Source organism: Solanum stenotomum, chromosome 12 (genome assembly GCF_019186545.1).
Source record: "Solanum stenotomum isolate F172 chromosome 12, ASM1918654v1, whole genome shotgun sequence".
Lineage (NCBI taxonomy): Eukaryota > Viridiplantae > Streptophyta > Magnoliopsida > Solanales > Solanaceae > Solanum > Solanum stenotomum.
Window position 1 is genome coordinate 833807 of NC_064293.1, and position 129714 is coordinate 963520.

Sequence of the window (129714 nt, forward strand, 5' to 3'; positions counted from 1 at the left end):
ACCTCCAGTTTTGGTAGCCCCTATACTTGGAAAGCCATTGATACTCTACATTGCGGCACAAGAAAGGTTTGTAGGAGCCCTGTTAGCTCAAGAGAATAGTGAAGGTAAAGAAAACTCTCTTTATTACTTGAGTAGAACGATGACGCCAAATGAGCTGAACTATTCGCCAATTGAAAAATTGTGCTTGGCGCTAGTCTTCTCAATTCAAAAGATGAAGCATTATTTTCAAGCTCATGTTGTTCGCCTTATTTCTAGAGCAAATCCTATCAAGTTTGTTATGTCAAAACCTGTCCTTAGTGACTGACTAGCAAGATGGTACCTCCAATGCCAATAGTTTGAGATTGTGTACATCCCTCTATAAGCTGTGAAGGGACAAGCATTAGTAGATTTTTTTGGAAGACCACCAGATACCAGATAATTGAGAGTTAATTGATGAACTTCCTGATGAAGATGTGATCTGTAACACCTCGGATTCAGAAAAGGGAAATACATTCGTTTCGCAGCCATTCGATGAAGTAGCTCGAGGACGCTGAATGACTCGGCGATCCGCCAAAGTAGACCCCCTCGCCTTTTTGACTTGATTTCTGCGTCCAGTGTTCTGGAACTTTAGGCTAGCTGGATCGAGCTCACCGTTCTATTCGACGAATCGCCAAATTGAATTCCCCATCGCCAAATTGGCTTGGTCTAGGAGCCGACACACTGTAACTTTTGGCGAGCTAAAGGCTCACTCGGCGAGTCGCCGAGTGGCTTTTGGCGAGCTTCAGCGTGTTCAGTTTTTAAGTTAGGGACTTCTGGGTCTTTTCAGATTATTTTAATTCAATACCATGTCATTTTACCCTTTACTTAAAGACCTATATAAGAGTTTTACCCCAAATTTACCCAATTTAAAATGATTCTCTCATCCCTAAAAGAATGTCAAGTTATTCCTCTCAAATATTTCTCTCTCTAGAAGTTGAAGAAGGAAGCTAGGGTTTTCAAGTCAAGCCTCCAATTCTACCATTGAAGTCAAGTTTTTGGCATTGAGGTATGATAGTTTTCATCCATGGATTCCTTCCATTCATGGAGTTCCCAAATTCTCCTATTTTTAAAGTTAGAATTCCCCAATTGAGTTAGGGTTTTTATGTTATGAGTTCTCCTAATTATTGATCTGATTGATTGATTTATGATCTATGATGCATGAATTGAGTTAATCTCATGATTTTATGATGATTCCCTATGAACCCATGTAATTCCCATGTTGTCCAATTATGAACATATAATATGGGTCTTGTATTATGAAAGAGGATTATATAAAATCAAGCATGAATTGAATAGAATTACATGAATTTAGGATGAATTTCTATGAACCCATGTCTAACCCATGTCTTCTAGATGTTGATAGTTGAAAGTGGGTTTTGAACCTTGAAAGGTGAATTATGGAATTATGCATGTTCTTACGAAGTTTATGTAAATGTTTAAGAATGCTTTGAGATTGAAGTATCAATGATGTTGCTATTGTTGTGTTGTTGAAAGGATTTCTCTTATACACAGGTAAGCATGAATTGTGAAAGGTTTTCTCACATATTAAGGGTTCTTAGAGTGAAAGGTTTTCTCACCTAAAATGAACCAATGACTTGAAATGGCCGTTGACATGAAGCAATTACACTTACAAGTCTTTGGTGACTCTAAGTTGGTGACCAATCAGCTCTTGGGAAGTTATGATGTGAAAAAACGCGAATTGCTCCCTTATCAGGATTATGCTAAAATATTGATAGGATGACTTGGAGATGTAAACCTCCAACATGTCCTTAGCATGGAAAATAAGAAAGATGATGCGTTGGATCCCTAGCTTCAACTCTAACCCTTCTTGATCAGACATAAGTCACTATTTGCCAAAAATGGATAGTACTACCACCAAATGAGGACGTATATACAAAAAATGAGCTTGAGTATCTCGTCGCTATTTCTAAAGCCACGAAGGAATATTGGAGACAATCCATTACCGACTGTATGTCTTATGGGATACTTCTAGAAAATTCGAGGAGAAGAAATGACATTCATTGTCGTGCACCTCACTTCCTTTACTACAAGGACACATTATATAGATGATCATTTGAGGTTGTATTCTTGTGATATTTGGGAGAGGAAGAAGCAATATAAGCTCTGCAAGAAGCACACTGATGAGTATGTGGGTCACATCAATCTGGACCGAAGCTCCACTTTCACATAAAAAGAATTTGGTATTATTTGCCAGCCATGGTGAAGGGTTGCTTAGATTATGCTCGAAGGTCCAATGCTTGTCAATTTCATGCAAATTTCATATATCAGCTGCCCAAAGTATTACACCCAACTATTGCATCTTGCCTATTTGACGCTTGGGGGTTGGATGTTATGGGACCACTACCAAAATCTTCTAGTGGACACATGTACATCTTGGCCGCAATAGATTACTTCTCAAAATGGGCCAAATTTGTCATTCTTAAAGAAGTAAAGAAAGAGAATGTTGCAAATTTCCTCAGAGTGAATATCATCTATCGCTTTGGCATCCCTCGCTACATAATAACGAACAATGCAAGCCATTTTATAACAAGTTAATGAACAAAATTTGTGATCTCTTTGGCTTCAAGTAGCGTAAATCTTATATGTATCATGTTTCCGCCAATGGTCTTGCTAAAGCATTCAATAAGACTCTATGCAACCTGCTCAAGAAAGTTGTCTCCAAGTCCAAATGAGATTTCCATGAAAGAATGGAAGAAGCTTTGTGGGCATATCACTACAAGAAAAGTGTGAATTACTTGGGGATTTTCCTGGGGATTAGTATGAAAATTTGTAGGAAAATAAGTTTCCTACGGATTATCAAGCTAAACCCCAGGAAAATCCCCATGTAATTCACACTTTTCTTTTAGTGTCTAGGACAACATACCACACACCAAATCAAGCAACACTATATTCACTTGCTTTTGGTGTTGAAGCAGTCCTGCCACTTGAGCGTCAAATTCCTTTTTTAAGACTTAGTATTCAAGAAGTACTCATTGGAGAAGAAAATGCTCGACTACGTCTTGCGAAGTTAGAAGCATTTGATGAAAAGAGGCTAGAATCCCAACAAAATCTTGAATGTTATCAAGATCATCTATCTCGTGCTTTCAATAAGAAGGTTCGCTTAAGGTGCATCCAAGTTGGAGACAAAGTTCTTGCAGTAGGACGAGCCATCATTACTTCACATAAGTCTGGGAGAAAATTTACCTCAAAGTGGGATTGTCCATATGTCATACAAGAAGCATATTCGAATGGTGCTTACAAGATTGTTAATGCAGATGGAGTAAGGATCAGTCCTATTAATGTAAAATTCCTGAAGAGGTACTACCCTTGATGTAAAATGATGCTCCTTAAGGTACAAGCCGAAATTGCATGTTTGTAATGANCCATCATGACTTGAGAAATCGGGTCATGACAATGTTACTCCTGGCCCGCAAGAGTATATATAAACTATGTACGACACACCAAAAAAAAAAAACTCTCCTAGAACTACGTAATGACTTGATCCTCTTCACTTAGGTATGTAGGCTCTTTGAACCGTATTCTAAGTTCAGTTGCATGAGTGTCAAAAAACCACATGTTCCCACTTAATCCGTCACATGAAAATTAAGGCTATAAATATTTTATTTTGTTTTATAAAACTTTAGACTTGTACGAAATATTGTTGGGTCAGTAGGGAGGGGGGAAAACCCTTATAAAATATGAGCTTCTTTAAGAGTGTGCTTGAAGTCTTCATAATTAGCAAAGTATGTGAGTTGAAGTCTTTAAATTCAGCCAAGTATACAAGTTGAAGTCTTCAATTACTATGAGTTGGAAAGTTAGACTCTCAAATCAAATAAATATACAAGACAAAGTCTTCAAATTCTACAAATTAACAAGTTAAGTCCTTCAAGTTTGCAAGTTAGCTCTCAAATCAAACAAGTTTGTAAAATATAGTCATCGAGTTATATAAAATTGCAAGTCAATGTCTTCGAATTCTATGAATTTGCAAGTTAACGTCCTCAAAACTTGTTAAGAGTTGGAGCATTAAATTCTACAAAATTCACAAGTCATGTTTGAATGTGCAAACTTAAAATGTGGAACTTGCACTATATTCATTCTTATTGACATGCAAAATATGGAATGACTTTGAATTACTAAAAAGCTCGCAATAAAAAATTAAAAGAGCAAATTCAAGTCGGAGAATGCACCAAAAATGCATGATATAAGACGGAAAGAATGAAGGAACTTTATTACCATAAAATAGTTTAAAACATCAATCAAATTCTAAAGAAAGTAAAAAAAAGGAAGATAAAGAAAAGCCTAATCTATGCGTAACTTGTAGTTGGTCAAATCTTGACGACTAACCTCCAAGCGCTCTCTTTTATGTTCCAAACGAATCGAGTCTTTGGGCGTTAATAAATTCATATTTTCATTTGAGGATATCTCATCTTCTGTAGCTAAAATCTTGGCTTGAATCTCCTCAACATTCTTCTCAGCAGATTCTAAAACAACTTCAAGTCCTTCTCGCTCTCCTGGTAAAGTTGCTAGCTTTCGCTTAACCTTCTTTAGTGATTTCTTGATAGAAGAAAAATGTTTTGCCTTCTCACCCTCTTCTACTCTGAATGATTCAAGATGCTCCTTGGCATTGTATAGCAACTCCATCTTCTTATCTTCATACGCCTTGTCAACAGAATTAGAGTGTTCTTGATAATAGGAAGTAACATGCTCGAAAAGAGAATCCATCAAGCTATATAATGGTAAAAGATCTAATAAATCTATCCCACTCATATCCTTGAAGATCTCACAAATATCATCTTAGTAAGATGAAATATTGTCTAGAGAAGTTCTAGAAAGTTTTCCACAAATCTCTTCCCAAAGACCCAAGATGTACTTCCTTTTGTGGTTGAACACAACACCTTTTCCTTCAAAGATAGACATAACTCCATTCAACTTTGGAAGAACTTGAGAAATATCATTTGAATTAGGAATCAACCCTTTTAAAGTTTGGTCATGAGAAGAAGATGATGTCTTTTGTTCTTGCTCGGTATTTGAACTTGATTTTGCCTTAGGTCTTGATATTGTAGTAGACTCATCGCTAACTTGTGGCCTTTCACATGGTGATCCCATTGGATGTTCGATAGTTTTGAACTACAAATAAAAAAAAGGACGGGCTAGCAAAGTCATTTATTCATAACTCAACGATAAGAGATTCGTGATTTTTTCTAAAAAAGAGAGTAAACCTTTTCACTCTGGACTGTTAATTTTGTTCTTGATGGGCTATCAATGCTTTGGACTTCTACCACTTCAAACTCAAATGATTCAACCCTTTGCCTCTTCCAACATCGATCATTACTAGCTTTGCTTCTTTTTTGAAAGGCTCGTTTACTAGAGAAAAGAATTTGGAGACATTTCTCTTTATCAGTAGAAGTATGAACTACTTCTTTCTTAGAAGCCCTAGAGAAGTTAATCTTCTTACTTTAATGTTGGGGAGCAAGTGGTTTCTTGACTTTTGAAAGTGTCTTCTCGATATCCTGACTTTTGTCTTCTAAAAGGGTAACGAAATTTGACCCAACTTTCTCCGCCAAAACTTCTAAATTATCCTCAAGAAACTTTCCAAGGGATCTCTCCCACCAAGATGATACCGGGTAGTGTAAAGCTTCTTCGCGGAAGTTATTGAAGGAGGAAATGTCGCTTTAGACATGGTTGCATATGATATACAGATACGCCAATATCTAAGGCCTTCATTGAGCGACTCAGCATGAATATCATTTTCTAAATTGCCAGGAATATCTTGATGGAAACCAAATAGATGACTAAATCAGTGCGGACTATATGGCTCAGTGATGAAGGAACCTCCCCTCCTCAATGGAAGATAATTAAAACGAAGGCTCATAAAATAAGCTAACTCTAACTCTGGTGCTTTGCCATCATCAATATAATAAGTTGGATGAGGCCTACTAAGCATGGTTGCATTCCATACAATGCTTTCCCCTTGATAAATGCGCTTTCTTGCCTCATCTTTGTCAAAATATTTTGTAGCACCTTCCCCAGAATATACCACCATTCGTGGTAAAGAAGGTCCACTAGTAAGCGGATAGTGTGTCTTGAGATAATAAGCAAGCCAACCATAAACATAGTGAATGGGAAAACAAACTCTTATATGGTCTAATTGTGAAGAATTTGAAATTTTATTTAAGCCATGATAGATGCTCGCTTAGACCGGAACCACAAGGCAAACCCTTCGACCGCTCGCCATTAAGCTTGCCATCTTGAAAGTTTCAGTCCGAATGAAATTCCCTTCTTCAGATGAAAATACAAAGGCACACAACCAACATGTCAAAAAGGCCGTCAGATAAGTCTCACATTTTTAGTATTTCACCCCAAGCTTAGAAAATGCCATCTCTTGAGCAGTTAACCATGTGTTTATCTCGATAGGTATCTCACACGTTGGATTATGTGTAGATGACAGGCGTCGACACTTTTTCTCTTTTCTTGAGGGAGCTAGCTCATATTTGAGATCTTTCTTGCACCATAATTGTATCCATTCGCTAAAACAGACCCCTATATGACCATTAATTTCCTCTTTGAGGTGATGAACAACAACAAACATATATTCACAAGTTCGAGGAAGAAATTTTTCCCTCTTGTCATCAAAATCTGTAAGTTCTATGGCATTATGTATCACTTCTTCGTAAGGGACTCCGCTAATTGGAAATCCACCAAGTATATGCAAATCCCAAAGAGATATGGACACCTCTCTAGTAGTTGTAAGTAATGTGTTTGTTTGGGGACACCAAGCCTCACAAAAGGCTTGTATAATATTAGAGTTCTGATCATAAGTAAAAAGAGAATCAAATACATCACCACGAATAAAACTGTTGTTTAAACTTGCCTATTTTTACTTAAGACATCTATTGTCCATTCCTAGTATCGCAGAAGGCAATGATTTTTTACCTTTAAGCGCAATGTTGTCCCCCCAACGCAGTTCCTCTTGAATCATGTGGAGACCTAAATTCGAAAGAGTGCTTGCGATATTTGTACCTTGAGGATTTTGGTTTCTCAAGATACCACACTTTAGAGGCTTTGTTAGATTTTTGATGGTATTCAGAAGTCCAACTTTTCATATGAAGCGTGTTCCTCAATTGTGGCCATGGATCAACATAACGACTAACTAAAGAATTCTGGACCAAAAGCTTAGTCTCCACCGTGCTACCCTCCATTCCAATGATGATATATTTGAGTCTAGAAGATTGGCAAGTATAATCCTTGAAGAAAACCAATGTTCAAACTGCATTTAAAAAAAGAGCGTTAGTCTTTATTTATGATGTTGCACGATAGAAGATAAAGCTTAAATAAAAAGGTAGCTAAGAAGGGAAGACTAATTTAAGTATTTGGAATTTTGTAAAGCCTCAAGTTAGTGATCTTCAAGGTGGGGACGTTAAACACATCCTATCACACCTTAAGCTCAAGTATTCGGGATCTTGTAAAATCCCAAGTTAGTGATCTTCAAGGCGGGAACGTTAAACACATACCTTCACACCTTATGCTCAAGTATTTTGAATATTTTAAAGCCTCAAGTTAGTGATCTTTATGGCGGGGACGTTAAACACATCACTTCAAACCTTATGCTCAAGTATTCAAAATTTTGTAAAGCCTCAAGTTAGTGATCTTCATGACGGGGATGTTAAACACATCCCTTTCCACCTTATGCTCAAGTATTTGGAATTTTGTAAAGCCTCAAATTAGTGATCTTCAAGGTGGGGACGTTAAACACATCCCTTCACACCTTATGCTCAAGTATTCAGAATTTTGTAAAGCCTCAATTTAGTGATCTTCAAGGAGAGGACGTTAAACACATCCCTTCACACCTTATACTCAAGTATTCGGTATCTTGTAAAGCCTCAAGTTAGTGATCTTCAAGGCGGGGACGTTAAACACATCCATTCACACCTTATGCTCAAGTATCCAATATTTTGTAAAGCTTCAAACTAGTCATCTTCAAGGCGGGGACGTTAAACACATCCCTTCACACATTATGCTCAAGTATTCGAGATCTTGTAAAGCCTCAAGATAGTGATCTTCAAGGAGGGAATGTTAAACACATCCCTTCACACCTCAAGATCAAACTCTTGTGTGATAAAACTCTCCCTTGAATGGTATTCACAATATAAATATTGATTGTGTTGACGTACAAAAATATAATAATAATAATAATAATAATAATAATAATAATAATAATAATAATAATAATAAAAGAATTATACGAAAAAGAGGAAGAGAAAAGAGAATACCTGGGTAAGAAGATCTTCTAAGCACTCAAGTTGATTTGTGCTCAAGAATAACAAGATTGCATCTATGTACTTGGTTCTAGTGGTTGGGTCCCGAAAGGATACAATTAAAAGTTATTTTTTTAGTTGGGTTTGAAAAATGTATGGGATCAATTTCACGGTTCTAGTGGTTGGGTCCCGAAAGGATACAATTAAAAGTTATTTTTTTAGTTGGGTTTGAAAAATGTATGGGATCAATTTGTGAAATATATGCTATATACTTAATAATATTGCTATGTATGGCCCATGTAATATTTTTTTTTAAATAAGGGGAAAAGAAATCATATGCAGCCGTCCAAATTCATAACTGAAAGGGAGTATTTCACTTTGTTCACATTGTCACTACTTTTATTAAATTGGTTTTTTGACAGGTGCATTGCATGAGAATATCAATGCAGAAAGTTTAAGTGAAGATTTAAATAATAGGTTCTGCATAAAATAATATTGTAGATTCTTTTGTGAATGTTCGATGTGGATTGTCATATATATCTATTATTCATGCGAACCTATGAAGATGGTCAATGCAAAAATTTATTAGTTAAATGCAATAATGTATAGATTTATTTCAATTTGATGAGGTTCAATTATTTAATTAGTAGTATCTCACTAATATAACCTTATAGACAATATTTATTGTGTATATTTCTTGTCATCTAACCAGATGTGCTTTGCACATGTATTCCACGTTAATATGTTTAGGTGTCATATGAACATGTGGAGAACGTCTACATTTTATTTTTAGAAATATTTTTGTATATTAATTTTTATTTTATAAGTTATAACATAATAAATGACGTTCTTGTTGTTCGCTCTCACATTTGACTTCTTGGTTGACTGTGTACATAAATCAAAGATAGTTATTTGACTGTCCATAATTAACTGAGAAATGTTTCCTTTTTTTAACCGGAAACACTACAAATTAAAATTGAAGAATTTATTCTATATGTGAAATCATATATATAATCACATGTTTATCTTACACCCAACAAAGATATAGTTCATATACTTGTAAACGATTTTCAATTTATTCAAACAAGCATTATTCGTCCAAGAAAAAATAACAACACCGTGTTATCACATATATAGGTGCAGTATAATAATATGAAAAATTATTGGTCAAAAGTTAATATAAGGAAAGATGAAAGATAGAAATAATTAATATAAAACTATGAGAATTCATAATGTTATAACTAAAGAATGTAAAAGAGTGTGAATAATGTTTGCAATACTTAGTAACAACTAAGAGAATTTATAATGTTATAATTGTTGTAACTATGTGGATGACCATGAACCATAATTTATACGTAACTATTATGTGCAACTAATGAGGCCAACACACTATATTATATTTGTATGTCAAAGTAACTCGAATTCACGAGGCTTATAAATAGCCTATTAGTTACTCATCTTAAGTATGAGATAAACATCAAAAGTAAAGACAAATTTAATTACTACTACTTTGTGTCTCTCTCTTTCTCTCCTTCTCTTCTTGTCAATTTATGTTACTATATATGCTTCATTGTATAACACGTTATCAATAGGAGTCTCTTCATCTACGAGCAGCCCCGGTGGTGTATTAGGCCAAACATAAATAGTATAGAGTATATTCTATTTTGCTATATAACATTTGATAGTCTTAATTTGATAATTATCATTAATATTATCATGAATTTTGAGCTAATTATTGAAAGGATAATTAGTACATACTTAATTGATAACCTTGTTGGAAGAATTGAACTCACCAAAATTGTTAGAAGACTTAAAAGTGCATAACATGAATATTTAATTTGGTTGATACTTTGTTGTGGTTATTACCTAGTAATACATAATTGCTTTTAAATAATATATAGTCAATTTAAGGAATGCATATCAAAATAAAAAAGAAAAGGTGTAAAAATTTCTTATGTTGACCCACATTAACTTTGATCAACATCATTGATTATTTTACACTTGTTAATCATTTACTTCTTGAATTATTATAATATGTTATATGTACTAACATAACTTGTTTTATAGTTGCTTTAAAAAGGTAAGCAAACTAATAGTTGTGAAGTATTCTATTTTCTTTTGAAATCATCAAAAAGGTTTTTTTGTCATGAAGGATTCTTTGAAGAGGCAATCATATGTCATTTAGGTTGACAATTAATAAATGTGTCAATGGTAAACTAATGGTATATTTTTGCATTATGGTAAGCTTCCTTCATAATACTGATTGCATTAATTCTGATTTGTATATATCTACAAAAAGAGTATGCTAATTTTTGAAATCCATAAAATATGTTACATGTCATTGAAACAATTTGACATATAGACTTTATTAGGTCCATTTATCAAGTGTTTATTTAATTCTTGGATTTTGAGGTATCATTTTTTTTGTTGTGATTATTAGTGTTTACCTCTAGTTGCTTTATCGATGAATTACAATTGAGGAAATAAATTTTCTTAACTAGTAACAGATGAAGTCAATGTTGAAAATTAATTTGTTGATCTTTCAATAAGTGAATTATTCATAAAACTTTTAAGTTGAAAATAGTATTCAGAGCCACCTATGAGGATCAACTTTGTTTCGTTTAGCAAAGGTAATAACTTGTATATGATCTTTTGAAGTGTTATTATGGCTATATTTATTTGTGCTATTAATAACAAAGTAACAATATTTTAAAGGCTCAAGAATGAATTTTATTTTGTACTATTTATGATGTCATTGATTGAGGTAAGACGGTGGATCCAAATTTCATCGCACCCAAAGGGAAGACATCGATTAAAGTCTCGATGCACCATGATGATAAGATTTTGGGCTCAAGTCCCTTCCCATTTTGGCCTAACACGCTTTTGTATGGATAAGGCATTGGGTTAAAGTCCCAATGCAATAAATTGATATATAATGATGATTGAGCAAATCGATAAATTGTGAAGTCCGTCCCACTGAATATGCTCCATTCATTTAAGTGAATGTGATAGCAATACAATAAAAGTCTGAAAGATGACAAGATTATTTTATGATTGGACATATGTGTAACACCCCGTATCCTAGACAGACCAGATTGCAAAAATCAGAAGTTGCAGGTACCATCGACGGGCACCACCCATGGACTGTAGGGTGACCCACAGACCATAGGTGGTGGTCTGTGGATGGCCACCTGTAGCCCTCCCCAGTAACAACCAAGAAAATATTCTAAGCCATGACCCATAGCCGGACCCACGGACCGTAGGTCAGATCAGGGACCATAGTCCTGGTCTGTGGATCGAGGCCCCATATTCCTGTCTCTGAAGCCAAACGACGGCTGACCAGAACGGACCATCGGTCTATCCACGGTCCGTCGGTTGGCCCGACAACTTTTAAGTCAGGGGTCGTTTGGTCTTTTCCTTATGTGTTGGACCCCTAAACTATGTAGTTTTGGTTAGTTTAAGCCTATAAACTTAATTAGAACTTGCCTTAGTGAACTCATTCTCCAAAAACATCATCAAGTTGAACAGAAAGAAGGAGAAAAAGTTGACCAATCCCTAGTCCAAGAACACAACAGGTTTTCATCAGTTTCAACCCTGAAATCAAAAGATTTCTCCGTGGAATTGGTCAGCAGGTATGTGGGATTCTACTAGTGGGTTCCTTTCACCCATTAGGTCCCTTGAATTCAGTAAGATTCTTGATCCCCTTCATATTATCTAGACCTAGGGTTTCTAGAATTTCAGCAGATTATTATGAATTAGTTAATTTAATGTTCCTAATTAGATTATCATGATTTTAGTATTGTTTTTGCGTAGATTCTTTCGTAAACTCAGAACCCTAGCTATTTAGTTCTTTTAGTTTATGAATTACACATGCTAGGTCAGTTATTTCAGATATACATGCCTCAGTTTCAAATGTTTCATTATTAGTACATTAATGTTGCATTTTCAGTTAGTATGTCAGTATTTTGAGCCAATCTTAATTTGGTAATAACACAATCAATTGGGAATAGGCTTAATACTGAGTTGGACTAGGTTCAGTCACCCTCAAGTCCCAGAACTACGTGCCCCCTAAGGTTGTAAGTCCCCTCTGTGGGCATCATATTAATGATCACACCAGTTATGCCTCTATACCTCTGGTAGGGTATATTGGGTCCTCTCGATGGGGCATATACATCGGACTCCATATTTAGCTCATGTGGTTTTATGTCGGTTACTAGTAGCTCCCTTAGTCAGATTCTAGTGCATTGACAAAGTTATCAGTTATATTTTAGTATTCAGTTGCAACATGATATAAACTTGGCCATCACATTCAGTTAGCTCATGTTCAATAATCTCAGTATAGCATCTTGCTCATATTATATGATTGATTTATTGCTTTGTTCAATTATATGTTTTATTTAGTTTTATTCTATCCTGCATGATCTGTACCTTTTAAGTACTGATGCATACTGTGCGCTACATCTTCTCATGATGTAGGTTCAGGTCCTCAGCATTCAGATCACGTATAGATCGGTTCCCGATCTTCAGCTCAGCAATATCAGTGGTAAGTCCTCATTCTCTGAGGACGACATACATGTTTCCTTTACTTTCAGTCTTTAGTTTCAGTTTTTGCTAGATTTAGCGAGGCCATGTGCCATCATCTCTAGTCAGTTAGAGGCTTTATTTCAAACATAGTTTAGATTCAGTTTTAGCTTTGGAGTTTGATATTGTAGTTGTCATTAAACTCACAGTTCATTTATTCAGATATTAATGAGCATTCCCCATCATTTCAGTTTTATCATGATTTAAGCTTCCGCACAATACTTTATTATTTCAGTAAATCTTTAAGTATGCTCATGATATGCCAGCAGGGTTAGCTTGTGGTCACTTGTGATCCTAGGTCCCATGTTTGTGCCCAGGGGGTAGCCTCGGGGTGTGACAAACTTTGTATTAGAGCACTTGGTTTAAGAGTCCTAGGATGTCTGAAAAGCCGCACTAAGTAGAGTCCTTTTCACGGGTGTTAAGTGCACCACATCTAATGAGAGGGAGGCTACAAAGTGTTTTAGGAAAACTCTACTTTCTTGATATTCTTATCGTGCGGAAGGTATTATCTATTTCCAATCCATCGTTATTCACTTTCAGATCATGCCTTCTCCTAGAGTTTACAGAAGGAATGCTAATGCATGCAATGCTAACAGAACTCCTCCAGTCCCAGATCAGGAAGTTTTGAATACAGAGTTTTGGAACCCATTCAGCTTTTGGCTCATAGTGTGACCAACCAGAACAACCAAAACAACCAGTAGGTTCCAGTCCCTACAAATGCTAGTGGTGGATCAGTGGTAGCCAGGGTTCGTGATTTTGTTAGGATGAATCCGCCTGAGTTTTTAGGGTCGCATATTGGTAGGGATCCCCAAAACTTCATAGATGAGGTCAAGAAGATCTTTGGAGTGATGCAACTGACTGGTAATGATAGGGTAAAGTTGTCATCCTATCAGCTTAAGGATGTATACACATCTGGTTTACTCAATGAAAAGAAAATATGGGTACGGATGCAACTGCTATCACTTGGGAATGCTTTAGTGAGACCTTTACGATAGGTTCTTCCCAAGAGATTTGAGGGAGGCAAAAGCTTAGGAGTTCATGAATTTGAGGCGAGGTAACATGACAATCCAAGAGTACGAACTCAAGTTCACACAACTCTCTAGGTATACTCCTCACATGGTTGCCGATTCCAGGGCTCAAATGAACAAGTTTCTATATGGGGTATCCGACTAAGTGAAAATGGAGTGTAGAAATGCAATGTTGTTGGAAAATATGAACATCTCTAGGCTCATGAATCATGCTCAGCAGGTTGAGGAAGATAAGCTTAGGGAACAAGCTAAGGATAATAAGAAGGCTAGAACAAGCAACTATGAGTATTCTCAACAGAAATTGGGTGGTGGAAATTGCTCGCAGTTTCAACCAAAGTCTTCAGCTCCAGCACATTCATCAGCTAGTGTTCCATCCTCCAAGTTTCGACAGGATCAGACAGGTAGGGCATCAGGCTTTTAGTCTTAGGGGAGTATTTTAGGCACTAAAACCTACCCAACTTGTCCAAAGTGTGGTAAGAACTATCCGAGCGAGTGTCTTACAGGAAAGGAAGGGTGATTTGGATGTGGTCAGTCTGGTTACAGGTTGAGAGATTGTCCTTCTACTAAACAGGGTCAAAGAGGCAATAATGGTAGAGCTCAGTCTACAACTTCAGCAGCACTAACAGTCGCCCGACTCAGTAGGGTAACTCATCTGGTACAGGTGGCGGTTAGTGCCAAAACAAGTTGTATGCTCCTCAGGCTCTCCGGGATCTGGAAGATTCTCTTGATGTAGTCACTGGTACGTTACAAGTTTTTAACTTAGATGTTTATGCTTTGTTAGATCCAGGGGCTACACTTTCCTTTGTAACTCCCTATATAGCAGTCAACTTCAATGTTAGTCCAGAAACTCTCTCAGAACCCTTCTCAGTCTCTACTCCAGTCGGTGACCCAGTTATAGCTAGACGGGTATACAGAGTCTGCCCTGTCACAATCTCTTAGAAAGTCACCTCAATAGATCTTGTAGAGTTAGAAATGGTAGATTTTCATATCATTCTAGGCATGGATTGGTTACATTCCTGTTATGCCTCAGTCGATTTTAGAACTAGAATCGTTCGTTTTCAGTTTCAAGACGAACCAATCTAAGAATGGAAGGGTAGTAACTTAGCGCCTATGGGTCAATTAATTTCTTAACCTAAGGCCAGAAAGATGATCTCTAAGGGGTATCTCTATTATCTAGTTCGGGTTTAGGATTCAAGCTCCAAAACCCCAACTCTTGAGTCAGTTCCAGTAGTTAATGAGTTCCCAGAAGTATTGCCAGAAGATCTTCTCGGAGTTCCTCCCGAAAGGGAATTGACTTTGGAATTGATCTCCTCCAGATACCCAGCCTATTTCTATTCCTCCTTACAAAGTGGCTCCAGCTGAGCTTAAGGAATTGACATAAGAGTTGAAAGACCTTCTAGATAAGGGCTTCATCAAACCTTGTATTCCCTCATGGGGTGAACCAATATTGTTCGTGAAAAAGAAAGATGGTTCTCTCAGAATGTGCATTGACTATAGACAATTGAACAAAGTCACAATAAAGAATAAGTACCCTATCCCCACGATTGATGACTTGTTTGACCAACTTCAGGGTGCTAGTCATTTTTCGAAGATAGACCTCAGATCTGATTATCATCAGCTNGACTATAGACAATTGAACAAAGTCACAATAAATAATAAGTACCCTATTCCCACGATTGATGACTTGTTTGACCAACTTCAGGGTGCTAGTCATTTTTCGAAGATAGACCTCAGATCTGATTATCATCAGCTTAGAGTCTAAGATAGTGACATTCCAAAAAATGCCTTCAGAACTCGGTATGGTCATTATGAATTTGTAGTTATTTCATTTGGACTAACCAATGCTACTGCTTCTTTCATGGATTTGATGAACAGAGTGTTCAAGCAATAATTGGATTTGTTTGTTACCATCTTCATTGATGATATCCTCATTTATTCTAGAAATGAGGAAGAACATGCAAATCATTTAAGGGTGTAACACCCCGTAAAACCTAGTAAGACCTAGCTAGGGCTTGACTAAATCTAGTAGGTTGAACTAGAGCCTCACATGTTAGTTTATAGTTGGAAACTTGTTTAAATGATGAAAAATATATTTTGAAGTTAGTTTGAGGAGATTGGAGGTCAAACGTCAAGAAACGACTATAACGTCCGGAAACTAGTCATTTGAACTAGAGAGTTGAAGCGGTCTTGTCGTTGAAGTTTGGAGCGTTGTTTGAGGGTGAAAACTTGTAGAAGTGAATCTCATACTTAGATGGACATGTTTAGGGGTTAAACGTCTGGGTACGACTCCCGAAAGACCACTCGAGGGGTCCTTGAGGAGGACCCCAAAACAGTCCCCCAAAGCTGCCTGGACAGCACGGTCTGTTTCTATTGGTGGTGATATACGGAGGGAAACCACACCCTGTAGACCATACCACGGTCTGTGGATGGACATCGTGAGTCCATACTTAGTTTCTCCTAGGGCCTACAGCATTTAGAGCCACAGTCCCAAACCACGGAAGCCAACCACGGCCAGTAGATTGGTCTACTGTCCGTGGAAGGCTGTCCGTAGGTTGGGCTGTGTGTTGGCAGTTTTGTTTCGATTTAGGGGTTAGTTAATTGATTAGTTAATTAAGTGGGGGTTAAGGGAGGTCAATTAGTGGTTAATTAATGACTTATATAAACTTATAGTACCTTAAACTAATTCATTAATTCACTTCAACTAAAGACCCCCCCAATCAAAACCCAATTCCCTTTCTCTCCCAAAGTCTTCTCTCCAAGAACACCATTGAAGACCAATGAGGAAACCAACCTAGGGGATTGAATATGGAGGCTTTATCTTAGGATTTTCGTGGGTTTCTACACCTAAGGTATGGTGGTTTTCATCCATGGGTAGCTATCACCCATGGAGCCCTCTCAATAGCTTTTAATTCAATTCTAGAAATCTTGAAAAGCTAGGGTTTCAACTCAACCCCATGGATTCCTTTCTAAGTTGTTCTTCAAGATTGAACTATGTTTATTATTGGTAATACTACTGATTTTAGATGGTTTTAACTTCAAATCTAAAGAATCCATGAGTTTCCCCCCAACCCTAGCTATGGCTTTTCTCTACACAATGAATGTTGTTAGAAGTTGATTCAATTTATTGAATTAGAGTTTTTTATGATGTAATTACATGATCTAAGTATATTTTACATGTATTCTTGATTACCTTATGAATCTAAGATGAAATTGACTTGGTCTAGGGTTATATCATGAAAGAGGAAATTGAGGGGTTAGATGTGATCTTCAAGGGTTGATGAGTTTCTTGATGAATGGACTTAGTTTAGATCACCTAGACATGAATGGAATATGATAGAAGCTTGTAAATATGAATTACCTTGAAAATGATCATATTGGTTATGTTGTTGGATTATGATGTTCTTCTATATTGTGCCAAATCTAAGATGTTAAACTTGATCTCGCTTGGCCTTGAAGGGCAATCTAGAAGGTATGTTATCTAAAGTTATTATATATGAATGGATTGATCCACTTATGGTGGGGGTGTTTACTTGTCAAGTATTCTAATTATTAGTTGTTGATCCACTTATGGTGGAGGTGCTTACTTGCCATATGTATTGTAGTGTTGAGATAAGGTACCTCTCCCCTACAACCCTAGATATGACTAAGTATGATACGATATGAATACGAATGTTATGTTATGATCATGATGGTGTTGCTATGATGAATGTGTCCATGTCTATTGTAATGATTATTAGATATGTTGATTTACATGGTCTAAGATCCTTAAATGTAATATATGTGAATTGTGCATTAGTTGGGATATTATGTACATGTTGTGACCCCCTTGAGAAGGGATATGTATATGATGATAATGTTGTTGTTGCTGTGCCGTTGTGAGGACAATCATGCGCACACACACACTCCATGCATAAGAACGAATATGATGTATCAATGGTGTTAATTGAAAGTATAGTTCTCATATACACTTTTACATACTTTTATGCATGAAATGTACATGATCATGTTGGTCCACTTGAAATGTAGAGGTGTTTAGTTATTGTGCATATGGTGGCGTTGATGTAAGGTCCCTCTTCCTTATACCCCTATACATGACTATGTACGATATAATGTGCTATGACTAGAGTAGCATTGTTGTGTTGAATGAAAGGTTATTCTCATAAAACACTATATGTATCATGTGAAAGGTTTACTCACATGTTAATGATTCTAAGGTTGAAAGGCATTCTCAACCTAATGAATCTATGAGCTCTTATAATATATGTTGGTTTGAGTGCCTAGTGCATTCTTTCATGAACCAAAACTTATGTAAAGACTTAATGTAACTTTTAAAGGGAATTATGCTTAGCACCGAGTGGATATGGAAAGTGAGGTAAATACCCTCCTGTTAATGCAATAGGCCGGGTCATCCAAATGAGTCTCATGAGATGGAAGCTCTCCAATTAATGCAATAGGTGGGGTTTCTAGAAGCAATCTCCCTATCCCTTAACTACGTGCCCACATAGGTCTTTAGCTAGTGGATCCACCTAGATAGCTATATGTGTAGTTCTACCTTAGGCAAGTAGAACACCTTCTTTCAGTGTGGGGTTATATGACACCAGATTCCATGTAGCTCACATGGTCTATGTTGGTTAAGGCAAATATTCCCTAAAAGATATGAATACGAGCTATGATAAGAACATGGATTCTAATTATGACTTCTTAAGAGGTACTACTTAGTATGGTTGATAGTATGGGATGCTATCTATACATTGCACAAGTGGACTCTGAGAGGGGTTATGGTTAGGTTCTCTTATGTTATGAAGACTTATGAATCAAGTACGTATGATAGGTATAAATGTTAAGGTTGACTTTACTTGTTACAAGTTATGATCATGAATGTCTCCTTACTTATGTATGTTGTTGGTAATCTAAATGTGGTACTTAGCATTTGGTAGGGGTATGGGACTTTACCTTTGCACTGCACTAGTATGACTTTAGGTTGCTTATATGTTGGTATGAACTTATGTTATGTATGATTATTGTAGCCTAAAAGTGAGACTTGGTGTAGGTAGGATTATGAGATCCTATCTATGCATTGCACAAGTGTAGCTTGGGGTTGCTCATGTGATAGTTCTATTATGTTGATATGATCTCGGTATGTACTTATGCACGTGAACTATGTGTTGTGAGTATTGGTGTATGCATTATGTGGTGTTGGAGACTATGCTTGTAAATATGATGATATCTTTTACGTAAGGATAAATTGTGCTTGGTTTGTCTTATGAACTACATTCTCTAACTATTTCAAAGATGATATTCAAAAATGGCATAAAGCAAGCATGATTTCAAATGAAATGTCCCTTTTCATGCATGTTTTAATGGTTTTGTGCATGGCTACCATATTTAGTACATTTTTGTTCTAACCCATATTTCTATGTTTTCTACAAATGTAGGGGGTTGGTTCATGAAGATGGGATCTATTGGTTCAAGCTTGGGAATAAGTGATCCTCCAAACTNATTTTTGTTCTAACTCATATTTCTATGTTTTCTACAAATGTAGGGGGTTGGTTCATGAAGATGGGATCTATTGGTTCAAGCTTGGGAATAAGTGATCCTCCAAGCTAGTTGATGAGTCCTCAAGTTCGAGGATAAACATATTAATTAGTAAATGCTTTAGTAGTTTCTTTATAGTTCATTTTAGAACTATGTAAGGGTTATATCCCTATATGTCTAAATATTCTATTGTATTAGATGGCCAATGAGACAATGTTTAGACTCTTTTTGACTTTATAGAAATGACATCGATTGTTGAAGAAAAGTTTTAATTTTCCTCTTTTATTCTATGACATATTCAATGATGTATGCTAAGGGCATGTATGAGACCCCTTCGGGGTCAGGTACGCCATGTCACGTCTAGGGGGTAGTCTCAGGTCGTGACAAAGGGTTATTTTGCAAACTCTCAAAGATCGCCAATTATTCACTAAGTTTAGCAAATGTGAGTTTTGGTTGCAATCTGTTGATTTCCTTGGTCATATTGTGTTTAGCGAAGGGATCCGAGTGGATTCTCAAAAAATAGAAACAGTGAAACAATGGCCCAAACCTACCTCTCCTACAGATATCAAAAGTTTCTTGGGTTTGCCTGGTTATTATAGAAGGTTCGTGGAAGGATTTTCATCCATAACTTCTTCATTGACTAAGTTAACTCATAAAAAGGTTAAGTTTTAGTGGTCAGATGATTGTGAGAAAAGCTTCGCATAACTGAAAACTAGGTGACTACAACTCCTGTTTTGACTTCACTAGAGGTTCAGACAGTTATATTATCTATTGTGATGCATCCAGAGTCAGCCTAGGTTGTGTGTTGATGCAGCGAGGTAAGGTTATAGCTTATACTTCTAGACAACTTAAGGTGCATGAGATGAATTATCCAACTCATGACCTGAGCTTGCAGTAATGGTGTTTGCACTTAAAATTTGGAGACATTACTTGTATGGTGTTCACATAGACGTGTTCACAGACCATAAGAGCCTTCAGTATGAGTTCACCCAGAAAGAGTTGAATCTTCGCCATATGAGATGGCTTGAGTTCCTCAAGGATTATAATATGAGTGTGCTTTAGCATCCTGGTAAGGCCATATATGCTTTTAGCAGACTATCTATGGGTAGTGTAGCACATTTTGAGGAAGAAAGAAAAGAACTAGCAAAAGATGTTCACAGGCTTGCTCGCTTGGGAGTTCGCCTTATGAGCATATCAGATGGTGGTGTAACAGTTCAGAATATGTCAGAATCTTCATTGGTAGAGGAGGTTAAAGAAAAGCAAGACAATGATCCTATATTGCTACACTAAAGGGTGCGATTCATCAGCAAAGAGTTGAGGTTTTCTCCCAAGGGGGAGATGGTGTGCTTCATTATTAGGGTCGACTATGTGTTCCTAAGGTGGGTGAGTTGAGACAAAAAATTCTTGTAGAAGCCCATAACTCCAGGTATTCTATTCATCCAGGCACCACTAAGATGTACTGTGATTTGCGAGAAGTCTTTTGATGGAATGGTATAAAAAGGGATATAGCAGATTTTGTGGCTAAGTGCCCTAATTGCTAGAAAGTGAAGGTAGAACATTAGAAACCAGGAGGTATGACTCAAGAAATTAATATTCCTACATGAAAGTGGGGAGTGATCAACATGGACTTCATTACAGGTTTACCTCGTACTCGCAGACAACATGACTTCATTTGGGTGATAGTTGATAGAGTTACTAAGTCTGTGCACTTTTTGGTTGTCAAGACTACAGATTCGATGGAGGACTACGCCAAGCTTTGCGTTAATGAGATAGTCAGGTTGCATGGGGTTCCTTTGTCTATCATCTCAGATAGAGGTCCTCAGCTTAACTCTCATTTTTGGAAGTCATTTCAGAAAGGTCTTGTTACTTAGGTTAATCTTAGCACAATATTTCATCCACCGACAGATGGTCAGGAAGAGCATACCATTCAGACCTTAGGAGACATGTTGAGAGCTTACGTGATCGACTTTAAAGGTAGTTGGGATGATCACCTTTTTCTTAGAGAGTTCGCCTACAATAATAGCTACCATTCCAGCATTCAGATGGCCCCTTATGAGGCATTATATGGGCATAGGTGTAAATCTCCCGTTAGTTGGTTTGAAGTAGGTGAAGCCTCCTTGTAGGACCAGACTCGATTCATGATGCCATGGAAAAAGTTCAGTTCATTAGAGATAGACTTAAGACAACTTAGAGTCGCCAGAAATCCTATGCAGATGTAAGGAGAAGGGACTTGGAGTTCCAAGTTGATGATTGGGTTTTCCTGAAAGTGTCACCTATGAAGGGGGTGATGAGATTTGGCAAGAAGGGGAAGCGCAGTCCTAGATATGTAGTCCCTTACAAGATGTTGAAAAGAGTTGGTAAAGTGACATATGAGTTAAAGTTGCCAGCAAAACTAGCAGCAGTGCATCCGGCCTTTCACATTTCGTTGTTGAAGAAGTGTGTGGGTGATCCAGTATCTATAGTACCTTTAGAAAGTGTGGCGGTGAAGGATAGTCTCACTTATGAGGATGTGCCTATTGAGATTCTTGATCGTCAGGTTCGAATGTTAAGAAACAAAGAAGTCGCGTCAGTTATGGTTTTGTGGAGGAGTCAGTGTGTAGAGGGAGCTACTTGGAAAGCAGAAGTAGCCATGAAGGCCACGTATCCTCATCTCTTCCCTTCAGATTCCATTCCAGTTTGAGGTAATAGTTCCTCTCCAGTTTTTCAGCCATTCATGTGTAGCTTCAGTCTTAGTATCTTGTTCCTTCAGTTTATACTTGCATTTTTAGCGTATTTGCATATTCTTGGAACTCAGTTAAAGTCATATTTCAGTTTCCAGTGTTTAGTGGTAGGGTTTGCAGCTCTTTCCCTCCTTATTCAGCTAGTTTAGTCTTCATTTGAGGACGAATGTTTCCAAGGGGGAGATAATGTAACACCCCGTATCCTAGACATAACAGATTGCATAAATCAGAAGTTGTAGGTGCCATCGACAGGCACCACCTACGGACCGTAGGTTCAACCACAGACCATAGGTGGTGGTCTGTGAATGGCCACCGACAGCCTGGCCTAGTAACAACCCAGAAAATATTCTAAGGCATGACCCACGATCGGACCCACATATCGTAGGTTAGGCCACACATCGTGGTCCTAGTCCGTGGATCGAGGCCCCATAATCCTATCTCTGAAGCCAAATGATGGTTGACCAGAACGGACCGTTGGTCTATCCACGGTCCGTCGATTGGCCCTGCAACTTTTATGTCAGGGGTCGTTTGGTCTTTTCCTTATGCGTTGGTCATTTATGCCTAGCAACTTCATTAGAGCTTGCTCTAGTCAACTCGTTCTTCAAAAAATCATCAAGTTGAACGAAAAAAAGGAGAAAGAGTCGACCAAGACCTAGTCCAAGAATGCAACAGGTTTTCATCAGTTTCAGCCCCGAAATCGAAAGATTTTTCTGTGGAATTCTTCACCAAGTATGTGGCATTTGACTAGTGGCTTCCTTTCACCCATTAGGTCCCTAGAATTCAGTTAGATTCTTGATCCCCTTCATATTATCTAGACCTAGGTTTTCTAGAATCTCACCAGATTATTATGAATTAGTTACTTTAATGTTCCTAATCAGATTATCATGATTTTAGTATTTTTTTGCATAGATTCTTTCCTAAACTCAGAACCCTAGCTATGTAATTCTTTTAGTTCATGAATTACACATGCTAGGTCAGTTATTTCAGATATACATGCCTCAGTTTTGAATGTTTCATTATTAGTACATTAATGTTGCATTTTAGTTAGTATGTCAGTATTTTGAGCTATCCAGTATTATAGGAATTCAGTCATAATTTGTTAATTACACAATCAATTGGGAGTAGGCTTAATACCGAGTTGGACTAGGGTCAGTCACCCTCAAGTCCCAGAACTATGTGCCCCTTAGGTTATAAGTCCCCTCTGTGGGCATCATTTTAGTGATCACGCCAGTCATGCCTCTATACCTCTGGCAGGGTATATTGGATCCTCTCGATGAGGCGTATACATCAGACTCCACATTTAGCTCATGTGGTTTTATGTCGGTTATTAGTAGCTCCCACAGCCAGATGTTAGTGCATTAACTAGGTTATCAGTTACAGTTCAGTATTCTGTTTCAGCATGTTATAAACTTGGTCATCGCATTCAGTTAGCTCATGTTTAGTATTCTCAGCATAGCATCTTGCATATATTATATCATTTGTTTATTGCTTTGTTCAGTTATATGTTTTATTCAACTTTATTCTATCTTGCATGCAGTACTGACGCATACTTTGCGCTACATCTTCTCGTGATGTAGGTTCAGGTTCTCAACATTCAGATCATGGATAAATCGATCCCCATCTTCAGCTCAACAATATCAGTGGTGAGTCCTCGTTCTACGAGGATGACATACATGTTTATTTTACTTTCAGTCTTTAGTTTCAGTTTTTGCTAGATTTAGCTGGGGCATGTCCCAACATCTCTAGTCAGTTAGAGGCTCTATTCAGACATAGTTTAGATTCAGTTTTAGCTTTGGAGTTTGATATTTCGTTTTTCATTAAACTCACAGTTCATTTATTCAGATATTAATGGGTATTCCCCATCATTTCAACTTTATCATGATTTAAGCTTTGGCACAGTACTTCTTATTTCAGTAAATCTTTAAGTATGCTTATGATATGCCAACAAGGTTAGCTTGGGGTCACTCGTGATCGTAGGTTCTGTGTTTGCGCACAGGGGGTATCCTCGGGGCATGGCAATATGAATATGGACGTGAATGGACAAAATAATAATAGTCATTATTATGATAATTGTAATCGAAAGAACATTGTGAGTTCTCAAAATTGCACTTCAAAATGTGAAGGTTTTGTTATCAAATTTGGTATGAAAAGTATTGGGCACGCGATTACTGTATGTGCAAACTAATTTGATTTTATAAATCCTCCATCAAAGAAAGGATGAAAAAGTCGCGATACACTTGACTTTCAAAAGTGATGTCGAGGTATGTCATATGAATATGATAAATTTCAAAGCATGAAAATGAACTTCTAATGGAAGGATTAATTATGAAGCATGTATATATGATTATGGTCAATTCCTTGAAGAGAATGTGACGTGTGACAAGTATCATGAAAAATGGACCATTCTTGAAAGTGAATGTGTCAAGAGATGATGAAAATTATAAATAAAGACATACTCATGTATGATTTAATAAATACAACAACTCACCCCTATGGGAGGTTAGAGAGAAATAAAGAAATTTATTTTGGTATAAATGATCATTGGTTAAGTACTATTAGTGCATCACAAATATTATGGTATGTTTTAGTATAAACTACCGAAAGGGCAAAAGAAGGAAATAATTTCTTGACACAAAAATTTGTCATTAGTTATATATCTCTGTGCATCAAAAATATTTTTCCAGATATTAAACAAAAGGGAGGAGATACTAATGACAAAAGTAAATCAAGAAACAAGTTTTGCTTGTAATGATTTTGACCATTATAATAATGATATAAATTTCGCCTTGAAAGAGATGTTTACCACACAAACAATGTTATGAAATATGTGGTAGTATCCAATGTTAATTGTGAGCTTTGGTGAGCTAATGTGCTACTACTCAAAGAAATAAAATTGCTCATGATATTGGAATTGTAGTATCAAAAGAAACTTTCTAAGTTTCAAAGAAATAATCAAAGAAAAAAAATATTGAGACTACAAATTATGGAAAGATTTAAGATCTTCATATTACTACAGTCAAAGTGGGTTATAAATATTCACGTGAAAAATTACCCATATTTGCATATTGTTTGTGGTAACTAAATATGGGCATGCTGATGGAATCACATGCAAAATAAACTACAAAGTTTATTGAAATAAATATCAGTCGGCATGACCATCCTGGTTCAAATATGATACGAAAATAAACGAGAATTCATGTGGTTATATATATTGAAGAAATAATAAATTCTTCAAGAATTCTCTTGTGTTGTTTGTTCTCATGATAAAATTATCATTGCACCAACTAAGGTTGAGATTATATCTCCTGGAATTTTTAAATGTATATAAAGTGAATATGAGCCCGTTCACCTGTCATGTGGACCATTTACTATTATATATATGCATTTATGTTATGGTCACATGTGCTTTATCATAAACTTGCAATTTGATTTTTGCAAAGGTTGTTTGCTCGAATTTAAATCAAGATCAAATTATAAAATTATAGTGATGATGTTGGTTTATATCCAAATTATATGCCTCCAATTATAGTTAAATCATTGGCTATGAGAACAAAACTCTCAAAAGAAATATGGTATGTGATGTGTTATTTAAAGTGTAGCAACACCTGTACGTATCAAGTCAACAAGGTTGTAACGATCTGAACCGTTGTTATTTAGGAAAGGAAAGAGTCGAGGAAAACTGGGGCCACTATCCCGCCAGAGTAGGCCAGATGCCGCTAGGGCGGCGACACCCCCATAGGGATAGGGCACGCCAGAGCGGGAATGACGGGACAAAACTTAAGTAACGTGAAATCTTATTTTCTCCTTTTTTCAAAAACACCAAAAAAAAAGGTGAGGATCACCCCAGAAACCCTCAAAAGGGCCCTAGGTTTGGGGAGGAAGGAGAAAGAGATTTCTAGCGTAAGGAGGACGATAGCTTGTGAATTTCTGGTCAAAATCACAGTCTTGTCGTTCGGAAGCCTGGATTGGAGCTATAATCCCTCTACGGCTGCTTAGTTCCCAGCTAGGCTAGGTTTATTAATTCAGTAGTTATAAATTTGTGATTCACTGCGTAGTATATTGGTAATTGATGGTAGAATTCATGCATAGTCTTTTGTGCATCAAAAAGAGATGATTATACATATATTCCTAGGTGTTACATCAGACGTATACTGTAGGAGGAAGCCCTATTCTGTGAACTAGGGTTAGGTGATGGTTTGACTTCATGCTTGTGTGATATAAACCTATTAATGACGTCGTTATATGCATACATGTATGGGATTAGAGATATTATGAATCTAACCTAATGAAAAGACTGAATATGTACAATTACATGCCATGAACCTAATACTTGATTGTATGACTATAAGTATGTTCATTATGGATGTGATTGTGCTCATTGGATCGGGTGCATGTACCGACACATATACATGCATTGGATCGGGTTCCACGTATCGACATACATACAAACATTGGATCGGGTGTCACGTACCGACACACACATGCATTGGATCGGATGTCACGTACCGATATACATACATACATTGGATCGGGTGTCACATACCGACATACATACATTGGATCGGGTGTCACATACCAACATACATACATTGGATCGGGTGTCATGTTCTGACACACTAATAATTTGAGTATGGGTTCCATGGAGGACTATTGTGCTATTGTATCTTCTTGTTATTGTTAATATGGAATTGTATGTTGCCCTTGAAATGATAACTAGATGGTGCGTTATATACATATACGTAGGTTCGCGTGTTGTAAGGTAATTGGGTATACCTCGTTAATGAATGGACTATGAATGGTTGTGTCAATTCGGTAGGTGTATAGTAGATGGGGACTGAGGGTCCAGGTGTTACTAGGGGTTACTTGGAAAGGTTGTCTATGTACTTGAAGGTTGAGAAGTAGGGTGGTGTTCGTGTCGTAAAAGTTAAGCAGTTTGATCTAACCTTGAAAGGGGATTTGTATTGAAACGGTTAACAAGACTTGATAGAATGTACGATGGAGTCAAGGGTTGAGTGGTGATGTGGAAGAAGTAAGGGATTGTCTAGAGTGGTTGGTCGGATTGGTAGTAGTTATCGTCTAAATCTCCTTCGAGAGACAGAATGGTTAAGTCATGAGCCAAAATGGAGTGAGTAAAGGGTTAGAGTCAAGTGCACTAGTGTATTTTAGGGTATCCAGAATTAGTAAGGGCGGGAAAATAAAAAGGTGAAGGATGAACAGTCTTATTGCATGTTTCTTGCTAGTCAATTTCTTATATTATGCAGTGGGTATCGGGTTGACCGAAGATGCCTACCAGTACGTGTGGTTGTACTGATACTAATTTTCTATGCCTTTTTGGCATAGTCTGGTTGCAGGGTCAGTGCTGTTTCATAGGTGAAGACGAAGACATTCTCCAACAACTTCTATTTTTCCTTCCGTGTGGTGGAAGCTATGTCATTTATTATCATGTTATACCTGGTAATCTTAGAAGCTCTTATACTTGTATAGACTAGATCCCTGGGGTGTTAATTACTTTACAATTCTTAACTTGAAAACATTTTAAACTCTTTATTTTTTAAAAATCTCCATGAATTTGTTTATATCTTAGTCTTTTTAATCTTCCGCATGTTTTAAAATGTTTGGGAACCGAGGGTTCTCCTACTTATGTGTTAGAGTAGTGCTCGCACGGCCCGATAGGTTGGGTCGTGACAAAGGTTCCCTTATCACAATTGGTTCAGGGTCAGGAACCAAATAATACTCATCTAGAAATTTAAATGTGCGATATGTTATTTCATTGCTCCACTATTACGGAATGCACAAAGACGAGTCCCTAAATAAGGTTGGGTGAATGTTAGATTCTCTAACATTTGGAGGAGATAAGCAACTGGAAAATAAATTATACATAATGAATTATCATTGGTATGATCCTCATTAAAGAGATAATGTAAGTCAATTGTCAGACGCATCTCTGACCCTATGTTATAATCCAGTTATAAATGCTCCAGTAAAAGGTCTTTGAGGGACACAATTTATGACACGCATGAAGCGTGATGGATTAATTGATTTGAAAGATAAAACTTCTTGAAGAAGAAAAGGAGAAAATGATCAAGCTGGTCATAATAATGAGGCATGTGCTTTAGAAAGAGCACCATGACATAACACTTTATAAAAACATTGGAAAAGATTCAGGTACCTAAAAATGATGAAAAATAAAGTGAGCTTGATAAGTTATGTTACATTAGAATCAATATCAAATAATCGTCGACGATATCTTGAATATAATGTAGCACTCAAAATTATAAATGGTGACAAGGATCATGATATGAAATCTAGTGAAAGTTGACAGATAAATGGTTGACCAAAGAAAATACAATTCAAGTATATTTTTATTCACTTGGAAAAGTGATGTTGTGGACTTATTTTGTCCATATACAAAAATATAATGTCAGTGGGGTACAAATGAATTATTGTGCGATAAGTGAAATCGTAAAATATGAAATAAGGCTTGTGCATTAAAAAATAAAGTTTTTTCGCAAAAGTCTTGACATTATTGTATGGAAGTGTATACTCCTAAAGTGGATGCAATGAGGTTTCTATCAATCTGACAATATATGAAAAACTTGAATACGCATGCTGAATGATTATCATGTCTAGCTAGACAGTAAATATTATATGAAAATCCTTGAAGGATTTAAAATGTTATAAAGTAATTCCATGGAAAAGTACCCTAATGATTGTAATATCGCATAACATAAAGATCAATTTCGATCTCATTAAAGTGGTTAGAAAGTACCATGTCATAGTGCAATTGATGCACTTATGTATCCTACTATTATTATTCATGGTAAATAATTCTTTTAGTATGCATGCAAAATATAACATCACTCTTATCGGTGGAAATATTAGAGTGAATCAAAGATCGATATAAATTATTTTTTCTGATCAATTGTGTCAAGGTTTATTGATTATGAAATTGCAGAAAATTACGAAGTTTGTTCTCAAAAAAGTTATATTTTCATTTGGAAGTATTGTCATATCAAATCATTCCACAAGACAAACAATTTTGTTGAAAGTGTTTGTCAGTGCTCGATTATTGCTGCTAACAAATTAAACGAGCAATTTGTCTACACCGACAAGATCACTATTGAGTGATGGTCAAAAATATATTTGGTTGAGGTCAATAAACATATCTAGGAAATATGCGACCTTCCTTTGAAAATATACATTCCAACAACATTATATGAATACAATGTTGTATGTGCTCAACTAAGAGGAGGACACATCAAAGGAGACTGAGCAAAGTATATTTCATCGAAGTTCTTCTTTTTATTCATGACCTTGGAAAGAAGGATGTCGAAGATGTTCAACACTTCGGTATTCATCAAGGCATTATCAACTTCAATCTTTGAGAAGCTGAGATATATGATTGAAATGCGTATGTTCGGGTTGTTAAGTGATGTCTTCATCAGGGGGAGTATAATTCGCGCTGCACTCTTTTTTCCTTAACCAAGTTTTTCTCCCACTGGGTTTTCTGGTAAGATTTTTAATGAGGCAACTCTTAACGCGTATTACAAGATGTGTGTACTCTTTTTCCTTCACTAGGATTTTTTCCATTGGGTTTTTCCTAGTGAGGTTTTAATGAGGTACATTATCTATTGAGACATGGACATCCAAGGAGGAGTGTTCTAAAATATGTGGATGGCCATGAACCATAATTAGTACCTAACTATTAAGTGCAAGTAATGAGGCAAACACACTATATTATATTTGTATGACCAAGTAACTTGAATTCATGAGGCTTATAAATAGCTTATTAGTTACTCATCTTAAGTATGAGAAAAACATCAAAAGTAAAGACAAAGTTACTTACTACTACTTTGTGTCTCTCTCTTTATCTCCTTCTCTTCTTGTCATTTTATGTTACTACACATGCTTCATTTTATAACAATAACTAAAGAATTAATGTCCAATAGATGAATTTATAAAAAGATTTAACTTACATAAGTAAATAGGTCTTTTAATCAATGTTACTATTTTTTTTATAATTATAAGTTTTAATTTAGTGTAGCGACAAAATGAAAATGTTTATTCCATATTACTGAATACAAAATTAATTTTTCTAATGATAAATTTAAATGATTCATATATATTCACATATTTTCACATTTGTTGTGAGTTTTTTTTAAACAAAACTTGAAACATTTTAAAATAATATATTTTGAAGTTAGAAGATCTTGTTAACGTGATAATACATTCGTGAAAATATATAAATACCTAACCAAATATATATAAATATATATATATATATATATATATATATATATTTATTTATCTTATAAAAATTAGCTATTAAATAAATAATAAAAAATAAACTAATACAAATTTCAACTGGCGTTATTACAAGTCATATGAACTTTTCTCCGTCGAAAATACTGAAATATTAAGAAATAGTAAATCAGTAAAACAAAAGGGCAATGTTAATAAATATTTTAATGCTAACTTCTTGAAAATCTAAATCATATAAGAAGCATTGATAAATAAAGTCATTCTCTTGTCTTGAGTGTAAAATAACAAATCATGACAATTCTCTAACTCTTGAGAAGTTTAATAAATTTGAAAAAAGATATTCTGAAGCATATATCTACATCACAAGAGAAATTGTTAACAAAAATAAATGAAATTTGACTACATCATGTTAACTTCATATATTGGAACATTACATACTAATGTATATACTAAGCAAAAAAATAATTATTATATCATCAAGGTTATTTTTCTCAAGTACTCGAGGTTAAGAAATATACCCTTGTAGGATAGAACGACTTACTTCATCAGAATAGTGGTACCTCATATTCCACTAAATTTCAAACTCACTCAACAACAATAAATCACATGAATTTTTTTAAGATGCAAGAAGAAGAAGAAAAAAAATTGTGGTTGAAAAATGAGAGGAAGCCCCTCTATTTATAGTCAACAAAGGATAATATGCATAAGTGTTTTTTTGTGTCTTATCTGAAAAGTCATGACGTTTTTGAAAAGTCATAACCCTTTGAAAAAGTCACAACTTATTGAAAAAGTCACAACTCTTTGGAAAAGTCCCAACTCATCGAAAATCACAAGTCTTTAAAAAAAAGTCACAATTTATCAGAAAAGTCACAACTCCTCGAAAAAGTGACAACCTAAGTTAGGGATATTATAGTAATTTAACATACATGTTATAAGTTCATGCTTTTAAGGTACCTAGTTTTTTGACACGTGCGTTACGCGTGATTATCAATTCTGAATATTTAAGCGAAGATTTGAATAATAAGCTTTGCACAAAAAATTATTGCAGATTCTTTTGTGAATGTTCAATATGGATTTTCATATATATTTCTTATTCACATGAACCTATAAGATGATCAATGTAAAATTTTATTAGTTAAATGCAATAATGTATATATTTATTTCAATTTTGTGAGGTCCAATCATGTAAATTGTCGTATCTCACTAATATTAGCTTATAAACGATATTTGTTGTGTATTTTTCTTGTCATCTTACCAGATCTGCTTTGCACGTGTATTCCACTTAATTTGTTTAGATGTCATATGAACATGAGTAGAACAACTACATTCTATTTTTTAGAACTATTTTTGTATATTATATTTTATTTTATAAGCTACAACATAATAGATGGCGTTCTTTTTGGTGACTCTCTTATTTGACTTCTTGATTGACTCTGTACATAAATCAAAGATAGTTATCTAACTGTCCATAGTTAACTGAGAAATGTTTCCTTTTTTTTTTTTACCGAAAAAACTAAAAAATAAAATTACAGAATATATTCTACCTGTGAAATCATATATATAATCGCTTGTTTATCTTAAACCCAACAAAGAGATTGTCTATATTCTTGTAAATAATTTTCAGTTTATTCAACCAAGCATGATTCGTCCAAGGAAAAATAACAACACAGTGTTATCACATATAGGGGCAATATAATAATATGAAAAATTATTGGTCAACAGTAATTTTAAGGAAAGATGAACGATAGAAATAATCAATGTAATAACTAATTAAAGAGTATAAAATAGTGTGAATAACATTTGCAATAAATTGTAATAATTAAGAGAATTTATAATGTTATAACTAAAGAATTAATGTGAAATAAATAAATTTTGTACTTGAATAAATAAATAGGACTTTTAATTAATGTTACTATTTTTTTTTATAGGTATTAGATTTTAATTTACTGTAGGGACAGAATGAAAATGCTTATTCCATATTACTAAATATAAATTTATTTTGGCAATGATAAATTTTTAATGATTCATATATATTCACATTTTTAATGATTCATATACATTTACATTAATGAATATATATATCTCATAAAAATTAGCTATTAAATAAATAATAAAAATTGAACTAATACAGACTTCCACTGGCGTTATTAGAAGTCATATGAACTTTTCTTCGTCGAAAATACCGAAATATTAAGAAATAATAAATTAGTAAAACAAAAGGGCAATGTTTACCACGGTCCAGACTGTCGTGATTGGCACCCACACTAACCCTCCGGTGGGAGAACCACTACTACAACCCCAAACCAAGCAACTAAACCAAAAACTAAAGCATTTAAGTTACGGAAGCAATTTAAATAGCTAAAATTGAAGTTCCATAAAATTCCAAAAGATCTAACAACTAAACAATGCGGAAATACACCTAGAACCTGAAAGTCAATGTACCAAAACATCTAACAAGATCCATAAGTCTAACAAGAAGGGTCACAACCCCAAGTTAATGAACTAATAACTAACTAGAAAAGTATATGTCCGAAATGTGGACATAGACGAAAGGAGATCCCATGGTAGCCTGGAAGAACTGGCTCACCCTTGAGTTCGATCGACAATCACTAATCTTCTAAGCGAGGTCTATTATTAACCACCTGAAGATGCCCTGTACTCAACAAAGAAAGAGCAAGTGCAGTATTGGTACACAACCACAATGTATTGATAGGATCACGGGGCTATACCACTAAGTGTAACATACATAAACCAATACAACAATATAATCACATGCATATATTGAGCATATACACAATTATCAACATTTATGAACAAGGTACAGTTTCACATTTCTCAAGATACACAATTATATGAAATCATTGGTTCTCTCGTGGAACCGAAACTCAAACAGTAAGCATACTGGAACATGGTACCCGATCCAATGTTTATGCCTGAACGTGGCAACCGATCCCATAATTATGCCGGAATGTGGCAACCGATCTCATAATTATGCCGAAACGTGGTAACCGATCCAAGTTAGCGTGTCGAAACGCAACACCCGATCCATTCAACAAGCCACAATCACAATCACAAAGTACATTCTCATAATCATACAATCAAATCATCATTCATGGCATTCATCTTTCATATATCCTCATTTACAATAAATGTGATCAATAATGCAACATTCGCATACATACATGTATCATAATGAAGCAAGTACAAACATACATTAAACAATCATAGAATCATAACCATCACCTACCTCGAAACAAACTTGAAACCCTAAGAAACTTGATTCTTCCCTTTCAGAATTCGTTCCGCTTGTTCTTGGTCTACAAACAGTCAATATAATACGAGAATCAATAAACAATCACTAATTACCCGAATTACTAACAATTCTATCAACCCTAGATCATACCCATGATCCCAATCTCCCAATTAGGGCTGTTTCCACCATAATTTCCAGATCGAAATCCTCCTCCCATCGATATTACCCATTAGATTATGTACTACGGATCAAAATATGGATTCGGGGATTTAAAATCTTACCTTTAGCCTCAAGAATGGTGGAAAACTGTCAAGAAAAGACATGGGTTCGTTCCTTAGCTCTCATATTCAAAAATTGTAGAATAAAATATTTTTGGGGTTTATTTACGACTTTAAGTCGCGTTTGGCCCGCTACAGCTGCCCCGCCCGGGCGGCAGAAATCCCCGCCAAAGCAGTTTGCACGAAATAGTGTACTATTTTAATAATTCCAATACCCCCATTTCACAACACTCAGAACTGCCCGTTCACGCTAAGATCAATTTCGGGAGTTCTACTCACCTGAATTCAATTCCGTAAAGTCGTACGGGTTCCTTAACGACTTATCTAACTACTCATGTGATCAAAATCATAATCAGATCACCCAATTACTACCAAATTTCCCTAGACTTCACAGACTCAGATTTCGTCCAAATCTGGCTAGGTTGGAAAATTCCAAGTTACTTTGAAAAATTTTCCGACGCAAAATTTTTTCTCGTTGGCTTTTCTATAATGACGGAACCCGGTTGTTACACATAGTAATAACTATTTTGAAGCAAACTTCCTGACAATCAAAATCACATAAGAAACATTGATAAATAAAGTCATTCTTTTGTCTTGAGCATCAAAAAAATAAATCGTGACAATTCTCTAACTCATGAGAAGTTTAATAATTTTGGGAAAAGATATTCAGAAACATATATCTACATCACAAGAGAAATTATTTTAAAAACAAATGAATTTATACTACAATAAAAATTAAACTAATACAAACTTCAACTGGCATTATTACAAGTCATATGAACTTTTCTTCGTTGAAAATACTGAAATATTAAGAAATAATAAATCAGTAAAACAAAAGGGCAATGTTTATATAGTAATAACTATTTTGAAGCAAACTTCTTGACAATCTAAATCACACAAGTAACATTGATAAATAAAGTCATTTTTTGTCTTGGGCATCAAAAAAACAAACTATGGCAATTCTCTAAATGATGAGAAGTTTAATAATTTTGGAAAAAGATATTCAGAAGCATATATCTACATCACAAGAGAAAATGTTAACAAAAACAAATGAGTTCAGACTACAATAAAAATTAAACTAATAAAAATTTCAACTAGCATTATTACAAGTCATATAAACTTTTCTTCATCGAAAATACTTGAATATTAAGAAATAGTAAATCAATAAAACAAAAGGGCAATGTTTATATAGTAATAAGTCAAACTTCCTGACAATTTAAATCACATAAGTAGCATTGATAAATAAAATCATTCTTTTGTATTAAGCATCGAAAAACAAATCGTGATAATTCTCTAACTCTTGAGAAGTTTAATAATTTTTGAAAAAGATATTCATAAGCATATATCTACATCACAAGAGAAATTGTTAACAAAAACAAATTAACTTAGACTACATCAACATTACATACTTAATGTATATATTAAGCAAAAAAATAATTATTATATAATCAAAATTGTTTTCCTCAAGTACTCGAGGTTAATGAATATACCCTCTTAGGATAGAACAATATACTTCATCAGAATAGTGGTACCTCATATTCCGTGAAACTTCGATCTCACTCAACGACAATAAATCACACAATTTTTTTTAAAATATAAGAAGAAGAGTAGAAGAATAAAAAAAAATGTGGTTGAAAAATGAGAGGAAACCCCTCTATTTATAGTCAATAAAGGGTAGTATGAACAAGTGTTTTTTGTGTCTTATCTGAAAAGCCATGACCTTTCCAAAAATTCACAACTTATTGAAAAAGTCACAACTCTTTGGAAAAGTCACAACTATTTGGAAAAGTCACAACTATTTGAAAAGTCACAACTCATCGAAAAATCACAACCCTTTGGAAAAAGTCACAACTTATCAAAAAAAGTCACAACTCATCGAAAAAGTCAGAACCTAAGTTAGAGATATATTAGTAATTTAACATTCAAGTTAGGAGTTCATGCTTTTAAGGTAATATGGATATAGATAGATATAGATAATAAAGGTTATGGCCAACAGAACAAAGTTATTCATTTGATAGGGTAGAAATTGACAATTTTGAACAAAGATATATATATATATCTTTATATAATATGCTTAAAATACTTCAATCCTTGTCTTCAATTTCAAAAAGTGTACATCTCGACAAGACTTGAAGCAGGGGGGATTTGTAATCATTTAAAATTTATTGCATATAAATATATAAAATGATTCGGATTATATTAAATTCATGAATATATTAGTCGAAATAAATATTATGGATTAATATAATTGAGTTAGTTATGTAAATCCAATAAATATGAATCTAATTAAAGTCAAAATTAATTGATTTGGGCTACAATAGATGATCCCAATTTCATCTAATTCTAGAGGCCCATTTTAGTGCCACGTGGCAAATGACGTAGCATGACAAGTCAAACAAGAAGCCAACAAGATCACGACAGTTATCACAAATGACACGCCCGCTCCTTAAAGCCCATATGCCATGTCTCTTAAATCTGATTGGCCAAAGGGAATCCTGTTCCAATCATGACTTCTCTATTCTAAAACTATAAATAGGGGTCCTCATAATTCAGAAAAGGGACTGAAAAATTCTAAACAAGAAGCTAGAGAAATCATGTGGTACAAATGCAATAAAATTATCTGTCACTGTTGACACCCAATTTTGACCCTCCACAATATAAATTAATCATTTTGAGCTTCCTCAATCTCAAACGATTTAAAATAATTAGTTTTATAAAAATTCAAAAAAAATAATAATAATAATATGGTTCGCAAGTTATTTTAAATAGTTTTGTCCCTTTTTATAATCTTAGTTGATATATATGTTTTACATAATTATGTATATAATTAGTATATTTTATGATTATCCGAAAATCGTCTCAAAAAGGATTTTATATTTTAAATATTAGGGATTGTTATAATTTTTTTAATTAATGAGTTTTATGAAATTCAAAAATACCTTCAAATTATTTTAAAGTAATTTTTATCATTTTTAATAATAAATATGTATATTTTGCAATCACGCTATTTTATAAATATTTGAAAATCATCACAAAGGATTTTACATTTTATTTAAATATTTTATTTTACTTTAAGTTATAGTTGTAATTTCGAGTTAATTAGTTTTGTAATTGAATTAATTAGTTTATGATTAAGTTAATTATTTTTGTTTTCGTTAAGATTAAGAAGCTCATTAATTAATTTATATTAATTCATCTTATTTAACTTTTGGCCGAATTCACCAATTAAATTCAAATCAGCTAAATTTTTAACTTCAATTGGTTCTAATTCTAATCCCTTGTAATTGCAATTATAGCCACTTCCTTACCAATTTCTTCAACCACTTTGCAAGACCAAATTTTGGGCCTTTCCTCTCAATTTCAGCCGGCCCAGTTTAATTCAATGCCTAGCCCAACTCTTCATCCAATACATCAGCCCATTTCTTAATTCCACAAGACCCAGCCCCTAATTCTCACAACAACAACAATACCAAACGACCCCACTTTGCCTCTTCTTCTTCTCCATGTGAGAACAACGTCCACCGAAACCCAGAAATCCCACCAAATCCGGTGAGAAATCAGCGTGAAATGCAGACTCGTCACATCAATCGCATCTCCAAGCAGCGCCAACAGTGCTCGCCCATACTCTTCGTCTTCCTTTTCTGCTTCAACAGTATGATTTGTTTAAAAAGCAGTGCCAGATGGAGTAATCTCGGCGCTTCACTCATCCTGGCATCAAGATCAATGGATACAATTCTCAATCCGTTGAGAATTGGTACTATTCTAGTTGTTTCCGTCTTCCAAGATTTCGAATTTCAAAATTTGAAATTTATCCAATCCACCGAGTTTCCCCACTAAGTCGTCCATTTTTTTTCCTATAAATAGTTTTATGCCTTCGTTGATTAAGGAGGAGAAAAAATAAAAAATTTGAGAATTGAAAAAGTTGGGAAATTTTTAGTTGGATTTCACTTAGCAAGAGAACACAAAAGGGAGTTTGGGCTCGCAGTGGTGTAGAAATCGCTACCTTTAAGCTCGTTGTTCCCGTTCACTGCCCCGGCCCGCAACAGGTGATACTCCTCTCTTTTCTCTATTTTCCATCTATTTGCCATCTAGCCGATATACAATTATGCTTATCTGAATAAAAATCACATCCTGCCGTTAATGTTATTTAGTTAATCTAAAGTTTTTATTCCTTCATGATTTGGCCGTCTTATATTAAAGAACAATTTTGTCTCGTGAATAGATCTTCATCCGAAATTAGTTTGTTATTAGCTAAATGTTCATTCGGCATCTTTATTTGATAAAATTTGCAGCTGCTTTATTATTATTTTAAAAGTATATTTAGGAAGATGACTATAGTCTCTGTTTTAGTCAGAGATTATGTATATTAAGTGCTCTGTTTTTTTTATGTAAAAGGACGCCATCGTTGAAGGCATTTTTTTTATTTTTTTTTGAAGTGTTACTACCCTTAGCACGTAAGTGTTAGTTCAAGTTCTGCGCCATTTGTTAATTAAATCGTGTATATTTTTTGTGTTTCAGTAGAAGTAGTAGGCAATGTTTTAAAATCTGAAAAATATATAACTTCATTTTGTCTTAGTTGAAAAAAAAAAAAAANATGAAATCCGATTCACTGCATATACATAAACAAAAATTAATAATAGAATACATAACAATATAATAATGATAAACTTGTAATGATACATGAATATATTTGTATAAATAAACACAGTGAATATACATACATTGAATAGAACAGGTATACCAACTAAATATACATTCCAATCATATAAAAATGGATAGAATAAATATAATTCCCGATTTGTTGAAGAATCATACGGTGAATACACTTATACACCTATTGTTTGAATATGGAATACATATATTTGTTTGATAACTAAATGTATCCATATATAATAATGTATCCAAGTATAATTTGTTTTTGAATACACTCTATTGAATTTTTTTTTAAAAATATTATGTATCCATGTATGATACTGTATACATATATCAAAATGTATACTTATATAAGGAAAAAGGAAATACATGTATTGATAACTACACATTTTCATGTATTAAGAAAATCAACAATGAAGTATGCATATCTCTAACTATATTGTGCAATTCAATATGAAGTTAGTAATGATACAAACACAGAGAATTATATAAATATTCAATTGTATGCAAAATACACGGGAACAAGTAAATACAAATTAATTGGGGAATGATAAAATACTCTTTTGGTGGTTTATGTGGTTCTTCGGGAACACATACTTTTCTTTCTTTTTAACTTTTTTTTATATGGATTTTGAAGTTTGAACACCATCCTTTTTGTTGAGAGAATTTTTCTCTTGCTCTTGGTTAAGTTGTTGCATCAGTATGGGGTCATTGTGATTTTTATCAAATAATGTTATCCTCGCGTAACCTTCTTCAAAATATTAATCTTCGCCATTTTAATAGAGAAAATAAAAGGTTCAACTAAAAGCCTATCAATTTGAAATTATAGACAGTCTTATACAAATACTATGTAAAAAATGAACAAGGAGAATAAATTGATGCTACCTAAAAAATAAGTATACCGAATTAGATGCAAAAATCGGAAAAATTATCTGATCTTGAAAGATTTTGAATTTTTTTTTTCCATTGATTTAAGCTAACAAAAGATAAAGATCAAATCAGAGACATAGGGAGGTGTGGGCTTGTGGCCGAGAAAGACGCCTAGAAAAAGTATACTGGCATGCAAGTTTCTCTTTGCTAATTAACAGTAAAATATATTCATATATAATAATTATTTTAAATTGTAGCTATAGACACTAAATACTTATCAATGTTAGCTATATTGTGTAGTTTTTCCTAAAAATTTTCAGCTTGTGTTTTCATAGTTTAAAGGTATATTAGATAGAGTTGAGTGTTTGTTGTTGAATTTTTTAGAAATGATATGCAGGTTACTTTAATTATATCTTTATTTTATTTATACATTTTTGTAGTAGTAAGAAAAATCATAGATTTTAGACTCTTCTGCTTAATCCATTAATTAGTAGAGTTTGTTGTTTTGGTTTTCTTCCAAGTATTTCGTCAGGCCACTTTAAAAATGTCCAAATATCTTAGTTGGAGTCTTTCGTCCTGCACTAGCATGCTTTATATTTAGATGGTATATTTGATGTGTAATTTTACTTAGCTCTATCTATTTTTCTCTGATATAATATCGTTTAAAGTCGAATGTCTGACTAATCTTTTTACCCTTTCCTTATTTGCATGACCCCCCTCGGTTTGAGTCCATTGGACTCCCTTCTATCTCTTCCCTTTGCATTCTGGATGTGTCATGGAGTCCTGAACTAAGCCATATCGAGTTGAACTCATCATTTCGAGAAATTAGAAGCTGAAACAGGTCCCGGAAAGTCTAAAAGGGGGTTGTATACAAGATATATACATCTATATACATTGATATACATGTAAAAACGCAGGAATACAGGGCTGAGGCGAAATATAGGTGTTCGGAAGCAAGAAATACATGAAAAGGGCTGATATACATGCCGATATACACTGATATACATCAGCTGTATACCAAAAACGGGATTGAATAAATCCCCAGAAATTACAGCGAAATTAGCCTAAAAAGGAGGCCCAAATTCAATTTCTAACTTATTTAATTGTGTGATTATTTATTTATTTGTTCTTTTTTTATTGCGACTTAATTTAATTAAATTTCCCAAAAGATAAACCATATTCTTTATGTTAGTTTTCTTTAAAAATAATTCATTTTATCAACTCTTATGCTTATTCAAACATTTTTAGTCAAAACTTTCACTTATCTTTAATTAGATTAAAATAATGTCTTGGTTTGTCTACCAAGTTGGTTCGAATTATTATTTCTAAAAAAAAAAATGATGTAAATCATTTTTAATTAATCTAGTTTTGTTAAAATCCTAATTGACCAAGTTGTTTCAATTAAGATCCAATTTTCCAAAAAATTTAAAAATTATTCTTTATTTAACTATGTTTATCAAAGTTAATCGAATATCGTAAAATATTATATATCTTATGTTAAATTATTTTCCTAAATATTTTTTAAAGATATGTTCTTTAAGGGTTTTCTTCATTTAAAGCATTTTTTTTTTCTCTTTTTCTCATTGCAAAATTGTTCTAAGTTGAAGTTTTATTTTTTATTTTTTATTTTTTAATAAACTTTAAAAATGTGTTAGTCAAAATCTTTTCAATTGATTAATAATAATAATAATAATAAAATATATATATATACTTACTTAATCATTTTCTCAAAAGATTTAGTCAATTAATTCAAAATAATATTCATGCTTTAGTTTATTAAATTGATTTAAATTATTATTTCAAAATGAATCAAATAAATTCTAATTAATCTAATTCTATTAATATTCTAATCACTTGATTTTCGAGTCAAATGTTCCATTTTGGATCCCTTCCTTTAAAAAATAAAGATGAAATAAAATGCGTTATTTATTTAATTATTTTCTTAATCAAATATGTTATGAGTTATTGTTTTTTTTATGTTAAATTATTTTATTTTTTTTAACAATAGTCAAATATATTTTAAGTCAAGTCGCAGGTCAACCGCATGTTAGCGGGCACTTCGAATGCTTAAACCCTTCTCGAAGTGTAAATTGAACCACGAACCCTCTTTGGTATTTTCAAATAATTTTTTCTGTTTAAATCTTTGAAAATTACAAGTTTTCTTAATTTTCTTTAAAAAATTAAGTGACGACTCTTTCTAAGTATTTTTCTTAAAATGTTTTATACTTGGAACATTTCAAAAATGTGATTTTTCTAAAGATAGGAAAATTACGACACAACAGTCATCTGTGGATGGTGGCCTGTAGGTCCTAAGTTGGGGTCTTGACCCACGACCCCTTCCCACGGGGCGTGGGTCTACTTACTAGGCGTGAGTCCCATCCGTAGGTGGCCCATTTTTGGGCAATTTCTAGAGGCTGTTTTGGGTCCCCCTCAAGGACCCTTGGTTGGTCCTTGGGGGGTCGTACCTTGACGCCCTAACCCCAAAACCTTCATTCTAAGTAGGGGAATTCATATTTACGATTCTAACCCACACGTCAAGCTCTAGAGCTCTCTAGTTTAGCTTACTAGTTTTCGGGTGTTACATTTAAAATGAGATGAAATTCCTCTATTTATAGACAACAAAATATAGTGTGAATAAATGCTTATTGTGCCTTATCGGAAAGGTTACAACTCTTTGAAAAATTCACAACATTTCATAAAAGTCACAACTTTTCATAAAAGTCGTCACTCTTTATAAAAGTTGCAACTCTTCGTAAAAGTCGCAACTCTTCGTAAAAGTCACAACTTTTCATAAAAGTCACAACTTTTCATGAAAGAGAACACTAATATTGGAAATAAATAAATTAAAAGAGAATCCTGGTTTGTGGTGGCGCCACGTAGGTGGGCCTAGGTTTCTCTTTTATATATATACTAGTAAGATTACCCGCGCTTCGCGCGGGAATTTAATATCATGAAATTTATAAAGTAATACTTAAAACTTATCAGTTATTAAACTAAAACACTATATTATCTTACATATAAGATTATGTAGTAACAAACATTAATAATGTAAATGAAAATGAAAATTATTACATCTTATCATTTATTCTTAATAACATAAGCATAACTTAATGACTGTAAAAATACATACCATGATCTGTAACATAAGCAATGGTGTCAGTGAGTCACTCAACAGGAGCAAAGTACACAAATATTTAGTTGTGAAGAAGAAGAAGAGGTTCAAAATTTTTGTTGTTTTAAAATGAGAGGAAATCCCTTATTTATAGACAACAAAGGGTAGTGTGAACAAGTGTTTATTTTACCTTATCGAAAAGGTTACAACTATTTGGAAAAGTTGCAACCCTTCGGAAAGGTCACAACCTTTCATAAAAGTCACAACCTTTCAAAAAAGTCGCAACTCTTTATTAAAATCGCAACTTTTCATAAAAGTCACAACTTTTCATAAATGTCACAACTTTTTATAAAAGTCGCAACTCTTCATTAAAGTAACAACTTTTCATAAAAGTCGCAACATTTCATAAATTTCACAAATTTTCATGAAAGGGGAATGCTAGTTTTGTAAATAAATAAATTAAAAGGGAATTATGGTTTGTGGTGGCGCCACGTAGGCGGACCTAAGGTTCTTTTATATATATATATATATGATATACTAGTAAAATTACCCGTGTCTCACGCGGGAATTAAAATTACAAAATTTATAAAATAATACTTAAAACCTATTAATCATTTAAACTAAACACTACAAAGAAAGATTATAATTATAACATCTTATCGTTTATCCTTCAATCAATCGTCTTTAATTTGATTTTATAATTTATCATTTGTTTCCAAGAAGTGTTACTATTTGATATTTTTGAGGAATCAAATGAACATCAATCGGTAATATTAAATATTCTAATAAATAAATAATCGTTGGTGAAGGGATAAATAAATTGTAAAAGTCTAGAAAAAGTGAACAAATATTCTAATTCTAACGTGTAGAAAGTTTAGCCCTTCCTTTTGCTTTACATATATCATTTTAAAGTTCCCATTTAAATGTATCATAAGTAATTATTTAAATGAAAATTAAAGGGAGAATTATTGGACAACAATTAAACTTATTATATATACTTGAAAGGGAATAATATTACACAAAACTTTTCAATTTGTTTGGGTGTTTTTTAAAAATCAACATACCAGTGTGCTGAAGTTCAATTTGGAACTACATTTCTATTCCAATCACAGTGTCGAGAAACACATCTATTACTCTAAGAAAAGTATTTACAACTTGCAGTAAACTTAAAAAATCTGTCCATACTTCACATTGAATATTAGCAATTAATTTAGGGAAAATGCATAAGTACCCCCCAGCCTATGCCCGAAATCCCAGAGACACACCTAACCTTTACTAAGGTCCTATTACCCCCCCGAACTTAATTTATCTATAATATTCTACCCCTTTTCAGCCTACGTGACACTATCCTTGAAAAAAATGTCAACATGCGCTGGGCCCACAAGATAGTGCCACGTAGGCCAAAAAGGGGTAGAATATTACATATAAAATAAGTTGGGGGGGGGGGGGTAATAGGACCTTAGTAAAGGTTAGGTGTGTCTCTGGGATTTCGAATATAGGCTGGGGGGTACTTCTGCATTTTCCCATTAATTTATTGTGTAGTTATCTATGTCTTTGGGATTAAAACAGGCTGCAGTCTAGTCATACTCCTCTATAGGTCATCCGGCACACCCTAGAACTTATGTCAAAAGTTTATTAATTCTTGTCTTCTTTTTCTGGTTCACTTCGCACATCAAGGTGCGATAAAGTTTTTAAGGTCTTTATGTGATTACAATGACATACCAAATTTGAATTTTGTCTTCAAGGTATGGTAGTACAAATCGTTTTTAAGGTCTTTATGTGCTTACAATGACATACCAAATTTGAATTTTGTCTTCAAGATATGGTAGTACAAATCAGTTTTAAGGTCTTTATGTGCTTACAATGACATACCAAATTTGAATTTTGTCTTCAAGATATGGTAGTATAGATGTGTAAGGAATTCTTTTACTGTACCTTCAACAATTTTAGTAGAGAAAATTTGCATGAATACTCAATTAATGTGTGTTATTTAATCTGTACTAACAAATACTTATAACAATAACTTTGCAGAAACATAAACAAAAAAGTTTAAAGATGTACTCAAAAACAACAATTAATAACATAAGCATAAATTAATGACTGTAAAAAAAAATTACCAGGATCTGTAACAATAGAATGAAACAGAAAAGAAAAAATCAAGCACACTAAATGCATAGTGTACCCTTAAGAAAATTATCCCCCTCTAGTACCCGGGGTTTAAAGGAATAGATCCTCTCAGGATAGGACAATTATATTCACCAGTGTATTGATACAAAAAACTATGGTGTAGTGAGCCACTCGACAGGAGCAAAGTACACAAATATTTAATTGTGAAAAAGAAGAAGAAGAAGTAGTTCAAAATTTTCATTGTTTTAAAATGAGAGAAATCCCTCTATTTATAGGCAACAAAGGCTAGTGTGAACAAATGTTTATTGTGCCTTATCAGAAAGGTCTCAACTCTTTGGAAAAGTTACAACATTTCGGAAAGGTCACAACCTTTTATAAAAGTGACAACTTTTCATAAAAGTCGCCACTCTTCAAAAAAGTCACAACTCTTCAAAAAAGTCACAACTCTTCAAAAAAGTCACAACTTTTCATACAAGTCGCAACTGTTCAAAAAAGTCACAACTTTTCATGAAAGGGGAAGGCTAGTTTTGGAAATAAATAAATTAAAAGGGAATCATTGATTCTGGTGGCGCCATGTAGGCGGGCCTAAGGTTCTTCATATATATATATATATACTAGTAAAATTACCCGCGCTTCGCACGAGAATTTAATACCATGGAAATTATAAAATAATACTTAAAAACCTATCGGTCATTAAAACTAAAACACTATATTATTTTACATACATGATTACGTAGTAATAAACATTAATAATGTAAGGATAATGAAAATTATTACATCTTATCATTTATCCTTAATAACATAAGCATAAATTAATGACTATAAAAATACATACCAGGATATGTAACATAAGCAATGGTGTCAGTGAGCCACTCAATAAGAGGAAAGTACACAAATATTTAATTGTGAAGAAGAAAAAGAAGAGGTTCATAATTTTCGTTGTTTTAAAATGAGAGGAAATCCCTCTATTTATAGACAACAAATGATAGTGTGAACAAATGTTTATAGTGTCTTATCAGAATGGTTACAACTATTTGGAAAAGTTGCAACCCTTCGGAAATGTCACAACTTTTCATAAAAGTCGCAACTCTTCATTAAAGTTGCAACTTTTCATAAAAGTCGCAACTTTTCATTAAAGTCACAACTTTTCATAAAAGTCACAGCTTTTTCATAATTTCACAACTTTTCGTGAAAGGGGAATGCTAGTTTTGTAAATAAATAAATTAAAAAGAAATTCTGGTTTGTAGAGGCGCCACGTAGGCGAGCCTAATGTTCTCTTTATATATATATATATATATATATGATATGATATGATTAATCGAAGTTGAATAAATTATGATTACTGATTTACAATACGGCATAAACATATGGACGTTTAAAAGTGAACTTTGTGGCTTACTAATATAATAACCAAAACTTTTGAGGCTTTGGAAAAAAATATAGAAGTTTCCTCTCTTGTATAGCTTTCATTCTTCTCTCCCAATTATCAGAATCCCAATCTTAATCTGTTGTTGGTTCAATCAAAATGAACATATTTTCCAAAAAGCCCAACGCCAAAGGTTCGATTTTTAACTCTATTTTTTGTTTGTTTACGTAATTGCTGCGTTAGAATACATATATATACTGATTTGGGATTGTCTTGAGGTCTACGTATACTCTACCTCCTCACCAGACCCCACTTTATGGGACTGTTTTGGGATTTAGGGATTGATTGATGGAAATTTTACTGAAAATTTGAGTTTTTATGATTCTTGGTGTTTGATCATTCATAATATTGAGCTAAAGTTATGATTTTTTTATTTTTTTAAATGACAGAGGCGCTTCGGGAGAGTAGAAGAGAACTGACTCATGCCACCAGAGGTAAAACTATTTTAAAATTTTGTTCCCCCTACTCCTGGTACATTGTGCTCATATTTATATATATACTAGTTTTGAGCACGTGCTTTGCACGTGTGTCCCATGTTAATTTATATAGACTTATTCCAATGTTATATTATATATCTAACACATTTACGTAATGAAAAATAGAAAATGTAACTAAGAAAATTACAAGTTCATTTTGTAGAGTAGTCTAGGTGTTCTTATGATGCAAATGTTCTATATCTATATATAATATAAAATATAATAGTGTTGTTCTGCCACAAAATCAAGGGAAAATGCTTAAATTACATCTCAGAGAGTTACTATTAATAAAACACTAATCAACTGATTGCTATAGAAAAGTCATATTTAAGTACAATCGATAAAGATGTAGATGTGATAAAATTCATGTCAAAAGTAATTTGCTTTAATTTAAGGGATAAAGATCTGAAAAATACCTCAACTTTGGTCGGATTTGCTGTTGCGATACTTAACTTTCTTGAGGACCTATTACCTCCCTAGACTATTTAATATCATATTTTAAACATATATATTTGCCCACGTGGACATAAAAAATAATGCAAAATTATAAATAGTAATGTGTCCACGTGGGCACATATATACCTTTAAAATACACTATTAAATAGTTCATGAGGTAAAAAATACGGTATTAAATAGTCTAGAGAGGTAATAGGTTCTCATGAAAGTTTAATATCGCAACAGCAAATCCAACCAAAATTGAGGTATTTTTCAGACCCTTATCCCTTAATTTAACAGATAAGTATTCAATACTCTTAAGATCTATATAATACCTTGGAAAATAGATCAGGAAATAATTTCGGAAACACCAAGCTTTTCAAGAATAAATTTCACGGGTCATTAATATTCTACCACAATTTGATAGCTAAATTGACACATAAGATATAGTAGCATGGTAAAGAGTAGAAAATAAAAGAAACAAAATAATATCAGTAACATATATATCTAACAACAATGTTTTGAGACAAATGAAGATAAATAGATTATGAGAAAAGTTAATACATAGGAAGATGAAAAATAGAAATAATTAATAATAAGCAAGATAATTTACATTGTATTACAATGAATTTAAAGCGTATGTAATTAATTTGTAATGGTGAAAATAAATTGCACACTCTAAAAAATAACCAAACTTTATCACTAAAACTACAAATTAAATTAACTATTTGTTTGACACGACAGATATCAATTACCTATTTCAAGTGCAAAATGTATATTTCATTTCTCTCCTCGTATCCATTACTGTAGTTCTTTTTATAAAATCATGAATTGACTATCACTTTTATATGAAAAAAGAAGGCAAAGGAATGGTGATTACATTAGGAAAGAAATCATTTTTATCTTTTTAAGAGTGAAAACGGAAATAGAAAATGAGAAAGGACTACAACAGTCATATGCAACATTCAAATGTGCTTACAATACAAATCAACTCTAAATATATCTTTTTCACGATATTTGGGATGTCTTTTACTAATATTTCTTTGAAGGAACTACCACTCCAATTCTGAAACTCAATAAACAGTAAAAAAAAAAAAATCAAACTAAGAATGCATCTACATTATTAAAAAATCAGTGATGAATGAGAATATAAACGCACATACCTTATGATTTACAAATGAGAATAATATGGTAGAAAAATTATTCACCTAAATGCCTTGTTATAAACAAGGAAATACACTGCATCAGACATGAAACATAAAAAATAAATTAAAGCAATGAAAAGAAAATGAGGCAAAAAAATATATCATAATATTACGTTGCAACTGAAGTGAAGCATCCCTATTACCTTTTTTTTTTTTTAATCAACCCTATTACGTACCTTATATGATAATATATAGTTATATAAATTATACTAAGTGCACAAAAAAGGAATATAAAACGGTATATTCAGGAAGTTCTTTCATCTTTCATTCAATATATATAATTATATATTAACTTACGAATTAATTGAGTAATAAATTGGGGAAGATGAAAGATTAGATAATTTAGAGAGTTATTGGTGTATTATTTTTTAAAAAGTAAATGAAGAAAGGAAAGGGTTCTTTTCTCTAACACAAAAAAACCAAAAGTTTTTAAGTATAAAAAATTATCATCTCATCATCATCTCTGGTTTTTTCATTTTCCATTTATTATTTTATTATACAAAACAATTAAAGCTTAATAAATATAGAATTATATTACAATCATTTATTTAGAAAATCTCTTTTTTTTAGTTGAAGGGTATTTTTGTAATTCAACTTTTAAGTTGGAGCTTCCCACTTATAATAATATATGATATATGATGATATGATATATATATATACAGAAGTGAATCCAAGATTTAAATTGGTCTTTAATGTTGGTAACACATAACTTATTGGACTTGTGAAATTATGGTTGGGAATATAATACTCCTGTTTCAGTTATAATATAATGGTATTAAACATGCCACAAGATGATGTGTATGCAAACCATACCCCCTTACCTTGTCAAGGTAGAGAGACTGCATTACATTCCAAAAAATATAAGGTCATGATCCATATCCTTACAAGAAAAATAATACAGACCAGAAAAAATTCAGCAGTTGCTGTTTTCTTACGTAAGAAGAAAAGGAATTCAAGATCGCTAAAACAAATATGAACTAGTTTTCTTTGTTACAACGATTGTCAACATATAGAAGTGTACTTTGTGGCTTGAGACCTCTAACATGGAAGTCCCTAGCCCAAACCACTGGGCCACCCGAAGGGTATCAAAACTCTATTTTTTAAAGAACCCTTTTTCTTTGTTCACCTTATAATATATATATATGATTCATATATTCTAAAGTGACTGATTTGGGATTTTCTTGAGGTCAGTGCATACTCTATGATTGTTGGAAACTTTAAACAAAATTTGAGTTTTTATGATTCTTGATGTTTGATTATTCATAAAATTGAGCTAAAGTTATGATCTTTTTTGTTTTTGACAGAGGTGCTTTGTGAGAGTAGAAGAGAACTGACTCATGCCACCAGAGGTAAAACTATTTCACACTTTGCCTTACATAAACTTGATATATTGTCAAAATTCATAATATTACATTTTCCAAGTTAAGAAAAAGCTTACTTATAAAGCTAAAAAGAAACTAAAAATCAAATCAAACATCATAAGCTGCAGGAAGAACCAAATCGGTTACGCGAACGTCTTCTTATTCTTGGCATTTGAAAATCTGAAAAATAAGATAGTGAGTCAAACAATTGTAAATTATATTTCAATCATATAGCTAAAACCGAATTATGCATTAGTTTTTCACTGTTAAACCATCCATAACATTAGCTAAGGCTAATCCTTTTTCAAATCTTCAACTTCTTAAAGTTGTTGGAAAGAAAAATATGCTTCGTATCGAGCATTAATTAGTTGTTGTTTATAACATAAAAGCATAAAACCTAGCATATTAGTAGTAGATTGAACTAAAAAAGATGAGTGTTGAGCTTAGCTTGAATACCTGAAGTTCTGAAATCAAATCCTTCTTTATTGGTNTATAGTGTAAAAATGTGTATTTATTGTGATTTTGAATGTTTTGTGGGGTAATAGGACGAACGCAAAGTTAAGGTGTCCTTTTGAAAATCTGGGATAACTTCAAGTATCACTTAATGTTTTTTCTCAAAATCTAATTTACTTTCGTAAACTATGTGTCAGATCAAAATCAAATTAACAAATTCAAAAGGAATGAGTAATAAATATATATAGAAATGACATATTTATTATTTAACTAAATAATAAATATGTAACTAAAAATCTTGTTAGCTTTTGGTTGAAAGCTAACAAGATAGTTACCATGATAGTTGCATTGTGGCTTATTATATATAGAATATACTCTGTCTAAATTTATGACAGAATTTAACAATATATTTCTATTTTCTAGAAATGTGAAGCCCTGGACGATCAAGGGCATTTTTGTCAATTTAATAAAATTCCAAGCTTAATTTAATTGTACATTGTGCATTGAGAGTATTGAACATTCCAGAAAAATCAGCCAAAAGTTATGTAATTCCCAATGTATCCACCATTAAGTTGTGGATTTCCATTGTCACACGTGTACAACACATTGGGAGGAGTAAAAGAAATCAATGCAAAGTTAAAACATGGACCCCACTTTTGACTCACTTCAAAAGTCTATACATTCAAGACCACACTTTTTTTTTTTAAAAAAAATTATTAATTTGAGTTCATATTTATTTTTGAAAGTACTTACCACTTTTAATGAGATTTTTTTTCATATTCAAAATTTAAATTCGAGGCCTTTTAATCAGTTTCTTTCTTAATGTGGTGTGGTCATGAAAAGATAGTTTTTGTTTTATTAAAAAAATGTATAATTAAAGTCGTGTTTGGTTAAATTTTATATAAAAATATAAATATATTCTTCTAAAACGCATAATACATAAATATGTCATTTAATGTGGTCGTACCCTTGGACGACCAAGGGTACTCCCGTAATTTTCCTTTAACTATTATGCTTGAAATATGTTGTACTTGGCTGTTTATAATTGCACTTCCTTAATATAGGACACAAAAGTCCTATCATTTTTCTTTCTCAGCCGCAAAATTCGCCTAATTTTCCAACCAGCTGGGCAATTATTTTCTGCCTTTTCCCTCTGTGTTAATAGTTAATAATATGGGTCCCATTTTAAAATACCAATTATTTGTCACTACATTTTTTCTACATAATATTTCAGAGACAAAAAAAATATGCGTTTAGAGAAAAAATATCGCATATTCAAAAATTATCTTGATTCTATAGAAGTGGTGGTGCCCTTGGACAACCAAGGGTGCTCCCGTAATTTTCCTTCTCAGCTGACCTATTCACATACTCCACCTGCTTCTCCCTTGGATTTCCACGTGGGTCAAACTTAAGAATGCCCTTGGACGACCAACGGTACTCCCGTAATTTTCCTTTCATTCTATAGAAGTGTATGGTGGTGCCCTTGTACGACCAAGGGTACTCCCGTAATTTTCCTTTAAATATTATGCTTGAAATATGTTGTACTTGGCTGTTTTATAATTGCACTTCCTTAATATAGGACATAAAAGTCCTATCATTTTTCTTTCTCAGCCGCAAAATTGGCCCAATTTTCCAAGCAGGTGGGCCATTATTTTCTGCCTTTTCCCTCTATGTGTTCATAGTTAATAATGTGGGTCCCATTTTAAAATACCAATTATTTGTTACTACATTTTTTCTGCATATTATATCAGAGACAAAAAAATATGCGTTTACAGGAAAAAATATCGCATATTGAAAAATTATGTCTTTTTTAGAGAAAATTACATAAATAATGCTACAAATTATAATAATTAACAACTTGAATATTAAAAAGTTATATAAAATTTTTTGATTGACTCTCAAAATCTTATTGATACCACATAAAATGAGTTAGATGATAAATATATATATACTGTTTGAAAATGACAATTTTTTTTTTATAAATCACAATAGTTAACAATTGTAAAAAAATTAAAATAGATATAAAAAATATCAATCAACTCTAAAAAAATCTATCAATGCCGCATAAATAAGGACATGAAAAGTAACAGATATATTATTTGAAAATTACATTAAAAAGGTACAATTATAATAATTTACAACTTAATAAATGTAAAAGACATATAGAAAAGTGATTACTTTTAAAATTCTATATATGCCACATAAATTGGAACAACGAAAGTACAATATATTATTTTTAAAATTATGTAAAAAAACTACTACTAACTTGAAATATTTTTTAATCATACAAAAAATTGGATAACTTCTCAAGGTTCATAATATCACGTAAATTGAAACAAAAAATTAATATAACAACTTCAATATTTACAAGTTATATAAAAAAATTCAATAGACTCTCGAAATTTTATTGGTACCACATAAAATTGGTTAGATGATAAAACATATATTGTTTGAAAATGACGTAAAAAGTATTATAAATCACAATAGTTAACAATTTAAAAAAAAAAAAAACCACATATAGAAAAACAACTAACTGTAAAAAAAAACTATGAATGTCACATAAATTGGGACATGAAAAGTAACATGTATATTATTTCAAAATTACGTTAAAAGTTACTATAAATTACAATAATTTACAACTTAATATACGTAAAAGACATATAAAAAAGTGGTTAATTTTAAAATTCTATATATGCCATTTCTACCCAACTAAGCACGGTGAAAGCTAGGATATCATTCTTGTTTGCATTCTTTCAGTTGGAGCACTTCAGCACCAAGATTATACTTTGTAAGCTCCTTCTTTAGTTTATGCGCTGTACGCTTTGTATAATCCTCACCATTTGGTTACTTTGTTCACTATGAGTATCATTCTCTCCCCTTTATATAGAAACTTCATCTTTTGGGAAAGTAAACTTTAGGGGACGAGTTGTACTCTTGGACCTCTTATTTCCTCTGGTTGGTCTATCATTTGTATCCATATGCCTGCTTCAAGAATATTTTGTATTTACATTCATGTAAGGGTACTTCTTATAATATAGTAAATCATTGTTACAAACATGTAATGAATAATATACCTACACTGTTGGCTGAAGCATAACTTCTGTGGTTCAATTTATTTAGATATTTGTTTTCAACTCATTTGTGGATGATTTCTGTATTTCATGTTACTTCAGCTTGGAGTTGGTAGTATCTTTTCCTGTTATCAATTTATCGTAGACCTTTTCCTAACCAAACTCTACAACTATTGTCTAATTTTGCAGCCTGGTTGTGTGAATTGGATTTTCCTGAATTTAAATAGCTCCTCTCCAAAGTGGGTTGTTATTCTCTGCGCAATTTAAGGTTCTAGATGTATTCCCAGTTCTCTTTGCTATCTGTTGAATTGTATTAATTTACTCCTTTAGTTTCTTCTTAGATCATAAAAAAGTTTCAAGCTGGAAGAACTACTTATGTTAACACTTGAGAGTTTGCAGAATTCAAAATTCAACTACCAGGCCAATGCAACAAATATTAAACTACATATAGTGTNTAATGTTGGTAACACATAACTTATTGGACTTGTGAAATTATGGTTGGGAATATAATACTCCTGTTTCAGTTATAATATAATGGTATTAAACATGCCACAAGATGATGTGTATGCAAACCATACCCCCTTACCTTGTCAAGGTAGAGAGACTGCATTACATTCCAAAAAATATAAGGTCATGATCCATATCCTTACAAGAAAAATAATACAGACCAGAAAAAATTCAGCAGTTGCTGTTTTCTTACGTAAGAAGAAAAGGAATTCAAGATCGCTAAAAAGTTTTCTTTGTTACAACGATTGTCAACATATAGAAGTGTACTTTGTGGCTTGAGACCTCTAACATGGAAGTCCCTAGCCCAAACCACTGGGCCACCCGAAGGGTATCAAAACTCTATTTTTTAAAGAACCCTTTTTCTTTGTTCACCTTATAATATATATATATGATTCATATATTCTAAAGTGACTGATTTGGGATTTTCTTGAGGTCAGTGCATACTCTATGATTGTTGGAAACTTTAAACAAAATTTGAGTTTTTATGATTCTTGATGTTTGATTATTCATAAAATTGAGCTAAAGTTATGATCTTTTTTGTTTTTGACAGAGGTGCTTTGTGAGAGTAGAAGAGAACTGACTCATGCCACCAGAGGTAAAACTATTTCACACTTTGCCTTACATAAACTTGATATATTGTCAAAATTCATAATATTACATTTTCCAAGTTAAGAAAAAGCTTACTTATAAAGCTAAAAAGAAACTAAAAATCAAATCAAACATCATAAGCTGCAGGAAGAACCAAATCGGTTACGCGAACGTCTTCTTATTCTTGGCATTTGAAAATCTGAAAAATAAGATAGTGAGTCAAACAATTGTAAATTATATTTCAATCATATAGCTAAAACCGAATTATGCATTAGTTTTTCACTGTTAAACCATCCATAACATTAGCTAAGGCTAATCCTTTTTCAAATCTTCAACTTCTTAAAGTTGTTGGAAAGAAAAATATGCTTCGTATCGAGCATTAATTAGTTGTTGTTTATAACATAAAAGCATAAAACCTAGCATATTAGTAGTAGATTGAACTAAAAAAGATGAGTGTTGAGCTTAGCTTGAATACCTGAAGTTCTGAAATCAAATCCTTCTTTATTGGTAACTTGTGTAGATGCGATTATTTCTTCTTCTGTAATTCCTTTGACCTCGCTGCTTCTTTCTCCTTCGCATGTTAATTTTGTGTTCCATTTCTTCAATGATTCTAGCAAGCCATTTCGGATTTCTAGTTGAGATCATGAAATACATTATGGATAATCCAATACATAGTCCACTGCCATAGNTGTCTAATGATGTGGAACTTTTGAAAAATGAATATCCTAATAAATGAAGAGCAAAGAAAATTAAGAGATAATGGTCAAAATTAAATTTGAATATCACTTTTTTTGCGCGTTTTGCTTTCGAATAATAGCTATTTATTTTCCCTACTTGAACTATCATCGTCTCAATTTGAAACACAAATTATTCACAAACAATTGAGACTTATGGTTTTCGAGGAGTGAACGTAGTTTTATAGTAAGTCGCCTGTCAATGAAATGTGTAAAAATTAGGTGATTTTTCAATCTGCCAAATAAAGTTGTGTTGCAAAGGGTATTTTATTTTTATGAGACCTCCAAGAGTTTCAAATTTTTCATGCTTGAATATTTTGATAAAATTAAATTTCAATGACTCTCAATTGATTTTCCAAATAAAGGAATTTCTTCACTGAGATTATTTTTTGATATGATGAAGAATCTTGTGGAATTTGTCGGAATAGGCTTGAAGAAAACTGGATATTAATAGTTTTTTATTAGAGATAGATTAAGATATCTCAACCACCGAAGATGGTTTCTGGATATTCAAAACTCCAATTCTTTCACTTCACACGCGATCACTCCGAAGATGGTTTGCGGATAAATTATTGTGACTTATAGTACTTTTTCTGTAGTTTCAAAATATATAAATTTTATTTTAAATTTTTTGAAGACTTCATGCCTGAATTTTTGGTGAAAATTAAACTATTTGGCTCTTGAAAATCCAAACTATGCATTATAAATAGAGATAGAGGGAGTAATCTTCATATGATTGTTTTTGCAAATAGTAATTAAACACATATCTCTGGTCCAAAAAGAATAGGAAATGCGTTTTCTTCAAATTTGCAAATTTGGTTGTTATCAGAGAAAATGTGGTCATTCTCTTGTCAAATTTTGGATTGTTTTGTGTTAGAGGTCTAATTCAGGCAAGGACTTAATCAAAGTGGCCAAAATAGTTTTGTTATCACACATTGGTCATGACCATTTTTAATGTATGATACAGACATGTCTGGTTTTCTATTCTTATCTCTAAAGTAGGGATCATATCCAATATTTTTCCATTGATGCAAGAATTGTTCTTTAGGAAATTGAACAGAGAGCAACATCTTGATTTGATGGATAACCTGATTACATTTACTGCTAACACAAACATGAATTTGTAGTTGTAGTTGTAGTTGTAGTTGTAGTTGAGGAACATTAGCTATATCTTCTTGATTTTGTGCTTCCTGTTCTTGAATCTCTCCTTCATTATGTTGAGTCATAGCAGCAGTTTGATGTTGCAGAGGCACAATAGCCATTTGCTGCAGCATCAACGCTTCGTGTTGTAACTGTTGTTGTGATTGAGTCATATTGGCAACCTGTTGTTGCATGAGTACACCATAGTCATGGTAATGAGCCATTTTGTGCAACATTTGTTCCAGAGTTGGTTGAGCTATTAAATGCATCCTGTGAATTATCAGCTACCTCGAATAGATTATCCCACTTTGATCTATCTAGTATACCCCCTTGTATCTGGAAATAGAACAGACAAATGTTTCAAACTAACATTATTGCAATTGGCAAAGGAAAGTTTCAAAGTGCTACGAGCACAACAAGGAACATTATTGATGAATGCAAATGACAAAAACAGTTTACTTCGAGTAAGCCTGTTTGTATAATAAAAGGCTAAGCGAAGGGCCGGACCACAAGGGTGTATTGTATGCTACCTCACTATTTCCACAACAACCTTATCACAAAAAATTAAAACTTGGCCTCTCCCACCATAATAACTAACTTTGGGGTGTGAGTTAACCAGTTACACCCTAGGTTGTTACGTATTCTTCTTTGTTTGTTCTCTCTCTTCTATCGTGCGCTAAATATCTTCCTCCATTCATTCAGCTCTCTAAGTTTTTTGAGGTGAGTATTATTGATCCGAGAAATGCATACACATCATTCAATACACACAACATTTATTGTATATCATCAAAATTCATAATATTACATTTTCCCTAGTTAAGAAAAACTTATAAAACTAAAAATAAAATCCAACATCATAAGCTGCAACATAGGAAGAACCAAGTCCATTATGCCCACATCTTCTTATTCTTGGCACCTGAAAATCTGAAAAAAATAAGAATGTGAGTCACACAACTACAATTTTTTAGTGTTTGTTATCACAGCTTCCAACTGATTACTTGCAATTCGTATCAAGCGTTAATAAGTTTTTGTTGATAACAAAAAGCAAAAAACCTAATATATTAGTTGNGAATACCTGAAGTTCTGAAATCAAATCCTTCTTTATTGGTAACTTGTGTAGATGCGATTATTTCTTCTTCTGTAATTCCTTTGACCTCGCTGCTTCTTTCTCCTTCGCATGTTAATTTTGTGTTNGTAATTCTTTTGACCTCGCTGCTTCTTTCTCCTTCGCATGGTAATTTTGTGTTCCAGTTCTTCAATGATTCTTGCAAGCCATCTTAGATTTCCAGTTGAGATCAAGAAATACATTATGGATAATCCAATACATAGTCCACTGCCATAGCCCATTAGAGCAGCTTTCCAAAAATCATCGAGAAATTCAGAATTGCTTTCTTGATTGTCTAGCACAGACGCTGTATAATTTGTCTCTGACACAGGATCATTGCCGCAACCTTTTGAAACTGGGTATCCACGTAATCCATCATTACCTTCATACGAATTGTTCTCAAAGGTATGAGATTGAGGTCCTTGAGGGATGCATCCTTGGAGATAATTGTGGGAGAGATTTAAGAATCCAAGAGACGTAACAGAAGCAAGTTGTTGTGGTATCTCTCCCGAAAGCTGGTTAAACGAAAGGTCCAATGATTCCACTACAGATAAACTTCCAAGTGCTGGAGGTATATGTCCTTGCAATCCATTATGAGATAAATTCAGTACCCGAATAGCAATGAGATCTCCCAGAACACTAGGAATATGTCCTTCAAATTTGTTGTTTGAAAGATCTATAACTGTGTACAAAGACCAAATTCTCACAACTTCAAGCTTCAATGCCTTTGTTACTACAACTACTGAGTCTTGGTAATATCCATCTGCTTCATAACTTGGTTTGTCCATTGTTTGATCAATTGTTTTCATGCCTTTCAAATGTTGAAATAGACTCGTTGGTAAGTCTTCCGAGAAGGCATTGTAAGAGAGATCTATGATTCGAAGATCAGGAAACATGATTTCAGCCCCTAATGAGCTTATGGGTCCATGCAATTTATTCGATGTCAATCTTAAAACTCTCAGCTCTGTCAAAGTTCCCAACAACATGGGGAATGTGTCATTGAGATGATTTTCTCCTAGATCAAGAACTTGCAACTTTTTGCAATTGGCCAAAGATCGGGGGATTTCACCCTCTAGTTCATTGCCATGCAAGTTGAGACTTCTAAGTGAACTTCCAATGCTAAAATTTGTTGGAAGAGTCCCAGAAAGTTTGTTATTCTGCATATCAAGGGCCTGGAGGCTACTAATATTGCCAAAACATTGTGGAATTGCTCCCTCCAGATTGTTTCTGCCCATATCTAGAATTTGTAGTGATGTTAAATTGGAAATAGATGAAGGGATCTCACCACTGAGATTATTATGTGACATCATCAAAACCTGGAGGCCGCTGATATTACCCAAACATTGTGGAATTGCTCCCTCCAGATTGTTTCTCGGCATACACAAAACTTCCAGTGATGTCAAATTGCACACAGATGAAGGAATTTCCTCAGTGAGATTGTTATCATTGAGAAGCAGAAATTGCAGATTTCTCAAATTCCCAAATGAAGCAGGAATAGAACCATTAAGAAAGTTTGTTCTCAAATTTAGGATTTTAAGAGACCTTAGGTAACCTATTTCTTCAGGAATAGACCCAGGAAAGTGATTATCATAAAGATACAAAGAAGACAAGTTGTTCAAATTCCCCAATGAAGCAGGAATAGAACCATTAAGAGAGTTAGTACTCAAATCTAGCTTCATAAGAGACCTCATGTAACCTATTTCTTCAGGAATAGAGCCAGAAAGGTGATTATCATTAAGATACAAAATAGACAGGTTGTTCAAATTCCCAAATGAAGCAGGAATAGAACCATTAAGATAGTTCCATCCCAAAGATAGCTTAGTAAGAGACCTTAGGTGACCTGTTTCTTCTGGAATGGGGCCATTTAAATGGTTGCCATATATGCGGAGGTTCTGAAGCTTGGGTAGTGAACCGATTTGTGGTGGGATTGTTCCTGAAATCTGATTGATATTCAAGTTAAGATGGACAAGATTTGTGAGATTACCAATCTCAGGTAGAATGGGGCCAGAGAAATTGTTCATGCTAAGATCAAGAGTCTCAAGAAAAGGGAGAGATGAAAATGGGAAAGCATAGAGTGTACCAATTACACTAGCATTTGTAATGTTCAACGTGTTTACCCTACCATTAAAGCATATAACTCCATGCCAGTCCTTACATGCATCGGAACTTGGCATCCATGATGCTAATAAAGAATCATTCTGGTTCTTGAAAGCTGCTTTCCATTTCAAGAGGGCAGTTGCTTCCTCAGTGGAAGCAAAAGTAATTGTAAAGAGATTTAAAAGAGTGAAAAACTTAAGTGAAGAGAGTATTTTGCTTGGTAACATCGTCATCATATTTTGAGTTTATTATTTCTGAATCATAGGATTTTATATTGTACGGAACTTATAATAAAAAACCAACATGAAACATGTTTTCTCCAAATGTTGCAAATTTGGCTGCCATGTCTGTTCATATCAATAGAAAATGTGTTGTCATTCTCAAGTCAAATTTTGGGTTGTTTTGTTTTTGTGTTTTTATTTTTATTCATGTGTAACACACTTATTAGACGACAACTTAACCAAAGTGTCAAAAATAGTTTTGTTATCACACATTGATCATGACCACTCTGTCTTAGTATATGATATAGACATGTTTGGTCCAACAATTTTTAGTCTTAGACCAATAAATATCTAGACTAAATTATCGCTAATTCATATAGTAAATGTCAAGAGTTGATTTCTCACCTGGTCACTCAACTATTGATAATTATCTCAGAAAGTCACTTTTCTTTGGTTTGTAAGAGAAAAGTCACTCAAATATTATTGTCATTTCACGTATAAAGTTACTCAACCAGTTCAGGTGTTATTTCCAATAGATATTGATGATGTGGAACTATTTTCAAGCCAGACTTTTAAAAAATGAAAAGCTATCAGTTTTAACCAGTATATTGACCAGTTAAAAATTGCGATAGATAACTTCCATTCTGTAGTTTATTTCACATTTTACTTCCCATAAACAGACTTCTTCAGATAGTTTGGTAAAGAAGAAATCTGGAGTGGAATAGCCGTCGCTACACTGCTCCATCATCTGAATAATATTTAGCAAGCATTCCGAATTCAATACATATCTTATCTCTAAGTTTCTATTATTGATGAGTATTCATGTACAATTTGTAACGTGTTCTCTCCAAATGTTGTAGATTTGGCTGCTCTCTCTATCTCTCTTATTCACACTTTGTCTGTTCATATTTTGTCAGAGAAAATGTTGTCATTTTAAAGTCAAATTTAGGTTGTTGTGCTTTTGTCATTTTTTTTTTTATCCATGTGTTACACTTCTACTCTCCTTTTTTATCCATGGCCGAGCTAGAGATCAAGATACACATACGTTGGCTGAATTGCAGTATTCAGATTTGATTTTTTTTTAATAGGGAAAATGGTTTTCATCAGCCAAAAAATGGTAAATTTGAGTCATTTGGCTAACGACAGGGTTACGTAAGAACTTGATTAACTCTCATTTGCTTTATGACCTCGCAGATGTGAAGACCAAGTGGGAGTCCAGTTCCTGAGGAAGGAAGTTGATCGTTCAGAAGAGGATGGCCTCACTCAACGGATTTGACAGGTTTAAGCTCATAAGGTGTGATTGCATAATCTTTTTACCGTTGTGATGGTTATGTATCGATCTGATTCGTTTGTGTTGGACATTGCAGAGGGCTGGTGTGGTGAGACAGGAGCTTGCAAAGCTTAAGAACTTTTCAAGTGGTGATACATTTGGGAATATAGATTACCTTTGGGACTGTTTATTTATCTTTTCCATTTTTGTTTGTTTTAGACGTGCTGGGAAATTATTTTTCTGATCTATGAATTGTGAACTGTTTGTTTCAAAGAATGTTTGCTCAGTTATTTCATATATTGTCTTCATGCACACTTGCAGCTGCAGATCGTCTTCTCCTCCATTCTTTTGAAGTATCGAGTCTGATACATCAACTGTCTACTCAATATCCTTGTACGAGTCTACAATGACTACTCGAGATAAACTTTAGTTTGGTGAATTGAAGTTGACGTTAGGTGTAATAGGAGTCTCAGTTACTGTGCACGATCATATGTTGAGATGCTCCTCGTCGGTTGTTGGGTCATGGAAGACTCAAAAATCGGGGTTAAAATTTCTCCGTTTCATTGGGGGTGAAAAATGAATCGACATCTTGATGTGATACAACCTTTCGATTTAACCCACCTTGTTCCTGAAAAGAAAAGGACGAGTTAAAATTTTAGGGGTAGTTGTTAAGAGTTATGCAAATAACAGTATAGAAGTTAGTTATGCATGTTTTTTTTATATTTATAAAATAATATATATTTTCTTGTAATTTAAATATATCGTAGTTATGTGGGGTTTTCTTGCTAACTAAACACGGTATGTGGTATGTCAAAATTTATAGTAGTCGCTAAAAATATAGTGTAAGTTATGCAAAATTTAATACATGAATATTTATTTTCTAATCAAAAAATCATTTACACCTCTCAATTTTGAGAAATAATCATTATGCAAAGTCTATTTTACCCTTGTCATTTTTAATCCTTCATCCATACAATTTTTTTATATTATATATTTATAATATATTATTTTTAACCTTTATATTTATAGAATTTTATTTAAATTCATTAAGTTTATAAAGAATAATTCTTTTATGAGCTTGTTGCAAAATTAAATGTTATTCTTTTTATTGATTACAAAATAATTATTTGGGTCTTTATTTTAAAGTTATTGGTGAACATATTTGTTCTCTAGACAAAAAATTAGATAGCCTGTCTAATCTGATTGTTCAATTTGATAATAAGCTAAAATCTGTGAAACAAGTTTCGGAACAGACTTCTTCATCAAAACAGCCTGATGTTCATATTCAAAGGCCTCCTGAGATTCAGGATTTTATTCTTAGACCTTTACACGACCTTGAAAATCTTCTTGATAAAAAGTTTTCTCAATTTGGTGCAAGTGCAAAACCAATAAGTCTCGCTGAAGATTTTGCAGATGAGGTGGAAGCCACTTTTGATTTCGAAACTCAAATGGAAATGGAAGTTAATAAACTTCATGGGTATCCAAAGAAGAATAGTGATAATACTGCTTATGCTAGAAAACCTAGCATGCAAACATATTACTATCCCAGGCCTACTCCTCAAGATGTTTTAATAGAGGAAAGAGATTGGAATCAAACTAACACTTCTTATAGTGGAAGTGAGATTTATGAATGGAATCTCGATGGGCTAACTGATAGGCAGTTGACGATTATGGTTCATAGGATGCTTATGTATGCTACTATTTGCAAAAGTGTTAGTAACACTAACAGGACCATCTGGAAGATTATTATTGCAGGATTTACCGGTCAACTAAGAGGATGGTGGGATAATTATATGCCCTCTGATGCGAGAGCAGCAGTAATTAATGCTAAGGCAACAAATGAAGGTCATGACAATTTAGGCTTTGCCCTTGTTCAAAATAGAGAAGACGCTGTGTATACACTAATTTTGACTATTCTTGAACATTTTAGTGGTAGATTTACCAATCAATATGAAACCATTAGATCTCTACTAAATGGTCTTAGATGTAGACATTTAGGTGAGTTTAGATGGTATAAAGACACTTATTTAAGTCGGGTGATGGAACTTCCCGAAAATGATTTAGAATTCTGGAAAGCCAAATTTATTGATGGCTTACCTTCTTTATTTGCAGAAAGAGTAAAGAAGACTCTTAGAAATTCACAAGGAATTATTCCTTATAATGATTTTACTTATGGAAAGCTTATTGGGGCTTGCACGCAAGAAGGAATAAATTTGTGCAATGAGTTAAAACTCTCAAGACAGCTTAAAATGGATAAGCTTAGAGAAAAGTCTCAATTATGAGATTTTTGCACTCAATTCGGTTTATCGGATGCTTCAAAAAGCACCAACCGAGAAACTTCTAAATCAGAATCTCATAGATCTCATCATAAGAAAAGAAGATCTAGAAGAAGGACTAGAGAAGAAAGAGATGAGCGTAGGGCTCATCGTAAATCTCATAGATTTACTAAGAATAGGTCAAGATAAAATCTTGATAAGATTAAGTGTTATAAATGTGGAAAATTTGGGCATATAGCTCCAAATTGTAAGCTAGGAAAGCTTTAAGACTCTGGAACTTGATGATGATATTCAAGAGAAGATTTATAGTTTTCTATATACTTCTGGTTCCGAATCAGATTATGATGATTCTGAAGCAAGTTATGCAACAGAGGATGAGCAACCTGAGTCATATAGTAAGGTTCAACAAGATTCGAATGATGCTTGCAAATGTCATGGTGATAGTTGTCACTGCGAACATGATGAATTCTACAAGCTACAATCTCAGTTCGAAGACATGAATATGTTCACTATCACTGCAGACAATGTAATAGAACTTCTAAAAGAAGTTACCGATAATACTCTTCGTGAAAAGATCATTCAATTGGCTGCTGGTAAAACTAGCTCTTCATCTAATATTCCTAATGATAAAAAGGTTAAAGATGAGTTTAATTATTCTGCTCCATACTCCTTGTCTGAAGTTCATAATAGACTCTCTTCTAAACAAACCATGATTATTCGCGATACCTCTTTTGTTGATTTAAAAGGAGAAATTGAACATTTGAAGGAAGAAATTAAATTTCTTAAACAAAATCATATTATTTGTGATCACCGTCTTACTCAGATTGAGTCTGCTAATAGCAAAGGAAAAAATAAGGTTGATGATTCTACTGTTGAAGAAACTACTCTTGCCAATACTTTGAATATTGATCCGAAACAAAATATGTTTTTAGGAATGATGCAAATTGTTACAACTCATAAATGGTATGTTAAATGTACTATATTAATTGATAATACTTTTTCTATAACTAACATTGCTATGATTGATAGTGGCGCTGATGTGAGTTGCATTCAAGAAGGTCTGGTACCTACTAAATATTTTGAAAAAACAATTCATATGGTTAAATCTGCATCTGGTCATGCTTTAGATATAAAGTATAAATTATCTAATACTCGTATTTGCCAGAATAAAGTTTGTATTCCTCACTTCTTTTTCTTAGTAAAAAATCATTTATACCCTCCTATTATTCTAGGAACTCCTTTTATAAATGCAATTTATCCTTTTACTAATATAAATGCTAAAGGATTTTCTGCTACTTATAAAAATCAAGATATTAGTTATACTTTTATCACCGAGCCTATTTCTAGAGATATTAATGCTCTAATTGAAATGAAACAAAAGCATGTTGATTATTTACAACTTGAGATATTTAGTATGAATATATTCGATACTTTAAAATCTGCTAAAGTACAGGAAAAGATTAAACTCATTTCTGAAAAAATGGCCATTGATATTTGTGCTGATCATCCTAGTGCCTTTTGGAATCGGAAAAAGCATATTGTAACTCTTCCATATGAAGATGATTTCTCTGAGGAAAATATCCCTACCAAATCACGTCCTTGTCAGATGAATACCGAATTGGTTGAATTCTGCAAAAAGGAAATTGATAATTTATTACAAAAAGGTTTGATAAAGCCTTCCAAATCACCATGGTCGTGTACTGCTTTTTATGTTAATAACGCAGCAGAAAAAGAACGAGGTGTTCCCAGGTTAGTTATAAATTATAAACCTTTAAATAAATTTTTAAAATGTATTAGGTATCCTATTCCAAACAAAAGGGATTTATTATCAAGATTATATGATGCTAATATCTTTTCAAAATTTGATTTAAAATCTGGATATTGGCAAATCCAAATATTTAAAGACCATTCTTATAGAACGACATTTAATATTCCGTTTGGACAATACGAATGGAATGTAATGCCCTTTGGTTTAAAAAATGCTCCCTCAGAATTTCAAAAGATTATGAATGATATTTTTAATCCTTATTTGGATTTCATCATAGTTTATATTGATGATATTTTGGTATACTCAAAGACTCTTGAAATGCATATTAAGCATCTAGACATTTTTAAGAAAATAGTTATACAAAATGGTTTGGTCATATCTAAACCTAAAATGAGTCTTTTTCAAACAGAAGTTAGATTTTTGGGTCATTTGATTTGTCAAGGAAAAATGACTCCTATTCAGCGATCTATTGAATTCGTATCAAAATTTCATGATATTATTACAGATAGGACGCAATTGCAACGGTTTCTGGGAAGTTTAAATTACATTTCCCCCTTCTACAAAAATTTGTCTCGAGATTTAGCTCCGTTATACGACAGGCTAAAAAAAGATCATAAGAAGCCTTGGACTAATAGTCTCACAGATCTTGTAAAGACTATTAAAGAAAGAGTTACATCTTTGCCTTGTTTAACCCTTGCTAATCCTGCTTGGCCAAAGATCGTTGAGACAGATGCGTCCAATATGGGTTATGGTGGAATATTAAAACAGATTAACCCGCATGATAAAAATGAATACCTTATTCGGTTTCATTCAGGAAAATGGAGCGATGCTCAGAAAAAATATGCAACGGTAGCTCATGAAATGTTAACTATCGTTAAATGTGTTTTAAAATTTCAGGATGATCTTTACAATCATAAATTTGTGATAAAAACAGATGCTCAATCAGTCAAATATATGTTTGATAAAGATTTTAAACATGATGCATCAAAATTAATATTTGCTAGGTGGCAGGCACAATTAGCCCTTTTTGATTTCGAAATTCATTATAAAAAGGGAAGTGATAATTCCCTCCCAGACTTCTTATCTAGAGAATATCTTTTTTCTTAAAAAAATGAGTTTTCTTGACTTCTTTACTGATATTACTTTGGTTACAATTTTGAAGGCAGTTCCTCTTAATAGAGATTTATAGGAACGTATTTTATGGAGAATTATAGACGGAATGGTGATGGATATCGTCGCTAATTACATGATTGAACAAGAACTTTATGAAAGATTTTATTGTTCTGAAGTTTATGATCTTTTAGATGATTAAAACTAAATGCTATGTTTGCAGGATAGATCCTCCTTGGGTAACCAAGGCTAGAGGAAGGGGCAGTTATACTCGCAGAAGGGGAAGATCATCCTCCTCAAAAACATCAGGATCGTCATACAGATCCTCATCCAGCTCTCTAATTATACAAAGGGGAGGAATGAGCTTGGTAAAACTAACAAGCTCTTCAAAAGAAGCTACTTCTTCGATACATCTGGATGATATTCCAGAAAATAATTCATTATATGCCCAACTGAGAGCATATTTATCTCAAAAGCAAAGTGATACTTTTGCATCGGTGGCGAAAGAAGAGGTTGATGATATTAGATCCTATGAAAGGGTAGTAAAGAAAGAAATGATATTTCTTATTGAAAACTCTGAGATACAGAGAAAAGAAGAACCCTGGAAGATATTCCAGCGATATTTACTTAACGGATTATACTTCCCAGGAGAGTCATACAAAACCCGTTTGTATTACGAGACCATTTTAACGAATACAGGTAGTGTTGAATTTCAGCACTTTTCAGGTTATAACATCAGCGAGAACGTTTATAACTTCTCCAAAACGATCATAAAACAGATTATATCAATTGAAGATTGGGGTATATCCTCGATGAAAGAAAGGCAGATCAGCCTCAATAAAATCCTTACCAATTTCACTTATTGGGATTATATTAACGCTTTCAGCAAAGTCCTTTACTATAACAATGAAAGGCATAAACATACTTGATTTATCAAGGTGTGTGCAAAGATATTTGTTGACCCAATTCCTAACTGGCCTTTATATTTATAGAATTTTTTTTAAATTCATTAAGTTTATAAAGAATAATTCTTTTATGAGCTTGTTGCAAAATTAAATGTTATTCTTTTTATTGATTATTATTTTAATATTACATATATTAAGTACGAATGTATAAATGAATTATGTACATGCATATTTTACTTTTACGTTATCTCTTAGACTTGATCTATTAACGTGCTTTTTAACTTGGTCTCAACTGACATTTATACCTTCCGACTTATGGATTTGAACAAGTAAGCAGTTAAACTTGTATAAAATTGAACACGTAGACACACACATTCTATACATACCATAATATGTGTCATACATTACATAATACAAATCAATTCGAGTGTATCTCATGTGAATTGTTATGTAAAATGTGTGTTTTACTTGTTCAATTTTATATATATAATTTTAAGTGTTTAGTTGTGCACACTCAAAGTTGAAAGACGTAGATGACAACTGAAGCCAAGTTAAAAGAACACGTTTTATGTAGTTATTTATATCTCTTATTCTCTATTGTCTATGTAGATAAATAAATCTTGATTGTCATTAATAAAATATTTTTAAAATTATAATAATTCTTTTACAATATAAGTAGATTATCTTTTAAGAAATTGCTATGAAATATATCCTTATTTTATTAATTATTTTTCATTATTCGCATCAAAATATATTTATAAAGTTATCACATAGTCATAGATTCCGCTAAAATTAATAATATTATTTTTATTATGTTCATTGATTTTATTATAGAACGACATTAAATTATACTCTCAATCAATACTTTTTCTTTTCTGGATGAAATTAATTATTTTTAATAAAAAAATTGTTATATAAATTAAAAATAAAATACTTATGATTTTAATAGAAGTATAAAGAGAAGATAAATATTGATAATATAAGGGTAGAATGGATATTTTAAAAAGCCAGTTAGTAAAAAGGGAGGAGAATGATAGTTTCTCAAAGTTGAGGAAAATCAAAGTCCCCGGATGTAAATGATTTTCATCCTATTATATTATATTTACGTCGGAGATTGATTGTTTGTATACCTCAAATCAAAATCCGTATTACTAACATTCTCTTAGTAGTCCGTTTCATATTAGATGAACATTTTCTATTTTGAACGATAATTAAGAAATCATTAACAAACTGATCAATTTTATTATTTTGCCTTGTTCATATTAATTAGTTCTTTAATTTTTTTTTCAAATTTTCAAAATTCGTTTAAAATTTTAAAGACCATATTAATTGTAGGCATAAAATGAAAAGAAATAATTTATTAATTTAATAAGTGATTAGATAATATGAGATAAATATATTTTTAAGTAACCTTGAACTTTGTGGCTTACTAATATAATAACCAAAACTTTTGGGGTTTTGGTGAAAAAGAGAAGAAGAAGAAGTCTCCTCTCCTCTGCTTGAGTTAAAAATATCAAAAGGTACAAATTCCATTCTTCTCTCCCAATTATCTGCTGCATATTATATATATCTGAAGACTCAGAATCCCAATTTTCCATAATCTTAATCCGTTGTTGGTTCAATCAATATGAACATCTTTTCCAAGAAACCCAATGCCAAAGGTTCGATTTTTAACTTCTTTATTTCATCAAAAGTCAATTTTTTTTTGTTTGTTTACGTAATTGTTGCCTTAGAATACTGATTTGGGATTGTCTTGAGGTAGGGGTAAAGGTTTGTGGGACTGATTTGGGATTGAGGGTTAGTTGATTGATTGTTGGAACCTCTTAAAAAAAATTGATTTTTTTTATTCTTGGTGTTTGATCATTCATAATATTGAGCTAAAGATTTGTTTTTTTTTTTATGACAGAGGCGCTTCGGGAGAGTAGAAGAGAACTGACTCATGCTACCAGAGGTAAAACTATTTTACACTTTTGTTCCTCCTTTCCCCTGGAAACAAGATACATTGAGCTCGTAGGACATCCATTGTCTCGAAATTGAACTATATGTATATGTGCAGAAGTGAATCCAAGATTTAAATTTGACGGGTTTGGTCTTTAATGTTCGTAACACATAATTTATTCGACTTCTGAAATTATGGTTGGGAATATAATACTCCTTTTCTTTCAGTTAGAATATAATGGTATTAAACATTCCACGTGGAAAGTTAGAATTAAAGAGTTGCCGAAAGAGACATTCTTTTTTGAAAAGAACTGACTTAGAAGAAAGTAAGACAAACAGATTGAAATGGAGGGAATATTGTTAAAATTTTAGTGGTTTCACGCACACAGAGACACACACATATATATCCATGTTCTGTATCCAAATAGTTGGTTCAGGTTAACCTGTTGCTAATAAGCTACATCTGCCACTGTATATATATGTTATAGAAAATTCAAAGGGGAGTTATAAAATATGTTGAAAGGTACACACTATCTTTAAATATTGTCTGGCTGAAGCTGCATTACCTCAATTGTTATAACTTCCGTGATTAGTTATTCTATTTTAATTTCATTCATCATTGGCCTTTTCTTCACCTTTCTATAATTTGATAATGTGTAGAATGATGAGAAAAAATGCAAGGGGCAAGGTAGTATTTGAATTGTATTTAGCATATTCGACCTTTGCATTTCATTCTCACTGTAACATTTTTTTGGAATACATTAGATCATTAAGTAGTTGTAAAAGGAGGAGGCTTGCAGTTGGTTGATGCATGACCAATGTAAAAATAGTCAAAACTATGATGTGAATACTCTAAATACGAAGAACTCATATTGTACCCTGCATAGTTTGGATTGAGACACAGTTGATATGTTATTAAATTCTTAGGTCATTGGTACTAGATGATATTGTGGGGGCTTTATGAGCTATGCCAATATTGGTTTGGATAGTTGATAGAAAGTATTATTAATTCCAATCAGAAAAGAAAGTAATGTTATTGTAAACCTGAGGTATACAAGTGAGATAAACAGTGACTCTACAGGCTTAGGGAGTAAATAGAGTAACTCACTGGCAGAGGATTTAACAAGTTTATTGATCTCAACATCCACACACACGAAAGCCTTTGGAAGGTCTTCCAAACAAGAGTAGGTCTTTTTGAATCTTTGTTTAAATTGGCCTGATATACCTTGTATAAGATGCTCCAGTTTTTATTAAGTGTCTTCTGCAGTAGCTGCTTGTATCATAAATGACAACCGTGCTTAATATTTTCTTTTGGATAACCATAGTGTCTTGGCATTGCACACACCTTGATTAATTCTACACGGCACTAGCACATGTACTGGGTAACTCTATCCACCAAGGCTTGGATAGATAAGAAAGAAATCACCTAGTTGTTTGCCTCCTCTGGGAAGTGAATCCGAGACCTCGTGGTTCTCAACCCGATTCATTGACCACTAGGCCACACCCTTGGGTGCCACAACAGTGTTATTATGTTCAACCAAGGCCTTTCGACTTGCGCAAGGATGTAAAAGATGTTCTTGATCTTTGTTTAGGTTGGATTACCGTTTGCATTTAGGAAATTCATTATTGTGTCTACTAGAGATTGGGGTATACAGTAAAGTCTTCAATAGTGAATTGCTAGATTCTTGTGCAAAGTATCTTTGGGGATGGGGGGAACTAAATTGTCCACTGCCTGGATTGGCTCACACATTTTTTGTAACTATGGACAAATTTCTTTCATTACCCATATCTTTCAAATGAATATACATATGCCATCCATTCTACTTGGGCAACTTTATGTTAGCTTTAAAATGTTAGGGAACTGGATGAGATGTAGGTTAAACCACGTTCTGTGAATGGGGAGTTCAAATGGTAATAATTCATTAATAAGTTGTAATTTCTTTCCCATCAGAAGATTCACACAATCTCTGTTAATATAGAGGGCAAGTTAGGAAGATCATCACACTGATATCCACAATTTTCTTTTTGGTGTGGAAGTGCTTCTTGTAAGTAACTGTTGAGTAATTTATTTTAGTTTTAATATTGCGATGTAGGTATTGAGAAGGAAATTTCTGCTTTACAATCAGAGGTATGTCCAGATCTTGTTTCTGATGACTGTTCTTGAAAGTACATAGTGTGTGTTCATGAGATACACTTTTTTTTGCGATTTTAGAGCTTGTATAACTTTTCATATATATCACACTTCCTTTACTTATGGTTCTTCACATGATATCACATCAATAAGAGATATTTTTATTTCTTTCTTTCACGGAACAGGAAAAAAAACTTGTTGCTGAAATAAAAAGGACTGCTAAAACTGGAAATGAGGTGGGTCTCGAGCATCATCCCTGGAGACTTAATTAACAGTTGTAATTTATCGTGTTGCTGCTTAAGTAACAGCTGAATACTCAGATGGTACTATATCATTTGGAACTCATGTGTCATCTGCTTTTCTCTCTACATTTTCAGACAGCAACAAAAGTTCTAGCACGTCAGTTAATCAGGCTTAGACAGCAAATAGCCAACTTGCAAGGTAGTCGGGCTCAAATGAGAGGTATAGCGACTCACACACAGGTACTCCTCCAAGTCCATGTTACATGCTTGCTGATTTCAGTTCTTCATTCCTCTTTTACGGATGCATTTGAAAAGCTTAATGCCCATTGCAGGCAATATCTGCCCAATCTTCGGTTGCTGCAGGCATGAAAGGAGCCACTAAGGCTATGACTGCTATGAATAAGGTTTGAATGCCAAAGATCATGATATCTTATTTAATATTTCCATTTGATTGTTTGAGAGATCTGCATACACTCTATCCTTCCCAGACCCACTTTTGGGACTGCACTGGGTTTGTTGTTGTTGTTGTATGAGAGAATGAAACATCAAAAAAAATCTCAATTGTTTTTTTTTTGGATAAAGTTAAAGTTGTATTCTTCAGCATTAAGGGTATGCTGGCTACCTCCAAAAAGTTACAAGTTAAATCCATAATTACACAGATCCTAGGAAATCTACCGGCTGTTCTACTTCTTCTATACCATCTTCTTTACACCAAAAAAACAACATGTTAATGCAATTTTCTTTAACTTTCTGAATAGAGTTAGTAATATTCTCATGACACCTAAGGTTTCTTTCTCTCCAAATAGCCCACCAGACACAAGTAGGTACTATAGATCAACATCTTTTTTGGGTCTTGCTCCCCCCCCTCCCAGCAGCTCAAAAGATCAGCAGTATGTTCTGGCATCACCTAGGGCTCTTGAGAAATGCTGAGAACCATGTGCCACACCTGAACAGTAACCCTACAATGTAGGAATAAGTGGCTGTTAGTTTCTTCCTTCTCATGACAAAAAAAACATTTGGAGACGATCTGAAAGCCTCTTTTCTTGAATTTTTCCTGAGTGAGACATGCCCTTCTGGTGACCAACCAGGTGAAGCATTTCGCCTTGTTTGGGGTGTTGCCCTTCCATATCTGTTTCCATGGACCAAGAATTCCCCCCGAGTGAGTCATAATCTCTCTCTTATACAGTCTACGCACAGAAAGCTTGCCATCAGAGTCATGTTTCCATCTTATACCATCTGCTTCTGTAGTAAGGCCCGTGAATTCGCCCAATCAGAGTAACAGTTCAACAATTCTATCCACTTCCCAATCATTTAGATTTCTCCTGAAGGTGAGGTTCCATCCCTGAGGGGACCAGATCTCAGCAATTTTAGCATCAGGATTGGTGCAAAAAGAAGAGAGATCGGGGAAGACCGAGTTTAGACACTCTTGTCCAATCCACTTGTCGTTCCAAAAAAAATATTTTGTTACCCTCTCCCACCTTGACCACCAAAGTCTCCTTTAAACTAGGGCATAAATTTCTGATTGATCTCCAAACTGATACCCCATACGTGTATCTACTACATTAGACACCCACTCCTCAGTCTGCCCATACTTGTTGAGAATTGCTCTTCTCCATAATGCCTGATCTTCAACCACAAATCTCCAAAGCCATTTAGAAAGCAGACTTTTGTTCTGGACCCTCAGATTTTTTATGCCATGCCCTCCTGTCTTCTTGCTTAGTAAGGCTGTCTGCCATTTAACTAAGTGTATTTTTTTTCTTCTTTGTTCCCCGACCATAGAAAATCACGCCTCAATTTATCTAACCTCTCTTATACCTTTGCTGGTAAAGGGAAAAGTGACATAACATATGTAGGTTTAGTTGCGCGGACTCTTCACTTTTGATGCCGCACCCGTGTCGGATTCACCAAAAATACACTACTTTTGGCGAATCCGACACGCACCCGTGGGTATTTTTGAAGAGTCCGAGCAACATAGTATGTAGGCAACGCATCCAGGACCGAATTGATCAGAGTAACTCTTCCTCCTAGAGATAGATAGTTTGCCTTCCAATTAGCCAACCTCTTCTCTGTCTTCTCAATGATTCCATCCCAAATCTCAAGCTTCTTGTGATTATTCCCCAAAGGCATTCCCAGGTAAGTAGTTGGTAAGTGCTCTATCTTGCATTGCAAGATGCTTGCCAACAACTGAATATTTGCCACTTCCTTGATTTGGAAGATGCTGCTTTTCCCCCAGTTCAAAGCTAGTTCGGAGATGGCTTCAAAAATCACCAAAATAACTCTAATGTAACTAACTTGTTCTGCCTTTGCATCGCAAAATATTACTGTGTCGTCTGCATATAAAAGGTGACATATTTGCAAATCAACCCCTGACTGATTACCAATGTTGAAACCCTTTATCCAGTCGTTCTGATTGGCCACTCTAATCATACTGTTAAGACCCTTCATAGCTAAAATAAATAGGAAAGGGGTGAGAGGATCACCCTGTCGTAGTCCCCTCTCAGAAGGAAAAAAACTAGCAGGTTCTCCATTAACAAGTATGGAGAACCTGACAGTTTTGATGCAAAACCTATCCATTTCAGCCATTTGTCTCCAAATCCCATCTGCTTCAAAATATTAAGTAGAAACTCCCAATTGACATGATCATATGCCTTTTTTTTTTTTTTTTTTATATAAGGTAACTTTGTATTCACACCAAAAAAAACAAAAACTCATCAAATAACAACTGATGAGGTGGGATTTACAACCCCATAGGGCATCCTGATAACCAAAAACCCACAAAAGAACTTTACAATTGTCTTATGAAGTCCACTAGACTTGCTACCTCCCCCACCATATCCTGTTTACACCAAAAATACAGCAAACTCAGACTCTTCATCTTGATCTTCTGAATGCTGCTAGCTTGCCCATCATGGGATTTTTCATTCTTTTCCTTCCAAAGTGTCCACCAGATGCAAGCTGGAATATATTTCCACCAGTCCTCTTTTGATCTTCTTCTTCTGCTCATTCCTTCCCAGTGTTTCAGCATGTCTAAAGAGGTTTCTGGCATTACCTAGCTAACTTCAAGTATACAACATGTGCCACAAATTTACAACTGTTTTGCAATGTAGGAATAAGTGGTTGTTACTCTCTGCCTCTTTATCACACATATAACACCTTGAGCAAATCTGTATACCTCTTCTCTGTAACCTTTGTGAGTTAAACATGCTTTTCTGATCACCAGCCATGAGAAACATGACACCTTTAGTGGAATTTTGATCTTCCAGATTAGCTTTCATGGCCACTCCATTCTCATTCTCCGGTTATGATTCATATTCCAGTAGTAGGATTTCACTGTGAAACTCCCTTTGTTGTGCAGCTTCCATATTGGACTGTCAGGTCCTTCTGTGACACCTGGCAATGGGTTCAGCACCTGCAACAACCCAGCTACTCTACTAATCTCCCAGTCATTTAGACCCCTTCTGAAGATCAGGTCCCACCCTTGAGGAGTCCATTAGCCATCTATTGTAAACTTAGAATAAATAGATTTGGGAATAAGGTTTTCAAGTCCCTATCCCCTATCCAAATCTCATTCCAAAAATCAGTTTTAACCCCATCTCCAATTTTGAATGATATATTGGAGGCGAAAGAAGGCCACAGTCTTATGATAGTTTTCCAAACAGAGCACCAAAAACACCTGTTACTTCATCAGTGATCCAATTATTTTGAAGACCATATTTACGTGAGATGAATCTTCTCCATAATGCCAAATCTTCAATACAGAACCTCCAAAGCCACTTTTTCAACAAACTAACATTCTGTACTTTCAACTTTTTTATCCCCATACCCCCTTGTATTTTGTTGAGGGTCACCTCATCCTATTTGACTAGGTTGTACCCAAGCTTCTCTTTGTTCCCCTGCCACAAGAAGACTCTCCTTAGTTTGTTGATTTTCTTCTCTATGTTTCCTGGGATTGGGAATAGGCTCATCATGTAAGTTGGGAGGGCATCCACTACTAACTTTATGTAATTTACCTCCCATAGATAGGTATTGGCTCTTCCATCTTGTCAGCTTTCTCTCACTTCTTTCCAACACTTTACTCCATACTTCCACTTCTTTATTTTTTGCACCAAGAGGCATTCCAATATATTTAGTTGGTAAGGAATCCATTTGGCATCCTAGGTTCTCAGCAAGTATCTGCGTATTGGTAACTTGGTTAACAGGATACAAGCAACTTTTATGCCAGTTAACATGTAAACCTGAGATGCCCTAAAAATTGGTTAGGATGACCCTCAAGTGCCTGATTTGCATTACTTCAGCTTCACAGAATACCAAGGAATCATCTGCATATAACAAATGTGTGATTTCCATAGTATTTCCCCTGTTAGCATTTGCAGGGAAGCCTCTTATCCACCCATTCTCACTTGCTCTTCTGATCATAGAATTGAGGCCTTTCATTGCTAAGATGAATAGGAAGGGTGATAACGGATCACCTTGCCTTAGACCTCTTTGTGATTGGAAGAAACCTTCTGGACTACCGTTGATGATAGGAGAGAATTTCACGGTAGATATACAAGTTTTGATCCAATTGTCCATTTGTTCCCTAAGCCCATGTCTCTCAGAATTTTTAAAAGGAAAGACCAGTTGACATGGTCAAAGGCCTTTTCAGTATCAAGTTTACATAGGACTCTAACTAGCTTCTGCTTCACCCTACTGTCCACCAATTCATTGGCCAATAATGCTGCATCCATGATCTGTCTTCCTTTCAAGAATGCCATTTGGTGTTCATCTACCAATTCTCCCATGACAGTCTTCATTCTTTCTGTAAGGAGCTTGGCTATGATTTTGTATACTCCACCAATCAGGCTTATTGGTCTGAAGTCCTTCAATTCTTCTGCTCCATATTTCTTGGGAATTAGTGCTATAAAAGTGGCATTGAAAGATTTCTCAAACATTTCATTCTGATGGAAATTTTGGATTGTTTGCATCAAATCATCTTTCAAGGTTGCCCAATAAACTTTGAAGAAACTCATGGTGTAGCCATCAGGCCCCGGGGCCTTATCCCCATCACATTGTTTGATAATATTTAGCACTTCTTCTTCAGTGAAAGGCCTTTCTAGCCAATCTTGTTCCTCCTGGGAGATTCTTGGACAGTTAACATACTCAAAAGAGGGCCTCCACATCTCAGATTCAGTATAGAGTTTCCAGTTTCCTGTAGAACTCAATCATAGTAACCTTGATAGCTTCTCGATCTTTAACTTCCTCCCCGTTGATTATCAATCTATCAATGTTATTGTATCGCTTGTGGGATGTTGCCATTCTCTGGAAAAACCTAGTGTTATTATCCCCTTGTTTTTGCCAGAGAACACGGGACTTTTGCCTCCATCTAGATTCCTCATTTTTTGCCAAATCCTCCAACTCCACCAGAACTGTTGCCCTCACCAGTAGTTCATCCTCAGATAAAGTTCTAGTGTTTTGAGCTAGATCAATATCAACTAATTCTTTGAGAACACTATCTTTCCTATTGCATAACTCCCCACACACTGATTTGCTCCAATCTTTGAGTTTTTGCTTCAACATTTTTAGCTTCACACTGCGCTTGTGGTCAGGGCAGCCCTCCACTTCAAATTCGTTCCACCAACTATGGACAAACCCCTCAAAACCATCAACATTGAGCCACCAATTCTCAAACTTGAAGTATGACTTCCTGTGGTCCCAGTCTCCACATTGCAACATGATAGGGCAGTGGTCAGAAGTCACTCTGGGTATGATCAATTGTCTGATATTCCCGAAAGCTTCTTCCCATTCCGTTGAGTACATAAACCTGTCTAGTCTGGCAGCACTGTGGTGATTAGCACCCCTGAACCATGTGAAAATCCCTCCATTTAGGTGAGGGTGTAATTCCATTTCTTCAATCCAGCTGGAAAAATCAGTCATCTCATTTGTGATCCGGTTGCATCCTCTCCTTTCTGCCATAACTCTAACCGTGTTGAAGTCTCCACAAGTTACCCATGGTCCTTCACATAGTTCTTTGACTGCTGCCACCTCTTCCTAGCAGTCTAGTTTCTCACTCCTGGTGTGAGGAGCATACACACCAGTGAGAAACCAACTAAAAGAACTTTGTACTGCATCAAATCTGTAAGTAATAGAGTATTGACCAATTTCTACCATACTCCATGTCCAGATTCTGCAGTCCCACTTGATTAGGATTACACCCCTACTCCCATCTGCTTCTATATATCCACACCTCATCCATCTACTAGACCACAATTGTTTGGCAATGTTTTCAACCCCCTTATTCACCTTTGTTTCTTGAAAGCAGTAGATATCTGCTTTCCATTTCAGCAAAGCACTTTTAACTATATTCCTAGTGGACATCTTGTTAATCCCCCTTACATTCCATGATAGTAGCTTTATCTTCATTTAAAAGTCAATTTAAGAACTCTCCCCCTTGTTTTGGACCCCTCAACCTCCTGATTTGGTAGTAACTGATTATGATTCCTTTAATTTCTTCTGAATTTGTTGTTGTAACCCCTTCAACCATCAACTTATCAATGGTGTTAAATCTTTTATGGGCTGTAGCCATCCTGTGAAAATACTTGGTATTTTTGTCACCGTGTTTGAGCCATTGTATTCTAGACTCTGCCTCCAAGCTATTTCCTCGTTTTTTGCAACATCTTCAAACTCCATTGGAAGATGTACTTTCTGAAGTATCCATTCAGGGGTCATGAATGATTAAGAGAAACGAAGGGTGAGTGCAACGAACTAGAATTTGGGACCAGCTAAAACAGCCAGCTGATTTAAGATTTCCTCTTTTCTCTGATTCCAATTGTTCCTATTCTCCAGTTTTCATTCTTTTAGCTTCCCCTTTAGCATCCTCAACTTGGAGGCTAGGACATAAGAGCCCGTACCTGTGATATTGAAAGATGCCCACCAATCTTTAACTTTGTCTGAGAAACCCTCTACCCTTAACCACCATTGTTCAAACTTGAAGTAAAACTTCTTCAAATTTAAATCTCCGCATTCCAGCAAAATTGGATTGTGGTCAGAACCTATTTTGGGAAGCATGTTCTGTTTAATCCGTGTGAAGGTCTCATCCCACTGGGAAGAGAATAAAAACCTATCAATTCTGGAAGCAGACATGTGATTGTCCCCCCTTCTCCATGTGAAAGACCCCCCAAATAAAGGAGGGTCGATGAACTCCATCTCATTGATCCATTCAGAGAATTCAGTCATTGGCGTAGTAATTCTGTGCCCTTCTGATCTTTCGTTTGGATATCTTGTGGCATTAAAATCTCCACAAGCTACCCAAGGCCCATTACACAGATCTTTGATGTTGATGAATTCTTGCCAAAGTTCTCTTCTAGTTATTGGATCACATGAGGCATACACAACTGAAAGGAACCATGTGAGTGCCTGATTTATGCCTTCAAACTTGCAGGTCACCATTTGGTTTGCTGCTAATACCAGTTCTCCTTTCCACACCCTCTTATCCCACATTACTACGATGCCACCACTTTTGCCTATAGCATCCAAATGAAATTCCCCCATCCATCTATTTTGCCATAATTGTTTGAATACATTCACCTCTGATCCTCCCAATTTTGTCTCAACCAGAACGTAAATATCAGCCCCCCAATGTTGAAATAATCTCCTGACTATTCCCCTTTTTTCTTCTTCATTTACCCCCCTTACATTCCAAGAAAGGATTTTGACTTTCATTGGAAATTTGTGTTTGTTATTCTCCCCCTGTTTCTTGATTCCCCTTCTTTAAACTTAACATGAAATTCCAAATTTCTTATCTCCTTTGTGATTGTGTTCTTTGCTTTGATTGGTGTTGTCTCCACCTTCTACTGCCTCAAATCCCCCCTCTTTTGATCAATTCTCAGAAATAGATCAAAAGCCGCCTTATCACATCCTTCAAAAGCAACCCCAAAAAGTTGACCGAGTTTAAGTACATTGGAATGTACCCAAAGTGAAGCTTTGTCTTCAATTTCTTGTTCTGAGAGACCATCATTAATTTGAAGAGGAAGAGGATCTTCAAATAATGTAATTTGCTCCAAAGCCTCTACTAGACCCCTGCGACTCAACCCCAAAAAGACCCACCCCAAGAAAGTTCCCCATGCGCTCTCATGCGCCACCACTTCCTCTCAGACTTCAAAGTCACTCGCGGCACGCGCCGGCGCGTGAATAGTCAAAACACAGAATTTCAGCCTTTTATTGGTTTGATCCAGGCCGCAAGGGTTTTCACCTCCCACTACGTCTTCGGTTAAAGCACTTTTCTTTCTTTTCATCAATTATTTAGGAGAAAGATGGAGAACAAAATCTTTTTCAGATTAGGGGGCAAGTCTTATGACTTAACTGATACCAAACTAGCCTCAGATTCTAGGTTTGAATGGGTGGAGAGTGCTAGGTTATATGTGAGAAGAATGAAGCTGGGTAGAGTAGCTCTACAGTGGCTATGCTGAAGATTTAATGAAGCTTCAGAAATCAAAGGAAAATTCTTCAAAACTTGGAGATGCAGAGATTTAACTACTCTTATTTATTGCTCATTGAAGTACAATAAATATGGTAGATTTTTGTCTGTTATTACGGTTAAAGGAGAGCTGAGATCTATTATTATTCTCCCTGAAATCACATTTAATGTTGGCTGGTCTGATCTCTCTAAGAAAATTGAGGTCTTTATTAATAAGGCTGAAATTTTACAGAGCGAAACTCTAAATGCAGGAGAAATAATCAGTAATGGGAAAAAAGAAAAAGGAAGTTATAAGGAAGTCTGGTTGGCAGCTTCCCAGATTGCGATGAGATACCTTCTCGTAACGATGTTAGGAAATGGGCGCAAAACACATGGGGAGGCATCAACAACATACAAGTATTTGATTTGAACGGGATCCAATTCCTTTTTGAATTTCAGTCGAGAAGGGATGCTGAAAATGTGTTAGCAGGGAGATGGAGTAGGAGCAATAATCTATTGGAACTGGAGTGGTGGTCTCCAACGACGGGAGCTATTCCAGCCCAACATCAATTTGATTGGTTTTGGGTTTGAATTTTGGGACTACCGTTACATCTATAGACTGATAAAGTGATGAAGGAGATGGGGAACCAGTGCGGTGGATGGATTGAAGTGGAAGAAGAAACCCAACTCAAGAATCACCTGAGATGGGCTCGTATTCGAGTCAAAGGTCCTTTGAAGGAAATTCTGGCATATGTAGAAGTGAGTGATGGAGAATTCAATTTTTCTTTGCCGGTATGGTGTGAAGCTCCGGCGAGATTCGGACGGAAGTCGGATCTAATGCACGTTGATCAACTAGAAGGTGCAACACAACATGTATCTGGAAGGGAGTTCCCACAGCAAAACCCTTTGCTGACTTTTATTCCAAAGGAGGTGGAGCCTAACATTTTGGGGAATGATTCGCAGTTAGTTTGCAAAAAAAAAAGGGGAAGAGGAACACGCAGGTCTGAGTGAAAGACATGTGGGGGAATAATTAAAAAATTGGGCCCAGGAATGGTATTAGAAGTGTTGGACCAAATCGGAATAAAAGGCAGTGGGTCACATGAAGCCCTCTTGCCTAAGAAAGACTCCATCCAGTTAGAAAAGGAACCTTTTGTTGACAACCTCTTCTCGACAGAGAACAGTTTCTTTCCGAGCTCGAATATATCAGAGATGGAGATGGGGGCTGGAGTGAGAACTGAATCGTCTTTTGCTAAGGATGATGTGGCAATTTACTATGGGTCGGAAGTTTTGGGGGGTGAAGACAACAATATACCTATGTTATTTATGATATCAAAGGAGCAGGAATTAATTCAGCAGAAATTGATAAGATAGAAATCTCAATTGTTTTTATTCTTAAAAAAAGAATTAAATATAAACTCATCTTCATACACACGTGGCTATAATTCAAGGAAATGGGGAGACCGACGAGGTTGTCTCACGTCGTATTGGAGCGTGGTGGATGAAATGGAAGTTCGGATCTAGTGTCCTATGGGATAAAAATGTGTCACTAAGACTTAAAGGTAGGTTCTATAGAGTGGTTGTTAGCCCAACCTTGTTGTACGGGGTTGAGTGTTGTCTAGTCAAGAACTCTCACATTCAGATGATGAAGGTAGCATAAATGAGGAAGCTTAGATGCATGTTTAGGCATACTAGGAGGGACAAGGTTTGGAATGAAGATATACGGGACAAGATGAGGTGGCCTCCATGGAGGATACGATGCGGGAAGCGAGTCTGAGATGGTTTAGGCTTGTGAAGAGAAGCACAGACGCCCTAGTGAGGAGGTGCAAGAGGTTGACAATGAATGATAGGTCTAAGGAGAGGTAGGCCGAGGAAGAATTGGGGAGAGGTGATTAGACACGACAAGACACATTTCAGCTAACGAGGACATGACCCTAGAAAGGAGAGCATGGAGGTCAAAGATTAGGGTAGATGGTTAGTATGTAGTTGATCAATCTCTGCCTTTCCAATGGTAGAGCGTGGGTCAAGCCTGGAGCACCTATCTACTACCTTGCCAGTATTAATACTATTGTGCTAACATTATCTTATTCTCCAATTTTATTTTATTACTATTGTTGTTTCTTGTTCTTTGGTTTTCTTTACTATTTGATGTCAGTACTTCTGTCTTTAATATTTTCATCGTAACTTTTTTTACACTTGCACTCTTCTGAAAAATCATCTTTCTTGAGCCGACGGTGTATCAGAAACAACCTCTCTATCCACAAAGGTAGGGGTAAGGACACCATTTGTGGGATTACACTAGGTATGTTGTTGTTGTGTTCATCTTCACATAGATGGAGATGGATCTCATGATGAGAGGGTTCCTGCACTCTTCACTGGTTGGTGGGACGCTACTTCTCGTTCTCTTGAACCCTCTTAGCTCCTTGTGGATAAATTAAAGATGTGGGTTATATTGGGACTAGCAGTTTGATCCTTTCGTGTTTCTCGACTCATCTTTTCTTTGTTCCTTTTTCTTCTTGCCTCCATTATTTGGTTTATTTTCATATTACTCATTAAAACATGGCATTTGTGTTGTATGTGAAGTCACCATCATTCCTTTTAAATTTTAATAATTATCAGTTGACTCAATGCAGCAAATGGACCCTGCAAAGCAAGCAAAGGTGATGCAAGATTTCCAGAGGCAATCAGCTCAATTGGATATGACGGTAAGACTGATTGCACATTATCTACTGATTCTAAAATAAAAGCATAGCTCCTTCATGTCCACTCAGATTATTAGAAGTCAACTCAATAATATGGTGTTCGTATATGTAGACTGAAATGATGTCAGATGCCATAGATGATGCTATAGATGATGACGAAGCAGAAGAGGAAACTGAAGATTTGACAAATCAGGTATGCTTTTAAAACCCCCATTTTGTAATGACTGAAAATAGTTAGTGGACGTGCACCAAGCAATGTGTATTTACTTTATGCTATCTTATTAGTTGATTTAATTGAAAATATCCATTACGTATTGATTGCTCTAGTGATGCAAGTCTTCATAAAAACTCGCCCTAAGTTTGGGAACCCTTATCCTTTCCTGTGAAAACCAAAGCATCAAAGACATCGGTCACCTAGTAAATAAACGATAGTCGCGATGTCATTATGGGTGTCTTCATGATCATTGTCTTCTTTATAGAATGTATTATTCTGGATTTTTTTTTACGGGAAATGGCAAAAAGTGCCCCTAACATTTGTGATTTGTCTTATATATGTCGTTCGCTAATCTATCAGCTCATAAAAGCCTCCAACGTTATATTTTATCTCAAATATACTCCTGAAATAAAAAAGGTCCAAATATGTCCCTCACTCTAAAGGTGGAAGCTGCGTCGGGTATATTTTGGACCTTTTTAGTTGTTTAGAGGTTCAGTTGAGTGTATTTAGGACCCCTGGATCTCAGATTCAAATGGTGATGAAGTTTTGCACCTTATATTGCATATGTATTTTCATTGAAAATGGAATGACGATTGAATGTGGATTATTCTTTCTTGAAATCAAATAATTATTGAAGTGCATTAAAATATGTATATATACTAAATTTCTATACACATTCACCGTTACCAAAGAAAAATATTGTATACACATGGTCCCGCCTACTTATCGGATTCTTGCACATTAACTCAGTCTTATTTTTGCAGGTCCTTGATGAAATTGGAATTGATGTTGCCTCACAGGTTAGTTTTTCATTATTGGTTCAGATTGGAACTAGCAGTATTCTCACTTACAAGAAGGAAAGGAGTTGGGTTCCGACAATTACCGTGTTAAATTGAAGATCCCGTGTTTTAATTTGGACAGTTGTCAGCGGCTCCCAAGGGCAAAATTGCTGGAAAAAGGACTGAGGAATCAAGCAGGTTTGTCTTCACTTTCTTCTGATATGGTTTTTTTCTTACTTTATTTCCCTTTTCCTTCACTCACATGCTTGTTCGCGAGATAAACATGAAAGTTTAGATACTGGAAAAGTACATTTTATTCATAGTGTTTCTACAGTATTTATAAGAGAACAAGTAAAGACCAAATAAACTAATCAATCCCCAATTCTTAGGAAATCCTTGAATCAAGGGATTTCCTCTAAACTATTTTCCTAGAATAATATATTCTAATCCCATATTCACAGGAGCAGATTCTAATCAAATCTACCAGCTTTATTTGTGGAGCAGATTATAATCAAATCTGCCAGCTCAATGGTGGAGCAGATTATGACTAAATCTGCCTACTCATTCAACACTACTCTTAATCAATTTGTTGATGCTCTCAGGGGTTTTGATATGAGGGAGGATGAAGAATATGTGCCCCAACAAAACTATAACATGGCATTCTCTGCCCAAAAGGGAAGGGGAAGAGGAAACTAGTCTCAAAGAAGAGGAAACAATAACTTCAATTCCAGAGGAAGAGGCTTCAAGCCTGCTGGACAAGGAACATGTTCTTATAATAGCAGAAACTGACCAGGTCCTCAGAACAGTCCTTCAAGTGGAAGTCATGAGAGGAACAATATTGATTTGTGGTAGGAATAACCATACTGCTCTTAAGTGTTTTTACAGGTGGGATTACTCTTACCAAGCCACAGATGAGCTACCACAAACATTAGCTACTACTAATCTACAAAACACTACTGATGACACCTTGTATGCGGACTCAAGAGAAAGTAGCCATATGACACATAACTCGGTATCCTAACTGATCTTAAAACACTACAATGGGCCAGATAAAATCATTATTGGGAATGAATTAAAGTTATACATAACACATGTTGGGAACATATTCGGTTTAGGTCTAAAGTTAAAAGAAGCTCTTATAGTTCCTAGGATTAATAAAAATTTACTCTCAGTTAGTAAGCTTGCAAAGGATAATTGTTGCACTCTTGAATTTGATGAAATAACTTTGTTGTAAAGGACAACATGACAAAGACACTGATGACCAAGGGATCTAAAAGGAATGGACTCTGTTGCTATCCAATATACACGCAAGTGTACGAGGTCACTCAAATAATATAGATTCTTAAAGAAACGATTTATCGTTCCCAAGGGACTTATGATCAACTTATATCTAACACTTANCTTTAGCGGGCCTAAGTCCTTTATCTCAAATTCTAAGGCAAGACGTTCCTTTAGACTTTTTATCTCAACCACATCATCTCCTGTGAGGATAATATCGTCAACATACACTATAAGAACGGTTTTTTTTCCTTCTAGTGAATGTCGAGTAAACATTGTGTGATCTGCTTGTCCCTGCACATACCCTTGCTTTTTCACAAATTGAGTAAACCTTTCGAACCAAGCCCTTGGAGATTGTTTTAGACCATAAAGAGATCTTCTAAGCCTGCATATCTTTGACTTGTACTTCCCTTCAAAACCTGGTGGGGGCTCCATATAGACTTCTTCCTCTAGGTGCCCATTCAAGAAAGTATTCTTCACATCCAACTGCTGAAGAGACCAGTCGAGATTTACTGCGATTGTCAACAGAACTCTAATTGAGTTTAGCTTAGCTACTGGAGCAAACATCTCGAGATAGTCAATGCCATATGTCTGCGTGAATCCCTTAGCTACTAGGCGGGCCTTATACCTTTCCAAGGATCCGTCTGATTTGAATTTGGTGGTGAACACCCATTTACAACCCACTGGTTTCTTTCCCTTGGGTAAATCCACTAACTCCCATGTCTCATTTTTTTCAAGAGCTCGCAATTCCTCCAAAATAGCCTCTTTCCACTCGGGAACTTGTAGAGCATCCTGCACATTTGTTGGAATCTCCACACTAGAGAGTTGTGAAGTAAAGGCTGAATAAATAGGAGACAACTTTTTGTAGGACACAAACATAGAAGTAGGATATTTAGAAGTAAATCTAACACCTTTGCGTTTCGCAATAGGTAGATCTAGATCTAAGGAATTAGAAATAGAATCAGTTGGAAGAGTACCTTGAATTACAGTAAGGTCTTGTGGGACTGATTTTTGGCAGTGTTGAGAATCTTCGGTCTTTTTTTCTTGAGTTCGGTTCCTTCTCGAATACACCTGCATTTCTGTTTTTTGTTCTCTATTCCCATTTTTATTCTTGTCATTTGAAGGCGCTACAGGTTCAAGTTCAATTTCTGAGTTTTTATCATTTAAGTCACTTTGGTCTTTATCATCTCTTGGATCACATTTATTTATATCTTCTCCTACATCTCTCACATCAGTATTTATTGTAATATCAGGCTCCTCATTTGCTTGATATCTAGTTTCCTCAATATCACAAAAAAAAGAATCTTCACCTACATGATACTCCCCCTGAAGATGAGTAGTAAAATAGAGTTGCGACTCAAAGAAAGTTAGGTCCATTGTGACAATTATCTTCCTAGCATGTGGATCATAACACTTATATCCCTTTTGACTTGGGGCATATCCTACAAAAATACACTTCTTAGCCCGCGGTTCAAGTTTACTACGATTATGGACATGAACAAATGTTGTACAACCAAAAACTCTCAGAGGCAGATCTGTAGTTAACCTAGAACTAGGAAAACTTTCTTTGAAAACTTTAAAAGGTGTCTTAAATTCAAGAGGGCGAGATGGCATCCTATTAATAAGGTAAGTGGCAGTCAAGAGAGCCTCTCCCCAAAGGTGTTGTGGAACTTTACTAGTAAACATTAAAGCTCTCGTTACCTCTAAAAGGTGTCTATTCTTTCTTTCAGCAATACCATTTTGTTGAGGTGTATCTGGACAAGAGCTTTGGTGTACTACCCCAGTTTTTCTGAAAAAACTTCCTAATTGTTCATTGAAAAATTCACGGCCATTGTCACTCCGAAAAATCTTTATTTTCTCATTGAACTGTGTTTCCACCATGACATAGAAAGTCTCAAACACATTTTTAACCTCAGATTTGTCCTTCAATAAAAAAACTCAACTCAATCTAGTATGATCGTCAATAAAAGTTACAAACCACCGTTTCCCAAACATTGTTGAAATTCTAGACGGACCCCAAACATCACTATGAATCATTGTAAAAGGTTTTGAAGCCTGATATCTTTGAGAAGGAAAAGAAGATCGGTGATGCTTAGCCATTTCACAAAATTCACATTGGAATAAGGATGGATTTTTATTTCTAAATAACTGAGGTAACAAATGTCTTAAATAATAAAAACTTGGATGTCCAAGCCTATAGTGCCAAAGCATGACTTTATTCAAAACAAAAGTAGAGTTCAAACAAATAGGATTCAGCTGTAGTGAGTTGTTCCCGTTGTCAAGAAAATAAAGACCTCCTGATTCTCTAGCACTGCCAATCATCTTCCCCGAAACCTTTTCCTGAAATTCACACAAATCGGAATCAAAAATAGCACGACAATTAAGAGAACGGGTTAATTTACTGACAGAAACTAGATTACAAGAGAGCTTTGGAACATGAAGAGTATCATGAAGTACAAGGGATGGTGATAGTTTAATAGTTCCTTTTCCAGCAATTGCAGAGAAGGAACCATCAGCTATCTTGATTTTACTGTTCCCTGCACAAGGAGTGTAAGTAGAGAAAAAACGGGAACTTCCAGTCATGTGGTCACTGGCTCCTGAATCTATGATCCAAGAATCTTTTTGGTTGGAATTGGTACTAAGAAAAGCAGACGATACAGTACCTGTTTCAGCAAAAGAACAGGAAGGATTAGAAGAATTTTGTGCACTTGCACGAAATTGTGGAGATTGAAGGAGTTTGTGCAGAATTTCCAATTGTTCCCTTGTAAATGGAGACGTTTCTGGAGAAGGTTGCTGCCCCTGATCAAAATAAGTTGTTTGGAGGGCCTGACCATTTTGAGATTGAAACCCACGATCATCAACTCCCTTTTTCTTCCAGTTTAGTGGTTTCCCATGAATCTTCCAACATGTTTCACGGGTGTGCCAATATTTTTTGCAATGATCACACCATGGCCTTTTGTTTTTGTCCTCTCCATTCTTCACTGTTACCAGAGCTGAAGAGTCTATAACAGGTTTTAGTTCAACATTTAAATCAGGTTTTAACATAACTTTCCTCCTAGTTTCCTCTCTCCTAACTTCAGAAAATGTTTCACGAAGTGAGGGCAGAGGATTTTTTCCTAGGATTCGCGACCTGACCTCATCAAACTCTCGGTTTAATCCTGCTAAAAAGAGGTAAACTCTCTCATTTTCTTCCTTTTTTTCGCTTTCACACTATCCACAGAACACTCTCATTCATCATTGTAACACTGGACAACTCCTGCCACAAGGACACCATTTCATTATAATAAGTAGTGACTTCATTCTCACCCTGCTTAGCTTGCCATAGTTTAATTTTTAACTCAAAAATTTGAGAGGCATTTTCCACATCTGAATATGTCTCCCTAACGGCTTCCCCTGCATCCTTAGCAGTGGGCAAAAAGAGATAAGATTTACCTAACGGCTTCCCCTGCATCCTTAGCAGTGGGCAAAAAGAGATAAGATTGAAAAATTCAGAATTTCTTTCTTGGTCTTCTAGCGCAGACACTGTATAGTTTGTCTCTGACACAGGATCATTTCCACAACCTTTTGAAACGGGGAATCCACGTAATCCATCATTACCTTCATATGAATTGTTCTCAAAGGTAAGAAATTGAGGTCCTTGAGGGATGCATCCTTGAAGATAATTGTGAGAGAGATTTAAGAATTCAAGAGACGTAAGAGAAGCAAGTTGTTGTGGTATCTCTCCCGAAAGCTGGTTAAACGAAAGGTCTAAGGATTCCACTATAGATAAATTTCCAAGTGATAGTGGTATATGACCTTTCAATCCATCGTGAGACATATTCAATACACGAATCGCAATGAGATCTCCTAGAACACTAAGGAATATGTCCTTCAAATTTGTTGTTTGAAAGATCGATAACTGTGTACAAAGACAAAATTCTCACAACTTCAAGCTTCAATCCCTTTGTTACAACAACTACGAGTCCTGGTAATATCCATCTGCTTCATAACTTCGTGCCTTCATTGTTTGATCAATAGTCGTCATGCCTTTCAAATGTTGAAATAGACTCTTTGGTAAGTCTTTCGAGAAGGCATTGTAAGAGAGATCCATGATTCGAAGATCAGGAAACATGATTTCAGCACCTGAAGATCTTATGGGTCCATGCAATTTATTCGATGTCAATCTTAAAACTCTCAGCTCTGGCAAAGTTCCCAACCACATGGGGAATGTGTCATTGAGATGATTATCTCCTAGATCAAGAACTTGCAGCTTTTTGCAATTGGTCAAAGACCGAGGGATTTCACCCTCTAGTTCATTGCCATGCAAGTTGAGACTTATAAGTGAACTTCCAATGCTAAAATTTGTTGGAAGAGTCCCAGAAAGTTTGTTATTCTGCATATCAAAAACCTGGAGGCTACTAATATTGCCAAAACATTGTGGAATTGCTCCCTCTAGATTGTTTCTGCCCAAATCTAGAATTTGTAGTGATGTTAAATTGGAAATAGATGAAGGGATCTCTCCGCCGAGATTATTATGTGACATCATCAATAACTGGAGGCTGCTGATATTACCCAAACATTGCGGAACTTTTCCCTTCAAATTGTTTCTCGGCATATACAACACTTCCAGTGATGTCAAATTGCACACAAATGAAGGAATTTCCCCAATGCGATTGTTATCATTGAGAATCATATTATTCAGATTTCTCAAATTGCTAAATGAAGCAGGAATAGATCCATTAAGAGAGCTATTACCCAAATATAGATAAGTAAGAGAACTCAAGTAACCTATTTCTTCAGGAATATAGCCAGAAAGCTGATTATTATAGAGATGCAACCTAGACAATTTGCTCAAATTCCCCAATGAAGCAGGAATAGAGCCAGAAAGCTGATTATTATAAAGAAGCAAAGCAGACAAGTTGCTCAAATTCCCCAATGATGCAGGAATAGAGCCATTAAGAGTGTTATTACACAATCGTAGGACATTTAGAGACCTTAGGTAACCTATTTCTTCAGGAATAGAGCCAGAAAGCTGATTATTATAAAGATCCAAACGAGACAAGTTGTTCAAATTCCCCAATGAAGCAGGAATAGAGCCAGAAAGATGATTATTATAAAGATACAAACCAGACAAGTTGCTCAAATTCCCCAATGATGCAGGAATAGAGCCATTAAGAGAGTTATTACTCAATTGTAGGACATTAAGAGACCTTAGGTAGCCTATTTCTTGAGGAATTGAGCCAAAAAGTTTATTTTGATAAAGAAGCAAAAAGGACAAGTTGTTCAAATTTCCCAATGAAGCAGGAAAAGAACCAGTAAGAAAGTTCCTACCCAAAGATAGCTTAGTAAGAGACCTTAGGTAACCTATTTCTTCAGAAATTGAGCCATTTAAATGGTTGTCAAATATACGGAGGATCTGAAACTTGGCTAGTGAACCGATTTGTGGTGGGATTGTTCCTGAAATCTCATTGAAGTTCAAGTCAAGATAGACAAGATTAGTGAGATTACCAATCTCAGGTGGAATGGTGCCAGAGAAATTGTTCATGCTAAGATTAATATTCTCAAGAAAAGGGAGAGATGAAAACGGAAAAGCATAGAGTGTACCAATGACACTAGTACTTGTAATATTCAACGTGTTTACCCTACCATTAAAGCATATAACTCCATACCAGTCCCTGCATGCGTTAGAACTTGGCGTCCATGAAGCCAATAAGGAATTATTCTGGTTCTTGAAAGTTGCTTTCCATTTCAAGAGGGCAGTTGCTTCCTCAGTAGAAGCAAAAGTAACTGTAAAGAGATATAAAAGAGTGAAAAACTGAAGTGAAGAGAATGTTTTGCTAGAAACCATCATCATTTTTTGAGTTTATTGTTTCAGGTTCATAGATTTGATATTGTCCGTAACTTATACTAATAAAAGCCCAATAGGAAACGTGTTTTCTCCAAATTTCCAAATTTGGCTGCTATTAGAGAAAATGTTGTCAATCTTAAGTCAAACTTTGGGTTGTTTTGTGTTATAAATAACTTATCTTCTNGGATCTGCTAGACGTTGGTGTCTCATGATGTGGAACTTTTGAAAAATGAATAAAGAAAATTATGAGATAATGGTCAAAAATATATGTGAATATCACTTTTTTTTGCGAGTTTTACATTCGAATAATAAGTTATGTATTTTCCCTACTTGAACTATCGTCATCTCAATTTGAATGAAATGTGTAAAAATTAGGTGATTTTTCGATCTGCCTAATAAAGTCATCTTGCAAAGGGTATTTTATTTTTATGAGATCTCCAAAAGTTTAAACTTTCTCATGCTCGAATATTTTGATAAAATTAAATTTTAATGACTCTCAAACGAGTTTACAAATATATAAAAGGAATTTCTTAATAATGTTTTATTAGAGATAGATTAAACTATGTCAACCTTCGATGATGGTTTGTGAATATTAAAAACTCTAATTCTTTCACTTTAAATGCGACCACTTTGAAGATGGTTTGTGGATCAATTATTATGACTTATAGTGTTTTTTTTTTTAGTTTTTAAATATATAAATTTTATTTTAAAAATTTGAAGGCTGCATGCTTGAATTTGCGATAAAAATTTAAGGATGGCTCTTGAAAATTCAAACAATGCATTATAATTTGAGATAGAGGGAATAAGCTATATAAGATTGTTTCCGCAAAGAATAATTAAATACATTTCTCTGGTCCCAAGTAGAAAATTTAAATAAATTGATGATCAACAGGAAACGCGTTTCCTTCAAATTTGCAAATTTGGTTGCTATCAGAGAAAATATGGTCATTCTCAAGTCAAATTTTGAGTTGATTCAGTCAAGGATTTAGTTAGAGTGGCCAAAATAGTTGTTATTAGACATCGGTCATGACATGACCACTTTTAACGTATGATACAAACATGTCTGGTTATCAATTCTTATCTCTAAAGTAGTGGATCATATCCAATAATTTTTAGTTTTAGATCTATAAAACTCTTGGTTACATTATCTCTAATTCATGTAGTAGATGTCAAGAGTTGATTTTTCACATAATCACTCAACTATTCAGAAAGTCACTTTTCTTTGTTTTGTAACAGAAAAATTATTTAGTTGTTGTCATTTCACGTAAAAAATCACTTAATCAATTCAAGTTATATTTTCGGTAGATAATGATGGTGTGGAATTATTTTCAAGCTCTTTTAAAAAATGAAAAGCCAACAATTCTCTGTCATCCAATGTTAGTCAAAGTGGCCATAATAGTTTTGTTATTACATATTAATACAGACATTGGTTCTCATTTTCATCTTTAAAGTAATGGACTATATCCATCAATTCTACATCTTAAGCCAATAAATTTCTAGATTACATTATCTTTAATTTGACAACTGAGAATTTATATAGCAGGTGTCAAGTATTGACTTCTCATATTATCATCAATTATTCAAAAAGTCATTTTTTCTGTTCTTTGTTTTGGTGACAGAAAAGTCACTCAATTATTGTCATTTTTCCGTATAAAGTCATTCAATCAATTTAAATGATATATTCAAATTGAATTTGAATATCACTTTTTTTTGCGAGTTTTACATTCGAATAATAAGTTATTTATTTTCCCTACTTGAACTATCGTCGTCTCAATTTGAAACACAGATTATTCACAAACAACCGAGACTTATGGTTTCGAGGAGTGAGTGTAATTTTATGGTAAGTGGCCAATTTGTCAGTGAAATGTGTAAAAATTAGGTGATTTTTCAATCTGCCAAATAAAGTCGTGTTGCAAAGGGTATTTTACTTTTATGAGACCTCCAAGAGTTTCACATTTTTCATGATCGAATATTTTGATAAAATTAAATTTCAATGACTCTCAAATCTATTTTCCAAATAAAAGAATTTCACAGACAAATGTTTCAAACTAACATTATTGCAATTGGCAAAGGAAAGTTTCAAAGTGCTACGAGCACAACAAGGAACATTATTGATGAATGCAATTGACAAAAACAGTTTACTTTGAGTAAGCCTGCTTGTATAATTAAAGGCTAAGCGAAGAGCCGGACCACAAGGGTGTATTGTATGCAACCTCACTGTTTCCACAACGACCTTGTCACAAAAAATTAAAACTTGGCCTCTCCCACCATAATAACTAGCTTTGGAAGTGAGTTAGCCAGTTACACCCTAGGTTGTTACGTATTCTTCTTTGTTCGTTCTCTCTCTTCTATCGTATGCTAAATATCTTCCTCCATTCATTCAGCTCTCTAAGATTCTTTGAGGTGAGTATTATTGATCCGAGAAATGCATACACATCATTCAATACACACAACATTTGTTGTATATCATCAAAATTCATAATATTACATTTTCCCAACTGAAGAAAAGCTTATAAAACTAAAAATCAAATCCAACATCATAAGCTGCAACATAGGAAGAACAAAATCCATTACGCCAGCGTCTTCTTATTCTTGGCATCTGAAAAAGAATAAGTGAGTCATACCACTATAAATATTTAGCCTCTGTTCTCACAGTTTCCAACTGATTACTAGCAATTCGTATCAAGCGTTAATACGTATTTGTTGATAACAAAAACCATAAAACCTAATATATTAGTTGTTAGAATAAACTAAAAAAGATTAGTGTAGATCTTAGCTTGAATACCTGAAGTTCTGAAATCAAATTCTTCTTTACAGGTAACTTGTCTAGAAGCGATTATTTCTTCTTCTGTAATTCTTTTGACCTCGCTGCTTCTTTCTCCTTCGCGTGATAATTTTGTGTTCCAGTTCTTCAATGATTCTTGCAAGCCATCTTAGATTTCCAGTTGAGATCAAGAAATATATTATGGATAANAGATGTCAAGAGTTGATTTTTCACATAATCATTCAACTATTCGGAAAGTTGCTTTTCTTTGGTTTGTTACATAAAAATTACTTAATTATTGTCATTTTGACGTATAAAGTCACTTAATCAATTCAAGTTATATTTTCGTTAGATAGTGATGGTGTGGAATTATTTTCAAGCTCTTTTAAAAAATGAAAAGCCAACAATTCTCCATCATCCAATGACTTAGTCAAAGTGGCCAGAATAGTTTTATTATTACATATTAATACAGACATGCTTGGTTCTCATTTTCCTTTTTAAAGTAATGGACTATATCCAACAACTCTACGTCTTAAGCCAATAAATTTCTAGATTACATTATCTTTAATTTGACTAATGAGAATTTATATAGAAGGTGTCAAGTATTGACTTCTCATATTATCATCAATTATTCAAAAAGTCATTTTTTCTGTTCTTTATTTTGTGATAGAAAAGTCACTCAATTATTGTCATTTTTCCGTATAAAGTCATTCAATCAATTTAAATGATATATTCAAATTAAATTTGAATATCATTTTCTTTGCGAGTTTTACATTCGAATAATAAGTTATTTATTTTCCCTACTTGAACTATCGTCATCTCAATTTGAAACACAGATTATTCACAAACAACTGAGACTTATGGTTTCGAGGAGTGAGTGTAATTTTATGGTAAGTGGCCAATCTGTCAATGAAATGTGTAAAAATTAGGTGATTTTTCAATCTGTCAAATAAAGTCGTGTTGCAAAGGATATTTTATTTTTATGAGACCTCCAAGAGTTTCACATTTTTCATGCTCGAATATTTTGATAAAATTAAATTTCAATGACTCTCAATTGATTTTCCAAATAAAAGAATTTCTTCACTGAGATTATTTTTTGATATGATGAAGTATCTTGTGGAATTTGTCGGAATAGGTATGACCCTTGATGAAAACTGGATATTAATAGTTTTTTTATTAGAGATAGATTAAGATATTTCAACCTCCGAAGATGGTTTCTGGATATTAAAAACTCCAATTCTTTCACTTCACACGCGATCACTCCGAAGATGGTTTGCAAATAAATTATTGTAACTTATAGTACTTTTTCTGTAGTTTCAAAATATATAAATTTTATTTTAAATTTTTTTGAAAGACTTCATGCCTGAATTTTTGGTGAAAATTAAACTATTTGGCTCTTGAAAATCCAGACTATGCATTATAAATTGAGATAGTGGGAGTAATCTTCATATGATTGTTTTCGCAAATAGTAATTAAACACATATCTCTGGTCCCAAAAAGAACAGGAAACGTGTTTTCTTCAAATTTGCAAATTTTGTTGCTATTAGAGAAAATGTGGTCATTCTCAAGTCAAATTTTGAGTTTGTTTTGAGTTAACACATTTAATTCAGCCAAGGACTTAGTCAAAGTGGCCAAAATAGTTCTGTTATCACACATTGGTCATGACCACTTTTAATGTATGATACAGACATGTCTCGTTTTCAATTCTTATCTCTAAAGTAGTGGACCATAGCCAATAATTTTCAGGACTAGGCATGCTCCATCTTAGACATTTGATATTAATCTTAGGCATGAATCTCTCAACCTGGTAAGGAATATTTTTCCATTGATGGAAGAATTGCTCTTTAGGAGATGGAACAGAGAGCAACATCTTGATTTGTTGGATAACCTGATTACATTTACTGCTAACACAAACATGAATTTGTAGTTGTAGTTGAGGCACATCAGCTATATCTTCTTGATTTTGTGCTTCCTGTTCTTGAATCTCTCCTTCATTATGTTGAGTCATAGAAGCAATTTGATGTTGCAGAGGCACAATAGCCATTTGCTGCTGCATCATCAAGGCATTGTGTTGTAACTGTTGTTGAGATTGAGTCATATTGGCAACCTGTTGTAACATGAGAACACCATAGTCATGGTAATGAGCCTTGTCAGCCATTTTGTGCACCATTTGTTCCAGAGTTGGTTGAGTTATTAAATGCATCGTGTGAATGATTAGACGGAACTTCCCTGTTGTTAGGGTCATTTTACAATATTCTGTCTTGCCAGTGCTGTTTCAAACTAACTAGTATACCCCCTTGTATCTGGAAATAGAACACACAAATGTTTCAAACTAACATTATTGCAATTGGCAAAGGAAAGTTTCAAAGTGCTACGAGCACAACAAAGAACATTATTGATGAATGCAAATGACAAAAACAGTTTACTTTGAGTAAGCCTGTTTGTATAATAAAAGGCTAAGCGAAGGGCTGGACCACAAGGGTGTATTGTTATTTGTGTGCAACCTCACTCTACATCTCTGCAAGAGATTGTTTCCACGACAACTTTATCACAAAAAAATAAAACTTGGCCTCTCCCACCATAATAACTAGCTTTGGGGTGTGAGTTAACAGTTACGCCCTAGGTTGTTACATATTCTTCTTTGTTAGTGCTCTTTCTTCCATCACACGCTAAATACCTTCCTCCATTAATTCAGCTCTCTTAGATTCTTTGAGGTGAGTATTATTGATCCGATAAATGCATACACATCATTCAATACACACAACATTTATTGTATATCATCAAAATTCATAATATTACATTTTCCCAGGTTAAGAAAAGCTTATAAAACTAAAAATCAAATCCAACAATCATAAGCTGCAACATAGGAAGAACCAAATCCATTACTCCAACATCTTCTTATTCTTGGCACCTGAAAATCTGAAAAAAATAAGAAAGTGAGTCACACAACTATAAATTTTTAGCCTTTGTTATCACAGCTTCCAACTGATTACTAGCAATTCGTATCAGCGTTAATAAGTATTTGTTGATAACAAAAACCATAAAACCTAATATATTAGTTGTTAGAATAAACTAAAAAAGATTAGTGTAGATCTTAGCTTGAATACCTGAAGTTCTGAAATCAAATTCTTCTTTACAGGTAACTTGTCTAGAGGCGATTATTTCTTCTTCTGTAATTCTTTTGACCTCGCTGCTTCTTTCTCCTTCGCATGATAATTTTGTGTTCCAGTTCTTCAATGATTCTTGCAAGCCATCTTAGATTTCCAGTTGAGATCAAGAAATATATTATGGATAATCCAATACAAAGTCCACTGCCATAGCCCATCAGAGCTGCTTTCCAAAAATCATTGAAAAATTCAGAATTTCTTTCTTGATCTTCTAGCATAGACACTGTATAGTTTGTCTCTGACCCAGGATCATTGCCACAACCTTTTGAAATGGGGAATCCACGTACTCCATCATTACCATCAAATGAACTTTTCTCAAAGGTATGAAATTGGGGTCCTTGAGGGATGCATCCTTGGAGATAATTGTGAGAGAGATTTAAGAATTCAAGAGACGTAAGAGAAGCAAGTTGTTGTGGTATCTCTCCTGAAAGCTGGTTAAACGAAAGGTCTAAAGATTCCACTACAGATAAATTTCCAAGTGATTGTGGTATATGACCTTTCAATCCATTATGAGACATATTCAATACCCGAAGAGCTATGAGATCTCCTAGAACACTAGGAATATGTCCTTCAAATTTGTTGTTTGAAAGATCGATAACTGTGAACAAAGACAAAATTTTCACAACTTCAAGCTTCAATCCCTTTGATACAACAACTATTGAGTCTTCGTAAGCTCCACCTCCTTCATAACTTGGTACCTTCATTGTTTGATCAATTGTCCTCATGCCTTTCAAATGCTGAAACAAACTCGTTGGTAAGTCTTTCGAAAAGACATTGTTAGAGAGATCTATGATTCGAAGATCAGGAAACATGATTTCAACCCCTGAAGATCTTATAGGTCCATGCAATTTATTCGATGTCAACCTTAAAACTCTCAGCTCTGGCAAAGTTCCCAACCACATGGGGAATGTATCATTGAGATGATTATCTCCTAGATCAAGAACTTGCAGCTTTTTGCAATTGGCCAAAGACCGAGGGATTTCCCACTCTAGTTCATTGCCATGCAAGTTGAGACTTATAAGTGAACTTCCAATGCTAAAATTTGTTGGAAGAGTCCCAGAAAGTTTGTTATTCTGCATATCAAAAACCTGTAGGCTACTAATATTGCCAAAACATTGTGGAATTGCTCCCTCCAGATTGTTTCTGCCCAAATCTAGAATTTGTAGTGACATTAAATTGGAAATAGATGAAGGGATCTCTCCACTGAGATTATTATGTGACATCGTCAAAACCTGGAGGCCACTGATATTACACAAACATTGTGGAACTTTTCCCTTCAAATTGTTTCTCGGCATATACAACACTTCCAGTGATGTCAAATTGCACACAAATGAAGGAATTTCCCCAATGAGATTGTTATCATTGAGAACCAGAGTTTGCAGATTTCTCAAATTGCCAAATGAAGCAGGAATAGATCCATTAAGAGAGTTACTACCCAATCCTAGGTCAGTAAGAGACCTTAGGTAACCTATCTTTCGAGGAATAGAGCCAGAAAAGTGATTATCATAAAGATACAACCTAGACAAGTTGCTCAAATTCCCCAATGATGCAGGAATAGTGCCATTAAGAGAGTTATTACCCAAATGTAGGCCAGTAAGAGACCTTAAGTAACCTATTTCTGTAGGAATTGAGCCAGAAAGCTGATTATTATAAAGACCCAAAAGAGACAAGTTGTTCAAATTCCCGAATGAAGCAGGAATAGAACCATTAAGAGAGTTATTACCCAATTCTAGGTCAGTAAGAGACCTTAGGTAACCTATCTCTCGAGGAATAGAGCCAGAAAAGTGATTATTATAAAGATACAACCTAGACAAGTTGCTCAAATTCCCCAATGAAGCAGGAATAGAGCCATTACGATAGTTATCACCCAAATGTAGGCCAGTAAGAGACCTTAAGTAACCTATTTCTGTGGGAATTGAGCCAGAAAGCTGATTACTAAAAAGACCCAAATGAGACAAGTTGTTCAAATTCCCTAATGAAGCAGGAATAGAGCCATTAAGAGAGTTATTACCCAAATGTAGGTCAGTAAGAGACCTTAGGTAACCTATTTCTCGAGGAATAGAGCCAGAAAAGTGATTATCATAAAGATCCAAATGAGACAAGTTGCTCAAATTCCCCAATGAAGCAGGAATAGAGCCATTAAGAGAGTTATTACTCAAATGTAGTTCAGTAAGAGACCTTAGGTAACCTATTTCTCGAGGAATAGAGCCAGAAAGTTGATTTTGATAAAGAAACAGAAAGGACAAGTTGTTCAAATTCCCCAATGAAGCAGGAATAGAACCAGTAAGAAAGTTGCTACCCAAAGAGAGCTTTGTAAGAGACCTTAGGTAACCTATTTCTTTAGGAATAGAGCCATTTAAATGGTTGTCAAATATACGGAGGATCTGAAGTTTGGCTAGTGAACCGATTTGTTGTGGGATTGTTCCTGAAAACTGATTGATGTTCAAGTTAAGAAAGACGAGATTAGTGAGATTACCAATCTCAGGTGGAATGGTGCCTGAGAAATTGTTCATGCTAAGATCAAAATTTTCAAGAAAAGGGAGGGATGAAAACGGAAAAGCATAGAGTGTACCAATGACACTAGAATTTGTAATATTCAACGTGTTTACCCTCCCATTAAAGCATATAACTCCATACCAGTCCGTGCATGCATTAAAACTTGGTGTCCATGAAGCCAATAAAGAATTATTCTGGTTCTTGAAAGTTGCTTTCCATTTCAAGAGGGCAGTTGCTTCCTCAGTTGAAGCAAAAGTAACTGTAAAGAGGTACAAAAGAGTGAAAAACCGAAGCGAAGAGAATGTTTTGCTAGAAACCATCATCATATTTTGAGTTTATTGTTTCGGATTCATAGGATTTGATATTGTACGTAACTTATACTAATTAAAGACCAACAGGAAACGCGTTTTTTCCAAATTTGCTAATTTGGCTGCTATCGGAGAAAAAAATGTTGTCATTCTCTTGTCAAATTTTGGATTGTTTTGTGTTGGAGGTCTAATTCAGGCAAGGACTTAATCAAAGTGCCAATTGGTCAATTGAAACTTAAATAACTAAAATACCCTTCAAAATGCCAAGCAGGCATGTTGATACCAACATTTCCACTGGCTCTTCTAATATAGTAGATATAAAATATCATATTTTTTTTGCGACTTTTACATTCGAATAATAAGTTATTTATTTTCCCTACTTGAACTATCGTCGTTTTAATTTAAAACACAAATTATTCACAAAGAACTGAGACTTATGCGTTTCGAGGAGTGAACGTAATTTTATAGTAAGTGGCCTATCTGTCAATGAAATGTGTAAAAATTAGGTGATTTTTCAATCCGCCTAATAAAGTCGTATTGCAAAGGGTATTTTATTTTTATGAGACCTCCAAAAGTTTCAAATTTCTCATGCTCGAATATTTTGATAAAATTAAATTTCAATGACTCAAAACGATTTTACAAATATATAAAAGGAATTTCTTCACTCGGATTATTTTTTGATATGAAGTATCTTGTGGAATTTGTTAGAATAGGTAATGACCCTTGAAGAAAATTGGATCGCAAATTAATAGTGTTTTATTAGAGATAGATTAAGATATCTAAACCTTTGAGGATGGTTTGTGAATATTAAAAAATCTAATTCTTTCCCTTTAAACGCAACCACTTAGAAGATGGTTTGCGGATTAATTATTATGACTTATAGTACTTTTTACGTAGTTTTTAAATATATAAATTTTATTTTAACAATTTAAAGACTTCATGCCTAAATTTACGATAAAAATTAAAGGATTTGGCTCTTGAAAATTCAAACTATACATTATAAATTGAGATAGAGGGAGTAAGCTTTGTAAGATTATTTTCGCAAAGAATAATTAAACACATTTCTCTAGTCCCAAGAAGAAAAACAAAATAAATTGCAAATCAACAGGAAACGTGTTTTTATCAAATTTGCAAATTTGGCAGCTATCAGAGAAAATGTGGTCATTCTCAAGTCAAATTTTGAGTTGTTTCCGTCAAAGACTTAGTCAAAAGTGGCCAAAATAGTTTTGTTATCAGGCATCGGTCATGACCACTTTTAATGTATGATACAGACATGTCTGGTTCTCAATTCTCATCTCTACAATTGTGGATCATATCCAACAATTCTCAATCTTAGACGTTACCATGATTCGTAGTATATTTGTTACAAATTTGGGTTGTTTGTTTTTGTCTTTTAGAAAATGTTGTCATTTTTGAATCTGTCTTAGCCGTGTTGAGAAGGGTGTTTTATTTTGTTGGGATCTGCTAGATGTTGATGTCTCATGATGTGGAACTTTTGAAAAATGAATAAAGAAAATTATGAGATAATGGTCAAAAATATATGTGAATATCACTTTTTTTTGCGAGTTTTACATTCGAATAATAAGTTATGTATTTTCCCTACTTGAACTATCGTCATCTCAATTTGAATGAAATGTGTAAAAATTAGGTGATTTTTCAATCTGCCTAATAAAGTCATCTTGCAAAGGGTATTTTATTTTTATGAGATCTCCAAAAGTTTAAACTTTCTCATGCTTGAATATTTTGATAAAATTAAATTTTAATGACTCTCAAATCGAGTTTACAAATATATAAAAGGAATTTCTCAATAGTGTTTTATTTGAGATAGATTAAGCTATGTCAACCTCCGAGGATGGTTTTTGAATATTAAAAACTCTAATTCTTCACTTTAAACGCGATCACTTAGAAGATTGTTTGTGGATCAATTATTATGACTTATAGTGTTTTTATGTAGTTTTTAAATATAAAAATTTTATTTTAAAAATTTAAAGATTGCATGCTTGAATTTGCGATAAGAATTAAAGGATGGCTCTTGAAAGTTCAAACAATGCATAGAGGGAGTAAGCTACATAAGATTGTTTCCGCAAAGAATAATTAAACACATTTCTCTAGTCCCAAGAAGAAAAACAAAATAAATTAAAGATCAACAAGAAACGCGTTTACTTCAAATTTTGCAAATTTGGCTGCTATCAGAGAAAATATAGTCATTCTCAAGTCAAATTTTGAGTTGTTTCGGTCAAGGACTTGGTCAAAGTGGCCAAAATAGTTTTGTTATTTGACATCGGTCATGACATGACCACTTTTAACGTATGATACAAACATGTCTGGTTATCAATTCTTATCTCTAAAGTAGTGGATCATATCCAATAATTTTTAGTTTTAGATCTATAAAACTCTTGGTTACATTATCTCTAATTCATGTAGTAGATGTCAAGTGTTGATTTTTCACATAATCACTCAGCTATTCAGAAATTCACTTTTCTTTGTTTTGTAACAGAAAAATTATTTAATTGTTGTCATTTAACTTAAAAAGTCACTTCATCAATTCAAGTTATAATTTCGGTAGATAATGATGGTGTGGAATTATTTTCAAGCTCTTTTAAAAAATGTAAAGCCAACAATTCTCCTTCAGCCAAGGACTTAGTCAAAGTGGCCAAAATAGTTTTGTTATGAGACATTGGTCATGATCACTTTTAATGTATGATACAAACATGTATGATTATTAATTCCTATCTCTAAAGTAGTGGATCATATCCAATAATTTTCAATTTTAGATCTATAAAACTCTTGGTTACATTATCTCTAATTCAAGTAGTAGATGTCAAGAGTTGATTTTTCACATAATCACTCAACTATTCAGAAATTCACTTTTCTTTGTTTTGTAACAGAAAAATTATTTAATTGTTGTCACTTCACGTAAAAAGTCACTTAATCGATTCAAGTTATATTTTCGATAGATAATGATGGTGTGGAATTATTTTCAAGCTCTTTTAAAAAATGAAAAGCCAACAATTCTCCGTCAACCAAGGACTTAGTCAAAGTGGCCAAAATCGTTTTGTTATGAGACATCGGTCATGATCACTTTTAATGTATGATACAAACATGTCTGATTATCAATTCTTATCTCTAAAGTAGTGGATCATATCCAATAATTTTTAGTTATAGATCAATAAAACTCTTGGCTACATTATCTCTAATTCATGTAGTAGATGTCAAGAGTTGATTTTTCACATAATCACTCAACTATTCGAAAAGTCACTTTTCTTTGTTTTGTTACATAAGAATTACTTAATTATTGTCATTTCATGTATAAAATCACTTAATCAATTCAAGTTATATTTTCATTAGATAATGATGGTGTGGAATTATTTTCAAGCTTTTTAAAAAATGAAAAGCCAACAATTCTCCTTCAGCCTATGACTTAGTCAAAGTGGCCATAATAATTTTGTTATTACATATTAATACAGACATGTCTGGTTCTCTTTTTCATCTTTAAAGTAATGGACTATAGCCAACAATTCTACGTCTTAAAGCCAATAAATATGGTATCATGAGATGAAATTGAAGTTTTGTTTGGACATGCAATATGTAATTTTTGTGTTGTATAGTTCCTCATAGACATAAAAATCCCATAAGTTGTAAAATTATTAAAATAGCCCGAATTGTTTATTCAATCTTATCAAATAAATAAAAATTTATAAAATTGCATAATAAATTATTACAAAGCTATTTGTTCTCCACTTAAGTAATTGTTTCATCCAACCTAACTTTCACTTCATCAATATATTGGAGTAAATGAAAAGAACACCTTTCATGGGCTCTTCAAGATTTTTTGATTGAGTATAAATAATTATGCATTTAAGCCTATCCAACCTAACTTTCATATCAATTTATTAGAGTAAATGAAGAGAAGATCTTTCACTCCATGCAAATAGATATAACTATAGTTGTAATAAATGCAAAATGGTACAAGTAATAAAATTAAGTGTTGGAGTAAATGAACAGAACAAACTTGTTACTCAACAATTGGTTGGTGTGAGTGAAAATGACTATATGTTGGTGAGATTTGAGAATAATAAATTTTATGTCGGTGAGAATAATAAATTTTAAAAAGTAATGATGTGATTATAAATTTTGTTTACATATGAAATAAATGGTTAGTAGATATAAATGTGGGGTTGTTTTAACAAAATATTGAATCTATTTTTCCAAGCTCCAAAAGTCCATGGGGTTGTTTTAACAAAATATAAACTCGTGGATCAATTTTTGTATTAAAATATCTCAAATGATGATATAGAATTCCCATATAATTTCGTATCACGGTTTTTGGAGAATATGGAATCACATCTCATGATATGGAATCAACGTAAAATCGCATGTCCAAATGTTGATTCCATCTCACGATACCATATCATGATACGGTATTGCATGACCAAACGCCTACTAAGTGTATGATACAAACATGTTTGGTTCTCCATTCTCATCTCTACATTTGGTGACCATATCCAACAATTCTCAGTCTTATACGTTACAATGATTCGTAATGTCTTCTCTCCATATGTTGCAAATTTGTGTTGTTTTGTTTTTTTTCTTTGAGAAAATGTTGTCATTTGTCAATCTGTCTTAGCCGTGTTGAGAAGGGTGTTTTATTTTTATGGGACCTGCTAGATATTGATGTCTGGAACTTTTGAAAAATGAATAACCAAATAAATGAAGAGCAAAGAAAATTAAGAGATAATGGTCAAAATAAAATTTGAATGTCACTTTTTTTGCGCATTTTGCTTTCGAATAATAAGTTATTTATTTTCCATACTTGAACTATCATCGTCTCAATTTGAAACACAAATTATTCACAAACAACTGAGACTTATGGGTTTCGAGGAGTGAACGTAGTTTTATAGTCAAAGTGGCCAAAATAGTTTTGTTATTAACACATTGATACGGTACACATGTCTGGTTCTCAATTTTCATCTTTAAAGTAGTAAATTATATCCAGCAATTCTGCGTCTTAAAACCAATATATTTTTGGACTACATTATCTTTAATAGTAAATGTCAAGAATTAACTTATCATATTATCACTCAAGTATTTAAAAAAGTCATTTTGTTGTTCTTTGTTTTATATTAGAAAAGTCATTTAATTATTTTGACGATGTGGAACTTTTTTCAAGCAAAACTTCTGGAAAAAAAAAAGATGCCAAATCCATTGTGATAATTTAGCAAATAAATATCTTAACATTAGGTTCCTATTATTATTGATGATAATTCATGTCATAATTCGTAAAGTGTTCTCTCCAAATATTGTGAACTAGGAAATTTGGCCGCGTTTCGCGCAGTTATGAAATATATATGTAAATTTATTTAAAAAAATAATTATGATACAAAAAATAAAAAATCAATTATAGAAATAAGAAAAATGATAAAATCACAATACAATTTATTTTTTTAGAATTAGAGCTTAAGTGAATTACATTTTTATTATCAAATGTTTTTCAAAAACAAAAGACTAATTTATTAAGAAAAAAATCCATATATTATGATGTTAATACATAAAATTCGGATAAACATATTTAAGTACTTGATTTTTTTTTCTTATTTTTGTCAAATGATAAATTTACTATCCGATGAATCTTCCTTTAGTTCGGAAAAATAAATAATGAAACTAAAAATAGGAGGAAATAGAGATAAATATTTCTATTTCATTTCTTCTTCGATATTTAATCCTTTCTTTGTCCTTGTTTTTTCTTTTATTCTCTATTTTTCATTATCATCTAAATAAACCTCTATTGCTAATTTTTCGTATATATCTTATATTATTATGGTGATTCATTAGAAATAGAAGAAATGAACAAATTTAAATGGTTCTTCACCAAAAGAAATACATAATAATTCCGTATTTCAATACTTAATATGCATTTTTTTGAGCCATGAGTAATAAAATTTAAACGTCTATTAACGTAGTTAGTTGTGTTCTGACAAAGTTACAAATAACTAATTTGAGCCTAAATGAAAATGTAATTTAGTAAAATTAAAAAAATTTATAAGAACCTAAATTTTAAAAAATATAGAGAGAGAGAACATATGAAAAAGTAAGTAAAAAGAGAAAAATAACAACACAATTTTGTCAAGTCCTTAATCACAAAAATAAATATGATAAAAAATCATATAATCAATGCAATTATTTTTGAGCTTTTATTAGGCACCCCTTCTATCCATATCCAAGTGTCTTTTCATGGAGTCAAACTAAAGTATACTTTTCATTGAGTCAAACTAAAGTATAAATCTGATACTATAACAATAATATCGAATATCACTATTTCAAATATGGAATAAAAATAATAATCTTGAGTAGGAATCTAATGAAAAAAATGACTTTATATAGACAAAATTGAAGAAATTAATATAATAAGGTATCTTAAATTTTGAAATTAAATAGTTGGGGGTTATGAATATAAAAATTTAAAGAAAAATAGTTAATAATATTAATTAAAGTAAAAGTTCAATTAGGTATAAGTTATGGAGATAAGAATTTTAAAATAAATAAAAGAAGGAAAAAATAAAATAATGAAGACCAAAAATAACTCATGAACTATTCAACATTTGTTGGGTGTTTAAGTTTTATTAGGAAAGCAAGCAAATCAACTTCTTCTCTTTTTGTACTACTCCATTGTGTTTAACAAAAGTGAAAGAGGAAAGAAATACAATAAAAAAATAGACAAATATCTTGAAATATTAAAGCAGTGAATATTTAGACTTTTAATTTTTTGTAACAAAGAATAATAATGAGTGTAAATAATTTTTCAGACATTTAAGTATAACAATAAATAGAGGAGTAGTAGTTGATATATTTATTTTTTGTACAATAATAAGTAAATAGAAAAATATGAAAAATTATGGAAAAAAGATAAATAGAATCTATTGCCAAAGAGAGGTGCAACTTCATTTCTCTATGAGATTTTTAAGTACAACAATATGTAATAGCTATTAGAAATGTATCATAGATAATATACTTTCAGGCATGACAAAATTTTAGAATATTGAAATCAAAACAATACATTAATGAATCTTTAAAATATTGAAAGCATTCAAACTTGATACTAATATGATCATCTCTCTTAATGAATCTTTCAACATAATTAAACTTTCTTCTTCATTTTGATGATCTTGTACTAAATTAATGTGAACATCTCTTTGAAGAATATATCTTTGATCTTTATCAAAGTGAAAAACATATCATGTCACTATCTTTTCTATGATTTCTTATGGAAAAGATGAAGAATAATTTTTATTTTTTTTAAAGAGAAAAAAAACTACACTATTATAAAGAAAGAATGAGAAAAAAAACTACACTAATAGAAAGAAAGAATGTGAAAAATGAAAAATGAATATTCAACATTTCCATGGATGGTTGTAATTTATAGATTTGATAATCCATAAGAATAAGTTGAAGAGACATGTTATTTAAGTAGAGAATATGAATAGATGGAGGTTTTTTGTAACTCATTAGATTAAATTAGAATAGTAAATATGATTGTTTTTTTAATTTAATAAATAAAATATTTAATGAAAAGAATTAAGAAAAAAATATCAAAAAAGGAGAAAAAAGAATGGAGGCCATAGAGAGGTGCCACATACACCTTATCTATGTTTCCCCTTTATATTATATATATATAGATATAGATTTGGCTGCCCTTTATTACTTTTTTTTATTCACGTTTTGTTTGTCTGTATTTTATTAGAAAAAATCTTATCATTCTTAAGTTAAATTTGGGTTATTTTGTTTGTCTTTTTATTGATTTTTTCATATATATATATATATAATGGGTTACAATTTGTAATGTATGAATTAGACGATTATTGAGTCTGAAGTGGATTACAAATAAAAAATGAGTTTAGTATTGATCAAATCATCCAAAAATTCAACATTACCTAGCAAAATATGTTTCTTTTTGTTGGTAATATAAACATCACTTAACCATGTCTATTTACTTACAAAGTCACTCAACTACTTAAATATTTTTGTTTTAACCTCTAAATTATCAACTTTGTTATTTTTTTAATAATATGATTGAACTTTAGGCAAAAATGATTGAATTGAGTAGTCATATATAACTTCAAACTTTGTCAAGTTTAACTTCTGACATCACGTATCTTAAGTGATAATATATGTAGTTTTTTTTAAAAAAAAATAAAGATACACTTTTAATGGAAATGTTAAAATAGATTGTCTTATGAAAATTTTGCCATAAATCAGCCGGTCAAAATAAAAAGTTGTGTTAGTCTTTAATTTTAATTCTTCATGATTAAAAAAAGAATTCACAGGACATAAGTTTATATTTTTACATTATAATATCTTTTAAATTATGTCCCATATTTAAAAAAAAAAAAAACTTAATACTCATTAGACATTTATTCGATTACTAAAAACAAAAATTAAAGACTAGACAAATCGTACAATTAAATGGGTCAAAAGCAATATGAGTCCATAAAATATTGGGCTTACCGACATGGGTCAGTTTTGGGTTTATTTGGACCTTGAAAATAAGAATTGTAAATTCTACTGAATTGCTTCTTCTCTGCTCCCGCCGTCACACCGCCGTTACCGGCAGCGAGTAAAAATCTCCGCCGCCGTCAACCTCCACGTTGCTCCGTCATCTCACTGCAACTCCCCCACATCTACCGTGAATCAAAGTTAACGGAATTGAGAAAAGCCTCCATCTTTGCTCCGTCATCTTACTGTAACTCCTCCTTCTCCGTCGTCACACTGCCGTCGCGGCGAAGCCACTCAAATTATGCAAAATATGGAAGTAGACAGAGTTTTTATTGGAGCAGGGTGTAATAGAGCAGTGAATAACGTTTCATGGGGTGCTTCTGGTTTAGTTTCTTTTGGTGCCCAAAATGCTGTAGCTATTTTCTGTCCAAAGGTTCTTCTTTTTCCACTTTCAGCTTGAATATTTTTATTAATTTTTTGAAATTTATGTTTGTATATTTCTTAATCAGACAGCTCAAATCTTGACTACACTACCTGGTCATAAAGCTTCTGTGAATTGTACCCTTTGGCTTCCCAATAGCAAGTTTGCATTCAAAGGTACTGCCTTTTTTAAAAAAAAGAACTTACAGCCTGCTTGGATGGTTATTACCTATTGTATTGTATTGTATTGTATTGTGTTGTTAGTTTAAATATAATGTTTGTTTTGATTGTTCCTTAAATTTAAAAAAAAAAAGGAACTTACAGCCTGTTTGGATGGTTATTACCAATTGTATTGTATTGTATTGTATTGTATTATGTTGTTAGTTTAAATATAATGTTTGTTTTGATTGTTCCTTAAATTTTATTTTATTGTAGCGTTAAATTCATCTTTAGGTAATATAAGATTGATTTGGTGGGATCGCATGTATTTGCCTTTAAGTCCTTCATATTTTCTTGTCTTAAAAACACAATGCTAATATAGCATCTCTTTTCTCTGAGTCCTGAATTTTCTTTTGTCTTCCTTGAGTGGGTAAAAGAAAGCATTTAGTTGTAGTCTTTGCTTGAGAATTTAAAGAAACAACACTTGATTAATGTTCAATTACAGCCAGTTCTCCTGCTTGACTAATTATATTTTTGCCGATAGTGAAGATATGTCTTACAAGTGCCACAAGCCCACAAAAAAGGTGTTACCTGCATCACGGTGATCATGGTGTCTCAGCAAGAAGCTGTTTTTGCATCTGCATCCTCTGATGGCACTGTGAATGTATGAAGTGTTTTTTTCATGCTCTTTGATCTCATTAACTCGCTTCATGTACATTTCGTTGTTGTGCTTTCGTGCTGGCAGTTCGGGGATCGATGAACTGGGAAGAGATTGGCTGCACTTAGAAATCCTTGAAGTCAATATCTTGGACTAGTTCTTATGGAGTTTCACCATATATAAAGCATGATTACTGTCAGTTTTATGTACATAGTTTTGCTCCAAGAATGCTGTGATGCATCACTTGTTGGTCTTCTTTGAGTGATAAATGGTTGTCCAAAAGCTACAAACAATGTATTTGTCATTTGATAAAGTCAATCTTGGCATGACCTTCTTTCATCCCTTGTCATGAAATTTTTTACTTTCATGTGCTAGTGTGTGTGCATTTTGTTTAATAATGGTGGTATCTAGAAGCAACCTATGAAAACCTCGATTATTTCACCGGGTACGTGTTACCTTCCACCAACATAGGTATTAGGTAATTGTGCCACTGGTGGTTACTGGTTAGGCAGATGGGAAGTAATCACCTATTATAAGATAATTCGGGATTATTTATTTGTGTTGCTGACCCTCCACGTGTCCTTTTCGATTAAGGTTAGAGGCAATCAAATGTATAGCCCCATGGTTAGTTACGAGTGAAACCTTTAACGGATGATATATTTAAACTAATTCTCGGAGTAAAAGAGCTAAAGTGACCCTTTTTCGTAGATAATTATGCAAAAGATTAAAATTTTCAAATCTGGATCTGTATATCTTTGTAAGAGCAGGGGCGGAAGCACAACAATAAGCCAAGTGACTTATTATTAGGTTGCCACTTGGCAGTTTTAGGACAATGCTCTTCTAACAATAAAGGAACAACATAATTATTTGAATATAAATAAATACATACAAAATAAACAAAACGTTACAAACTTATTCTAAAAGAAATTTGAAACACAGCTCTGTTATGATCATCAAATCCAAATTGTTTGTATTCCTTGGCAAGTAAATGTAATCACTTGTCACGAACTCGTTTTTCTTCCTTGTTAATGCTCTTTCCTCTATTACACGATAAATATCTTCCTCTAATTTAACTCTTCTCAACGCTCTCTTTAAACTGCTGCAAAACCTCAGCACACAGCAGCGAGCAATCCAACACTCTGCCTTCACTTCTTTCTCGAGCTAAATAGGGACAACACAACACATTCTTCAGCTTGTTCAAAAATTTATTCATGACCAAGTCCGTCTTAGATTCTTTCTCGAGCTAAATAGGGACAACACAAAGGGGTAAGGTTTGCGTACACTCTACCCTCCCCAGACACCATTTATGGGTTGTTGTGTTCATCTTCATATACATGGAGATGGATCTCATGATGAGAGGGTTCCTGCACTCTTCACTGGTTGGTGGGACGCTACTTCTCGTTCTCTTTGTGGATAAATCAAAGATGTGGGTTATATTGGGACTAGCAGTTTGATCCTTTCGTGTTTCTCAACTCCTCTTTTCTTTGTTCCTTTTTCTTCTTGCCTCCATTATTTGGTTTATTTTCATATTACTCATTAAAACATGGCATTTGTGTTGTATGTGAAGTCACCATCATTCCTTCTAAATTTTAATAATTATCAGTTGACTCAATGCAGCAAATGGACCCTGCAAAGCAAGCGAAGGTGATGCAACATTTCCAGAGGCAATCAGCTCAATTGGATATGATGGTAAGACTGATTGCACATCATCTACTGATTCTAAAATAAAATCATATCTCCTTCATTTCCACTCAGATTATTAAAAGTCAACTCAATAATATGGTGTTGGTATATGTAGACTGAAATGATGTCAGATGCCATAGATGATGACGAAGCAGAAGAGGAAACTGAAGATTTGACAAATCAGGTATGCTTCTAAAATCCCCATTTTGTAATGACTGAAAATAGTTAGTGGACGTGCACCAAGCATGTGTATTTACTTTATGCTATAGTTGTTGATTTAATTGAAATTATCCATTACGTATTGATTGCTCTAGTGATGCAAGTCTTCATAAAAACTCGGGAAAACATGTGATTTGTCTTATATATGTCGTTCATAAAAGTCCCCAATGTTATCTTCTATCTCAAATATACCCCTGAAATAAAAAAGGTCCAAATATGTCCCTCACACTAAAGGTGGAAGCTGACTAAAGGTGGAAGCTGCATCGGGGTATGTTTTGGACCTTTTTAATTGTTTAGAGGTTCAGTAGAGTCCATTTAGGACCCCAGGATCTCAGATTCAAATGGCGACGAAATTTTGCACCATATATTGCATATGTATTTTCATTGAAAATGGAATGACGATTGAATGTGGAATATTCTTTCTAGAAATCAATTAATTATGAAATGCATTAAAAAATATATATATATACTAAATTTCTTTACACATGGTCCCACCTACTTATCGGCTTCTTGCATGTTAACTCAATCTTATTTTTGCAGGTCCTTGATGAAATTGGAATTGATGTTGCCTCACAGGTTAGTTTTTTATTATTGTTTCACATTGGAAAAAGTTGTATTTTACTTGCAAGAAGGAAAGGAGTTAAGTGCCGACAATTACCGTGTTAAATTGAAGATCCCGTGTTTTAATCTGGACAGATGTCAGCAGTTCCCAAGGGAAAAATTTCTGGAAAAAGGACTGAGGAATCAAGCAGGTTCGTCTTCATTTTCTTTTGGGAAAATGCATTAGTATCCCTCCAGCCTATGTCCGAAATCGCAGAGACACACCTAACCTTTACTAAGGTCCTATTACCCCCCCCTCCGAACTTAATTTATCTATAATATTCTACCCCTTTTCGGCCTACGTGGCACTATCCTTGAAAAAATTGTCAACATGCGCTGAGCCCACAAGATAGTGCCACATAGGCCAAAAAGGGGTAGAATATTACATATAAAATAAGTTCGGGGCTAATAAGACCTTAGTAAAGGTTAGGTGCGTCTCTGGGATTTCGGGCATAGGCTGGGGGTACTTATACATTTTCCCTTTTTTTTGATATAGTCTTTTTGTTACTTTATTGCCCTTGAGTTTGCTCTGAAGGCAGGATTGAAAGAAAAGTATGCTTTAGCTTGAACAATGAAGTTAAACCATAAAGATAGTGTAACGAAGATGAATGTGTGGTAGGCACACGACATGGTTTGAATTCTATTGATGAATTAAGTTTGGTATTTTAATGGAGAAGGACAGTGGAAAGAGGTTCAAATATCCATCGAGTTTGAAGCTAGAAACAACATATTTCTCAGATATTCAAAAAAAGAAAGAAAAAAAACCTACAGAGCTAGGTTTCACTAACATGCTTCCTTTGCTAGAAATTGCTAGCCTAGTTAAAGCCGTGCTAGTCTTCACTCGATTATCTTGGTGTTGGAGCTGTTGATCTGAGCTATCACTTTAATCTCAACCGAGCTCAACAAATCGAGTGTAATCTTTAACAAGCTCTCGGCGCTTCAAACTTACCAATTTGGTGAAACAATTAAAACCACAAAAATTGTAGGCCAACTATGTCTGAGCTACTTTGAAAAATTGAAAAGGAGAATTAAAAGACTAAAACGGAATACATAATAGGAGCTATTACAACTAGGCAATAATGGTAAATGATGAACTAATTTTGACTCAAGTACTACTATATCCTCGAGCAAAATTACTAGACATCTTGAGTGCACTGCTTGTTAACAGATAAAGTATGTTGCGGTTTCGGTTTTATATTTTTCTTTTCTTCCTGTAAATAATTGTATCATATTAGTATGAAGTGCTTTTTTCATGCTGTTTGATCTCATTAACTTGCTCATGTACATTTTGTTGTTGTGCTTTCGTGCTGGCAGTTCTGGGATCGATGAACTGGAGAAGAGATTGGCTGCACTTAGAAATCCTTGATCTCAGTATCTTGGACTAGTCCTTATGGAGTTTCACCACACACAAAACATGATTCCTGTAAGTTTTATGTACATAATTTTGTTCCAAGAATGATGTAATGCATCAATCCGTGATCTTCTTTGAGTGATAAATGATTGTCCAAAAGCTACAAACAATGTATTTGTTGTTTGATAAAGTCAATCTTGGCGTGAGTTTCTTTCATCTCTTGTCATTAAATTTTTTACTCTAATGTGCTAGTGTGTGTGCATTTTGTTTAATAATGGTGGTTTGCAGAGCAACCTATGCGAACCTCGATTATTTCACTGGGTACCTTCCACCAATATAGGGTATATTGTTTAGGAGGTTACAAGCAATTCCCTTCAGGATCCAACAATGCCTAAGAATAGTCATGCTCTTTCACGAACATATGTGCATTTGTTCAATTTACGACCTCTAAATATTACAAACTAATTCAATAGAAATTTTAAACACATCTCTGTTACGATCATTAAATTCATTAACAGGAAAAGTTGCCTTATCCACTACAACCTTACCAGTTACGTCAAGGCTCCCCTTATCAAAAAATAAAACATGGCCTCTCTCACCTCAATAACTAGCTTTGGGTGTGAGTTAACCAGTTAAGCCCAAGGTTGTTACGTATTCTTCCTTGTTAGTTCTCTTTCTTCTACACACGTTAAATATCTTCCTCCATTAATTCTTCAGCTCTCTTAGATTCTTTAAGGTGAGTATTAGTGCCACGTAGGCCGAAAAAGGATAGAAAATTATTTATAAAATAAGTTCGGGGGTAATAGGACCTTACTATAGTATAAGTGTGTCTCTGGGATTTCGGGCATAGATTGGGGGTACTTATGCATTTTCCCAATTTAATATTTTCATTTTATATCTATAAAATCCAATTATATTTTTTCATACTATTAAATCCAATATTATTTTTTCTTATTGAAATTTTATGTTGCACTCTATAGGAATTTGAATATAGGAATTTGAATACTTGTATATATTAATTTAATTTCAGACTATGTCATACAATTTTTTTAGAGAAAAGCATTAAAGACACTCGTAAATTCAACGCGAATTATTAGTTTCATTCATGAACTACTGACAACCTTAAAATAACTCAAACTAAATACGAATGTTTAATTATGTAATTAATGTAATTTGTCTTATAAAACTAAAAAGTCAAATTCACAATTCAAATGTAAGATTATACTAATAAATATGGATTTAATTTAATGTTGCAAGTTACGTTTAAAAATAAATTGCTAATAAATCTAGTAAGTATCAATAAAAATCTTACGTTATAAATGATAATAACCAAACAAAAATTTAATTTCTTCCCAATATAACAAAAATGATTTTTAGCGGCAATAAATATAAACATTAACAAAGAGTGCTAAAACATTTACCGACATTAATTAATTGTCATTAGATTCAATTTTGCTATAGGCTTTAGGGACACTTACAAAGAGAGCTAATTATCATTAAAAGTACATATTTAGCGACAATCAAGCTATTACCGCTAATTAAATATTGCTAAAAATATTTTTAATATAATGTCCATACGTTAATGTTAATAAATATTACATATAACTAAACAATGTTTAGATAAATAAATAATGGTAAGTTGAACGAAGGGTAGCTTTTTCATCATCACTTTAATATACACTAATCATAATGGCAAAAACGTCTACACAGACAAAATATAACAAAACATCTATAAGAAATAGAACTTTTCGCCGAGACAATTGGTCAATTGAAACTTAAATAACTAAAATACCCTTCAAAATGCCAAGCAGGCATGTTGATACCAACAATTCCAATGGCTCTTCTAATATAGTAGATATAGAATATCATTTTTTTTTGGCGAGTTTTACATTCGAATAAGTTATTTATTTTCCCTACTTGAACCATCGTCGTTTCAATTTGAAACACAAATTATTCACAAACAACTGAGACTTATGGGTTTCGAGGAGTGAACGTAATTTTACAGTAAGTGGCCTATCTGTCAATGAAATGTGTAAAAATTAGGTGATTTTTCAATCCGCCTAGGAAAGTCGTATTGCAAAGGGTATTTTATTTTTATGAGACCTCCAAAAGTTTCAAATTTCTCATGCTCGAATATTTTGATAAAATTAAATTTCAATGACTCAAATCAATTTTACAAATATATAAAAGGAATTTCTTCACTCGGATTATTTTTTGATATGAAGTATCTCGTGGAATTAGTTAGAATAGGTAATGATCCTTGAAGAAAATTGGATCGCAAATTAATAGTGTTTTATTAGATATAGATTAAGATATCTCAACCTTTGAGGATGGCTTGTGAATATTAAAAAATCTAATCCTTTCCCTTTAAATGCGACCACTTAGAAGATGGTTTGCGGATTAATTATTATGACTTATAGTACTTTTTACGCAGTTTTTAAATATATAAATTTTATTTTAACAATTTAAAGACTCCATGCCTAAATTTACGATAAAAATTAAAGGATTTTACATTATAAATTGAGATAGAGGGAGTAAGCTTCGTAAGATTGTTTTCGCAAAGAATAATTAAACACATTTCTCTAGTCCCAAGAATTAAAACAAAATAAATTGCAAATCAACAGGAAACGTGCTTTTATCAAATTTGCAAATTTGGCAGCTATCAGAGAAAATGTAGTCATTCTCGAGTCAAATTTTGAGTTGTTTCAGTCAAAGACTTGGTCAAAAGTGGCCAAAATAGTTTTGTTTTCAGACATCGGTCATGATCACTTTTAATGTATGACACAGACATGTCTGGTTCACAATTCTCATCTCTATAATAGTGGATCATATCCAACAATTCTCAGTCTTAGACGTTACCATGATTCGTAGCGTCTTTGTTACAAATTTGGGTTGTTTGTTCTTGTCTTTTAAAAAATGTTGTCATTTTTCAATCTGTCTTAGCCGTGTTGAGAAGGGTGTTTTATTTTGTTGGGATCTGCTAGATGTTGATGTCTCATGATGTGGAACTTTTGAAAAATGAATAAAGAAAATTATGAGATAATGGTAAAAAATATATGTGAATATCACTTGTTTTTGCGAGTTTTATATTCGAATAATAAGTTATGTATTTTCCCTACTTGAACTATCGTCATCTCAATTTGAATGAAATGTGTAAAAATTAGGTGATTTTTTAATTTGCCTAATAAAGTCATATTGCAAAGGGTATTTTATTTTTATGAGATCTCCAACAGTTTAAACTTTCTCATGCTCGAATATTTTGATAAAATTAAATTTTAATGACTCTCAAACGAGTTTACAAATATATAAAAGGAATTTGTTAATAGTGTTTTATTAGAGATAGATTAAGCTATGTCAACCTCCAAGGATGGTTTTTGAATATTAAAAACTCTAATTCTTCACTTTAAACGCGACCACTTAGAAGATGATTTGTGGATCAATTATTATGACTTATAGTATTTTTTATATAGTTTTTAAATATATAAAATTTATAAATATTTAAAGACTGCATGCTTGAATTTACGATAAAAATTAAAGGATGGCTCTTGAAAACTCAAACAATGCATTATAAATTGAGATAGAGGGAGTAAGCTACATAAGATTGTTTCCGCAAAGAATAATTAAATACATTTCTCTGTTCCCAAGAAGAAAATTAAAATAAATCGATGATCAATAGGAAACGCGTTTCCTTTAAATTTGCAAATTTGGTTGCTATCAGAGAAAATATGTTCATTCTCAAGTCAAATTTTGAGTTGTTTCAGTCAAGGACTTAGTCAGAGTGGCCAAAACAGTTTTGTTATTAGACATCGGTCATGACCACTTTTAACGTATGATACAAACATGTCTGGTTCTCAATTCTTATCTCTAAAGTAGTGGATTATATCCAATAATTTTCAGTTTTAGATCAATAAAACTCTAGGCTACAGTATCTCTAATTCATGTAGTAGATGTCAAGAGTTGATTTTTCACATAATCATTCAACTATTCGGAAAGTTGCTTTTCTTTGGTTTGTTACATAAAAATTACTTAATTATTGTCATTTTGACGTATAAAGTCACTTAATCAATTCAAGTTATATTTTCGTTAGATAGTGATGGTGTGGAATTATTTTCAAGCTCTTTTAAAAAATGAAAAGCCAACAATTCTCCATCATCCAATGACTTAGTCAAAGTGGCCAGAATAGTTTTATTATTACATATTAATACAGACATGCTTGGTTCTCATTTTCCTTTTTAAAGTAATGGACTATATCCAACAACTCTACGTCTTAAGCCAATAAATTTCTAGATTACATTATCTTTAATTTGACTAATGAGAATTTATATAGAAGGTGTCAAGTATTGACTTCTCATATTATCATCAATTATTCAAAAAGTCATTTTTTCTGTTCTTTATTTTGTGATAGAAAAGTCACTCAATTATTGTCATTTTTCCGTATAAAGTCATTCAATCAATTTAAATGATATATTCAAATTAAATTTGAATATCATTTTCTTTGCGAGTTTTACATTCGAATAATAAGTTATTTATTTTCCCTACTTGAACTATCGTCATCTCAATTTGAAACACAGATTATTCACAAACAACTGAGACTTATGGTTTCGAGGAGTGAGTGTAATTTTATGGTAAGTGGCCAATCTGTCAATGAAATGTGTAAAAATTAGGTGATTTTTCAATCTGTCAAATAAAGTCGTGTTGCAAAGGATATTTTATTTTTATGAGACCTCCAAGAGTTTCACATTTTTCATGCTCGAATATTTTGATAAAATTAAATTTCAATGACTCTCAATTGATTTTCCAAATAAAAGAATTTCTTCACTGAGATTATTTTTTGATATGATGAAGTATCTTGTGGAATTTGTCGGAATAGGTATGACCCTTGATGAAAACTGGATATTAATAGTTTTTTTATTAGAGATAGATTAAGATATTTCAACCTCCGAAGATGGTTTCTGGATATTAAAAACTCCAATTCTTTCACTTCACACGCGATCACTCCGAAGATGGTTTGCAAATAAATTATTGTAACTTATAGTACTTTTTCTGTAGTTTCAAAATATATAAATTTTATTTTAAATTTTTTTGAAAGACTTCATGCCTGAATTTTTGGTGAAAATTAAACTATTTGGCTCTTGAAAATCCAGACTATGCATTATAAATTGAGATAGTGGGAGTAATCTTCATATGATTGTTTTCGCAAATAGTAATTAAACACATATCTCTGGTCCCAAAAAGAACAGGAAACGTGTTTTCTTCAAATTTGCAAATTTTGTTGCTATTAGAGAAAATGTGGTCATTCTCAAGTCAAATTTTGAGTTTGTTTTGAGTTAACACATTTAATTCAGCCAAGGACTTAGTCAAAGTGGCCAAAATAGTTCTGTTATCACACATTGGTCATGACCACTTTTAATGTATGATACAGACATGTCTCGTTTTCAATTCTTATCTCTAAAGTAGTGGACCATAGCCAATAATTTTCAGGACTAGGCATGCTCCATCTTAGACATTTGATATTAATCTTAGGCATGAATCTCTCAACCTGGTAAGGAATATTTTTCCATTGATGGAAGAATTGCTCTTTAGGAGATGGAACAGAGAGCAACATCTTGATTTGTTGGATAACCTGATTACATTTACTGCTAACACAAACATGAATTTGTAGTTGTAGTTGAGGCACATCAGCTATATCTTCTTGATTTTGTGCTTCCTGTTCTTGAATCTCTCCTTCATTATGTTGAGTCATAGAAGCAATTTGATGTTGCAGAGGCACAATAGCCATTTGCTGCTGCATCATCAAGGCATTGTGTTGTAACTGTTGTTGAGATTGAGTCATATTGGCAACCTGTTGTAACATGAGAACACCATAGTCATGGTAATGAGCCTTGTCAGCCATTTTGTGCACCATTTGTTCCAGAGTTGGTTGAGTTATTAAATGCATCGTGTGAATGATTAGACGGAACTTCCCTGTTGTTAGGGTCATTTTACAATATTCTGTCTTGCCAGTGCTGTTTCAAACTAACTAGTATACCCCCTTGTATCTGGAAATAGAACACACAAATGTTTCAAACTAACATTATTGCAATTGGCAAAGGAAAGTTTCAAAGTGCTACGAGCACAACAAAGAACATTATTGATGAATGCAAATGACAAAAACAGTTTACTTTGAGTAAGCCTGTTTGTATAATAAAAGGCTAAGCGAAGGGCTGGACCACAAGGGTGTATTGTTATTTGTGTGCAACCTCACTCTACATCTCTGCAAGAGATTGTTTCCACGACAACTTTATCACAAAAAAATAAAACTTGGCCTCTCCCACCATAATAACTAGCTTTGGGGTGTGAGTTAACAGTTACGCCCTAGGTTGTTACATATTCTTCTTTGTTAGTGCTCTTTCTTCTATCACACGCTAAATATCTTCCTCCATTAATTCAGCTCTCTTAGATTCTTTGAGGTGAGTATTATTGATCCGATAAATGCATACACATCATTCAATACACACAACATTTATTGTATATCATCAAAATTCATAATATTACATTTTCCCAGGTTAAGAAAAGCTTATAAAACTAAAAATCAAATCCAACAATCATAAGCTGCAACATAGGAAGAACCAAATCCATTACTCCAACATCTTCTTATTCTTGGCACCTGAAAATCTGAAAAAAATAAGAAAGTGAGTCACACAACTATAAATTTTTAGCCTTTGTTATCACAGCTTCCAACTGATTACTAGCAATTCGTATCAGCGTTAATAAGTATTTGTTGATAACAAAAACCATAAAACCTAATATATTAGTTGTTAGAATAAACTAAAAAAGATTAGTGTAGATCTTAGCTTGAATACCTGAAGTTCTGAAATCAAATTCTTCTTTACAGGTAACTTGTCTAGAGGCGATTATTTCTTCTTCTGTAATTCTTTTGACCTCGCTGCTTCTTTCTCCTTCGCATGATAATTTTGTGTTCCAGTTCTTCAATGATTCTTGCAAGCCATCTTAGATTTCCAGTTGAGATCAAGAAATATATTATGGATAATCCAATACAAAGTCCACTGCCATAGCCCATCAGAGCTGCTTTCCAAAAATCATTGAAAAATTCAGAATTTCTTTCTTGATCTTCTAGCATAGACACTGTATAGTTTGTCTCTGACCCAGGATCATTGCCACAACCTTTTGAAATGGGGAATCCACGTACTCCATCATTACCATCAAATGAACTTTTCTCAAAGGTATGAAATTGGGGTCCTTGAGGGATGCATCCTTGGAGATAATTGTGAGAGAGATTTAAGAATTCAAGAGACGTAAGAGAAGCAAGTTGTTGTGGTATCTCTCCTGAAAGCTGGTTAAACGAAAGGTCTAAAGATTCCACTACAGATAAATTTCCAAGTGATTGTGGTATATGACCTTTCAATCCATTATGAGACATATTCAATACCCGAAGAGCTATGAGATCTCCTAGAACACTAGGAATATGTCCTTCAAATTTGTTGTTTGAAAGATCGATAACTGTGTACAAAGACAAAATTTTCACAACTTCAAGCTTCAATCCCTTTGATACAACAACTATTGAGTCTTCGTAAGCTCCACCTCCTTCATAACTTGGTACCTTCATTGTTTGATCAATTGTCCTCATGCCTTTCAAATGCTGAAACAAACTCGTTGGTAAGTCTTTCGAAAAGACATTGTTAGAGAGATCTATGATTCGAAGATCAGGAAACATGATTTCAACCCCTGAAGATCTTATAGGTCCATGCAATTTATTCGATGTCAACCTTAAAACTCTCAGCTCTGGCAAAGTTCCCAACCACATGGGGAATGTATCATTGAGATGATTATCTCCTAGATCAAGAACTTGCAGCTTTTTGCAATTGGCCAAAGACCGAGGGATTTCCCACTCTAGTTCATTGCCATGCAAGTTGAGACTTATAAGTGAACTTCCAATGCTAAAATTTGTTGGAAGAGTCCCAGAAAGTTTGTTATTCTGCATATCAAAAACCTGTAGGCTACTAATATTGCCAAAACATTGTGGAATTGCTCCCTCCAGATTGTTTCTGCCCAAATCTAGAATTTGTAGTGACATTAAATTGGAAATAGATGAAGGGATCTCTCCGCTGAGATTATTATGTGACATCATCAAAACCTGGAGGCTGCTGATATTACCCAAACATTGCAGAACTTTTCCCTTCAAATTGTTTCTCGGCATATACAACACTTCCAGTGATGTCAAATTGCACACAAATGAAGGAATTTCCCCAATGAGATTGTTATCATTGAGAATCATTTTTTTCAGATTTCTCAAATTGCTAAATGAAGCAGGAATAGATCCATTAAGAGAGCTATTACCCAAATATAGATAAGTAAGAGAACTCAAGTAACCTATTTCTATGGGAATAGAGCCAGAAAGCTGATTATTATAAAGATACAAACTAGACAAGTTGTTCAGATTCCCCAATGAAGCAGGAACAGAGCCAGAAAGCTGATTATTATAAAGAAGCAAAAAAGACAAGTTGCTCAAATTCCCCAATGATGCAGGAATAGAGCCATTAAGGGAGTTATTACCCAAATGTAGGACATTAAGAGACCTTAAGTAACCTATTTCTATGGGAATAGAGCCAGAAAGCTGATTATCATAAAGATCCAAATGAGACAAGTTGTTCAAATTCCCTAATGAAGCAGGAATAGAGCCATTAAGGGAGTTATTACCCAAATGTAGGTCAGTAAGAGACCTTAGGTAACCTATTTCTCGAGGAATAGAGCCAGAAAAGTGATTATCATAAAGATCCAAATGAGACAAGTTGCTCAAATTCCCCAATGAAGCAGGAATAGAGCCATTAAGAGAGTTATTACTCAAATGTAGTTCAGTAAGAGACCTTAGGTAACCTATTTCTCGAGGAATAGAGCCAGAAAGTTGATTTTGATAAAGAAACAGAAAGGACAAGTTGTTCAAATTCCCCAATGAAGCAGGAATAGAACCAGTAAGAAAGTTGCTACCCAAAGAGAGCTTTGTAAGAGACCTTAGGTAACCTATTTCTTTAGGAATAGAGCCATTTAAATGGTTGTCAAATATACGGAGGATCTGAAGTTTGGCTAGTGAACCGATTTGTTGTGGGATTGTTCCTGAAAACTGATTGATGTTCAAGTTAAGAAAGACGAGATTAGTGAGATTACCAATCTCAGGTGGAATGGTGCCTGAGAAATTGTTCATGCTAAGATCAAAATTTTCAAGAAAAGGGAGGGATGAAAACGGAAAAGCATAGAGTGTACCAATGACACTAGAATTTGTAATATTCAACGTGTTTACCCTCCCATTAAAGCATATAACTCCATACCAGTCCGTGCATGCATTAAAACTTGGTGTCCATGAAGCCAATAAAGAATTATTCTGGTTCTTGAAAGTTGCTTTCCATTTCAAGAGGGCAGTTGCTTCCTCAGTTGAAGCAAAAGTAACTGTAAAGAGGTACAAAAGAGTGAAAAACCGAAGCGAAGAGAATGTTTTGCTAGAAACCATCATCATATTTTGAGTTTATTGTTTCGGATTCATAGGATTTGATATTGTACGTAACTTATACTAATTAAAGACCAACAGGAAACACGTTTTTTCCAAATTTGCTAATTTGGCTGCTATCGGAGAAAAAAATGTTGTCATTCTCTTGTCAAATTTTGGATTGCCTTGTGTTAGAGGTCTAATTCAGGCAAGGACTTAATCAAAGTGGCCAAAATAGTTTTGTTCTCACAAATTAATTATGACCACTCTTAGTGTATGATACAGACATGTCTGGTTCTCAATTCTCATCTCTATAGTAGTGGACCATATCCAACAATTCTCAGTCTTAGACGTTACGATGATTTGTTATGTCTTTGTTGCAAATTTGGGTTGTTTTGTTTTTGTCTTTGAGAAAATGTTGTCATTTTTCAATCTATCTTAGCCGTGTTGAGAAGGGTGTTATATTTTTATTGGACCGCTAGATATTGATGTCTGATGATGTGGAACTTTTGAAAATTGAATAGCCAAATAAATGAAAGAGCAAAGAAAATTAAGAGATAATATATGGTCAAAACTATATTTGAACTAGATGAAGAACGCCCGTGCTGCGCACGGCCTAACAATTTCAATTATGATATACTCTCCTTGTTCATTTTTACACTTTCATTATTTGAAAAATAGATTTTTTATTTTTATTTGTCACTTGTAATTACCTACTTGTAATATATCAAGAAAAAAAAATTATTATTTTTCATTACTAACGTTAGCATCTATTATTTATTCTCCAACTCATTTTTCAAGATTTAATATTAAACATTACGTAGTTAATATGGATAGAACAGTAAAATAGTCATGTCAATTATTACTTTTTAATAGACATGAAATTTGTTTATGTTTCGACTACTACTGTTGTTCATAATATAATGGGAAAAATGCATAAGTACCCCCCCCCCCCTTCCCAACATATGTCTGAAATTTCAGACACTTATACTATACTAAGGTCCTATTACCCCCCCCTCCAAACTTATTTTATAAATAATTTTCTACCCCTTTTCGGCCTACGTGGCACTATATTCTGTGCCTAGCGCGTGTTGACAATTTTTTCAAGCTATCTGGTTGATAGTGCCACGTAGGCCGAAAAAGGATAGAAAATTATTTATAAAATAAGTTCGAGGGGGGGGGGGGGGGTAATAGGACCTTACTATAGTATAAATGTGTCTCTGGAATTTCGGGCATAGGTTGGGGCTACTTATGCATTTTTCCATTATAATATTTTCATTTTATAGCTATTAAATCCAATTTTATTGTTTTCATACTATTAAATCCAATATTATTTTTTCTTATTGAAATTTTTTGTTGCACTCTATAGGAATTTGAATACTTGTATATATTAATTTAATTTCAGACTATATCATACAATTTTTTTAGAGAAAAGTATTAAAGACACTCGTAAATTCGACGCGAATTATTAGTTTCATTCCTGAACTACTGACAACCTTGAAATAATTCGAACTAAATACGAATGTTTAATTATGTAATTAACGTAATTTGTCTTATAAAACTAAAAAGTCAAATTCACAATTCAAATGTAAGATTACACTAATAAATATAGATTTAATTTAATGTTGCAAGTTACGTTTAAAAAAAATTGCTAATAAATCTAGTAAGTACATTAAGTATCAATATAAATCTTACGTTATAAATGATAATAACCAAACAAAAATTTAATTTTTTCACAATATAACAAAAATGATTTTTAGCGGGCAATAAATATAAACATTAACAAAGGGCGCTAAAGCATTTACCGACATTAGTTAATTGTCATTAGATTCAATTTTGCTATAGGCTTTAGGGACACTTACAAAGAGAGCTAATTGTCATTAAAAATACATGTTTAGTGACAATCAAGCTATTACAACTAAAAAATATTTTTAATATAATATCCATACGTTAATGTTAATAAATAATACATATAACTAAACAATGTTTAGATAAATTAATAATGGTAAGTTGAAAAATATAAAGGAAATAAATGATAATATATGTTGAGGAAAGAAGTGGCAAGCAAATTGTCCAAAGAATGAGGTTGGGCCCACACGAAGGGTTGCTTTTTCATCATCATCACTGTAATGGCAAAAACGTCTACACAGACAGAATATAACAAAAACATCTATAAGAAATAGAACTTACCGCCGAGACAATTGGTCAATTGAAACTTAAATAACTAAAATACCCTTCAAAACGCCAAGCAGCCATGTTGATACCAACATTTCCACTGGCTCTTCTAATAAAGTAGATATAGAATATCATTTTTTTTTCGAGTTTTACATTCGAATAATAAGTTATTTATTTTCCCTACTTGAACTATTGTCATTTCAATTTGAAACACAAATTATTCACAAACAACTGAGATTTATGGATTTCGAGGTGTGAGCGTAATTTTATAGTAAGTGGCATGTCTGTCAATGAAATGTGTAAAAATTAGGTGATTTTTCAATCTGCCTAATAAAATCATATTGCAAAGGGTATTTTATTTTTATGAGACCTCCAAGAGTTTCAAATTTTGCATGCTCGAATATTTTGATAAAATTAAATTTCAATGACTCAAATCGATTTTACAAATATATAAAAGGAATTTCTTCACTCGGATTATTTTTTGATATGAAGTATCTTGTGGAATTTATTAGAGTAGGTAATGACCCTTGAAGAAAATTGGATCGCAAATTAATAGTGTTTTATTAGAGATAGATTAAGATATCTCAACCTTTGAGGATGGTTTGTGAATATTAAAAAATCTAATTCTTTCCCTTTAAACGCGACCACTTAGAAGATGATTTGCGGATTAATTATTATGACTTATAGTACTTTTTACATAGTTTTTAAATATATAAATTTTATTTTAACAATTTAAAGATTCCATGCCTGAATTTACGATAAAAATTAAAGGATTTGACTCTTGAAAATTCAAACTAAACATTATAAATTGAGATAGAGGGAGTAAGCTTCGTAAGATTGTTTTCACAAAGAATAATTAAACACATTTCTCTAGTCCCAAGAAGAAAAACAAAATAAATTGCAAATCAACAGGAAACGTGTTTTTTATCAAATTTGCAAATTTGGTAGCTATCAGAGAAAATGTGGTCATTCTCAAGTCAAATTTTGAGTTGTTTCAGTCAAGGACTTAGTCAAAAGTGGCCAAAATAGTTTTGTTATCAGACATCAGTCATGATCACTTTTAATGTATGATACAGACATGTCTGGTTCTCAATTCTCATCTTTACAATAGTGGATCATATCCAACAATTCTCAGTCTTAGACGTTACCATGATTCGTAGTGCTTTGTTACAAATTTGGGTTGTTTGTTTTTGTCTTTTAGAAAATGTTGTCATTTTTCAATCTGTCTTAGCTGTGTTGAGAATGGTGTTTTATTTTGTTGGGATCTGCTAGTTGTTGATGTCTCATGATGTGGAACTTTTGAAAAATGAATAAAGAAAATTATGAGATAATGGTCAACAATATATGTGAATATCACCCTTTTTTTTGCGAGTTTTACATTCGAATAATAAGTTATGTATTTTCCCTACTTGAACTAGCGTCATCTCAATTTGAATGAAATGTGTAAAAATTAGGTGATTTTTCAATTTGCCTAATAAAGTCATATTGCAAAGGATATTTTATTTTTATGAGATCTCCAAAAGTTTAAACTTTCTCATGCTTGAATATTTTGATAAAATTAAATTTCATTGACTCTCAAATCGAGTTTACAAATATATAAAAGGAATTTCTTAATAGTGTTTTATTTGAGATAGATTAAGCTATGTCAACCTCCGAGGATGGTTTTTGAATATTAAAAACTCTAATTCTTCACTTTAAACGCGACCACTTAGAAGATTGTTTGTGGATCAATTATTATGACTTATAGTATTTTTTATGTAATTTTTAAATATATAAATTTTATTTTAAAATTTTAAAGATTGCATGCTTGAATTTACGATAAAAATTAAAGGATGGCTCTTGAAAATTCAAACAATGCACAGAGGGAGTAAGCTACATAAGATTGTTTCCGCAAAGATTAATTAAACACATTTCTCTAGTCCCAAGAAGAAAAAAAAAAAAATTAAAGATCAACAATAAACGCGTTTTTTTCAAACTTTGCAAATTTGGCTGCTATCAGAGAAAATATAGTCATTCTCAAGTCAAATTTTGAGTTGTTTCGGTCAAGGACTTAGTCAAAGTGGCCAAAATAGTTTTGTTATTTGACATCGGTCATGACATGACCACTTTTAACGTATGATACAAACATGTCTGGTTATCAATTCTTATCTCTAAAGTAGTGGATCATATCCAATAATTTTCAGTTTTAGATCTATAAAACTCTTGGTTACATTATCTCTAATTCATGTAGTAGATGTCAAGAGTTGATTTTTCACATAATCACTCAACTATTCAGAAATTCACTTTTCTTTGTTTTGTAACAGAAAAATTATTTAATTGTTGTCAGTTAACTTAAAAAGTCACTTCATCAATTCAAGTTATAATTTCGGTAGATAATGATGGTGTGGAATTATTTTCAAGCTCTTTTAAAAAATGAAAAGCCAACAATTCTCCGTCAGCCAAAGACTTGGTCAAAGTGGCCAAAATAGTTTTGTTATGAGACATCGGTCATGATCACTTTTAATGTATGATACAAACATGTCTAATTATTAATTCTTATCTCTAAAGTAGTGGATCATATCCAATAATTTTCAATTTTAGATCTATAAAACTCTTGGTTACATTATCTCTAATTCATGTAGTAGATGTCAAGAGTTGATTTTTCACATAATCACTCAACTATTCAGAAATTCACTTTTCTTTGGTTTGTAACAGAAAAATTATTTAATTGTTGTCACTTCACGTAAAAAGTCACTTAATCAATTCAAGTTATATTTTTGGTAGATAATGATGGTGTGGAATTATTTTCAAGCTCTTTTAAAAAATGAAAAGCCAACAATTCTCCGTCAGCCAAGGACTCAGTCAAAGTGGCCAAAATAGTTTTGTTATGAGACATCGGTCATGATCACTTTTAATGTATGATACAAACATGTCTGATTATCAAATCTTATCTCTAAAGTAATGGATCATATCCAATAAGTTTCAGTTATAGATCAATAAAACTCTTGGCTACATTATCTCTAATTCATGTAGTAGATGTCAAGAGTTGATTTTTCACATAATCACTCAACTATTCGAAAAGTCACTTTTCTTTGTTTTTTTACATAAGAATTACTTAATTATTATCATTTCACGTATAAAATCACTTAATCAATTCAAGTTATATTTTCATTAGATAATGATGGTGTGGAATTATTTTCAAGCTTTTTAAAAAATGAAAAGCCAACAATTCTCCTTCAGCCTATGATTTAGTCAAAGTGGCCATAATAATTTTGTTATTACATATTAATACAGACATGTCTGGTTCTCTTTTTCATCTTTAAAGTAATGGACTATAGCCAACAATTCTACGTCTTAAAGCCAATAAATTTCTGCTTTACAATCAGAGGTATGTCCAGATCTTGTTTCTGATGACTGTTCTTGAAAGTGCATAGAGTGTGTTCATGAGATACACTTTTTTTGCAATTTTAGAGCTTGTATAACTTTTCATATATATCACACTACCTTTACTTATGGTTCTTCACATGATATCACATCAACAGGAAACGCGTTTTCTCCAAATTTGCTAATTTGTCTGCTATCAGACAATTTTTTTTTGTCATTCTCAAGTCAAATTTTGGGTTGTTTTGTGTTAGAGGTCTAATCAGCCAAGGACTTAATCAAAGTGGCCAAAATAGGTTTGTTATCGCACATTAATCATGACCACTTTTAGGGCCCGTTTGGCCATGCGATATGGTATCATGAGATGAAATTGAAGTTTTGTTTGGACATGCAATATGGAACTTTTGTGTTGTATAGTTCCTCATAGACATAAAAATCTCATAAGTTGTAAAACTATTAAAATAGCCCGAATTGTTTATTCAATCTTATCAAATAAATAAAAATTTATAAAATTGCATAATAAATTAATACAAAGCTATTTGTTCTCCACTTAAGTAATTGTTTCATCCAACCTAACTTTCGCTTCATCAATATATTGGAGTAAATGAAAAGAACACCTTTCATGGGCTCTTCAAAAAAATTTGATTGAGTATAAATAATTATGCATTTAAGTCTATCCAACCTAACTTTCATATCAATTTATTAGAGTAAATGAAGAGAAGATCTTTCACTCCATGTTCAAATAGATATAACTATAGTTGTAATAAATGCAAAATGGTACAAGTAATAAAACTAAGTGTTGGAGTAAATGAACAGAACAAACTTGTTACTCAACAATTGGTTGGTGTGAGTGAAAGTGACTTTATGTTGGTGAGATTTGAGAATAATAAATTTTATGTCGGTGAGAATAATAAATTTTAAAAAGTAATGATGTGATTATAAATTTTGTTTACATATGAAATAAATGGTTAGTAGATATAAATGTGGGGTTGTTTTAACAAAATATTGAATCTATTTTTCAAAGCTCCAAAAGTCCGTGGGGTTGTTTTAACAAAATATAAACTCGTGGATCAATTTTTGTATTAAAATATCTCAAATCATGATATAGAATTCCCATATAATTTCACATCATGGTTTTTGGAGAATATGGAATCACATCTCATGATATGGAATCATAAGATGGAATCAGGGTAAAATCGCATATCCAAATGTTGATTCCATCTCACAATACCATATCATGATACGGTATTGCATGACCAAACGCCTACTAAGTGTATGATACAAACATGTTTGGTTCTCCATTCTCATCTCTACATTAGTGGACCATATCCAACAATTCTCAGTCTTATAGGCTACGATGATTAGTAATGTCTTCTCTCCATATGTTGCAAATTTGTGTTGTTTTGTTTTTTTCTTTGAGAAAATGTTGTCATTTGTCAATTTGTCTTAGCCGTGTTGAGAAGGATGTTTTATTTTTATGGGACCTGCTAGATATTGATGTCTGGAACTTTTGAAAAATGAATAGCCAAATAAATGAAGAGCAAAGAAAATTAAGAGATAATGGTCAAAATTAAATTTGAATGTCACTTTTTTTGCGCATTTTGCTTTCGAATAATAAGTTATTTATTTTCCATACTTGAACTATCATCGTCTCAATTTGAAACACAAATTATTCACAAACAACTGAGACTTATGGGTTTCGAGGAGTGAACGTAGGTTTATAGTAAGTGGCCTATCTATCAATATAACGTATAAAAATTAGGTAATTTTACGATCTGCCTATTAAAGTCGTATTGCAAAGGGTATTTTATTTTTATGAGACCTCCAAGAGTTTCAAATTTCTCATGCTCGAATCTTTTGATAAAATTAAAGGGTAAATGCATAAGTACCCCCCCAACCTATACCCGAAATCCCAGAGACACACCTAACCTTTACTAAGGTCCTATTACCCCCCCCCCCCGAACTTATTTTATATGTAATATTCTACCCCTTTTTGGCCTACGTGGC

General features: G+C 33.5%; 3 protein-coding genes, 1 long non-coding RNA gene and 1 pseudogene across 9 annotated transcripts; 2 read left to right on the plus strand and 3 right to left on the minus strand.

Annotated features, from left to right (window-relative positions):
* The first annotated feature begins 139 nt into the window (after nt 1-139).
* On the plus strand, nt 140-3349 carry LOC125849530 (uncharacterized). The gene is made up of 3 exons (XM_049529616.1): nt 140-270; nt 611-780; nt 2955-3349. Exons 1-3 carry the CDS (start codon nt 140-142, stop codon nt 3347-3349), a joined length of 696 nt encoding a protein of 231 aa, XP_049385573.1.
* A 1463-nt stretch (nt 3350-4812) lies between these two features.
* LOC125849531 (uncharacterized) lies at nt 4813-5698 on the minus strand (annotated as a pseudogene).
* A 40773-nt stretch (nt 5699-46471) lies between these two features.
* Nucleotides 46472-112910, plus strand: LOC125846731 (vacuolar protein sorting-associated protein 2 homolog 3-like). Of its 5 annotated transcripts, none has more exons than XM_049526318.1 (11): nt 68417-68501; nt 68747-68791; nt 70872-70906; nt 71095-71145; nt 71287-71391; nt 71484-71555; nt 82213-82284; nt 82394-82474; nt 83260-83295; nt 83417-83472; nt 112658-112910. In XM_049526318.1, the coding sequence occupies exons 1-11, from the start codon at nt 68468-68470 to the stop codon at nt 112707-112709; spliced, it is 639 nt and encodes a 212-aa protein (XP_049382275.1). In that variant the 5' UTR covers nt 68417-68467; the 3' UTR covers nt 112710-112910. The 5 variants fall into 5 exon arrangements, with proteins under 5 accessions (XP_049382278.1, XP_049382275.1, XP_049382276.1 ...); XM_049526319.1 differs by lacking the exon at nt 83417-83472 and adding an exon at nt 111440-111495; XM_049526320.1 differs by lacking the exons at nt 83260-83295; nt 83417-83472 and adding exons at nt 111284-111319; nt 111440-111495.
* LOC125846736 (uncharacterized) lies at nt 55837-118503 on the minus strand. Of its 2 annotated transcripts, none has more exons than XM_049526329.1 (2): nt 118318-118503; nt 55837-56036 (listed from the first exon to the last, which is right to left on the minus strand). In XM_049526329.1, exons 1-2 carry the CDS (start codon nt 118486-118488, stop codon nt 55851-55853), a joined length of 357 nt encoding a protein of 118 aa, XP_049382286.1. In that variant the 5' UTR covers nt 118489-118503; the 3' UTR covers nt 55837-55850. The 2 variants fall into 2 exon arrangements, with proteins under 2 accessions (XP_049382286.1, XP_049382285.1); XM_049526328.1 differs by lacking the exon at nt 118318-118503 and adding an exon at nt 95032-95217.
* Nucleotides 118504-119179: 676 nt separating this feature from the next.
* LOC125846744 (uncharacterized) lies at nt 119180-119796 on the minus strand. Its single transcript, XR_007444392.1, has 2 exons — nt 119537-119796; nt 119180-119348 (listed from the first exon to the last, which is right to left on the minus strand). It is a non-coding gene; the product is annotated as an uncharacterized LOC125846744 (long non-coding RNA).
* Nucleotides 119797-129714: the final 9918 nt, after the last annotated feature.

What these genes read in the sequence shown, in the direction of transcription:
- LOC125846736 (XM_049526329.1), bottom strand. Translation starts at nt 118,488, where the DNA reads ATGATGCAGCAGCAAATGGCTATTGTGCCTCTGCAACATCAAATTGCT. An exon ending in TTAGCAGTAAATGTAATCAG is followed by an intron (nt 56,037 to 118,317) that starts GTTATCCAACAA and finishes AAATGTAATCAG; the next exon opens with GTTATCCATCAAATCAAGAT.
- LOC125846731 (XM_049526317.1), top strand. Translation starts at nt 68,468, where the DNA reads ATGAACATCTTTTCCAAGAAACCCAATGCCAAAG. An exon ending in GTATAGCGACTCACACACAG is followed by an intron (nt 71,392 to 71,483) that starts GTACTCCTCCAA and finishes TGCCCATTGCAG; the next exon opens with GCAATATCTGCCCAATCTTC. An exon ending in CTATGACTGCTATGAATAAG is followed by an intron (nt 71,556 to 82,212) that starts GTTTGAATGCCA and finishes GACTCAATGCAG; the next exon opens with CAAATGGACCCTGCAAAGCA.
- LOC125849530 (XM_049529616.1), top strand. Translation starts at nt 140, where the DNA reads ATGACGCCAAATGAGCTGAACTATTCGCCAATTGAAAAATTGTGCTTG. An exon ending in TCTAGAGCAAATCCTATCAA is followed by an intron (nt 271 to 610) that starts GTTTGTTATGTC and finishes CTGGAACTTTAG; the next exon opens with GCTAGCTGGATCGAGCTCAC. An exon ending in TCAGCGTGTTCAGTTTTTAA is followed by an intron (nt 781 to 2,954) that starts GTTAGGGACTTC and finishes GTGTTGAAGCAG; the next exon opens with TCCTGCCACTTGAGCGTCAA.